Source organism: Triplophysa dalaica, chromosome 3 (genome assembly GCF_015846415.1).
Source record: "Triplophysa dalaica isolate WHDGS20190420 chromosome 3, ASM1584641v1, whole genome shotgun sequence".
Lineage (NCBI taxonomy): Eukaryota > Metazoa > Chordata > Actinopteri > Cypriniformes > Nemacheilidae > Triplophysa > Triplophysa dalaica.
In genome coordinates this window covers 23,998,461-24,142,639 of record NC_079544.1, presented here as the reverse complement: position 1 = coordinate 24,142,639, position 144,179 = coordinate 23,998,461, and the positions used below count along the sequence as shown (strand labels likewise).

The 144,179-nt window shown below is 38.5% G+C and overlaps 8 protein-coding genes and 1 long non-coding RNA gene across 15 annotated transcripts; 7 read left to right on the top strand and 2 right to left on the bottom strand.

Moving 5' to 3' along the window:
- Positions 1-5,415: 5,415 nt before the first annotated feature.
- On the top strand, positions 5,416-7,954 carry them6 (thioesterase superfamily member 6). Its single transcript, XM_056744025.1, has 3 exons — positions 5,416-5,505; positions 6,343-6,850; positions 7,606-7,954. Coding segments are annotated over exons 1-3 (621 nt in total). The 5' UTR covers positions 5,416-5,503; the 3' UTR covers positions 7,717-7,954.
- An 18,085-nt stretch (positions 7,955-26,039) lies between these two features.
- si:ch73-52e5.2 (protein THEM6) lies at positions 26,040-27,705 on the top strand. The gene is made up of 3 exons (XM_056742915.1): positions 26,040-26,382; positions 26,976-27,479; positions 27,567-27,705. The coding sequence occupies exons 2-3, from the start codon at positions 26,979-26,981 to the stop codon at positions 27,672-27,674; spliced, it is 609 nt and encodes a 202-aa protein (XP_056598893.1). The 5' UTR covers positions 26,040-26,382; positions 26,976-26,978; the 3' UTR covers positions 27,675-27,705.
- ftr67 (finTRIM family, member 67) lies at positions 27,575-37,835 on the top strand. Its single transcript, XM_056742913.1, has 8 exons — positions 27,575-27,713; positions 30,711-31,327; positions 31,438-31,533; positions 33,104-33,337; positions 35,902-36,055; positions 36,745-36,804; positions 36,995-37,087; positions 37,320-37,835. The coding sequence occupies exons 2-8, from the start codon at positions 30,737-30,739 to the stop codon at positions 37,373-37,375; spliced, it is 1,284 nt and encodes a 427-aa protein (XP_056598891.1). The 5' UTR covers positions 27,575-27,713; positions 30,711-30,736; the 3' UTR covers positions 37,376-37,835.
- Positions 37,836-39,968: 2,133 nt separating this feature from the next.
- Positions 39,969-43,290, top strand: ftr87 (finTRIM family, member 87). The gene is given in 5 exon segments (XM_056742914.1): positions 39,969-40,936; positions 41,005-41,091; positions 41,241-41,474; positions 42,991-43,066; positions 43,180-43,290. Coding segments are annotated over 4 exon segments (948 nt in total). The 5' UTR covers positions 39,969-40,360; the 3' UTR covers positions 43,042-43,066; positions 43,180-43,290.
- Positions 43,291-44,265: 975 nt separating this feature from the next.
- Positions 44,266-59,068, bottom strand: eef1da (eukaryotic translation elongation factor 1 delta a (guanine nucleotide exchange protein)). Of its 3 annotated transcripts, XM_056743536.1 has the most exons (9): positions 58,913-59,068; positions 51,686-51,806; positions 51,081-51,152; positions 49,342-49,407; positions 48,712-48,799; positions 47,788-47,888; positions 47,426-47,623; positions 47,145-47,339; positions 44,266-44,400 (listed from the first exon to the last, which is right to left on the bottom strand). In XM_056743536.1, the coding sequence occupies exons 1-9, from the start codon at positions 59,005-59,007 to the stop codon at positions 44,362-44,364; spliced, it is 975 nt and encodes a 324-aa protein (XP_056599514.1). In that variant the 5' UTR covers positions 59,008-59,068; the 3' UTR covers positions 44,266-44,361. The 3 variants fall into 3 exon arrangements, with proteins under 3 accessions (XP_056599514.1, XP_056599515.1, XP_056599516.1); XM_056743537.1 differs by lacking the exon at positions 49,342-49,407; XM_056743538.1 differs by lacking the exons at positions 49,342-49,407; positions 51,081-51,152.
- A 1,644-nt stretch (positions 59,069-60,712) lies between these two features.
- On the top strand, positions 60,713-70,848 carry ghrhra (growth hormone releasing hormone receptor a). Its single transcript, XM_056743534.1, has 13 exons — positions 60,713-60,841; positions 61,242-61,347; positions 64,430-64,537; positions 66,648-66,748; positions 67,200-67,294; positions 67,437-67,569; positions 67,864-68,017; positions 68,157-68,217; positions 68,368-68,437; positions 68,529-68,620; positions 69,429-69,558; positions 69,637-69,678; positions 70,547-70,848. Exons 1-13 carry the CDS (start codon positions 60,755-60,757, stop codon positions 70,691-70,693), a joined length of 1,326 nt encoding a protein of 441 aa, XP_056599512.1. The 5' UTR covers positions 60,713-60,754; the 3' UTR covers positions 70,694-70,848.
- A 191-nt stretch (positions 70,849-71,039) lies between these two features.
- adcyap1r1a (adenylate cyclase activating polypeptide 1a (pituitary) receptor type I) lies at positions 71,040-117,374 on the bottom strand. Of its 4 annotated transcripts, none has more exons than XM_056742878.1 (15): positions 117,202-117,374; positions 115,204-115,305; positions 112,971-113,076; positions 104,231-104,338; positions 103,243-103,343; positions 102,959-103,056; positions 99,428-99,560; positions 97,835-97,988; positions 97,605-97,665; positions 97,100-97,169; positions 82,552-82,643; positions 78,505-78,588; positions 78,125-78,254; positions 76,852-76,893; positions 71,040-76,348 (listed from the first exon to the last, which is right to left on the bottom strand). In XM_056742878.1, the coding sequence occupies exons 2-15, from the start codon at positions 115,258-115,260 to the stop codon at positions 76,124-76,126; spliced, it is 1,461 nt and encodes a 486-aa protein (XP_056598856.1). In that variant the 5' UTR covers positions 115,261-115,305; positions 117,202-117,374; the 3' UTR covers positions 71,040-76,123. The 4 variants fall into 4 exon arrangements, with proteins under 4 accessions (XP_056598856.1, XP_056598857.1, XP_056598858.1 ...); XM_056742879.1 differs by having other exon boundaries at positions 71,040-76,335; XM_056742880.1 differs by lacking the exon at positions 78,505-78,588.
- On the top strand, positions 109,143-110,626 carry LOC130417355 (uncharacterized). Its single transcript, XR_008906169.1, has 3 exons — positions 109,143-109,201; positions 110,099-110,262; positions 110,493-110,626. It is a non-coding gene; the product is annotated as an uncharacterized LOC130417355 (long non-coding RNA).
- An 18,181-nt stretch (positions 117,375-135,555) lies between the features above and the next one.
- LOC130415219 (uncharacterized) lies at positions 135,556-138,635 on the top strand. Of its 2 annotated transcripts, none has more exons than XM_056740775.1 (2): positions 135,556-135,674; positions 135,843-138,635. In XM_056740775.1, exon 2 carries the CDS (start codon positions 137,361-137,363, stop codon positions 138,621-138,623), a length of 1,263 nt encoding a protein of 420 aa, XP_056596753.1. In that variant the 5' UTR covers positions 135,556-135,674; positions 135,843-137,360; the 3' UTR covers positions 138,624-138,635. The 2 variants fall into 2 exon arrangements, with proteins under 2 accessions (XP_056596753.1, XP_056596745.1); XM_056740767.1 differs by having other exon boundaries at positions 135,578-135,721.
- Positions 138,636-144,179: the final 5,544 nt, after the last annotated feature.

Below are 144,179 nucleotides of genomic sequence, written 5' to 3'. Positions count from 1 at the left end.
CACCGCTGGACGAACGCCAATGCAGAAGGGACTGCAGCGTCGGGTTCCTGTGAGGGAAACAGGGGAGGTTGATAACCCATAGAACATTCAAATGGGGACATACCTGAGGCAGAGACAGGGAGGGAATTGTGGGCGTACTCGACCCATGAGAGATGCTGGCTCCAGGAGATGGGATTCTGAGAAGTCAGACAGCGGAGTCTCCGTTCGAGATCCTGGTTGGCTCGCTCGCATTGTCCATTGGTCTGGGGGTGAAAACCTGAAGACAGACTCACAGAGGCCCCGATCTGTCTACAAAACTCTTTCCAGAACCGGGAGGTGAACTGAGGACCCCTATCGGACACGACGTCAACCGGAAGACCGTGGAGACGGAAGACGTGGTCCACCATCAGCTGAGACATCACCCGGGCGGAGGGAAGCTTGGGTAAGGGAACAAAATGAACCGCCTTAGAGAAGCGGTCCACCACCGTGAGGATGACGGTGTTTCCGCCAGAGGAAGGAAGGCCAGTGACGAAGTCTAAGGCGATGTGTGACCATGGGCGGGTGGGAATGGGAAGAGGGCGAAGTAGACCAGCAGGTGGACGATGGCAAGGTTTACTTTGAGCGCAGATAGGGCAAGCCAACACAAACTGTCTGACATCGGTGGAAAAGGAGGGCCACCAAAACCGTTGACGTACGGACGCCAGGGTTCCCCGAACTCCTGGATGGCCGACTAACCTGGATGCATGACACCACTGAAGGACGTCAGGACGGAGCACAGCCGGCACGAACAGCCTGCCCGCCGGACATGCTTCTGGCACTTGCACATCTCGTCCGGCCCTTACTACCCGCTGCTCGATGTCCCAGGAAAGAGCCCCGACCACCATCTCCTTAGGGAGAATGGCCTCGGCCGCGAGCTCCTCCCCGGGAACCTCGAACAGACGGGAGAGTGCGTCGGGCTTGACATTCTTGGAGCCGGGACGGTACGAGATAGTGAAGCAAAACCGGCCAAAGAAGAGTGCCCAACGGGCCTGCCGCGAGCTCAACCTCTTGGCTGAACGGACGTACTCAAAGTTTTTATGATCCGTCCAGACCAAGAAGGGCTGCGCTGACCCCTCCAACCAGTGGCGCCACTCACCCAAAGCCAGTCGAACCGCCAGCAACTCTCTGTTACCGATATCATAGTTGCGTTCAGCAGGGCTAAGGCGGTGCGAAAAGAATGCACAGGGGTGCACCTTCTCATCACGGCTGGAGCGTTGAGACAAAACCGCGCCTACCCCGACATCAGAAGCATCGACCTAAACAATAAATTGTCTTTCAGGGTCTGGAAAACAAAGAACAGGTGCAGAGACAAAGCGGGACTTAAGAATGTCAAAGGCTACCTGAGCTTGGGAATTCCATAGGAACAAAGACTTGGTGGAGGTCAATGCTGTAAGCGGTGAGGCCACCTGGCCAAAACCCCGGATAAATCGCCGAAAAAAGTTGGCGAAACCCAGGAACCGCTGTAAAGCCTTACGAGAGTCAGGGGTGGGCCACTCGGCGACGGCTTTGATCTTGGCAGGATCAGGTTCAATGCCCCTAGGAGAAATTATATGGCCAAGGAACGAAACCGTATCGGCATGGAAGTCGCACTTCTCCGCCTTGACAAAGAGCTGATTCTGCAGTAGACGTTGGAGAACCTCACGTACGTTTTGGGTGTGTTCCTGGAGAGAGGGGGAAAAAATGAGAATGTCATCCAGGTAAACAAATACAAATCGGTTAATCATGTCTCCCAAAACATCGTTAACGAGGCTCTGGAAGACGGCAGGAGCATTGGTCAAACCAAACGGCAGAACCAAATACTCAGTGTCCCGAGGGTGTGTTAAATGCCGTCTTCCACTCGTCCCCCTCACGGATACGGACCAGGTGATAGGCGTTGCGTAGGTCTAGTTTAGTAAAGACCCGGGCTCCCTGTAAAAGTTCAAAGGCAGAAGACATTAGCGGCAAGGGTATTTATTCTTAACCGTTATCTCATTCAAACCTCGATAATCAATACAGGGGCGCAGGGAGCCATCCTTCTTCTGGACAAAGAAGAAGCCCGCACCGGCCGGAGAGGAAGAGGGGCGGATGAGTCCAGCCTGCAAAGAACCATGAATATATTTATCCATGGCTTCTCTTTCAGGGGCAGACAAAGAATAGAGGCGACCCCTAGGCGGAGAAGTGCCTGGAAGAAGGTCTATGGCACAGTCGTAGGGGCGATGCGGGGGAAGCGAGGTGGCTCGTGACTTGCTGAAGACAGACCGAAGATCATGATACTCCTCCGGGACCCCGGTTAAATCAGCGGCTTCGACCTGAAACACAGGAGACAAGAGAACAGGAGAAGGAGCAGGACCAAGACAAGACACATGACAAAAATTACTCCAGGCTAAAATAGAATTATTGGACCAATCCATGTGAGGGTTATGCTGTGACAACCAAGGATGCCCTAATATGATGGGAGTATTGGGGGAATCGAGGATGTACAACTTTAACCGCTCACAGTGGTTGCCCGAAAGGAAGAGGCTTACATGAGGGGTAATGTGGGTGATCGAGGTGAAGGGCTCTCCCGCTAGCGTCCAGACAGAAATGGGACGAGGGAGGAGTATAGTTGGAATCCTCCACTTGCGGGCCACGGAGGCATCAATGAAGTTCCCCTCAGCGCCAGAGTCCACCAAGGCAAGACCGGTGTGAGTGGCACCCTCTAGCACGAGTCGAAATGGCAGCTGAGTACGGGAAGCCGGAGAGGAAAAGGGAATGGCGCCCACGCAAACTCTCCGATCTACGGGTGGGCGGAGGCTTTTAGTGGACACTGCAGCACTAGATGATCGGGTTTTCCACGGTAAAAGCATAACCCCTGAAGAAGACGTTGCTGCTTCTGGCTGGGAGAAAGACGAGACCCGCCTAGTTGCATAGGTTCCTCCACCGGAGGAGAGCTGATGGGAGGAGTAGAAGTGTCCGCCTCCCGAGCACGCCAAGATGTGGGGGAGGGTCGTCGGTGGCGGATTAATGCAGCTCTCGATGCGTAAACAAAGATTGATGAGCTCCTCAAGATCTCGTGGAGGGTCAAGAGCAGCAATTCCGTCCGCAATAGAGTGGTTGAGGCCGTCGAGAAAGCGTGACCGCAGCGCCCCCTCATTCCAATCACAGACGGCCGCCAGCGTCTGGAAGCGGACAGAATAATCCGTTATAGAATTTCTGCCTTGGGAAATCCGAGAGAGCTAGGCGGCCGCTTCATCCCCTTGAGCCGACCTGTCAAACAGATTGCACATCTCCGCACGAAAGGCATCGAAAGAGCGGCAGCACGGAGCCCGAGCTTCCCAGACTGCAACACCCCAGTCGCGTGCTCGTCCAGTAAGGAGGGTTAGCACGTACGCCACTCTAGCTTCGTCAGAGGCGTAACGACGCGGTTGCAATGCAAACACCAGGGCACATTGAGACAGGAATGCCCGACATGAGTTGGGGTCTCCACCGTAGAGGGGTGGACTGTTGGCGTGGGGTTCCTGTTCGGAGAGAGATCCGCGCTGTTGGTGGGTGGAAGTGGCACGGAGATTGGCGGCCTCAATTTGCAAGACGGTAAACTGCTGGAGTAGATCTGCCATTTGGGCGTTCAGAATTCCCACATCCCGGGTTGCAGAATTTAGACGAGTTTCCTGCTGGCCCAATAGCGTTCCCTGTTGGTGTAGTGCGGATCGTAGAGGCTCTACCTCTGCTGAGTCACGTGCGTGGTCAGACCTTTCTGTCATGACTCACGACTAGGGAGACTCAAATGCAGAGGTTTCTTTTGAATATGCATTTATTGAGGCTGCACAAGGTAAATAGTCACAAAAGTTCAGGAGTACACTGGAGTCGTTCAATCCACGGGGAAATACTCAACCCAGAAGCATCCAGTCTTATCCGTTAGTGCGGAGGAAGGCCTCAGAGAAATGGCTGTTGTGAAGTCTCGGTGCAGGAGGGAAGCTCGGAGCGCCAGCGGGAACTGCGGGGAGCAGAGTGCTGATAAACAGGGTAAGGCAAGAACAGCAAGGAGCTATGAAAATACAAAATACTAGAGCAAGGCTAGGACTAAGGAACAGACTAGACGCGCTAGTCTGTGGCAGTTAGTGTAGGCTATAAATTAAGCAACGGTCTCACACAAGACGAGGAAACAAGAGGGATTAAATAGGAAAACCTAATGGGGAGCAGATGAGGCAACAGGGGAGAGCGATTAACTAAATCGCCGGTGATGATCTACAGGTGGAAAGTGTGACGAGAAACTGGTGAGGGGAAAGCCTGAAGGGGAAACACAAGGGCGGGGTATGACGTAGACACCGAACGCTATGAATACAACCAGTAGCACGTGCTCGACACAAAACAAACACACCTCCGTGTCAGACAAAGGACCGCCGTTCCCGGGATCACGACACATTCTATTTATATAAGAAATACAGTATATGGAATTTCTATCATAAATTTTATGGTATGGTCATAATTTTGAGTCACTTTCGACAAAATTATTAATACACTGTACATATTTTTGATGTAGTTATGCAGATAGTGGCCAGTAACTTACTTTAGATTTATATTTATCTAATTTATTGGCAACAGTTTGTTCAAAGATAAATGAACATTAAACAAGAACAAGGTTTTTATCTTTACAGAAAAAAACGATAAAATAACAGCCTCATGCAAAGCATTCTGGGAACCAGAAATCCACATAAATCTTTTTCTTTTTTTTTGGTTGCCAGAATGCTTTGCATGAGGCTGTTATTATTATTTTTTTCTGTACTGATAAAACCTTGTTCTTGTTTAATGTTCATTTATCTTTGAAAAAACTGTTGCCAGTAAATTAAATAAATGTAAATCTACAGTAAGATACTGGGAAACTGCTGCCAGTAATACTGTAATTTCTCCAGAAATTCTATTATAAAGTTATTTAGCTAATATTTGATACAATACAATACATTTGTATAGATACAATTACATTATATGTTTGTGTTTTATAAGTAAAATATAATTAGAATTTTAAATATGTTTATTTAGATTGATTAAAATTCTACAATTTTAAAATATTTTACAATAAACAATATTGTGAATTGTAGAAATTATTATGAAGAGTTAATTTTCAAAAAAATGTTTTACTTATCCAAACTGTTTTTATTAAGTAATAATAATTAAAAAATACAGCTACCTAACAAAAAACACACAAAAAAAAAAACATGATTTTTTTATCTGTTTTTGCAAATAAACTTAATATATAAATATTATCGAGTAATTATAATTGTCTGCTTAGAATGTTATAATATATATTATATTACATTACATTTTGTTTTGTTTTATTATATAACGTATGAAACTTCGCTATAACTTTTCACATGTAATATTAGTTTTATTTCATCCTACTCTGGACAGGCTTGTTTCAGTGACGTCATATGAAGGGGGCGTGCCCTCACGTGTCCGGTCGAGTCGAGGGTTGAAAAAGTAAAGGGCCTAAACGCAAAACGGGCTTCGGTCGGGTTCTGTGAACGCGAACATGTAAGTTTCACATTGTGAGTTTCACTGTTTTAAACCTTAAGTGTCATATGTTGGCTAAAGTGGAGTGTCAGCGTTTCTGAAGTTGTTCTTAAGACTTTTAAAGTGCGTAACATTATAGAGAAATCAAATGATTTACACAGTCAAGATTCTGTAATATTCTTCTTTTGATATGTTGTCAAACAGATGTACTGTTATTATGTTGTTTGTTAGATTTCTAGATTAAATCCGTTGTGTTCACAAACTGCCTTACCCGTATAACTAGATCTTCTTGAATAAGTTTTAAATAACATGCGAATCTCAGACACTTAAACATTACGTGTAATTCATTCAGCTATTCTTACAAATCACTTGTTTAACTATATTTCCAAATAAAGTCGTGCCTTAAGGTAAAATGACTAAATCCTATGAGCCCACCAGTAAAATGTTTGAATAGGTTTTGCTTTGTAGGCTTTCGATATGAATTTCATTTATAATATATTGTTTATTCATATAAATGTATATATTTTTTTAATATTTATGTTATGCGTTATTTGCTTTGTTAACTTTTGTTTGCTCATTAATAAAGTAATCCAGAAGTATTGCAGAAACTTAATCACTACTTTAACATTACCATTTCTTTGTTCTAAAGAAGATTTTGTTTATTGACATTTTCAAGTTTGAACTCAAATGTATCTAGGTTTTTATGTTTCCCATCCTTAAAATGATTCCATAAACTCTCTGAATTCATCTGTTTTAAAACTACTGTATTGTGGTATGAAATTTTTTTACTCCAAGTAATCTTTAATTTAGTGTCTCTTGTGTATTCAGGCTTCAGTTGTTTATTCTGTGTGTTTTTAGGGAAGAAGACACCTTGCTGTTGATTCTGGCCGTGTTGTTGCTTTTGTTCTGCAGTGTGGATGTGTGGTACTTCATTCGAGCAGTTGCTGTGGTGACCAGTGCTTGGTTTCTGTCTCCTGTATTTGATATCACAGGAGAGCAAACCGTCTGCGGGCGGGTACTTCTCCATGACGTTGACTTATGCCATATGAACAACGCCCGCTATCTTCGTGAGTGTGACTTTGCCCGTTTCTCTTTGTATACTCGCAATGGGGTGTTCAAGGCTATAAGGGCCCTTGTGGCCAACATGGTTGTTGGGGCAACAACCATCCGCTACCGGCGACCATTGTGTGTGGGTGAGGCATTCGAGCTGCGGAGTAGAATTATCACTTGGGATGACAAATCATTTTACGTGGAGCAGCGGTTTGTGTCCTGCAAGGATGGGATGGTCTCTGCCGTCATGTACTGCAAACAGAATGTACTGCGTAGCAGCCCCGATAAGATCCTGCAGCACTTGTGCAAAAGAAAGGTGAGCGGGTTACTTTCTCATTTATACTTTAAACTTGAATTAATTTATAGGTGTTTTAAAGGGGTCATATGGCGTGTTTTTCTATGTCTGTGGTGTGTTCTAAGTAGCCCATGAATGTATTAGACACGTAAAGTTGCAAAATTAAAGTGTCGGAACAAAAGATGCCTGAATCACCTTGTGTAACCACACCCCCACAAATCTACATCAGTTTGTGATATGCGTTGACTAAGACCACCCAAATGTATACTTAAGTAAGGTGGTGTACCTGTCAGTACAATTGCTTTGGAACCTGATGTTCTAAATATGGTAAGAGGCGTTACATTTCCATCACATGCTTGCAGCATTCGGCCAATCACTACGCACTGGTAAACTGGCCAATCATAGCACACCTCGCTTATCAGAGCAATGAGCTTTGTTAAAATATATGCCCGTTTCAGAGTGGCGGGCAAAGAGGAGATACAAACAAGTACGATATGTGGAAAATACAGCGTTTTTGAACCTCAAATCGTGTATACACATTGCATTACATCTAAAGCAAACAGTAATATTTGTTTAAGTCGTGTCATGTCTCCTGTAACAAAGATAATAACGGGAAAAACAACTTGATGATGATTAACAGTAAAGGATAACAAATGTACAGTATCATTAGGTGAACTACTCTTTTTAATTGGGGCAATGAAAATCAAACTTGACGATGTGTTCCAATATGGCCATATCAGAACCTGCAGTCTGAGACTTGTTATCTGGTTTTCTAGGTTGAAGTGCCAGAATTTCCTGAAGACCTGCAGCACTGGATCAATTTCATCTCTTCCAGCAGTAAAGCTCTCAGAGAGGAAAGTGGACTGGATAATGCAAAGAATAAATGAGGACTTACATAGAACTACTGCTTTCAACGGACTGTCACACACTGGTTTACAAAAACATTCTGATTGACACAGGTTAAGCGTCTCGGATGTTTCAATAATAAAAATGTGAATTATACTTTGTTGTACTGTACATTGTTCGGCCACATTGTTTACTTGAAACCATCAGAATTGTGGACGTTTAAGTGGTTTATTAAACCTAATCAAATGAAGAAAGAATAAAATAAAGAAAATTGTGTTATATTGTGTTTTTGTAACGTGTCATACATACATCGTGACACAAATCTATGGAACGCGAACGGGGACAATACTCTTACCATGAAACGCGTGAAATTTGGACGCGTCAACACGATCAATTTGTACGCGTAAATACGAATGTTGAGTTCGTATGTTTGCGTCAGACCGTACACCAGCCAATAGCGTTCCTCTGTTTAAGATTAAATTTGCATTTGTGATGCGATGGCACGTTGCTATATACGTATATAAACATCAGACGACTTTTTTTGCGTGAGAGATGATGAGCTGTTAGGTAATCAAATACCTATGCAAACGTCACACGTAACATTTGTTCGCGTATGAGATCGTAATTGTACGTTGGCATGTTCGTAAGCAAACGTAGAAGTTCTGCGTGATACGTTGGTTGTGATGTCAGTCCTATGTCATGGGTTGTGATTTCATCTTTCGTTCCAGAATCCCCGTTTAAACTTTTAAACTGTCAAAGAACCTTTACGGACTGCATTGGATTGGCTTCCTCCTATCACATAGGGTGATTTTAATATTACAAAGCATTATACAGCGTCATATTGCCTTACGTTTACTTTGAAACTTGCCCTGCACATTACATACAGACAGGCCTATGAAGAGATATACAGTATGGTGGTCAAAAGTCATACAACCCTAATAATACAGTACAGTGAGACCTGGAAAAATGATGACAGTATGTGTGGTTTTGTGATAGTTGTTTAAGGGTTTAAAGTTGTCCTGTTCCATTAAACTGTTCCCTGGTCTTAGATTTTTCAGCACATTCTGCATGTTTTTCCAGCTGTGACTATACAATGTTAGATTAATCTTTACAGACTGACAACAGGCACTCATACACAATTATTATATGTCAGTGTGTAAAGATCAACTCAACATCAGAGTTACTGCTGGACAGAGGTCAGACATGCAGAAGATACTGAACATCAAAGAACATGTGCAGAACCTGGAGGATTTCTATGAAGATCAGTGTACAAGTTAAATGGCTCATAAACAAAAAACTTAGACAACATTCAGACAACACACAAACTATAATTGATTGTCCAGGTACATCAAACAGTATTATAAGAATAAGGAATATGTTAACTTTTTAACGGGTTGAGTTTTATATACATTCAGTTTTTATTCTGTTTTGTGGAATATATGTGAAATAATTTGTTCAGGGAAGTACTAAAATAAAAACAGATCTTTAAAATTACACTTATTTGAATAAATTAAATTTAAAAAGTTTTTAGGATTTTGCAAGGTGTATGCAAACTTTCAACCACTGTGTATATTCCATATGATATCATAAAAGAAATGATGACAATGAAAACCACACACTAATTTCTTATTTTTTAATATCAGAATCAGAAAGAGTTTTATTGCCGAGTATGTATGTTTGCACATACAAGGAATTTGTTTTGGTGACAGGAGCATCCAGTACACAGAAACAGCAACAACAGTACACAGAGACCATAACACAATAGAATACAGTACACAGATGATTTATATAAGGTCCTATGGGTATAAAAATAAGAAATACAATATAATAAACATAAGATTTAGACGTAGAGAGTAAAGCTATGTGTGTATGTAAATATACAAGTAAAACTAAGAATCGACTATTGTAATACAAGGTATGTGCTATGTACAGCAGAATTAAATAATAATTACAGAAAAAGTTTTATAAAAATAGATGGTGTATAATCTGGAGGATATAATTAATATTGCACTTAAGTATTATTGCACAGAGTTGCACGGTGGGTATAAAACATTGAACTGTTCAAGAGGTAGATGGCCTGAGGGAAGTAGCAGTTTTTGTGTCTTGTTTTTTTGGTGCTCAGTGCTCTGTAGCGCCGACCAGATGGCAGCATTGTGATGAGATGATGGATTGGATGTGAGAGTTCCATGGTGATTTTCTGAGCCCTTTTCCTCACTCTGGATGTATACAGTTCTTGGAGGGTGGGCAGGGGAGCACCAGTGATCTTCTCAGCAGTCAGAACCGTCCTCGGTTGTCTTCTGATGTCTTTGTGGCTGAGCCAAATCAGACAGTGATGAATGTGCAGAGGACAGACTCTATGACTGCTGAGTAAAACTGTTTTAACAGAGTTTGTGGTAGGTTGAACTTCTTCAGCTGATGTAAGAAGTATATCCCCTGCTGCGCTTTTTTAGCAATGGAGCCAATCTGATTGTCCTACTTCAGATCCTGAGAGATGGTGGTGCCCAGGAACCTAAATGACACCACTGCTGCCACAGTGCTGTTCATGATTGAAGAAGCTGGAAGTTAAGTTAATGCCTGGAAAGGTTGTCCTTTTAGGGCTGTTCATCTCTGCTTGAATCAGTACAAAGGTCTCTTTAATGTCCTTTGGTATTCTAACCATGCCTTTAATTGCTCCCTTATCCACATATGTGCATTTTGGACATAATGGTTACATTGAAGCATGAAAAACATAGTTTAAACCCTTTTCAATAAATACATTTTATTTGATAAATATCTTCTTTAAAATTCTGTATTAAAACGTATACAAGACATAAGTGATGTTATAGGCTGTAATATGTGTGTGCAGTGACCATTAAGTTGTATATAAAAACGTAAACATACACTCTAAAAAATGCTGGGTTATTTGTTTAACCCAACAGCTGGGTTGAGCCTGTTGGGTTATTTTGTTGGGTTATTTTCTTAGTGTTGGGTCATTTTTTGAGTAACCCAAACGCTGGGTCAGCAGTCGGGTCCAATTGAGTGACATTGAGAGAGTTAACCCCTCCCACTCCTCGACGCATCCAAACTCTACCTTTGCGGGCATTTTGATCCACTTCATCTCGAAAAGTTGTTATTCGGAGAAGAAAAGGTATGTTTACGAGTTTTTAATGTATAAAACTATTACTGTACAAAAAAAATGCAAAAGTATGCAAAATTCGGCTGTTCGCATTAGGTTTGAAAGTAACGTTACAATCTAGCTTCGTTAGCTTTGTATAGCTAGTCTGTAACGTTATGCCCACGTTGTTCTAATTTACAGCTTTTTAATCATTTAAACTTCATTTTTGGTCAACATTTCCCTTTGAAATTTCTGACTCGTGTGAGTCATTTAGTTCAGTAACTTACGCAACTTGATATTAGTTTAAGGTTGACACGAGAGAGCGTCGTGTAAAAAGCAAACATCCAGCAATTTCTTTATTTTAAATACCGCTAATGTTCGGTGAGGAAACTTAGTTTTAATAGTCTTTTAGACGAGAATGTAGTTGTTAAGAACACAAATACGTGATTTATATATAAACATAACGCCTCTTTGAGACTTTGTTAAGACACTGTCGGAGGTGTGAGCTTCAGGCTGTCAGCGGTCGTGGAGAGCAGCTCTATATCGGCCATTGCCTCGGGAGTAGCCGCTCTTATAACGTTAGTGGTTAACAATGCGATATAATTAATTTTGGGTATATGAGACGAACAATTGTTGCTCTTTTTAGACTTCTACTTATTCCCGAGTGTGTCGAATTAGTTAAGAGTTGTGTTAACGTTTATAATATTATTTTTTAAGACTGTATTTCACTTTCTGTACTATATCCCACTCTTCTTTTTTCCCCCCACTGACAGCGTACAGAATAACAGCTAATATTAATGGATCATTCTATTCAAGAGAAAGTCAACTGGAACGTGGATGTTTTCATAACAGGCTTAAAGGTAAACATTATTTAGGTAAAATGTTAATGTACTTCTTTAAATGTTTATTATAATCCATTGTGCTCTGGGTAGGCCAGTTTCCTTACATTCTTCTCTTGTCTCTTTTTCTCTTTATAGATGAACAAATTGATAAAGAAACCCTCCTGCTGAACATCCACTTCCAAAAGTGCACGCCACACTGTTGTCTACAACTCCCAGGAAAAGAATCCTCTTTAGTAAGACTGCTCCGTGGATATGTCAGGTTAAGCAGTACTGGAACTGAAAGAACTAACACTATTTAAAATGTTTTGTGAGTTTATATGAAGAGGAAAGTTACGGTGTCCCTTTTTCACATCCATAACGCTTGTTTATTTCTTTTTTTATAGAAAACTTGTGCATAGACTGATATTTTATCATATAAATGCGGTTCTATCAACAAGGGTTTAGTAAAATACTTTTTATAGTGTTTTTATGTCGCATCCATAACGCTGGAATTGCCCTAAAGCATTTTACTCGTGCCACTTTGTTAACTGTATATGAATTTTTGAAGTGTTAAGTTGTCTAACTATTTATATTTACTTGTGCCACTTTAATAACCTTGTTAAATGTATATGTTAAAATCTAAATTAATGTAATTTATTGAAGTTAATTTTCCTTAAATATGTATAAACATACACTCTAAAAAATGCTGGGTTATTTGTTTAACCCAACAGCTGGGTTGAGCCTGTTGGGTCATTTTGTTGGGTTATTTTCTTAGTGTTGGGTCATTTTTTGAGTAACCCAAACGCTGGGTTACCAGTCTGGTCCAATTGAGTGACAGTTGAGAGAGTAAACCCCTCCCACTCCTCTACGCATCAGACAAACTTTACCTTCGCGGGCATTTTGATCCACTTCATCTCGGAAAGCTGTTATTCGGAGAATAAAAGGTATGTTTTACGAGTTTTTAATGTATAAAACTATTACTGTAAAAAAGTATGCAAAATTCGGCTGTTCGCATTAGGTTTGAAAGTAACGTCTAGCTTCGTTAGCTTTGGATAGCTAGTCTGTAACGTTATGCCCACGTTGTTCTAATTTACAGCTTTTTAATCATTTAAACTTCCTTTTTGGTGAACATTTCCTCTGAAATGTGTGACTTGTGTGAGGAATTTAGTTCAGTAACTTACGCAACTTGATATTAGTTTAAGGTCGACACGAGAGCGTCGTGTCAAAAGCAAACATCCAGCTCATTTTTTTTATAAATACCGCTAATGTTCGGTGACGGAACTTAGATTTAAGAGTCTTTTAGACGATAATGTTGTTGTTAAGAACTCAAATACGTGATTTATATATAAACATAACGCCTCTTTGAGATTTTGTTAAGACGCTGTCGGAGGTGTGAGCTTCAGGCTGTCAGCGGTCGTGTCTCCGTGGAGAGCAGCTCTATCTCGGCCATTGCTTCGGGAATAGCCGCTGGCTCTTATAACGTTAGTGGTTAACAATGCGATATAGTTAATTTTGGGTATATGAGACGAACAATTGTTGCTCTTTTTAGACTTAAACTTATTCCCGAGTGTGTCGAATTAGTGAAGGGTTGTTTTAACGTTTATAATATTATTTTTTAAGACTGTATTTCGCTTTCTGTACTAGATCCCACTCTTCTTTTTCCCCCCACTGACAGGTTGCAGAATAACAGCTAATATTAATGGATCATTCTATTCAAGAGAATGTCAACTGGAACGTGGATGTTTTCATAACAGGCTTAAAGGTAAACAATATTTAGGTAAAATGTTAATGTACTTCTTTATATGTTTATTATAATCCATTGTGCTCTGGGTTGGCCAGTTTCCTTACATTCTTCTCTTGTCTCTTTTCTTGTCTCTTTATAGATGAACAAATTGATAAAGAAACCCTCCTGCTGGACATCCACTTCCAAAAGTGCACACCACACTGTTGTCTACAACTCCTAGGAAAAGAATCCTCTTAAGTAAGACTGCTCCGTGGATATGTCAGGTTAAGCAGTGCTGAAACCGAAAGAACTAACACTATTTAAAATGTTTTGTGAGTTTATATGAAGAGGAAAGTTACTGTGTCCCTTTTTCACATCCATAACGCTTGTTTATTTCTTTTTTTATAGAAAACTTGTGCATAGACTTATATTTTAACATATAAATGCGGTTCTATTAACAAGGGTTTAGTAAAATACTTTTTATAGCGTTTTGAAGTGTTAAGTTGTCTAACTATTTATATTTACTTGTGCCACTTTAATAACCTTGTTAAATGTTTATGTTAAAATCTAAACTAATGTAATTTATTGAAATTAATGTTCTTTAAATATGTATAAACATACATTTCATCAAAGTGTTTTATATGCCATTTTATTGTTCATTGAGCATAACATATTGCATGTTTTTATGAATTCCTTTTGTCTTGCATTTTGATCCTTAATAAAACTATTGATTCTTACTGATGCCTCGAGTATTTCTCTGTGATTTTGTTATCATTATTTTTAAACATTTCGGGTTTGTTTTAAACCATCAATGTAATTTTTAAGCAAAAGTTGATTTAAATAAAACAACCCAGCATGTTGGGTCAAAGATTTAACCCAACTGGCTGGGTTAAAATAACCCAACGCTGGGTTTGTCCATATTTGACCCAATGTTGGGTTACCAAAATAACCCAAATTGGGTTATTTTAACCCAGCCTTTTTTTAGAGTGTACATTTCATCAAAGTGTTTTATATGCCATTTTATTGTTCATTGAGCATAACATATTGCATGTTTTTATGAATTCCTTTTGTCTTGCATTTTGATCCTTAATAAAACTTTTGATTCTTTCTGATGCCTCGAGTATTTCTCTGTGATTTTGTTATTATTTTTAAACATTTCGGGTTTGTTTTAAACCAGCAATGTAATTTTTAAGCAAAGTTGATTTAAATAAAACAACCCAGCATGTTGGGTCAAAGATGTAACCCAACTGGCTGGGTTAAAATAACCCAACGCTGGGTTTGTCCATATTTGACCCAACGTTGGGTTACCAAAATAACCCAAATTGGGTTGTTTTAACCCAGCCTTTTTTTAGAGTGTATACACCATACAACACAGGATAAAATATAAATATATGTATGGCACAAAAGAAGCAATTTAATAACAGCGATATATAATTAGTGATTTGAATTTATTTATTGACCTCAAATTGTCAGCAGTTCAACAAAAACAGAAAGATTAGTATGTCACGTTTATGAGAGTCAAAATAAGAGTCAAATTATTACACGCTCAAAAATGACCTGTTGACACGACAAAAACGTTCGTTTAAACAAAACACGGCCAAAAAGATCGCGTTATGGCGATACAAACGTATGGAACGCGAACGGGGACTATGGAACGCCAGGAGGGACAAAAACGTGCGTATTTTAACGCGTTGTTTGCGCGTAGAGTACGCGTTGTTTGCGCGTAGAGTACGCGTAGTCTACGCGTGAAAAATCGACGCGTACTCTACGCGCAAACAACGTGTTCTCTACGCGCAAATATGGAACGCGAACGGGGACAATATGTATACCGCGTAACACATGAAATTTGGACGCTTCAACGTGACAATTTTAAACGTGGCCTTTTGTTCCGTGTAAACGCGAACGTTTCTTTCGTCTTAACACGAAGTTTTTGGGCGTGGTATATGAAGACACGATCGTTTGTATCGCCATAACGCGAACTTTTTGGCCGTGTTTTGTTTAAACGAACGTTTTTGTCGTGTCAACAGGTCCTTTTTGAGCGTCTAATACTTTGACTCTTATTTTGAAACGTGACATACTAATCTTTCTGTTAAAGTTGAACTGCTGACAATTTGAGGTCAATAAATAAATTCAAATCACTAATTATATATCGTTGTTGTTTAATTGCTTCTTTTGAGCCATACATATATTCATATTCTATCCTGTGGTGTATGGTGTATAACGTTTTTATATTCAACTTAAAGGTCACTGCACACACATATTACAGCCTATAACATCACTTATGTCTTATATTCGTCTCAATACAGAATTTTAAAGAATATATTTATCAAATAAAATGTATTCATTGAAAAGGGTTTAAACTATTTTTTTCATGCTTAAATGTAACCATTATGTCCAAAATGCACATATGTGGATAAGGGAGCATTTAAAGGCATGGTTAGAATACCAAAGGACATTAAAGAGACCGTTGTACTGACTCAAGCAGAGATGAACAGCCCTAAAAGGACAACCTTTCCGGGCATTAACTTAAAAACTTCCAGCTTCTTCAATCATGAAAAGCACTGTGGCAGCAGTGGTGTCATTCAGGTTCCTGGGCACCACCATCTCTCAGGACCTGAAATGGGAATATCACATTGGCTCCAATGCTAAAAAAGCCCAGCAGGGGATGTTCTTCTTACATCTGCTGAAGAAGTTCAACCTACCACAAACTCTGTTAAAACAGTTTTACTCAGCAGTAATAGTCTGTCCCCTGCACATCCACCACTGTCTGATTTGGCTCAGCCACAAATACAGACATCAGAGGACTACAGAGGACGGTTCTGACTGCTGAGAAAATCACTGGTGCTCCCCTGCCCATCCTGCCCACCCTCCAAGATGAGCAAGATACATCCAGAGTGAGTAAAAGGGCTCAGAAAATCACCCTGGACCTCTCTCATCCAAGCCATCATCTTTTCACAATGCTTCCGTCTGGTCGGCGCTATAGAGCACTGAGCACCAAAACAACCAGACACGAAAACTGCTTCTTCCCGCACGCCATCTACCTCTTGAACAGTTCAATGTTTTATACCCAATTAACAACTCTGTGAAATAATACTTAAGTGCAATATTAATTTTATCATGCAGATAATACACTATCTATTTTTATTCAACTTTTTATGTAAATTATATTTAATTCTGCTGTACATAGCACATACCTTGTCGATTCTTAGTTTTACTTGTACATATTTACATACACACATAGCTTTACTCTCTTCATCTATATCTTATGTTTATTATATTGTATTTCTTATTTTTATACCCATAGGCCCTTATTTAAATCCTCTGTGTACTGTATTCTATTGTGTTATGGTCTCTGTGTACTGTTGTTGCTGCTTCTGTGTACTGGATGCTCCTGTCACCAAAACAAATTCCTTTGTATGTGCGAACATGCATACTCGGCATAAAGCTCTTTCTGATTCTGATATTAAAAAATAGGAATAACTAAAAGAGTGTGTGGTTTTCATTGTCATCATTTCTTTAATGATATCATGTGGAACATACACAGTGGTCGAAAGTTTACATACACCTTGCAAATTCCTAAAAACTTTTGAAATTTAATTTATTCAGATAAGTGTAATTTCAACGATTTGTTTTTATTTTAGTAATGCCCTGAACAAATTATTTGACAAATATTCCACAAAACAGAATAATAACTGAATATATAAAAAATCATCCCGTTGAAAAGTTTACATATTGCTTATTCTTATAATACTGTTTGATGTACCTGGACAATCAGTTATAGTTTGTGTTGTCTGATTGTTGTCTAAGAGTTTTTTGTTTATGAGCCATTTAACTTGTACAATGCTCTTCAGAGAAATCCTCTGAAGATACATGTATGAGTGCTTGTTGTCAGTCTGTAAAGATGAATCTAACATTGTATAGTCAAAGCTGGACATTGGTCAAACATGCAGAAAGTGCTGAAAAATCAAAGACCAGGGAACAGTTTAATGGAACAAGGACAACTTTAAACCCTTAAACAACTATCCACACACACTGTCATTGTTTTTCCAGGTCTCACTGTACTGTATTAAGAATCAGGTGTGTGACTTTTGACCACCATACTGTATATCTCTTCATAGGCCTGTCTATATGTAATGTGCAGGGCAAATTTCAAAGTAAACGTAAGGCAATATGATGCTGTATAATGCTTGGTAATATTAAAATCACCCCGTGTGATAAGAGGACGTCAATCCAATGCAGGCCGTTAAGCTTCTTTGACAGTTTAAAAGTTAAAACGGGGATTCTGGGACGAAAGATGAGATGACAACCCATGACATCGGACTGACATCACAACCAACGTATCACTCAGAACTTCTACGTTTGCCTACGTACATGCCCACGTACAATTGCGTTCTCATTCGCGAACAAATGTTACGTGTGACGTTTGCATAGGTATTTGATTACCTAACAGCGCATCATCTCTCACGCAAAAAATGGTCGTATGATGTTAATATACGTATATGGCAACGTGCCATCGCATCACAAATGCAAATATAATCTTAAACAGAGCAACGCTATTGGCTGGTGTACGGTCTGACGCAAACATACGAACTCAACATTCGTATTTACGCGTACAAATTGATCGCGTTGACGCGTCCAAATTTCACGCGTTTCATGTTAAACGTATTGTCCCCTATGTATGGAACGCCAGGAGGGTCAAAAACGTGCGTATTTTAACGCCTTAACAACGCGTAGAGTACGCGTTGTTTGCGCGTAAAGTACGCGTTGTTTACGCGTAGAGTACGCGTAGTCTACGCGTGAAAAATCGACGCGTACTCTACGCGCAAACAACGCGTACTCTACGCGCAAACAACGCGTTCTCTACGCGCAAACAACGCGTTCTCTACGCGCAAAGAACGCGTACTCTACGCGTGACGTCAGACGTCAATTTCGCGTGTTTTTGAACCATCCGGCCACTTGCCCAGTTTGGACGTGTAAGCCTGATGAGTTCCCATTGGCTGCCGAGCGGAAGGGTTAAACCATTACTGTAGGCCTAGGGGCATTGCCTTCAATTTCTGACTCCCTGCCATCACATTGCATGTAACATGCGAAAGATCCTCTTATCTATTTATGTATCCAGTTATCTAATATGCTATTAAATATAGATGTTTTATAATCTTTTTAATCGTTTACTGCCGTGTCATGTCAGTAACCGTTTAAGCAGAGACAATTAGTTGATAAAAGACACGAGCAATGTGTCAGTTCAAGTGGTGTAGGGCTTAGAGTTGTTGCTTTGTTGCAATATATTTTGGTGTCTGGGTTAACGTAGGATCGAAACCTACTCGTCGCTAAAACTGATCCTCCTTTAACAAAATTTGTTTTAGAAATCCTCTAGCCACAGTTTTAAGCGCTGTCCATAGATATATACGTTTTAATTTTTTAACTTCACGAATCAGTAAATTTATTCATGTTCAATAATTTATAGAATTGTAGGTTTTATAGTCTTACTAATTTTCAAACCTTGGCTACAGACCTTTTTTATTTCTTTGCAGTTAGGAAGAATAGGTTTAAAGTTTCATCATACTTGATGAAAATAAAGTAATGTTTTACAATACAATTTAATTGAAATATAAGATAAATAATAGTGAATTCATAGAAATCCGTTTTTTCTTTAAAAATACATTAAACAAATTTAAAAAAAGAATTGTCGCCTGAACACATAATTTGTAAGCGTAGAAAAATTACTGCTTTCATAAGATAAGCACATGTAGGCCAATCAATAATAGTCACAACAGCTTGCATTAGTGTGGTTTTTAAATGTTTAGAAAGAAAAAGGTTTTCATTACTTTTCTTGAATATTAATTTGAATGAATATAACCGGTATGAATTGTCTCTATACTCCTGTTTGTTGGTAATATCTAGAATTTCAAAATCAAGTGCAGGTAGTAGATCCTTTTCTTATCTAGCACCTAAACCTTGGAAGATTCTTCCCTGCACTGTCTGGGAGGCAGACACACTCTGTCAGTTTAAATCTAGACTAAAGACTCATCTTTTCAATCTTGCATACACTACTCTTCCATAATATTAATCCTCATAGGATCTAGGCTGCAGTATTTAGATAAACCGGAACCAGGAACACATCCAAAAACACATGATGTACTTATTGAATCAAAGAGTGCAGAACAGTACTCTACTCTCAGCCAGTCTTGTCTCTTTGTTCTCCTGAGATTTTTTTTCTCAATTGGAGTTTTGGGTTCCTCGCCACCGTTTGCATACTGTTTTGCACTATTTGCTTGGCCCTGCTTTAGAATTCGGAAGATTAACATAATTAATAATGCATATAGAATTTATAGTCAGTTTAATATTTGAGATGTGCTTCTCTCTGCTTCATCTCAAATGTGTGCTTTCACTGTGCGTGTGTGCGAGTGTGTTTGCGTTTGTGCGTCGATGTGTTTAAGTATGTATGCACATTGTCTGTGTGGAGCATTTGTATGTTTGTCTTTTGTGTGTTCACCTTTTTCTTGTTTTTTCAGGTATATGACTTTAGTTGTTTTTCTTGTAGTCAATGTGTCTCATGTACAGCTGCTTTGTAACAATGAAAATTGTAAAAAGTTGAGTTGAGAAGGGAAAATAACTGCATATAGGATCAAATTAGAAACTACCTGAGTAGCTGCACCCGATGAGATCATAGCAAGATTGACTAACGTGGTAAGAACTTACACTATGAGTACGCTTGATACGTGCTGATGTTACAATGTAATGTAGAGCTTGGGAAAATGTGGAGCTCGAGGGGAATATGTAAACTGGACAGAGGGCCTCATTTTGACATTTCTATATGTCACAGGATCAAGCAAATGTTTCAATTCAATTCAAGTTTATTTATATAGCGCTTTTCACAATGTGGATTGTTCCAAAGCAGATTTACAGGAGCAAATAAGAAAAACTGAAAAACACAGAAATGTAAAAAATAGCACCATGCATGGTGTTTATAGAACAAGCAAGATCATTCTATTAAATAATATCTAAAAAAAATAAATGCAGTCTCCCGGTGAGCGAGCCAATACTGCCCTGCTTTAGCGAGGAACCCAAACTCCAATGATTGATTAATGGAGAAAAAAACCTTGAGAGAAAGCAGGCTCAGCCGGGAGGGCCAGATCCCCTCTGACGTGTGATAGCTGCACTCAGTGACCCCGACCAAAAGCCACCGAGCAAACATCCACGAAGAAGAGGGAGAGCCCACCACCCGCAACCCATTAAGTCCCAATCGCCGAAACCGTGCAGGTCAAGCCTGGTCCAACTCCTCAATCGTCATCAGAAAACAGAGGAACAACCCCCCAAAAAATGTAATGCCATAGTGTAATTTTATTCCTCTGTTGTACAACATTGACCAGAAAACAAGACCAAACCAGATCCACAAAGCCCCAACAGATAAAATCCCCCAAACCACAACCAACAAGACCCCCCCCCACTCCCCACAAACACCCACCCAGCTACCTCCAATCAGGGCCACTGAATGCAGCTATAACTTCAAACTGCTAACATTTGATGTAAGTTTATCATTAGATACCAAGTATTGTAACTTTAGCATTAATTTGACAAGTAGTCCGCTCATGATTGGAGATGGAATTGTCTGTGCTGGGAAGGTGAGTTGGTGGCCTTTCTATTGGAAGGAGATGGAATTTCCTGAGATGGAGCTGGGATGGTCAGTCAGTCCACAGGCTCTCGCAGGAGGATGGCACGGGATTTTCAACTGTAGCTGGCATAATCTCCAGTTGGGTATGGGGATATGACTTTCATCTTTGCCTGGCGGAATCTCTTCCTACCTCGGGATGGGCGGAGGCAGAAAGAGAATAATTAGGGTAGCTGCGGTTCATTAACTATGCGTTAAGTGAAAGCTTGGCTGAAAAGATGTGTCTTTAATCTAGATTTAAATCGGGAGAGTGTGTCTGACCCTCGAATAGCATCAGGAAGGCTATTCCAGAGTTTAGGTGCTACGTATGAGAAAGCTCGTCCCCCTTTAGTGGATTTAGTTATTCTGTTATCAAAAGAGTTTTGAGATCGTAGAGAGCGTGATGGGTGGTAATGCACTGTTAACGATTTTCTTGTATTTTTACAGTAAGTTACTGGCAGCACAGACGCCAGTAAGTTACTGTAATTTGACATTACAGTACTGTACTGTAATATGTTATTACGGTACAAAAAATATTACTGTATAGCTACAAAACAGTATTTTACTGTAGTTTTACTGTATTTGTATTATACTGTAATTTGCTGTAATACCTATATTGCCCCAATATTATTATTTAATTACAAAAAATATTATATATCATAGCTAGTTTAGATATAAATCTATAGTTATTCATATTACAAAACTGCTATACTTGACAATATAATTCAAAAGACAATACAAGCAATGTTTGCATCAAACATATTTTTTATTGATACATATGACACTTAAAAGATTGAAACTTCTCAAAAGTGCAAGGGCACTCAGGTATGACACATATAAAGCGATGATTAGCCACATTTCCGTGTACTTCTACATGTAAAAAGCATTTGATATTGTAGTCGAGAAACTACATGACTTGCAGTTGTAACTGGACATCCTGGGATGACTTTCCTGTTTCAAAAATGACCAAATCCAGCCAGAATATCAATGGTGAGACTGTAACACAAAAAGAAACAAATAACAAAATCTGTAAGCCATAGAAATAAGTACAAATTGTGAACTAAATGGTGAAAGAGAATTCAGGAACACTTTACTATAAGGTTTTGATCCATAACATGTATTAATGGTTCAGCTAATATGAACTATCAATGATAGTTAATTCATAATGCATTATCAAATATTATTAATGTGAACAGAGATAAATTGATTGATTTAAAAGTGTATTGCCAAATTTTAAAATGTATTAACATTCTATGTTAACAAATGTAACCTTATTGTAAGTGTTACTAAAAAGTCATTAGTAAAACAAAAAACAAATTTGAATTAAAAGTTTTATTATTATGGTCAATACTTACAGAAAACCCATAAACCCAGGATGCAAAAGTGGACCAAACTGTCACGTTAGAGCTGTACGACAAGTAAAAAAATATGTTACTTGCTGAAATTTTGAAACCATTCTGTTTATTAAATACATTTAAAATAGCCGAGCAAAAATGAAGCAAAATGATCATTTTAAATGTTTCCCCTTTAGGCCTATGCATTTATATTAAGAGTTTAGATATTTGGGGTTGGATTTTTGGTTACATACCGAAATAGTTTGGGTGTAGCGAAATTCAATGTGGTTTCGAAGATGCATTTTCAAGCTGATTGCGCTCCTCTCTCTGACGTAAAGTGTCATTACGTAAAGGAGGAGCCAGCATCACTTATTGGCCAACTGAATGTAAATCACTCGAAAGAACATAATCTCTACTTTTTACTGATATACCGTAAACCGTAATAACACCGCAAACCCATTTATTCACATAGTACCTTAATGAAAACAGCAGTAATCTGTATAGAACGCACTCATCTCTGTTAAATATTACGTTTCACTTCGTGTGGAGCAGTTTGGTGCTGTGTTGTCTACTTACAGTGCCTTTGTTATTTCACATGCGATTTGGGCCGTTGAGAGCGTGAGATAGAACCTGTCGAGTCTGGTCTATTAATAGACAAACAATCTTGATATTCATTTATCCAAACAGTATTCTTACATTTAAGAGAAGACGCAAATAGCGATGAGTTGATATGAAAATGTTGTTTTAGCACATGCACAGCTAATTCACGAGTCAGTCTGTCATACGGTCGAACTGAATACTGCTGCTACTTCTCCCTGCCCGTAACTGAACAGAGGAAAGCCAAAATAAGCGTCCCTAAGCTGGGACACCAAGACCGAGCTCGCGAGGAGTCGTTCAATGGGTTAACGGGAGTAAATTGGTTAACGGGAGTTTATCTATTGCCACATACAAGTCATTTCCTACCTTGCCATTGTAAACGTACTTAAACAATTCGATTGACAAAACCCTTATGATTAATTAAGTGGGTTGTGTAAATCGTGTTGAAGCAGTGGGTGGACATCTAATTTAATTTCTGAGAGAGACTGCAACGTTTGTTGGCGACGTTTTCTCTCTCAGTCCACGTTTAAAATAACATTTTGACTAACTGTTGTGCAAAATGCTAAAACTAAATAATAGCTTTGCATGAAACACATAAAATAAACCAGACTGCAAACTTACCGAACTGCCCGAAATCGAATTGAATATTCTCCTTTTGCTGCAGCCAGGAGTTGTGCTCTGTGTGATTTGACTTGATTTGACGTTGTGGCGCACTTTTTGCCTTGCACATTACAGCAAGGCTACAGCAAGGTTACAGCCAGACCAAAATATACTGTAAAAGTTTCCCGCTCAATCAAAATTACCCAGAATGCATTATGAACTGCAGTATTTTACTGTAATATACAAATACAGTATTTTACTGTTGATTTTTACAGTAATGTGCTGCTAAATCTACAGCGACATCTAACAGTGTGTGATAAAAGCTCTGTTAAGTAGATAGGGGCTAAACCATTTAGGGCTTTATAAGTGTGAGAATCTGGATTTCGTCCGTGTCCTCTACAAATATTGCATCTGTGTCTAATACAATATTCACCTATCATATGTATTCATTAATATTAGTATTAGCTTCTATTCACATAATATGTGCCTTACTGTCCTGTTGTTTAACATCGTTGAGAGTTGTATCGTATCTTATGCTTTCTTATGCTGATATAAATATCTGTTGTTCTCCATCTCAAGGTTCCTAATGATGTCAAGGGACAATTGTTTTGATAATGTAATATTGAGTACGTATATTGAATACGTACTTTGTGATCATATCTGATTGTTCAGGAGGAATAAGACTAAACAGAAAGTCTGGTGATTTTCCACTCTGGTGGTTTTATATGACACCTCCTGTTTCAAACATATAAATATTAGTCCTTAACACAATAAACATTGGACTCTGATTGAACAAGCACTTGTGTCTGTGTCAAACTTTGTCTCCAGGCCTGAAAGTCTGTGTGTTCCGTCGACTAGACTCTTCAACCGTAAAATATTGTTTAGACAAGGGGACGTAAGAAGTTTACATTCTTTCAGTAAGTATTTTTTTTTTTTAAAGCAATACGATACTTAATGGGTAGCCAGTGAAGCGATGATAAAACTGGGGTTATGTGATCGTATTTTCTTGACCTGGTAAGAACTCTGGCAGCTGCATTTTGACCAACTGTAGTTTGTTTATTGATAATACAGGACAACAACTAATTAGAGCATTACAATAGTCAAATCTTGTGGTCAAAAATGCATGAATAAGCTTTTCAGCGTCAACATCACATAAAGTATTTCGTAATTTGGCAACATTTCTTATGTGGAAGAAGGCTGTTTTTGTGATATTTGACATGTGTTTTTTAAAAGACAGGTGCCGTCTAATATAACGCCTAGGTCTTTTTCTTTCTAAACATTTAAAAACCACACAAATGCTTGCTGTTGTGAATATTATTGATTGGCCTACATGTGCTTATCTTATGAAAGCAGTAATTTTTCTACGCTTACAAATTATTGCTTCAGGCGACAATTCTTTTTTAAATTTGTTTAATGTATTTTTAAAGAAAAAACGGATTTCTATAAATTCGTATTTATTTATCTTATATTTCAATAAAATTGTATTATAAAACATTACTTTATTTTCATCAAGTCTGATGAAACTTTAAACTTATTCTTTCTAACTGAAAATAACTAAAAAAGGGCCGTAGCCAAGGTTTGAAAATTAGTAAGAATATAAAACCTAATATTACCAATAAATTTGATAAATTATTCAACATGAATAAATTTACTGATTTAAGAAGTTAACAAATTATAAACGTATGTATTAATGGATAGGGCTTTAAACGGTGGCTAGAGGTTTTCAAAAAAAAAATTGTTACAGGAGAATTAGTCAACGCGGGAAGCGAGCTTCGATCCTACGTTGATCCAGACACCATAATACAATTTAAACTGACAGCGTCGATTACCCCTACACCACTGGAACTGATTTATAAATGGTTTCTTTTATCAATCAATTTTCTCTGCTAAAACGGCTACTAACATGACCCGGCAATAGACGTTAAAAAGGATGATACAACATCTATATCTAATAGCTTATTAGATAAATGGACACGTAAATAGATAAGTGGATCGTTCGCATGTTACATGCATTGTGATGGCAGGGAGTCAGAAATGGGAGGCAACCCCCTAGGCCTACAGTAATGGTTTAACCCTTCCGCTCGTCAGCCAATGGGAACTCGTCACGCTTACACGTCCAAACTGGGCAAGTGGCCGAATGGGCCAAAAACACGCGAAATTGACGTCTGACGTCACGCGTAGAGTACGCGTTGTTTGCGCCTAGAGAACGCGTTGTTTGCGCGTAGAGTACGCGTAGATTTTTCACGCGTAGACTACGCGTACTCTACGCGCAAACAACGCGTACTCTACGCGCAAACAACGCGTTAAAATACGCACGTTTTTGGCCCTCCTGGCGTTCCATAGTCCCCGTTCGCGTCCCATACAAATCTGACGTTTTGCCGTTTGTAGGGCAGGCTGCTGACGTAGAAGCCGCAGTGGCTGGTGGGTAGTGTAAATGACGCCGCCATGTTGGGCAGGGCAGAGCTGTTCTATAACCACCTATAAGTAAATAGGGGGAGATTCTTGTCTTGTGAATAAAAAGGTAAAATTACTTAACGTTCTTAAACCGAGACTGCAATGGTTTATGATTTACGTGTGGTAAAGCAAAGTTCCGTTTCATTTGCTTATTAATTGTCAAAACACTTTTTCTGTCACGACAACTCACGTTTGACAGAAATTGAAATCAATTTAAAATGTTTAAACGTTATTGCGGATTTTCTCGCGAAAACCGGATTTGTCTCTCCTTCACTTTAATGTTTGTTGAAGACACTCGTGCCCTGCACATTATGGGGGCACCGTTGGCGCATCGCTGCAAAAGACGTATCACGTGGTTCAGCTTTCAACCAATTGGAGACCAGCATCGGTCTTTGCGGAAGTGTGAGAAGCCGGTGTCTTTCCAAGCATCCATCCCGTGAGTAACAGAAGAATTTCACATAAAACAAGATTATGATTAATACAATTCGTAAATTCATTCGGTTTGAATGAATATAAGCTATTTTAAACAAACGTATAAACTTAGACAGGATTTTTTGTTCGACCTTGCCGATGTTTTGTAGCTAAAGTCTGATATTTCATCTAAAGGATTAAATGACGTGTGACTCTTAACGGATGTTTCCATAGCGGACGTTCATTAGACATTATTTGTTGTTAAGATACAACATCTTGTGTATTTTATTGTCGGGCCATACTTGTCAATTTTCTGTACTGTAAAAATGCAGTTTAAAATATGCTAAAGAAATTTAAATTGTTTGTTAAGAAAATGAACCATGGTTGAAACCTATTTTTGCCTATTGATTCCCATTTGTACTACCATATTGGTCGTACTACAAATATGGTTAAACTATGGTAAATTTGTGGTAACAAGGTTACTTAAATACATATGGCTACTTTAGTAAAACCATGGTTAATTTTTGTAAGTGTCTTACCTCTGTGATGTTCGGCATGAAAATATGAACCATACATAATCATGATATGAATATTTAATGATTTTCTCTGTGAAACAAGATCATGCTGCTGTGGGTTCTGTCTGGGTCTCTGGTTCTGTTCAGCAGCATTGATGTCTGGTACTTCCTCCGAGGGTCTTGGATAGTCATCAAGTCCTGGTTTCAGGGCCCAGTTCAGGACATTCTGGCCGAGCAGGTGGTTCACGGACGGGTTCTCCTCCACGATCTGGACTACATGTGCCACATGAATAACGCCCGTTATCTGCGCGAATGCGACTTCGCCCGTTTTGCGCACTGCACCCGAAACGGGCTCTTCAGGGCCGCACGGGCCTTCAATGCCACGATGGTGGTCGGGGCTTCGACCATCCGCTACAGGCGCTCTCTGGTCCTAGGCGAGGCATTTGAGTTGCGCACACGCATTGTGTCCTGGGACGAGAAATCCTTCTACCTGGAGCAGAGGTTTGTTTCTAAGTCAGACGGGTTCATCTCGGCTGTCATGCTGTGCAGGCAGAATGTGATTCGCAGCTCTCCGGAGAAGATCCTGGATTTGCTTTGCAAGAGAAAGGTGAGGTTCATGTATTTGTAGTTTGAGTTTTGCAAGGGTGCAGGGGATATTCTTGTCTCTCTAACACATCTTCCATCTCTCTGTCAGGTGGAGTGCCCTGACATACCAGAGGATCTTCAGCACTGGATTAGGTTCATCTCTGCCAGTAGTCAGGCCTTGAGAGCGGAGATTGGATTAGATGAGAAGACCAAATGATCATTTGAAAATCTTTGACCTTAAGCCTTTCTTGTGCATGTAAGTTTCCCCATGATGCCATCCTTGAATTATGTAACATTCCTCGAACGGCAAGTTTTGAAAATGTCAAAGGCATTACTGATCCAGAACCTGTGGCTTTTATCTGTTCATCCGTTTCCTCAGCCGTACGGTTTGCTTTAGTTTAGAAAATGTATTGTTGTATTTCAACATTTAGTCTGATACAGAGGCTGCAAGTAAGAAATTTAGCTGCAAGTAATGATGACTGCATGCGTGAATGTTTGAGGCTGAAAATTTTGATTCCATCGACTTGAATGTCAGGGGCTTTCCGAAAGTAAATGACCAAAGGAACATCATTCTTGAAGCTGAAGTGTGTAATTTCTTTAAAGAGGAGGTAACACACGCAGTTTCTGCCAATCTCATAACAATTTTGAGTACTTATACAGCAGTATTGCATACTTCGTATCTTAGAGGAGTATTTAGTTTGAATTTATTTAAGAGATAAGATACAGCTGTACGATTATTTCCGGAAAAAGTTGTGCTTGTGGAGGTGTGCAGGGGGCGGCGAGCACACAAAGCATCATCGCATTGATTCACTATAAGTTTGTGTTGTTTACATTATGCACTGACTTGACAATTGGCAACAAAACACAGACATATGACTTAGTTTGACTTACCGCGTGTGGTTCATGTCCGGCATTTTTAGAGCTGGGACTGCGCCATCTATTAGTTTTAAACGATCTTCAAATCCAGCTTTATATCCACCGTTCATATAACATTCACCACAGAAATGCCTTGAGCAAAAAAACACAACTAAACTTCAGTAAGCCGAGTGAAGCATCATCGATAGGCGTGCTCTTCCTCACGCTGGCTGGTTGACGCGTGGGCATGCTATTCTGGGAGAATTGACCAATAAGGGAGCCCTTGTTACAAAACGGGAATCCACTTTCGAAAAAACACTCAGAAACCTTTACGAACCCTAGCGGAGTGTATCGAGCACAGAAATACTACGTCATATGTTCAACTCATTTTTTGACAAGTTGACCATGTAAAGCGTGACAAGCCAGCACGTTTACCATTGTAAAGAAGTCAGAATGCATGAAATAGCATGTTACCTCCGCTTTAAAATAATACATGTTTTTAAATGGTTTTCAAGCACTCCGGCTTGTTGCCATTACTTGGCCAAACACATAGTCTCACCCCAAACTCACACGGTTGGTTGAGCCAATGTTGCTGTGTGAAGTTGGTCGTTTGAGTGTTTACAAACCACCTGCAAATGGCTTACCCATTGCTGACTTTGCAAAGAAATGAGTTTATTTCTATAGCACTTTTTACAATTTGCATTGTTGCAGGCAGCTGCACAGAAAACACGCTGTGAAATAAGCAGACAACAAATAAAGATTTAGTAGTATAAATCATAACAGATTTATAATAGAATATACATTTATAAATATATTTCAACATACATTTTTAACATGGAATACATACACACTTCAGCTTTAACTTGAAAATCGTATTTGTTATGTTTGCACTGAGTATTTTATTTAATACATATGGTAAATGATATTTGAGCAGTGATTTCGAAAATATAACAGTGTTGTTTTACACAGATTATCATATATTTATTGTCATCAGGAATGTTTTTGCTGGTCTAATATATTAGCGTTATTGTTTATTCTAATTTGAAATATTTAATTATTTATTGTTATTTAAAAAGGAAATGTGTATTTATTAAATGAAAATATTTTTCACCTCATATTAGTTTATTTAAGAATTGAAGCACCCGTTATGAAACTTGACCAACTTGCATTCTGAAATAAAACATACTAAATAAAAACATAAAAAGTTTGTATCTGTGAGTTATTAAAAGTTTTTAACTATATATATTTTAAAAGTAAATTGTCCTGTGTTTCAAACATGTATACAGTAGATGTACACGTGAGAGCAATACTACTGCCCCCTAGTGTGAATACAATGTCATCATATGTTTGAACTGATGTCTGAAAAGATTGTAACGTTAAATCACAAAAATTTCACTCATAATTTACTCATACCATGCAAAGATGGTCCCAAAAGTCCAAGAAGCTCATCCATCCATTATAAAAGCTATCTAAATCTCGTAAGAATAAGTCTTCCGAACTATAATTAGGTGAGAAAATAATTAATATCTTTTCAAATAGGGCAACCTATATTTTCAAATCTTATTGGTTCCTGTGTCTCGTGACCAGTTGTCATGTATTTTTGTGAAACTAAGATCCAAAAAGATTTGAGTTATTGACACACATTTTAATGTTTAATTTCAAATGAGAGAATTTTCACTTTCCAGTAATTTCCTTTAGGATTGGCTGCATGCCTTTTCAATATTAGATATAAAACTCTCAAAAAGTTGACTCCGCTTTATGAGTCAGGCATTCAGGTTGGATGCTTAAATATTGAGTAGCGATGATTTTGGTATGTTTTGATTTCTTTGGGTATTTTGGTGTTGCAATGATACGAAAGCAAAATAAAAATAACGTTAAAATATATAAGGAGAACTAAAGTGTATTGTTTTCCCCATACGTCACTAATACAAATATGTTGGTGGGTCTTGACATGGATCACTGTCTAGGTGGGTTCTTGAATTCAGCAGTTTCTGGCCTAAATCATGTAATTGTATGAAGAGGGAGGGACATTTCTAAAACATGGAACTTTTGACCATGTGTATGGAATGCCATTATTGACAAAATACTGACACAGTGGTTGTCATTCAGTGTTATTTAGGGCAATGTTTTGTCTGTGTATATGTTGCTTATTGTTTTATCTTTATTTCTCTTTGATTTTGGGTTAAATATAATTTTTTCGTGTGCGTGCCACTCACCTAATGTTTCGCTTTCTGTATGTCATGCTGTAAACTTGCTTACACCACACACTGCAGATCTTTCTCTATCTGCTCAGCTGTTGTTTAAGGCAGCGGTCCGCCCCTCCCCCTCCTATAACAGCTCATTGTCACATGACCCTAACTTCCTGCATAAACAAAGCCTGTTTGCCTGCTTCACACAGGCTCGGGCGGACTGCAAGCTTTTAAAATGGCGCAGGCTGGGGTTTTCCTGGAGCACGACCAGTTCAACTGTTCCATCTGTCTGGACGTTCTTAAGGATCCCGTGACAATTCCGTGTGGACACAGTTATTGTAAAGGCTGCATCAAAGGCTACTGGGACCAAGATGACTATCTGGGTATTTACGGCTGTCCTCAGTGCAGGCAGACTTTCACGCCCAGACCCTTTCTGGGTAAGAACACCATGTTGGCTGACGTTGTGGAGAAGCTGAATAAGACAGGACTCCACGCTGCACCCTCCGATCCAACCCATGCTGAGCCCGGGGATGTGGAGTGTGACGTCTGCTCGGGGAAGAAAAACAAAGCCTTCAAATCGTGTCTGGTCTGTCTGGCATCTTATTGTGAGAGCCACATACAAGCTCACTTCGAGTCGCCCGCCTTCCAGAAACACAAACTGGTTTCGCCTTCCAGGAACGTACGAGAGCAGCTATGTCGTCAGCACGAAAAACTGCTGGAGGTTTTCTGTCGCACAGATCAGCAATGTATTTGTCACCTTTGTTTGACGGATGAACACAAAGGGCATGACACGGTTCTGGCATCAAAAGAAATTAATGAGAAAAAGGTAAATTGTGTATGTTTTGTAAGAAATTAAACGGATATCAAAGTTGTTTGAATTATGATACACAGGAAAATATGAAATGGTCTTTTTTGAAGATTTTTTTTTTTTGGCAGAACGCTCTGGCAGAGATGCAGAGGATTTCACAGCAAAGGATTCAGGAGAGAGAAAAGGAGTTGGCAGATCTGAGACAAGCTACACACATGCTCACTGTAAGTCTGATGTGTTTTGTCATCTGTTTTTCCAGCATAAACTCTGTTCTTTGTTGATAAACTCATTTCAATCTAAAATAGCTCTTGTAATCAAACCTTTCTTTTGTTTCTTCAGGTGTCGGAAAAAATACAGTCTATAAAATGCTGGGGTTTTTCAAGTCATGGTTGGGTGAAACATGGACAAATTGGTGTAAATTAACCAAGAAAATGTTCATATTTAACCCAACCATGACTTATGAAACAAATCAACTCCAAATCCTATTTATGTCACATTGAACTTAATAGTTCTTAAAACTTGTCATTTCTTCGTATCATTTTCATATGAGATCAGATTTTTATTTTTCCACCGCCACACAGTCATTATTTAGCTTTTACATTATTTTCTCTCATACTCATAATGTATAGTATAAAACTCAATGTTCAATGTCTGCTGCTTAGTCCGACATTTTTCTCTGGGTAGAAAAAAACAGAAAACCTTTACAGATAAATAACTTGTGAATACTGTATTTTTATTTTACTTATATTTTAAATAGAATGATCTTTGTGCTTGTATCATGTTAGTCTGTTGCGCAGAATCTAATCCATGTTTAATGATTGATGATGCAGCAATAAACCAGCTAGTAATTTGAACTTTGATCATTTAAAAAGAAAATTAAAACAGTGATGTATTTTAAGGACAGAAGGTCAAATAAAGTACAGTACTAATATCAGAATTGGTTGAAAGTATAGTATGATCGGTGCATCTGCAGTATAGACCAAAGCCACATTTGAATGAGCTCGTGTTCAAAACCACAAGATTCTACTTGTACGCCACCATATGTGAATAAACTAAATAAATTTATATTTATAAGTATTTTTTTATTTGTCCAATCTTTGCTTCAATAAATATTTTTTGTGGATTTTGAATTCTGATAATAATATTACATTTACAGCCGGAGATAAAAAGTAAGAGACCATTTCAAAGACCATTTTCATCTTTTCTGCATATACATACGTATATATACATGTGTGTATGTGTTTGGTATAATATTGTTTTATTTGTTCTGTGAACTACTAACAATATTTCTCTCAAATTCCAAAATAAAAATATTGTTACTATTTGCATTTATTTTCAGAAAATATTAACTGGAGAAACGGGTGAAAATAACAGAAAAAAATTCCTGTATTTTTTCAAACCTCAAATACTGCAACAAAAAAGTTCATATCCACTTTAAAGTGAACAGTGCATGACAGTCATATTTGTACATGGATTTAGGAAAAGTAAAAAAAAAAAAAATGTGATAACCTGAATTTTTGCCCCCAGTTTTCATGTGTCTTGTCATTTTGTCAGTCTTTCACATTAGTGTTAGATGACTTTATGTCATTCCTGAGGTTTGATTTTGTTGAAATTCAACAGACACTGGACTGGAATGAACACAATACATCTAGAAATGCTGATTGAACATTATTTGGAACGAACTTTTTTTTCCACACCTGTATATCAAACTACCTCAAACTCTTATTACAAGTGGATATTTCTTATTTATGATGTATGTCACTTACTCATGTGTCATGTTTTGTATCTTCTCAGCATTCAGCACAAGCGGCTCTTGATCAGAGCGAGTGTATTTTCACAGAGCTGGTCTGCTCCATCGAGCGACGGCGCACCGAGGTGAAAGATCTGATCCGAGGTCACGAGAGGGCGGCTGTGAGTCAGGCCGAAACGGTTCTTCAACAGCTGGAACAAGAGATTACAGAGTTAAAGAAAAAACATGCGGAAATAGAAGAGCTCTCTCAAACAGAGGATCATATCACTTTCTTCCAGGTAACATTTGTTAGATTATTAAACACAACCTCCTGAGTCCTGATCACACTGTGATGCTTATGAAACATTTTTTGGGGGGATTTCAATCTACAATATTTGTGGCACCAGCCCAGATCACACAAAAATATAAATATTAAATGTTCACCCATAGGAATCATTTCAACTTCAAGTTTTAATATTTAATCATAAATATATGAATAATTAACTTGAAACTAAATAGTTTCAAACCCCTATGACTCTTACTATCTTATAGGGAGTCTGAACATAGGTGTAATTTCCTCATCTTGCTCTTTTGCGACAAAATACAATATGTGACGTCTGACTAAAATCGAATATTATGCGTTTCTTTGAATGAATGTGAGGTCTAAGTAGCATACAAACCGCGGAGGTCTTAGAAGACCTTTTGTGTTCCAAACAGGTCGGGTTTGAAATGACACGAAGGTGAAAATGGCTGAATGACTTCTTTTAATCTGAGCATTTGTACCCTTAAGCAAGAATGGTCTTGATTCAATTTCTGAAACATTTGGCCACTCTGCTCTGCATTGTCTCTATAGTGTGAACTTTTAATAAAAACTTGAAAGGACTTGCAGAAAGCAACAGACGTTTTAGTTTGCATCATCAGAAACAGAACGAGCTTTATTGCCAAGTGTGCTTGTACACACAAGGAATTTGTCTTTGTGACAGAAGCTTCCAGTCCACATACAGGTTAAAAAAGTGACAGGCACAGAAAAATATATATTTATATATTTAAAAAATAAATATTTGAGAGATTATACACATTTGACAAAAAGGATAATATTAGACAAAATGACAATAGGCGGTGTATTGTATGTACAGATATGCTATATACAAACTATACTGATTATATAAAGGTTATGCAGGGTAATGCGGATAGCTGGATATAGTATCACGTATATGTATAATAAATATGAGTAAATAGTTGTGTATTGCATACGTTTTATTGCACAGTAGAAAATTGAACAGTTCATGAGGTATATGGACAGAGGGAAGAAACTTTTCCTATGTTTGGCTGTTTTGGTGCTCTGTGCTCTGTAGCGCCTACCAGACAGCAACATTCAAAGAGAAAGTGCGCTGGTGATTTTGCGAGTTCTTTTACTCACTCTGGATGAGTACAGTTCTTGATTGGGGAGGGTTGTGCTAGTGAATCGCTCAGCATTAACCACTATCCGTTAGTTTTTGCAGCTTAGCCGAACCCGACAGTTACAGAAGTACAGTGGATGGATTCAATGGCAGCTGAGTAGAACTTAGAGCAACTCCTGTGGCGTGTTGAACTTTCTCAGCTGGCGAAGGAAGTACAGCCTCTGCTGGGCCTTTTTGACAATAGAGTCAATGTGAATGTCCCACTTCAGGGGGTAAACTCCATTTACCAATTCTAACTAACTGTTGCTTGTCTGTCATAAATCTAATGATCCATTGACAGACAGGGCTAGGAACGAGGAGCTGGGTTATTTTGGTCTGGAGTAGGGTTGGGACGCTGGTGTTAAAGGCTGATCTGAAGTCCACAAACAGGATCCTTGCATAATTCCCTGGTCTGTCCAGATGTTGTAGGGTATGATGCAGTCCCATGTTGACTGTATAATCCACAGACCCGTTTGCTCGGTAAGCAAACTGCAGGGGGTCTAGTAAAGTTCCTGTGATGTATTTCAGGTAAGACAACACCAGTCTTTCCAATGACTTCATGCCCACAGGTGTCAAGGCAATGGGTCTGCAGTCATTAAGTTCTGTGATTTTGGATTTCTTTGGGATGGGAATAATGGTGGCGCGTTTGAAGCAGTAAGGGACTTTGCACAGCTCCAGTGATTGTTGAAGATCTGTGAAAAAACTGAGGCCACCTGGTGATTTCCATCTCTTTTGTTTCCTGAAGACCTTACGACGCATATTATCTTCAATGATCTGAAATGCAAAATGGGAGGAGAGGGGGGTAGCTGGAGGTGTTGATGGCTGTGTAGAAAGGTGTTCAGTGTGGGGTGTGAGACCAAGGGTTTCAAATCTACAGTAAAACTCATTGAGGTCGTCAGCAAGCTGATGATTTGCCTCAGTGCTGGGGGATTGTGTCTTGTAGTTTTTAATGTCTACAGGCCTTCCACGCTGAGACAGGGTTGATTGCTGAAAACTGGTTTTCCAGCTTTTTAGTGTAGCTCTTCTCAGCCACTCTAATTTCCTTTTCCAGTGTGTTCTTGGCCTGATTGTACAAGATTATGTTCCCACTACTGTATGCATCCTCTTTGGCCTGGCTAAGCTGTCTGAGTTTTGGTGTAAACCATGGTTTGTCGTTGTTATATGTTTAATATGTCCTGGTAGGAATGCACATTGCCTCACAGAAATGTAAGAAGTTACAGTCTCAGTAATATCATCCAGATCTGTGGCAGCAGCTTCAAAAATACTCCAATCAGTGCATTCTACACTTAAATATGTCATGACATCCAGATGCAGAGTTTAGTCCTGCTTTGGTTCCCTCAAACCGATATCAGCGGTGTCCTTTTATTTCTTATTTCATGGTATCTTTCAGTTTGGAAATGATTCTGTCTTGTGTTATTTTTCAGAGTTGCAGGTCTCTGTGTGATCAGCCGGTGCCTGTTGAAGTGCCAAACATCGAATCGGACCCAAACTTCAGACATGTAGTGGCGGCGCTGTCGGAGTTCCAGGCTCTCCTAGAAGACGTGTACCAGGGCGGATTTGTGAACATCTCTGAGAAAGGTACACCTGAGTCATGTGCTGTCTTCTGTACATCTGCCTGAAAATAACGTGCATTGGGAAGTTAATAATAAAGTTTAATTGAAATAACGTGTATTGGGAAAGTATATTAATATTCTATTTTAATGATATTTTAAAGAATACATAACTAGGGATTTTTAAGGTCCTAGTTTGGTTTATGTAGTGTCCAACAACAAGTTTATGTACATAGAAGGGATAAAAACACTATTTTGTTATAATAGGTAGTTATTCTTACCTTACTTCTTCAGTGACTCTCAAATGATTAATTCCGCAATTGATCCGTCTAATCTCCTCCTTTCCACTAGCCTAGTCTAACGTGATTGGTCAGATGGTCTTGTCTGCAGTGATTTCTCTACCGCGAATGAGGCTCACCAGCTACAGTGTTTGGGGGGGAAGAGTAAAGTTTTCGCGGGCAGTCCTAACAAAACATAGGGGGTGACTATATGTAGTGACTATGGACAACTTGTTTGCGTAATTCCTTTTTCAATAACTTTGTTATTCATTCACCTTCGGATTAACAATTTGGCAGACTGCTTACTTTTTAAACACGGCAACATTACACACTGCATGAATTGATATTTTCATGAACTCATGTTATGTTATGTTATCTTTAAACGAGACATTTGAAGCCATTGTGTTGCTAAAAAAACATTTTCTATTATGACTTGCAGTAAATGATGTCACTATTATTCGACCCATGAAACCGAAGACAGACTCTGAGTCAAACGCCGGTAAGACTTTATTTTTAAATGTAATTAAAAAATATATTTTCCTCAACACCATACACTGTATATATATCCAAATGTAATGATTTGAAATGTAAATTATTCTTACATGAAAAAAAAACATTTTTGAATAAAATGTATTTATATAATCACATGTAAAGATGCTTAAGGTGCTAACATGCTGTTTATTTCATAGCCATAGAAACACCTCTGAACTTTGGCCAGGCGGCACCGAACCCTTTTAACTTCGCTGTCCCCACGTTTGGTGGGTTTTCATTGTCATCTTATGGTGAGTATGAGCTTTGATTTCAGATGAAAGAACGGTTGTGTTTGAAGAAGGGTTTGTGTAAATTCTGCAAACTAAAGAGTTTTTACATTTGCCTTTTGAGATTAATTGTGTTTTTTAATATCCCACATGAAATGTAGTTTGATCATTTCAATCAAATAATTACATGCAATGAATTTTATATACAACTGTATACAGTAAACAATTGTCTTGTAATACTTTCCTTCCTTTTCAGGAGCGCGAACATCAGGTTCTCGACAGAAGCTCCTGCCACGCAGAAGAAGAAGGTAGCTTCAAGACCGGCCATAAAGATGCCTGATCAGAATGTGACGGAGGAACACAACTGATGCCCACGATGTTTTTATTCTTCACAGATTGTTTCTGGGGAAATGTACATTTTAATATTGTATAAACTGAAAGATGTATTATTCACAAACGTATTCATTTTCTGGTCTCCTACAAGTATGTGCTTTGAGTGCAGGTCTGTGTGATATTTCAAAGTTTAAAAATGATTATGTAAGCGAGATATAAGTATTTTCTTAAGTTATAATCATACATATTGTATAGTAGGGCGTTTGAAGTCCCTCAATTGCTTTATTGCTATTAACTCCATGTATTAACAGAGGTTTTAATGTTGATTTTAGCTTCATAACATGTATGAGTCATGGACAGTATATCATTGCTAGTATTTAAAAAATTAGGATGCTAAATATTTTTCATTTCATACGCAAAATAAAGTTTCATTCATGCAGTTTAATGGCTCTGGAATTTTAACGGAGTTGACTATATAGCAGCTTGGCATGGAATTCACCCATAGATATCCAATTTATATACATATTTACTTATTATACACCGTTTCTTCAGTATGCTTTATGGGTGTTTTTGTATGAATTCAAACATCTCTGGTTTCACGTTTTATTACTGCTGAAGGCTGCATGACGACACATAGAGAAACAATGTCACCTTCATTTGTGCAGTGAGGGAACTTACAACAAATCGGTCTTGATGAGAACAAGGATGAATTTGATAATGTCCTGCTCACAAACGTCTCTGACCTTAGTTAAATTTTCTTTTCAACAATACTTTTATGATCTACAACATGCACCAATGCACACAATCCTGTATCCCATAATGCAATGTACTCATCTTGACCTTCTCATTGTTCATAAAGATTATTTCAGTAGAACTTGGACACACCTGAAATGCAATTTCAGCATAAAATGTTATCATCTAATTCTAATACATTTAAAATAGTAGTATTTGGTAGAAAGCCTGATATCTGACTCTGTTACATGCCAAGAACAACTTATTCAAGAAATGAGTGTTAATACAAACACTTTCAAGAACATTGATAGTTGAAGGGCTTTAGACCTCAATAAAACAATGAAACTGTATTATATAGACCACCAAGAAAAAAAAATCTCATTCATTATATGATTCAAGTTTTTAAATCATCAAACTCCAAAGTCACAACAATTTTTTTTATCAGAGAACAAATGAAGAGTTCTTTTTTTAAAAGAACAGCCCAGATCTATAAATCCATTTTAATAGTTGTCATGAAAATGACCTAGACCCATACATTTTGTTAATATTCAATTTATCCTGTTAAAATGGTTTGTTGGCTCAGTCTGAACATGTTAAACAATGATTGTTAAATGAAACAACAATATTGTCGATAATAAATTCAAAGTTTATTTTTCATTTTTTTCAAAACGCTACAAATCCATCCTTTTTTTCAGAAAAATGTTGGGTTTTTAAGAGAACATGCAACATATGACATCAGTGACTCATAGTATAAATTAATATAAATCAAATAAATGCAAATAGTTGAAATAAATAACAGTCAAATAAAATAAATAGTAACAAACTAAATAGTAAAATAAAATAAATATTTTCAATTTCATGTTTCAAATAACTTAAAAATAACACACTAAAGAGCAAATTCTGATTGGTCGAGAGGACATATCGCAATTAGGCTAAGAACAGGTTCGGCACTTATAGCGTTTTGGAAAGAAACTGCATCTTGTTGAACATTTTAAACAAGGAAATATAACGATTTGGCATGAAACATTGATGGAGCAGTGAATAGGTTTAGTACACAGCGTAAGTAAATTTGGCCTTTAATGCGTTTTGGAAAAGAGCTCTTCAAATAAACCACTAAATTCTCAACCTGTCGAGCAGACAGTACACTTAAATGCATTTATTTATTTAAAATAGATGAATGGGAGTTGAAAGGAAAAGCAGCCAACATTGGAATTGTCATTTAAAGTTTTTTTTAAAAGAATTATAGAATTGATCAATATTTAATTCTCATAGCTGAATTTGTGTCATATCATACATTTAAAAGCTTTGCTCATCATAATGAAGTAGACTTTCAAAAGTTTTTTCAAACCAACTCAAAATTTTAAGTTAACCCTTTAATGAATGCATTTTTAAGAATGTTATAAGTCATTCTTTTCATTTGTTTTTAATTGTGTGCGTTTCTATATGGACTTTAAAAAAACGTTTACAATTTTTTTTTTACACATTTTCCAAAGACATTTTCAGTGCATACTTGTGGGCGACATGTGTTTTGTTTTTGTTTGAAGTAATCACAGTGAACTCTGTGTGAAAGGGTTGAAATTAATTCACACACACAATACATTCACCTAAATAATATACTATTCTGTTAAATACACTTTGACACTCGCGAGTCGCACATGCACTTGGACATATTATCACAAAGTTCAATCATGACAAATCAACAAACATTATTAAATAAATACGTGAACTTCAAACCATACAACCGAAAAGACAATGACTGCAGATCCAAAACCAGACAGTAATCCATTTAAATCATGGTGCGAATTTAACGTTTATGTTGCAAGGCCTGCTGGGAACTTTCAAACTCTTGTTAAATGTAAAATATGTTTGTTAAGTTGAAGAACTTGAGAATTGAAGTACATTCAACAAAATGATCTTAGTGAGCAACATGAATCTTATTCAGAAAAAATATGACTAAATCTTTGTTTTAAAGTGTAGTTTTGATGACTTTATATACACATACCACTATATGCCATTTATATAATATCTATTGCGTGTTAAACGAGCTTAAACCTACATTGTACCCCGGATTTCTTTTGTGCGATCGGTTGCTTCGGGCTGTTTTGCATTGAAACCTGATAAGTGTCTACCTGCACAATGCCCACGCCCGCTTCACACACAAACAATTGTGTCCGTCCTGTCTCTGTGGCCACCCGTCGTTTCACTCTCTTTTAACCACAGTTGTGGTAAAACATGGCAGGCACAAACATATCTGTGGACAAAGAGCAGTTCTGCTGTTCGGTGTGTCTGGACGTGTTGTGGGAGCCGGTCACTATACCGTGCGGTCACAGCTACTTTATGGAGTGCATTAAAGGTTACTGGAGAAAATGTGATTTGAAAGAAGAGTACAGTTGCCCTCAATGCAGACGGACCTTCAGCCCCAGACCTGCTCTCTCCAGAAACACCATGCTGGCTGATATCGTAGAGAAACTGAGAAGACCGGGAGTTCAGTAGAGTCGCAGTGAGGTGGTGGTTGACGAGTGCGACGTTTGAGTGGGAAAGAAACACAGAGCTGTTATGTCCTGTGTGAAATGTCAGACATCGTACTGTGAAATCCACCTGAAAGCTCAAAACGAAAGGAACCGGGGGAGAACCCATCAGTTCAATGAAATCACGAGACAGCCGCAGAAAATAATCTGTTCACGTCATAATAAACCGAAGGACGTTTACTGTCGCACCGACCAACAGTGCGTTTGTAGCTCGTGCTTGAAGGATGGGCATAAGGGGCACGACGTCGTTTCAGTGATGGAGGAAAGAATGGAGAAACAGGTACCTGCACAGATTGTGATTCATATTTAAACATATTCAGATCGACATCTGACTTGATTTTCAAACAGAAACGGCTGGAGGAAGCTTGGAAGATGTCAAAGCAAAGGTGTAAAGACAGAGAAAAGGAGCTCAGAGATATTGTGAAATACGTCAAGGTATGCGAATCAGAATATCTACGCAGGCAACAGGCAGCTAGATGAAAATGATGTTTGAAATCTCTGTCAAACAGAGATAAAGAGATGCTCGGTCCATATTTTACCCAACATTAAGTTTACTGACCTGTATCCCTTCCACATCGACACAGCATTCTTCACAAGCAGTGGAAGAAGACAGCGAGAAGATCTTCGTCAGACTGCTGCGCTCCATTGAAAAGAAACACTTGGAGGTGAAAGAGATGATCAGAGGTGTGGAGAGGAAGGTTTTAGGCCAGACCGAGAAGCTTCTAGAGCGATTGAATCAACAGATAACTGAATACCAGAGAGAGGAGGCCGTTCTAGAGAAGCTCTCAAACACAAATGATCACGTCTATTTCCTACAGGTAAATGATTCAGAGTCTCACATTCAACGTAAAAAATATAAGACCACACAACAATAAAAAACATGGAACCTTTTTTCCCTAGATTTTTCTTGTTTACTCAACTTTTGATCAAGTACTTTAACTCAACTAAATTTTCTCTAAATCTGTTGAACCAACTTGAAATAACTGAACAATAAGCAAAATTGTGAGTTCACTCAACTATGAATTGATGTCCATCCAACCCAAATTATTACGTTTTCTTCTATTATTTTTCATTACATTATAAACATGATCTAACATAAATCTAAAGAAGACAGACCAAAACACTGGCTCAGTAACTGCTCAAGTAGTTTGTGTTGAATCCACTTTCAGGAGCATGAGGACCGGATCATGCCCTAAGACCTCAACACAAGAAAGACAAACATAAATCATGGTGACATTTATGAAACATCATTCTTTAAAAAACAACTCTAAATTAATACAACAGGAAACTTAGCATTTGCGTAAATGAAGTTAGCAAACACTAAAACAGAAATCCTTTTTTAAAATTGGATTCAAAACCTAAATATGACACGATGCATGCTGGGAACTTTTGTGTTTGTTGAGCTGACATGATCTTAGTCCAGTTGACAAAATAAGCTTTGTTAGCAAAATGCTCTGGACGGATTTTGTTCAGTCCACACAAAATAGTATATTGGCTCCTTCTACATACAGTAAATGTCTTTTATCAAGTAACGTAATTTTCAAGTATGCCTATACTTACACTAATGTACAAGTATACTTCTATTATAGAACTATTTTAATATTTGTGACATAATTGGGCCACTTTTTTGTTTTCAAAAGTATAAAGAGCTAACAGAAAACAAGGTATAAAGTGTACCAGTATTAAACTTATTAACTTATTAACTAAAGTTTTTTGTGTACTGCAACTAACCTACAAGTGTTCTTAAATATTATCGATATGTGAGTGCACTTATTATACTGCAAATGTTTTGTTTATGAAAGTACACTTTGAAGTATACTCTATGTAGTTGTAAAAATGAACTTAACATTTTATTTATTGCATTGTGTGGAAAAGTATTTAATATGCTCTAATCAACAGAGTAAGCACAACTTTAAGCCAAGTATACTTTTACTTTTAAGCATCAATGAAAAGATTGAGAAGTAAAGGCCAAATATAGACTTTTCCAGTTAAAGTATACTCAAATGTAATTGTTTTATATCTAAGAAGCACTGTACATAAACTGTTTTTGGTCAGGGTTGGACTGTGAAGAAAAGAAAATATCATTCTTGATAAGAGATCATTGTGTGGATTTGTCACCTCCTGTTCACAGCTGTTTTGTGTTCATGTGTGTAGCACTGTCAGAGCCACTGTGCTCCTCCTGATATCGGGCGTCGACCCAGCATTGATGTCCAATATTTTATGCAGTCATAACGACATCTTCACATAGAAAACCGGTTTTGGATAACAAACATTAACTGTGTTGATACACAAACACCTGTGATAAACTCACACGTGACTCTTTTATATTTACAGTTGATGAAGACCGTGAACGGTCATCTGAAAACTCACAGAGTTCAGTGGTGAACATTGAATAAGGTATTATCTTAAGGTATTGTTTTATCTCTACCAGCGAGTGAGTGAAACTACATCAACTGACCTGTCTTTGCATGTTCATGATCAAAGACACATTTGATCTAATGTGAACTCGCTCACCTTTTCCAGCACATAAACATTTACTACAAACTAAACCCAAGACCAGAGGAGACTTCTTACAATGTAAGCCTGATTTTATATCATTCACCACTGATGCAAGACGACTAGAAAATCATAAAACCACATTCTTATGGTAAGCTAAGATAAACCCAAACCGAAATTTAAAGGTCAACCCCCCAAAAATGAACAATGCTTGTAAACAAACAGTTCTTAGCCACCATTGACTACAATAGTAAGAAACATAAAAAAACTGAAATTTATAAAGTAATTTTATAAAGCACCAATACTTAATGTTTAGACCATAAACAAACTAATTCTCAATCAATAGATAGCTCCGATTTAATGTTAGACCCCAACACTGCAAACTCCTTCCTGCCTCTTTCTTCTGAAAACAAAGAAGTCACGACAGAATACGAGCCGCAGTCGTACCCGGATCACCCCGAGAGGTTCGACAGCTGGGCTCAGGTCCTGTGCGCCAGGGGTCTGGCCAGACGCTCTTACTGGGAGGTGGTGTGGGGAGGCAATGGAGGATATTCCATCGGAATCTCCTACAAAGAGATTATTAGAACCAGAGGGAAAACTGGGACACAACACCAAATCCTAGAGTTTGGAGTTTTCTGATTCTGTGTGTTCGTTCCAGCACAATAAGTCAAGGATAGAAATACATACCCCAGTGCCAGAGAGAGAGTTGGGGTGTTTCTGGATCACACGGCTGTGCATTTGGCTTTCTATAGTGTTTCTATGGAAGACGACTCCATGACGTTACTGCATCGAGAGCAGACTACCTTCACTCAGCCGCTTTACCCCGGATTCTGGGTTGAATTGGGTTCCACTTTCAAACTCTGTCAAATATTCAGCTTTGCAGCGTAGAAAGACATTACTATTGTAATTGTATTGTAATTGCTAATTTATTTATAATTTTAAAGAATAGCTTAGGAAAAAGTTTAGCTGCCCTAACATGTGTTTGGAGCGACATGAGAATGAGTACAATATGTTCAATGTTTGGGTGATAAAATTTTTAAATATCAAATATTTGATGGAGATCCATGCATGCCATGAGATAAAAAACCTTGAAATAAAGACAGACAACTATCATGATGTTTTGTTCATGTGGCTGAACAGTTTATTGGTAACCGTGCAATATAAAAGCAGATGTAACCCAGTGTGAGGTGGATTTTGGATGTAACGGGCTCAGATCTTGTTGAAAGCAGCGATGTCAACACTCTGGATCTAAAACATGATGAGAAATAAATTTATTTTAGAAAGAAGCAAAGAGAAAAATCTAATGTAAAGCACAGCAACATCCGTCAAGAAACCATGTAACAATAAACCCAAAAATTAAATTCATCAAATTAAGAAATAATAAATGAAATTCATTTTTTGGTACATTTAATTTTGCATTCATATTATCCATCCATCCATCCATCCATTTTCTTCCGCTTATCCGGGGCCGGGTCGCGGGGGCAGCAGTCTAAGCAGGGATGCCCAGACTTCCCTCTCCCTAGAGAGCTCTTCCGGGGGGACACCGAGGCGTTCCCAGGCCAGCCGGGAGACATAGTCCCTCCAGCGTGTTCTAGGTCTTCCCCGGGGTCTTCTCCCGGTGGGACATGCCCGGAACACCTTCCCGGAAGGCGTCCAGGGGGCATCCGGAAAAGATGCCCGAGCCACCTCAGCTGACCCCTCTCGATGTGGAGGAGCAGCGGATCTACTCTGAGCTCCTCCCGAGTGACCGAGCTTCTCACCCTATCTCTTAGGGATCGCCCGGCCACCCTGCGGAGAAAGCTCATTTCGGCCACCTGTATCCGGGATCTTGTCCTTTCGGTCATGACCCACAGCTCATGACCATAGGTGAGAGTGGGAACGTAGATTGACCGGTAAATCGAGAGGTACGCAATGCGGCTCAGCTCCTTCTTCACCACGACAGACCGGTACAGCGACCGCATTACTGCAGAAGCTGCACCGATCCGTCTGTCAATCTACCGTTCCATCCTTCCCTCACTCGTGAACAAGTCCCCCAGATACTTGAACTCCTCCACTTGAGGCAGGAACTCTCCACCTACCTGAAGTGAACAAGCCACCCTTTTCCGACTGAGAACCATGGCCTCAGATTTGGGGGTGCTGATTCTCATCCAAGCCGCTTCAAACTCGGCTGCAAACCGTCCCAGTGCATGCTGGAGGTCCTGGTCTGATGGGGCCAGCACGATGACATCATCCGCAAAGAGCAGAGATGAAATTGTGTGGTTCCCAAACCCGACGCCCTCCGGCCCCTGGCTGCGCCTAGAAATTCTGTCCATAAAAATTATTCCAGAGTCCAACATGCACCGGGAACAAGTTTGACTTGCTGCCGGCAATGCGAACCAAGCTCCTGCTCCGGTCGTACAGGGAGCCCTCAGCAAAGGGTCCCGAATCCCATACTCCCGGAGCACCCTCGACAAGATGCCGCGAGGGACACAGTCGAATGCCTTCTCCAAATCCACAAAACACATGTGGATTGGTTGGGCAAACTCCCATGAACCCTACAGCACCCTGGAGAGAGTATAGAGCTGGTCCAGTGTTCCACGACCGGGACGAAACCACACTGTTCCTCCTGAATCCGAGGTTCTACCATCGGCCGGATTCTCCTCTCCAGTACCCTGGCATAGACTTTCCCGGGGAGGCTGAGAAGTGTGATCCCCGATAGTTGGAGCACACCCTCCGGTCCCCCTTCTTAAAAAGAGGGACCACCACCCCGGTCTTCCAGTCCAAGGGCACTGTCCCCGACCGCCACGTGATGCTGCAGAGGCGTGTCAGCCAAGACAGCTCCACAACATCCAGAGACTTGAGGTACTCAGGGCGGATCTCATCCACCGAGGAGTTTCTTGACTACCTCGGTGACTTCAGCCCGGGTGATAGGCGAGTCCGCCTCCGAGCCCTCGGCCTCTGCTTCCTCAATGGAAGACGTGACGGAAGAATTGAGGAGATCCTCGAAGTATTCCTTCCACCGCCCGATGATATCCCCGGTCGAGGTCAACAGCTGCCCCCCTCCATTGTAAACAGCGTTGGCAGGGCACTGCTTCCCCCTCCTGAGGCGCCGGACGGTTTGCCAGAATATCTTCGAGGCCGACCGATAGACTTTCTCCATGGCCTCACCGAACTCCTCCGAGGTCCGAGTTTTTGTCTCCCCAACCACCTGGGCTGCAGTCCGCTTGGCCTGTCGGTACCTGTCAGCTGCCTCGGGAGTCCCACAAGCCAGCCAGGCCCGATAGGACTCCTTCTTCAGCTTGACGGCATCCCTTACTTCTGGTGTCCACCACCGGGTTCGGGGATAAGCAACAATAAGCAACCCCTGGCCTGGCTCCAGGGTGGGGCCCCGGCTGCGCCATCCCGGGCAACGTCACGGTCCTCGAATTTGTCGCCATCATAAGGGTTTTTTGAACCGCTCTTAGTCTGACCCATAGCCTAGGACCTGTTTGCCTTGGGAGACCCTACCAGGGACATATAGCCCCAGACAACATAGCTCCTAGGGTCTTTCGGGTACTCAAACCCCTCCACCACGGTAAGGTGGCAGTTCAAGGAGAGGCATTCATGAATTTGCATTATATACTAAAATACTGTGCATAAAGCATGTTTTAAAATGATAATTTTTGGTACATTTGATTTTGCATTATTTAATAAAAAATAATTTTTTGGGGGGTTTAATTTTTATTTATATTTCTTATTAATTTATAAATAAAAAAATTATATATAAAAGTAAATATATTATATTATTAAATATTGAACAGAAAATATGTTTTAAAATTTTGTATTCATTCAATATAAATGAAAAATATATCAATACAAAAAAATATATTATGAATTATTTTGCATAAAGGCTGTTTTAAAGTTAAAAGTTTCGGTACATTTCATTTTGCATTAATTTAAGAAAAAAAAAAATATATATATAATAAAATTATTATATTTTTTGTAAAAATATTCCAAATACATTCTCTACTTACATAATCCTCAAACTTTGTAATCTCCTCTTCCAGAATGTCCGTTCCAACTTTATCATCTTCAACCACACAGCCAATCTGGAGCTTTTTGATGCCGTAGCCGACGGGAACCAGTTTAGAAGCTCCCCACAGGAGGCCGTCCATCTGTATGGAGCGTACACACTCCTCCAGCTTGCTCATTTCGGTCTCATCATCCCACTAATTCATAAAAGATGATGTATTAACAGATCAGAAAAGAATTAAACATTACACACTCAAGATTCAGTTTGTTTAAGGATTCATACAGGTTTGACGTCCAATAGAATGGAGGATTTGGCGATGAGGGCGGGTTTCTTGGACTTCCTCGCTGCATACTCCGTAACTCTCTCGGCTTTGATGCGCTCTGCCTCCTCATCTTCCTCATCGCTGCCAAAAAGGTCAATGTCATCATCGTCATCAGCACCGTTTTGTTCTGCAACCTTGGGCTTCTGGATGGGAGCAGCCTTTAAATAAAACAGTCAAAAGCTTAATATAATTATATAAAAGTAAAAAATAAAATAAAAAAATTATACATATACATATATATATTTATATGTATAATTTATAAAAGAAAACACAATAACAGCCTCGATGTCTTCCAGCAGGTTAAAGATGAGATGTACTGTACCTTGGCGATGGGAGCTGTTTTTTTAGCAGGCCCTTGGCTTTTCTCCAGCACGGCCATTCTGGATTCTAGCTTGGACAGCATGGCTCTGAGATCATCCACCACTAAAAAATACAAACACTGCATTACTTTTTACAATGATACGCACAACTGGACATTTAGGCATCCATCTTCACGTAGAATTTTCTAAGGAACATGTAAATATTTTGGCTAATTTTCAAGTTATTTTACCTACTGTATATAGCATCTGATTTACACGGATAGAAATGAAAAGTGATCTGTAATACCTAACACAAACCTTCAATCTCAGTTCATGCCCTCTTTCTCAATTTCATTTCACTTTACAAGTAGTTTAATGGCACGATTGGGCACTTCCAATATTGCCAAAGCATTATACATAAAACAAGAGCCATACAAGAACACAATAACATCAAACAATAAGCTTGAATAAAAATAAGGTACTACGTCAGTGTTTTCAAACTTTATGATGACAAGGACCACCACCTTTTTTGTGAGGACCGCCCGTTGTAAAATACACATCCATCTATTTGTTTATATGTATTAGGTGGGCTGCGTCCACAGCTGGTGTTCTTTTATTTTTTTTCACGCTCAACATATAATAGTAACCAATGATCACAAGTTATGCTTGAAAAACGACAATCAAGTGCCTGCAGCCAGCGTTTTGGACTAGCGCCTGTCGTTTTCAGTCGCATAAAAGCACCTTGGTGGATCTGGAGCCTTAAGTTTTTTTTTTATTGAATGTATTTGTATTGTAGCAACTTTCACAATAAATCTTGTTTCATCACCGCTTTAAAAAAATACTGCCTTACAAAGCCGAGTGAGTCAAATAGATCTTAATATAAAAATTACAATTGAAATACAAACAACTGAAATACATAAAAATATTTATTTCAAACAGAGACATACCTTTGTGCAAATTCTTGTTGTCCAGTTCCAGGCTCTTCATGCGAGAGATGACTTCACTCTGATCTTCAGATTTACTGGCATTTTGACTCTGCAATTCAGATTAAGAAAACTGGATTAGTTATGTATGAAAAGCAAAAACATCTCATAAAAGTCGACTGCCAACACACGCATGCGGCGCCAAACAAAAGGTTAAACAACCTAAAATAAACCCACGGGAAAGCATTTGAATATTTCAGAATATGTTATGATATGAATGAAACGGTCACGTTTTCTCAAAGCTGCCACACATTCAAAAACAGATTTGAGATTTCAGAAAGTTAACACAACACACTGATCAAACAACGAAAAAAACAGAAAACCGCTGAAATTGGGACTTGTTTAGTATGTCAACTAAGAAACACATATTCATACTTGTAAAAAGAATGACGATGATCAAAGTAAACATGTATGTGAAGTCATGGATTACAGTATATTATAATAATGTTCACATGTAAACGTAAAAATAAAAAAAATACCAAACACACACGCAGAGAAACCCGACTGAACTCAATGTCAAGCAGTGAAAAGTCTTTGCTCCTCAGTCACATGCTCTTCACACAGGTTTGGAGTTTCCCGCCCCGCATCACTTACAGTCTTCCTCTCTCTGGGTTTCTGAGAGCGAGCGTGTCCTTTACAAGCCTGCAGTGCAGTCTTGACCTGAGAGATTCACATTTCAGCAACACAATAAGAAAACGCAACTGTGATATAACAGAAACTCAAGCCCAAAGAAAGATTCTCTGATGCATTTATTCTTGTTCTTTGCATTCAACTTAAAGTAGGGATCTCCCTGAAAGATAAATCTTGTCATCGTTGTTATGGAGTGATCTCACATCCAAGGTAAAAACACACTGATACGAAGTATATCTGTGCAAATACAGTGCCCCAAAAAATAAGCAGGCCAAAAAAAAGGTTAACATCCCAGATAAATTGTTTTATACTTTTTGTACAATAACCTGTAATAAATTACTAGATACCACAGTGTTTACCATAGTAAATCTACAGCGTCTCTAAAACGAACAGGTACAACTACAGAATACTGTTTAGTAATTATTGTCATATACTTCAGCATACTACAATAGATTTACCAACAGTATTTTTCATGTGGGTTGTGTTTACATCAGCCATGTGGTTTTGTGCTAGAAACCTGCAAAAGCAACAAGAGCGTCAACCACAAACACGCAAATCGAATCCTTATGCAACTGCTTAACACACACACAGATGTTCGCAGACGCAAGCAGACACAGAAGTGAGTTCATTGTTAAAAATGAGAACAAGTTAAACCCGCCAGCATTACAGGACAATCAGGTAAGCGCTTTTGGGATCATGTATTACATAAAATATTCTTAAATTATTTCTGGTTCCAAGACAATAAATACGTACATTCATGCAAATGTTTATTGAAATAGGAAGAATTAAATAAACTGATTCCTGCTGCGTCTCTCTATCATTTCTGAAGTTCCCTACTGTTTCATGATGGACAAATGTTTTGTGTGCTAGTGCTTTTAAAAACCCAATTTTGTTCAAAATATATATTATTGTAACCGTTTCGAAATCGTTTCCCCTTTCCAGATTTGATGATCAATGTTTGGGCCAAATGAGAAACAAATTTTATAGGATCATTAAAAAAAAAAAAATCTTGGACATAAAGGTCTGTTCAAAAACTCCCTCGGTCTAAAAATGGTTTGCATATTTTATGATCACAGATCATTTACATGTTTTGATGCAAAGTCAGACCCATTCCGACAGAGATTCACTTGCTCTATAATGCAAAATACAGACCATCGAGCATCATTCGTCACAGATCAGCACCATCTCAAAATTTTTGTTTTTTTATCATCTGATTTTATGTACATCATATTGATCCATATTGATCATCATATTGATCCATAGCTAAGAGTCACATTATGACACACATATCTTATTTATATGCTTTGATGTAGAAGATTTTACACAAAAAGGACAAAACCAGCATTATAAAGTTCAAGGGTACTTCGTCCCTCATTTATGATTCAGACTTGTATTGAAACTTTTTTTTGTCATTCAAATCAATGCAATATATTTTTGACCAATAATTATTCTACATTTCATATTATTTATGCATTTGGCATTCACCTATATCCAAAGCAACTTACAGTGTCCCTTCAGTAAATGCAGTTTGAAAGCAGTTACTGAACATCAATAAATAAGATTCATCTCCATGCATATACATAAAAAATGATTTACTGGAAGTTTACGGAACAGATTCACTATGCCGAGCATGATACAAAAATAATACCTAGAGCTCAGACTGAGATAGGATTTCATCTGGTGGTTATGGAGGTAGTACTCACTCCGGATAGGGATTTCTGGATATTCTCTCGGGCTTTAGCAATGTCCTGCAGGATGGCACTAGCTTCCTTCTCCTGAAAGAATACAGCGGGGTAAAGAAATCCCGTGTCAAACAAACCAGCAAGAGGCAGAGAGTGAGAATGCAAGCAAGCACACAAACATACACAGATACACACAAGCACTGTCAGTGCAGAATATTTGCCATATGGGTGAGTGAGGTAAGGGAAAGCAGGTGTGTGGCAGACACTTGGAAAAACACACCGCAGATAGACGTACAGCAGCTGTGTAAACAGGTATTCACGGTAAACAACTCTTTAAACACCATTTCATTTAAATTTATGGATTTGGCAGACGCTTTTATCTCAGGCAACTTACAGTGCATTCCAAGAATACATTTTTATAAGCATGTGTGACTGTTTTCATTTGTGTGACTGAATCAAACCCATGATCTTACACAATGCTTTACCAATGACGTTACAGAAACACACAAAGATTTTGTCATCGTCATTCATTGAAAATATGACAGATCTCGATTTGTGAGAGAATAGTAATGAGCACATTTTAGACATTAGTGTGGTTTGACATCCAGATCACTAGGGGGCAGTACCTGTGGAGTCTGTTCTATGCCGTTGTCCCCCTCATAGAAACTCCGCTCGGCCTCATCATATCTGGACTTGTCAAACCAGATCTTCTCCTGGGCAAGTCCCTGAAGTGCGCTCATTGCAATGCTAAGAACAAGACACAAACGGGGAAAAGATCATTTTTTTAATGAATTTTAATTTGCATCTCATGGTCATTTATTGGTTACACCATTATTGATTTACTAGTTGTGCTCCGGAATTCCCAAGGAGGCATTTTTCCGAAAGCCAACGTTTTCCAAACATCTGAAACGCATGGTCAAACATCATATCAAATCGCCACAACTTAGATACTGTTCTGTATGAATGTGCAATGCAACAATTCTTGCTTTGATGATTCACATGAACTGTATAATAAAAACGCTTCCAAAAAATTGTTAAACGTGATGCAATTCAGAGCGTGTTGACACTAATTGCGAATTTAAATAAAATGACCCAAGGCCCATACAAACAAAGGACGTTAACTATATTACAAAGATAACGTTGAACATTTCACTAGTACGATAACGATATAACTAATTAAAATCCATTTGAATTCAAAGGGCTCAAGTAAATCAAAATGCAGTGTGCGGACTTTGAATAAACAATGTTATCATCTGTTGATGTGTGGAAAGTAATTTAGTTGTAATAGATGCCATAATTATCTTTAGTTGATATGAAGTATATCATTAAAAGTATGAGCATATAACCCCGGTTCTGTCAACCTTGCACTGGTTACCTATAAAGCATCGCATTAACTTTAAGATCATGCTTATTACCTATAAAGCCCTACATGGTCTAGCCCCGCTGTATTTGAATGAACTTCTATTGTATTACAGACCTCCACGTACATTACGCTCTCAGGCGTCCTGTCAGTTGGTAATACCTAGAATTTCAAAATCGAGTGCAGGTGGTAGATCCTTTTCTTATCTAGCGCCTAAACTTTGGAATATTCTTCCCTGCACGGTCCGGGAGGCAGACACACTCTGTCAGTTTAAATCTAGACTAAAGACTCATCTTTTTAATCTTGCATACATTATACCTCCATAATATTAATCCTCAAAGGATTTAGGCTGCATTATTTAGATCAACCGGAACCAGGAACACATCCAACAACAAATGATGTACTTGTTGCATCAAAGAGTGCAGAACAGTACTCTACTCTCAGCCAGTCTTGTCTTTTTTTGTTCCAAGGTTACCGCAGGATGCAGTTCATGCCCAGACCTGATGGCAGAGCTGAGAATGGGAAGCGGTGACCTGAAAAGAGCTAAGAGGATAGAGCTGGATAAAGGACGCGACAACTTTATTTTTCCTACAACATTTAAAATGCTATTAGATTGATAATGATAATCTTAAATCCTTAATTTTTATATTTTATTAAGGCTTGTTGTGCAAGCACTGTTGAGCTTGTGCAGAGGCAGCAGCTTTTGCCAGAGGGGAACTGGAATCCCCTGGTTGGGCCCGGGTTCCCCCGAGTTTTTTTTCTCGATGGGAGTTTTGTGTTCCTCACCACCGTTTGCATACTGTTTCTTAGAACTCCCGATCTGATCCGAGAGAAATCTTAGCCGCCCCGATCAAATCAAACATGTTTGATATTTAGGATTGTAGATCGGGCTGATGACGTTGGTGCTTTCGCTACAGCCAATGAGAGACACATCAACAAGTGACGGAGGTAAAGCTTCTGCAAGGGTACGTTGTACAGCGGAGATGGAGGATCGTCTTTATAATGTATCCTCAAAAACATACCACAACCACACAGATAAGAACAAGAGCTGCAGGGAGAACTCACGTCGGTTTTAAATGTACCGCGTTAATTAACTGCTAACAAGCAGCTTGTAGTTTCGGTCAACCGATTGATATTTATCTATATGCGCACATATAACATGCGTTCATGTGTTTGTTTTTATCTTATAATCACATTGGCATTCATCTTAGTTTGGCTGCGACAATTGTTTTCTTCCGTTATTTATTAACATTAAACTTAAGCGGCTCGCCTAAAGCACAGTCATAACTTCAGCCCTAGCAAAAAAGCATTATAGCATCACCTGATTAAAATACGTCTCAGCGGCTTTGGACTGACAGACAGAGAATCATTCAGAGCGCGTCAAAGACACAGAATTCCAGTATTGAATGTTACACACCTTGCTACAGTTTTGCTACAATAACGTATAAATCCCTTACTTTTGAATTGCTACCGAAACATCTGCTTTTCACCGCGGATAAGCCGTAGTACAGTTAAACGGGTACAGTTACACACTCAAGACCTTTTGCATAGCCGCTGCATTTCCTTCATCTATCGTGGAAATACACTACAAAATGTATTTTGATGTGCAATTATGAAATAAAAAAATCCAATCAATTAATTTTTATTTTTGCACTCGCTACATTTAGTCTTATTCATAAACACAACTTTACCCCCAACGTTTCTTCTCTAAACATTTCACATTCATAAATGCAAGTTTACAAAGGGCAAACCTATTTTTGTAGTGCTTGAAAAAGAGATTCAAATGTAGATGTAATGCAAGGTTTAAGATTTTACATAAGAGAATCTGATAAGATTCTCCTTATGTGTGAGCTGCAACCAGATTTAAAATCTGTCAGGATTTTAAAACTCCTGTAGTCTGAGCCAGGCTTAAGTTTGCTGATTCTGTCCAACTCGAATCACACAAATACTCTCTTCAAACTTTTTAATACAAATAAAAATAAATATATTACATATTCCCCAAACTTTAATGGCTCACAGTACATTTTCTGTAAAAAATATATGGACAAACAATATGTCCAATGATGGATGTAATGAATGCATTTCACACAACTGCGTTTTCTGTTTCAATTTGATAAAGCTTTCACACACTTGTTCGCATTCGTTTGTACTCCAACATAATTTTCGCTGCGTGTCCTTCTACTGCGATAGCATTCGGGAAAGCTGCATTACACTCTAGCTCTACGGCTCCGTAGCGGTCAAATTGTGATATTGCAGGCCCTTATATTATGTCACGTAATCAAACGACTACTCGACAACAAGAATATTTGTGCACAATTTTTTATTATTGACGTTGTCGACAATGTCGACTAATTGTTTCAGCCCTATAAGCAAAACTGTACAAATAAGAAATGGAAGTGGCCGTAGTTGCCTAGACCCTTAATTATCAAGTACTTCAAAATAAAGCTCTTCCATGCATTTAAGTATTTATTCATTTCTTATTTTGTATGTATGGTTTACTGTTAGGGCTGAAACGATTAGTCGACATTGTCGACAAATATTCTTGTTGTCGAGTAGTCGTTTGATTATGTGAATTAATTTAAGGGCCTGCAATATCACAATTTGACTGCTACGGCACTGTAGCACTAGAGTGTAACGCAGCCTTCCCGAATGCACGAGGTGCATATATTTGCCTGATATAAAGTAATGAATTCTGATTTATTCATTTTTTTTTTACAAAGCACATGTTGTAGCTTCAAGTTTTTGACACGCAGCCTTTGCATGCGTGCGCATGACGAAATGAGCGAGGAACGGGAGAAAAGCACCGAAATGGACGACTTGGTCGCAAAAAGAAGCGCATCGTCAATTATTTGGAAATATTTTGGATACAGAAAGGATGATGTTGACCAATAACAGGTACTTTGTCGGGAGTGCCGTGCACAACACGCGGAAACACAACTAATTTGTTTGATCATTTAAGTCGGCACCACAGAGCTCTGTATGACGAGTGCAAAGCCAGATCTGATTGCCGTCCAAAGCAAAAAACTATTTCGGATGCGTTTGCCAGTGTTACACCATATGCGAAGGGTTCCAAGCAGTTCTGTATTTCTACACATCGCAATATATATCGCAGAAGAAAAAAATAATCGCAATGTACGTTTTTTTCAATATCGTGCAGCCCTAGTACAAACTAATGCGAACAAGTAAAGTGTGGGAAAGCTTTACCAAATTGAAAACGACAAAATACGGTTGTGTAGGCCTAATGCAAGCAAGGCGGAACTTGCCATTCACTGCACCACAACCTGCATGCTGGAGTATTTAAAAGGAAACATCCCGGAGAATGAGCAGAAGAGAGGCGAGTGTTCTCAATCTTACTAACTAACTTAGCGGTAAATCTTTTTATGAGAGAATGCAATAATAACAGTAATGATAATAACAACAATAATCATATGATTACAGTTATGTTATTTTTTGTTTTGCAAAGTAAAAAGCTTTGATCGAATTTAAAAGTCAAGCCTTTTTTGATTATTATAACACTATTAGGTATTACATGAGCGGAAAATCCTTATAAGAGAGGGAAGTTAAGTGATAGGAGTCTTATATCTTGACTTTATTTTAAAATATTTTCTTTTTCATTTACTCTTTCACCGACATGATTGATGATTTATCTCGTCGTTTAAAAATAAACGGTTCCCCGGTTTCCTTTGTTTGAAAGCAGAGACTGTGTTCTTTCATTGGACATATTGTTTGTCCATATATTCTTTACAGAAAAGGTAGTGTGAGCAATCAAAGTTTGGTTAAAATGTAGAAAATCGCTGGCGTAGGCTGGCAACTTTTGTTTTAAAAGGCTGACGGGGATAGAGTTAAACTGAACTGTTTTCATTTATATGCTGCTTAATGCTTCTGTCAAGAGATTTGTTTAAATTTAAAACAAATTTGCCTTTAATGTACCGGATTTATTTATTTTTATTTGTATTTAAAAGTTTCTAGAGAGAGAGTATTTGTGGGATTCGAGTTGGACAGAATCAGCAAACTTAAAGAGAGTAAACAGTTGGTTCAAGTTCATTAAAGCTAATTTCAAAAGCTGATTTGATTTTATTCATTACGTAAATTATCTATAACTCAATATTTTAACTAGTTGCAAAAGGTGAATAATCATTAAAAACGTACTGATTAGTAATTGAAATAATAGTCGATTAGTCAATTGATCTATCAAAATAATCGTTTGTTGCAGCCCTATTTACTGTATGCTTCATTTATTAATTTAGCGAAACATATTTTTTAAATTTGATAAATGAAGTGGAGCGTCACCTGTAATATCAGCCGTTAAGTGTCCATGGATTCACACTTCGAATTTTCACCGGAAACAGTCGACCCTTTGGGTTCTTTGAGATTACTAATTTCAGCATACTATGATGTATAGTATGTAGATAGTATGCAAGACGCAGCAAATGTTTTAATGCTTCGAAATTATTAATAGCATTAATGTTACAAAATACTTTTAATGTTAGTAAATCCAGATTTAACATCCACATATGCATTGAGATTATCCAATTTCCGAACTGTCTTGAACGCAGTATTAAATATGTATAAATGATGACATAACAAATATGCCAATTAGCGAGTGACGTCAAGTGCAACAGTTTCACAAAATCCTAGCAAAAAAATGATTTTACCCCTTTAAAACCCAAAACAATAAAGCCACCAATAACATCAGTTTGAGCAAAACACATACACACAAATATATATATATTTACAGGCATAGAGTACAAATTTTGTCATATACATAATTGTGCAAACTGTTACAAATTGTAAAATGAATATTATTGGTTATTTTCAAAATTACATCTGTGAATCATAAGGTTATGTGCTTTTGTAAAATCATAACTCAACTTTTCATGAATTGGCATGAGACTGAAGTGACAGAGATAGCACAAATCAACCACACAGACATGAGATTTAAAGGTCCAGTGTGTCACATTCGGGAAAAAAGTGAAACTAATATGAAATCTTAAAGGGATCCTATTGCGCGAATACATGTTTTTCTGTGTAGTTGGTGTATTATAAGTTGCCCATGCATGTATTAGACACATAAAATTGCAAAATTTAAGTGTGAGAACAAAAGATTCTATCTAAAAGCGAATGCTCACCCAGACCTGCCTGAAACACCTTGTGTTACCACATCCCCCACACATCTAGTCAGTGTGTGGTATGATTGGACGAAGACCTCCCAAAGGAACACACAAGTAAGGTGGGTGTACCTGTCAGTACAATTGCTTTGGAACCCGATGTTCCAAATATGGTAAGAGGAATTACATTTCCGTCACATGCTTGCAGCATTCGACCAATCAGTACGCACCGGTTAACTGGCCAATCATAGCACACCTCGCTTTTCAGAGCCATGAGTTTCAGAGAGGTGGAGCAAAGAGGAGATACAAACATGCAATGTGGAAAATACTTAGTTTTTGAATCTTAAATCATGTACACATTGCATTACATCTAAAACTAATGTTTAACATTTGTTTTAGCCTTGTCATTCGAGCCCTTCAATCCGCTCTCGGACTCCGCAGTAAGCGGTTGGTTGCAATTCTGGAGTGAGCGGTTGGTTGCAATTCGTAACTTCACCACTAGATGCCACTACAACCCCTTTAAAATAACCTAGAATATTCATTTATATTGTTGTAAACAGAAAGTAATCACAATGACCATACAAATCGCTTGCATGGGTTACACAAATACAGAGGCGTAATACAAAAACATACCATATGGGGCATTTTGACACTCACCAGTATTTTGAGAATATAAAGATGACAGCGGATTTTCACTTTTCCTTGAACAATGGGTGTTTAACAATTAAGATATGCTAGACCTACCCACATTTACAAAAATGATTAGGGTGTATCAGACGGTATTACCATGGTACGGTTTAATTTCCACATTACCATTTTTTCATGATAACAAGTTTAATGTAATGGTAAAAGAGATTATGTTAGTTACACTACATATTAACTGTTGTCACCAAATGACACAAAGCTAATTTTTGAATGTATATAGCCTCAAAAACAATACAGTTCCCATTATTGCCATTAAATCCATTATCATTTCTCTGGTGGATTTTTAACAAGAGCATCCAGAGACAAGCAGTTCAGGATGATGTGACACTTTCTCAGATCTGTTTATGAACTGTAAACCTAATACCGCACGTGCTGTCAGTCTCAACTATCGTTGTACGTTTTATAAAGTTCAACTGTAATGCGTTATCTTAGACCATCCAAAGTGAGCATGTCTCCATTTAAACTAAGAAGACTAAAAATATAAATCGTAATGCGGGTGCATTGAGAAAGTGTGATCAAGCTCACATCGAAACTTCTTGAAATGCTGCACCGGATTAAACTCTGGTGAGTTTTACACTCCGCCACGTGGCGCAACATGAACATCTGAACACCCGTGGTATCGCGATATAACCGCCGTGTATTTAACTCTGTCGTTGCGATAAATGCCAAGTTTTACTTACTTTTGAAAAGTTTGATAAGTGACAAGCGGTTTCGAATTCAACTTCTCCGCTGGATTCCTCGTTACAGAAAAGAGAACGTGAGAGCCGGGTAACATGAACTTATAGCCGACAGAGGGGTGTGTTACACGCAAACTTATCCACACGATGCTTTATAATACAGTTTGTATGGTCCCACAACTAAATTGTGTTTCTGTGTGGTTTGATAAAACGTTCGATCGTATATAACGTGTACGTGTATAAAACATTTCGTAAAGTACTGGGATTGTTTATATTGTTGTCCCTCGGAACATTTATGGTACATTCCAGTTGAGTTGCATTGAAACATTCCGTCCTGCTGGTGCACGGCGGCTTGAATTTACAGCTGTTGATCTAATGACAAATTTAAATATAGTAATGTTTAAATGTATATTAATATTTAAAATGTTAAGAAGTAACTCATTTGAATTTGTATATGAATGTCATGGTTAGAGAACGATGTATTGTTACTATTAAAGAACCTTCACAGTGAATCAGAGGATGTTACTATGAATGTGACTTTGCGCCAATTTTTTGACGTGTCGATATGTTTAATTCAGGGATCCTGAATTACGATTATACCAGGAGTGGGGTTCGAAACCACGCGAACACTCGAGATTTTATCAACGCCATAACCACTTGGCCATCCTGGTGACATTCATGTGCAGATTATACAAAATGTTTAGGGGTGAATTGTCAGTAGGCTATATTAAGACATAATTTTCAAAGGATTGGAGATTTCTGTTACTGGCGACTTAATCAACAACTTATTCACTTCAATTTATGGCAGTGAAACATTTTACAAACTGTAAAGCTTTCAGGTGGCGCAGTGGTCAGAGGAGCATGGCGCAAGCAACGGCCCTGTCGTGGGTTCGATCACAGGGGTTTGTACATAGTCAGAAACAAATGCCTAGTATAATGGAATGTAAGTCGCTTTGGATAAAACCGTCTGACAAATGCGTAAATGTAATTGTAGTTCTGTTGTCTGAAAGCTAGTTAACATTTAACATGAAATCATTATGCACGTTTTGTATGGAATAAAGTAAAATTATATTTTCTTCAAACTTCTTGGTTAATTTACTTTTTACGACCGCTTTTAATTTGCAGGTAAACATTTGAAATGAAAATACAGGCAAAAAAAACTAACGGTAGACGACGGTTTAGCGTGTTGATAAAATGTGTATATGCTCTCCTAGTTGTGAGTCGCTTTGCATAAAAGGGTCTGCCAAATGAATAAATGTTAAATGCTGTCTACAAAACAAATTCCCAAAATACCTTTTATATCATTTAGGACATCTATTCTTGCTTTGCACCAGGGGCGTCACTGGGCCCTTTTTAGGGGACTTTTAGCCCCCCTAAACTTCAGCCCAGCCCCCCTAAAAATTATTAGATTAATTAATTTGTGATCGCTTCAGTCCCCTTTTAAAACTAATTTGAAACGGCGGCGCGATGCGTCAAATTTCGGCTCCTCCCCTGATCTATGTCTGCATGGATTCAGCGCGTTTTTATCATCTGAACCACTTTTTATTTCCTTAACAAAATGTGAACAAGATCCGATCCCAAAAATTTCGAATAAAATCCACAAATCTCTAAAAATATCGGGTATATTTCAGAAAAAGGAATAGCTTATATTCAGCTCTGACTGAGTTGCATATTTTAAGGAGCATCTACAAAGTAAGTCCGACCGTGCGTACTGCGCGCTCCGCGTCCTTTGCGTGCCCTGAAGACGCGCAAATGCGCATCAACCTATAGAGTGAGTCTGAGCCTGACTTCAGTCTGTCGAGTCTCAATAAGGATCGTTTCACTCTGGAGTTACTGGGGAATTGTATGCTTCTTTTTGGACTGATAGTTGCTCCTTCTGGGTTTAATATGATTGATGTGGATCTTTGTTTATTTGCGACTTTTTGGAGTGCGGTGAGTCTTACATTCTCTACCATATTAATTGCGTATCGAATTTATTCGATATATACAATTTTGCACATTGATCGTTAGGCCTATATAAAATTCAACATTAGTATTTTATTATAATAAACTGAGTCGATATCGTCTTGATCAGTTTTATTATAAGGTTTATTCGAACACCGTTCCAGACGAAATTGAATGCGCATTTGTCCCAAACAGTTATGTAGGCTAATGCTAGAAATGACTCTAGTACTAAAACATCTCTAAATTCTTTAAATTAAACCTAAGTCACCCAAATGATAGTTTGGTTAATATATCAATTATAAAGCACAAAAGTAAATTAAGTAATATCTGATCACATTATATTATTGATGCTTAAGTTAATGTGCACTTTAATGTATTGATGTTTAAGGTGTGGGCTATCCATCCAGAGTGTGATATTATCACTCAGCTGATACAGGAGGAAGAAATCTGCACTAAGACCAAGAACAGAGAGACCAACCAGACCCAACAAACAGGTGATGACAGCATGTTTACAGTTTTTAAATAACTAAGCACTTCTATGTATGCCGGACTGTCAGAACTCGGACTGTTTGCTTGGTGTGCAGAACCGAGAAACAAAGATGCAAATGATGAGTTTATTGGATAAATATCAAGGTGGGTTATGAAAAGATGCAGGTTCAAATCTCCATATCTTGCATAGCACTAAACTATATGTTACTTTGAATCAAACACTTGTAAGTTACCTTGTGAAACAATATGTCAAATTAATAAAAGGCTAAGAATACTGCTACTGTAAGTTTTAGAAATCTGGCTACGGCTCCTATGGCTGTGGCTGATCTGAATCTGACACCAGCAGCTGATGCTCGGCCTGACCTGATTCACTTCAGCTGATTATGCTGTGAATGAGTATACAAGTGATGCGTGAATCATGTAAGAAAAACTTAACCGTGTTACTTACATTGAATAAAACAGGAGAAAGGACGGAAGCTGAAACTGTGTTGTGCACCTGCAGCATGAAATCAGCTGTTTTCTGAAGGATTTGGACAGCTGGTGACCCAACACATCATACTCGTTCATCATGCAAACATGTGCTCTGACGTTTGTTTGTTAGAAAAAACATGAACTTCTCAGGTTCAATGAAGAAACATTCACAAAACAAAACAGGAATATTTACAATTTTGTAAGTGTGATTTACACCTTAACACATGAGAAACACAGAGCCAAAAAATATATTAGCAATATACATTTTTAGTATTACTTTGCTATCCAAAAAGTGCTTAGAATTTAGAATTTGAGTTACAAAAAACTATTATTAAATAACGGTCAGTTCTGGTGCTTGATTCTCATTGGTTGAGCAGAGTTCTAAACCATTATAAAATCCCCCGATTTGTAATGGCTGACCGCATTACATAGCCTAAATATCACTTTATTTACCTTATTTTATTTACCTTGCCACGCATATGGAATAACCGTTTTATAAAAGCAATAAGCCCCGTTAAGAAGTGGGTTACAGTGCATTTTATAACAGCTAAGGGGGTTTAGGCACTCCACTTAGCTGTAATAATGTGCACTGTAACCCACTGCTTCTTGGGGTTTATTGCTTTATTAGAAATCTTTACTTGCTTTCGTGGTTTTGTAGAATACCATAGATCCATGTCCCTATCTCTCTGTATTTCTTTATAGGGCTGAAATTAGTTTTTTTTACTGGGCTTCTGATTATTTTCCCCCTTGAAGATTTGTCATCATCCGCTTTGTGTTGATGTTGGTGGGTGTGTTTGTGTGTGTGGTTTACAACAAATGAAAATGGTATACAATTAGATTCCTTTATCGAACCCAACAGTCTTTCTGTTCATGGTAACAAATGTTCTCTTACAGACACAAATAGATAAAAATCAATTCACCATAATGTGAGAATGTACTCATAATTCCACAAAAAGGTGATAAATCAGATAAACAAGAGTAAGATATATCTGTCTACCAGTTAAACGTTCATTCATATAGACACAAACAAAGTCACAGCAGCACATGTCTTTGAGGTTTAGCATGTTAGCTTGTTTGCATCTTAACAATAAACAAACTTGTAAAAAAACATAACGTAAAGGTCTTTATACACCTCTGAACACAATTATGTACAGTATATTATATAATTAATTAATTATAATAATTAAGTCATTTGGCAGACGCTTTTATCCAAAGCGACTTATGGTGCACTTATTACAGGGACAATCCCCCTGGAGCAACATGGAGTAAAGTGTCTTGCTCAAGGACACACTGGTGGTGGCTGCTGGGATCGAACCAGCAACCTTTGATTTACCAGTTTTTCAGTGGTTTAACCCACTAGACCACCATCTCACATCACCATCTGCACATTATTTTGCAATTTCTGTCAATAAATCATTCAAAAAGGATCAGAGTGGATGTATTTGAGAGAGTTGGAATAGTTTATGTTTGTATTTAGGCTGTTGACGCTCACACAAACTTTTCGGGTTCTTTAGAAACGTGAAGCTTCAAATAATCCCCGAAGTGTCATGCAGCATCCTACACCACAGACGTGCCTAAAAATACAGGCCTCATTAAACTGAGAAAGTTATATGTCATCTGACAAATGTTTGAAAGACTTGCGTTTGCACAAACCGTAGTGTCAGTCTGAAATGCCAACCTAGATTTGGTATTTTCTCAAAGTATGATGATGCTCTCAATCCAAGCAGGTCTATATAAAAGTTAATGTTGCTATAAATAGTTAATGGCATCTATCGTGGTAGGCTATAGAGAATTGAATGTTTTAGCCTACTGAAATCTTTCCTACGGTTTGTTGTGTTTGATCATGACACATTTCTTACATTTCTAACAGACGGAAATGACATTACACAAATACATGCAAATATTCTATTGAACAGAAGTTTTTGAAGATTTGATCTCTTAAGCAGCAGTTCAGTTTCAGATTTTAGGAGTAATAAAAAAATCTGACAAAGGAGACATGATTCTAGATTTCAGAGATAAAATAATCTGGATTTGGGTAAATTTGATAAGAAATGTTTGAGTTCATATTGATATCTTCAATAATATTAATTTGACGAATCTGAGTTCAGATTGAAACATTGTTGAGATCTCTTCTGAAAGACTTATGGCTCTTTTGCAAGAGAATAAATTGAGACGCAGGAGACTTAAAAGTTCCCATTTGCTCTGGAAATAAATATTAAAAGTTAAAGTAAACCACAACAGATTTTTGGAAATAAAACATAATGTGAAGATACAGATTGTGATCTAGCTGTTCAGTGAGACGCTCTGATGGGGTCTGTTCTGTCTCTGCCAGATCACAACATAACATCATTAAAGTGCATGATTAGTGTCTTTGGAATCTTTAGTTTTGAAATGAGATTTTGGTGTTGTACTCGCTCTGAATGTGAAACCAGTACTGTGCTGTAAATGTAAATGATGGATCAATAGCTCACCTGAATCGGTTTGTGTCAATCACACACTGAAAATAAACTTTCAAAGATCGATCTGGAAAAGAAAGATTAATGGAACGGAAAAAATATGCACATACATTTCTCAGGGCTTTCAGGTTGATTTAGACCCTGTTATGATGGTTTGCAGGATGTGGAACGGATTGGGATAGGATACTGTGCTGGAATACGGCCAACACTGGACAAATCATCAATGTTTCCTGCTCAGAAGTCTTCCAACATTTCTCCAACAATCAAGGTCGAAACTTTCTTTCCTTTCTGTCTCTCAGTGTTAACAAGAGAAAATGTGCAGAGGTTTATATTTTCTCCATCACTTGCATTTGCATCAGACACTAAAACCTTCCCCCGGCGTAGCTTTAGGAGAAGCGCCTGTTATAAATGTAAAAGTGGGAACACTTTTATTATATTGTGTAAAACACAATATAATAATTTTGAAAACTGGAATATGTTTTCAAGTCAAATAGACTCATTATGGCTGGTGTAAATCTTTTGTCGTTTGCATTGGTGTAACACAGCTTCGGGTTTATTGTCAAGAGAGGAGCAGATGAGATTTTTCTCAAGGCTTGGGGTGCAAATCGGATATTGCATTATTTCAGTAGCAGCAACTTTGATTGAGTTACACAAATAGAACAGTTTGATTGCCAGAGAAATTGCACTTCAATATACACGCTATAATGCTGTGTTTATATTGCACATTTATAATGGTAATTTTAAAATATAAAATAATGAAAAGTACTAAAACAAAGATAAAAAGTAAATCAACAAATAAAAATCAACATATAACAGACTTACTTTCAAAAACATCAACAAATAAGAAAAATGTTATTAGGAAAAATAATATTTTTTTAAATAAATCAAATACGATCAATACATTTACATATATATTTTTAGTCTTATTAATAACATTTCTTGGGAAATTGCATGTTGTTGTTTATTTGGATTACATGTAGTTCATATGAGAATCATTAATGGAGATGCTGCTGAAGTGAATGTGTTCATAACCATATCGCAATAATTCACTTTGAGGTTTTATTTTGGTTTAAATACTCCTTTTGATAAGAAATGCCTATAGGGACCACAACAGTGTTTTCCTTTTTAATAAACAAATATAATTTCTTAAAGATGTTTAGACAAATACTGCATGTTTTTAGATGAAGACATCTTGAGATGTCAATGGCATAACAGCAATATGGATCTCTGTCTGATGAACACAGAGAAAGATATTTGGAAAAATGCTTGTAACCAAACAGTTCTTGGACCCCACTGGCTACCAAAGAAAAAGTTGCTTTGTACATTTCTTTGCTCTGTTAAACACAAAAGAAGATATTTTGAAAAAAAGTAGTTAACTCTGCACTTTTGACTTACATTGTAAACTCTTAAAAATAAAGGTGCTTAAAAGGTTTTCACAGCGATGCCACAGAAGAAACACTTTTGGTTCCATAAAGATCTGTTCAGCAAATGGTTTTTTAAAGAACTGTTTCTTTCTCATCTTTTTATAATCTGAATATTTCTGAATTCTGAAGAACCTTTTTTGGCCACAAAACCGTTTGTGAAGCAGAAATGTTGTTCTGATGTTAAAGGTTCTTCATTGAAGGATTCAGACAAGGTTCTTCTAATGGCACGGTGGTGAACGCACCTTCACTTTTAAGAGTGTAATTTTTGCTATATGGTAGACAATGGTGGCCAAGACCTGTTTGGTTACAATCATTCTTCCAAATATCTTTCTCTGTGTTCACCAGAACAAAGACAGTTATATAGATGGGGAACACAGATTTTGTTTTTTAAACTGTCACTCAAATGACATTTGTAACTTTCAGTCTGTGTTCAATTCATATATATATTTTAATCAATGTGTTTTCTAGGGTTGAACAAATGACCTGAACTTTACTTTACTTTAAATGTGAATGCAATGCTCTACCAATTGAGTTACAGGAACACATCAGTAAAACAAACACCAAATCATTGTTTTGTACATATTTATGTTTCACAAAATTGTAAAGAGGTGATCCACAATAGCAACAATTCAGTATAGCTAAAGAAACTGAGATTCACTCAAGTGCTAAAGTGTAACACCTGCACAGAAAACACTACCAACAGCAGCTATTTGTCCCAGTTCTAGTAATCATGTTTCCCCCGAGCATCCTTCTGGAGGTATTTTTGGAAATGTTCTGAGGCTGAAATATTGCTTACCGCTCTCCAAATGTAGCACTGATCGACACACACTGGAGACTTACTGTTTCTGGCACTCAAACGTACATAAATGTGGAGGAACGATGTTAAACAGAATAGTTCTTCTGCTTAAGTGCCAGTAGATTTATTGAAATTGAAGTCTGCTGTTTATCGTACAGGTTTTATATACAGGAACTGCACGTCTGATGGCTGGAGTGACCCGTATCCTTCATATGACGAGGCTTGTGCGTTTGAAGATGATTCAGAGTCTGGAAGTGTGGTAGATATAAATTACAGTCATGCACATTAAAATATGAAAACCAACCACTTTCTCAGATTAATGAATGACTTCCTGTTTCTGTAATGTGTGCATGGACTTTCCATGATCACCACATGGGAGGGCTGTTTTATTTCCGTGTTTCTTGTTTGATGCTTTTGGCTTTTATATTCAATTTTCAGAAATTGAGTACATATTTAAAAAGTGTAAAGTGTAACCATATTAAAATTGTGGAACAAAGCCTTGAAGACCATGTAACGTATGAAAGATTTAAAATGGAAATTGGTCAATAGCTTAAAAGCCTAAAAGTCTAAAAGTTTAAACCCTGTTTGGCAATATTTAATTAGCAGGTATTTGAACTCTATATTCATGCTGATGTAATATTAAATGAAAATTAAAAATAGAATTGATATGAAATGAAATAACCATATCCAGCGTTTTGTTTTTGTTTCAGACAACCTTCTCAACTTTGAAGAGGCTGTACACAGCAGGATATGCAACCTCACTTATATCACTCATAACAGCTGTTATCATCTTTACCTACTTCAGGTAAAGCTCAAATAAAGTTATATGTTAAAGAAAAGCACCAAAAGAACAAAGCAAAAATATCTACAAATATTCAGCGAGTTTGTATAAATGAACTGTATTCATGCATCAGTTATATTTCAATGATCACATCTGTCATTTACAGAAAGTTTCACTGTACCAGAAACTACATACACATCAACCTGTTTGTTTCCTTCATATTACGGGCCAGTGCAGTGTTTATCAAAGACGCTGTGCTGTTCTCAGACGAAACCCAGGATCACTGCCTAATGTCCACGGTGAGAATGAGAGAGAGAGAGAGAGGATTAGAGTAAGAACACAAGGCAGAACACAAATAAAGCTATTTTTTGAACAATGTTGGTAACCAAAAACAATCTGACCCCATTGAGTTCCATTGTATGAACACAAAACCATTGAGACATTTTTCTAAATATCTTCTTTTGTGTTCCACACACGGGTTTTAATGACATGAAAATGATTAAATGATGACAACATTTTTATTTTAGGGTGAACTATCCTTTAAAAGGAATTTTCCAGATAAAAAAAATATTTGTGTGTGTTGTTGTTGACAGGTGGCATGTAAAACCGCTGTAGCGTTCTTTCAGTTCTGCATTCTCACCAACTACTTCTGGTTGCTGATGGAGGGGATGTACCTGCAAACGCTCCTCGCCCTCACATTTGCATCACAGAGGAAGTACTTCTGGTGGTATATCCTCATAGGATGGGGTGGGTACAAAAACTTTTTTCCTATGACTATATGCCTTGGTTACTCGATTACTGCTCAGGAGGCTTTTGAGATGTTTGGTCTAGTTGGCTTTCATTTTATTAAGAAAATGAGAAGGTTTTTTTTGTCTCTTTTATTTAGGCGTGCCATCAGTTTTATTGGTTGTGTGGGCATTGACCAGACAGTTTTATGATAACAGAGGGTATGTATGATTTTCTATAGAGGTATACACATAGTCTGATTCTGAATGAATTCTTCATCGGTTAGTGCATCACATTAGATTGGTAAAATAGGTTGAAACGCTGTTTCAGGTAGATTTGTAATGTTCAGATGTTATTCATCACTTTTGCAGGTGCTGGGATGACACAGATAACATGAATATCTGGTGGATCATTAAAGGACCGATCACAGTATCGCTGTTTGTAGGTCATGATCGTATCGCATGAGTGATGTTGACTGATGAAAGATATTTCCTGAAATATGACCTGCTCTGCTGTGATTCGTTTCTGACAGGCCAATTTTATCATCTTCCTAAATGTGATTCGTATATTAGTTCAGAAATTGAAGAGTCCTGGAGTTGGAGGCAGTGACACGGGCCACTTTATGTAAGTTATCATCGTTAATCATATTTACACATTTCAAAATGTCCATGACTTTCTTGAAAACTATATTTTCTGGCCAAAGTCCATTTTAAAACGAAATAATACTTTCAGATCTGGGATTTCTCATCTCAGTTAGGATATGTTTCAGCTGCCAGGTTCATCTTTAATGCATGAATAATATTATAATAACCCCACCATCGACTAGCCTGACAGTTCCCGCAACGGCGAGTTTCTATTCTCAGCGTCCATTATCTTATGGCTTAATATCTCTTTGTAATGTTCTATCTAGACGTATAGAAATTGCATTTAGTCCATTATATCCAGAGGCTTGTTACTGTAGCTTCTGAAAGCACATTGTAGACAGAAGAGCTAAAGATTGATTCTTAATTTCATTTGGTGCTGTTTAACCTTCCATTGACACAAGGCTGGACATTCACAAACAAAAACTCACACACACGCTCAGACATTTCAGATGAAACATTCTGAACATGTCATAAACGTCCAGAGGAAATAGTGCTCGGATGTTGCTCGTTCTCAGGATATTTGATGGAGTTCTCAGTTTTGTTTCATTTCAGTATCAATTTAGTTTCTCCTGAAATTGCTTATTAAAAAAATATAGAGACAATTGAAACACATGAGGTGTACGGAAAAGTAAAATGATTGTAGATAGTCCATATTGTGATGATGTCTAGGAGATATTTTTTTTTTTAATAAATAAGAAGTGGATGTGCTGTGGATTATTTATGTGGAGGGCATCATTGAAATCGCTTGTTAGTTTTAATGAGAGACGTGTCTTCTTTGATGATGGCAGGCGTCTGGCCAAGTCCACCCTCTTCCTCATTCCTCTGTTTGGGATGCACTACACTGTGTTTGCCTTTTTGCCAGAAAACACTGGGGAAATAGTGCGCTTCTGCATCGAGCTCGGTCTCGGCTCATTTCAGGTACAGATCCACACGTCTGAGCAAATAAGATCTGCTGAAGTCTGATGTTGTTCCTGAAGTTGTTGTTGTTTTTTCCAGGGTTTTGTGGTGGCATTGCTTTACTGTTTTCTAAATGGAGAGGTAAGTTTCTTTTTTAGGTATCGTTACATTTTTGTTTTTCCTAAAGTCGCTGAAATGTATTACTTCAAGAAGTTTAATACTCTAAGAGAAAAATAAAAATATATAACAATGTCAGTCAAAACCTGCATTCGATTCTTCTGTGGACCACAAAAGAAGATATTTTGTGTCTCAATGGTTTTGTGTCCACACAATAGAAGTCCTTATAAGAACATTCTTAAAGGGGTCAAATGGAGTGAATACGTTTTCTTCTGTAAGTTGCATTTAGACACACTTAATGTAATGTATTACATAAGTAAAGTTGCAAAAGTTAAAGTTTGGGAACAAAAGATGCATTATCTAAAAGTGAATGCTCACCCAGACCTGCCTAAAACGCCTCGTGTAACCACACCCACACAAATCTATGTCAGTTCGTGGTATGATTTGACTATGACCGGCGAACTGTATACGCAAGTAAGGTGGACGTACCTGTCAGTGTAATTGCCTTGGAACCTGATGTTCCAAATATGATAAGAGGCATACAATCACTATACGCACTGGTTAACTTGCCAATCATAGCACATCTTGTTTTTCAGAGCGATTAGCTTTGTTAAAAATCATCATGTTTCAGAGAGGCAGAGCAAAGAGGAGATACATACAAGCATGGTATGTGAAAGATAAAGCGTTTTTGAACACATTGCAGTACATCTAAAACAAATGATTAATATTTGTTTTAGCCATGTCAAATGACCACTTTAAAACATCTTCTTTTGTGTTCTGCAGAAGAAAGAAAGTCATACAGGTTGGGTGAATAATAAAATAACTTTAGCTTTATTCATTTTCATTTTCATTATGTAAAAAGTCTCACCATGAGTTCTCCCTCTCTCTCCAGGTACAGGCAGAGCTGAAGCGGATACTATTGAAATGGCAGACTCATCTGAGTACCACTAAAAAGAGCCGGATCACTATTACTCAAATCTCGATGCATGAGGTCGGAGGCACACAGGCTCACATCAATGGCGACATCACATCTGTATGAATTCCAGGTGTAATGCGGTTGTTCAACACTTCAAGAGCTCTGGTGTCGGAAGAGCTTCCAGTAGATGTGGAAGCAGGGCTCTAGGCATAGGCAGGGGTGAGCTGAGCCCACCTTAAAGCCTGTCTTGCCCAACAAATGAGAATAAAAAATTACACCAATAATTTCAGTATTTTCCATTGGCTGAACGCAATGTCACTCTTCACTCTTTAGCTTGTAACAGAGAAGCATGCTAAAGCTGGAAGCAAAATACGGTGCAAAGGAGTTTTATGCGCACTGTACGCTTGCTTTGAGTTTATATATGAACTGTGCAGTAATATCAGATTAATTTATTATAACGGAAGTTTTTGCGGTCTCATTTTGTGAAGGAGAAGCAGATTCCACAAAACGCGTCACGCAAGTGGTCACAGTCACAAACCGCTAATATTTGCTTGCATATAGATTTTCAGGAATGTTCAGGAATGACTGAAAGCTCCATTTTCCGAAGCTCCCGCTTCAGATATCTCTCTCCATCTCAAACACAACAAATAATGCTGCAGTTGGTAGCGATAGCGAAACATTGTGCAAAAGAGTTTAGTTTAGGTGCACTGAGCAATCACGGACCTCATAAACAACAGCAGATGAGATGTAAAGTTCAATCTGCAGTGTAATCAGATTAATTAATTAAAACGGGAGTTTTTGCTAAATTAAACAGAAGTCAGTGATCGTCCAGGGATGGGGAATGTTCTTAGCCTGCGTTCCTTAAAGGATTCTATTCATGTCCAGTTTACATAAGCGCTTTTTTAATGCGTAAAACATAAATGAAATGAAACGCACACAATTATGTAAAAGGCAATAATCAACGACAATTAGTTTATTTAGATTATTCCTTCTTCTGCAATGAATGCTCGTTTTTATATTTATAACATCATAAATCATTTAAATCCTGCATGAATTGGAGTCATATTGCAGTGTTTGTTGAATTCCTACAAAATCAAACCTCAAGAGCGACAACAGCAATATGAAGGACTGAGAGCATGATAATAAGCTCATTTTAGAAATCAGGGTTATACTTCATGAAACTCTATTTTTTGCTTTTCCTAATACATGTACACACATTTGTTTTGTGTTGTTTAAAACTAAATATTAACTTGTATTTTTCCTGCGATGTAAAATATATTTTCCGTTGTTTTAAACTGCTTACTCCAAATTGTCAGAAGTTCACAGAAATAAACAAAAACGATAATTTTACTATAACACATTATTATCAGAAAAAATACTTTTAAAATGGCCTCTTAATTGTTCTGCGGCTATATATGTGTGGTTGGGGTATATGCCCACCCAGGATATCTGCTAGTTAGAACAGTATTACAGATTAGTATAGAGATTTGATTGAGGAAGATGCCTGATTTACACTACACATCATGTGCCTGTGGGTGGGTGAGATAGTCGAGTTGTCAGTTTTTTTACATTTGGGTTCCTCGCCACTGCAAGGCAGTGTTGGCTTGCTCACCGGGAGACTGCGTCTATCTATTTATTCCATTCCATTCCATTTTCTACCGCTTATATCTATTTATTCATTAGATATAATTTAGTAGAATTACCATGCACTGTGCTGTGTTTTACTTTTCTTTGTTTTTCCACATTGTGAAAAGCGCTATAAAAGTAAACTTGAGTTGAATTGTAGAATAATCAAAATCTTCTGATGCCACTTCATTCAGAAGTCTGTAAGATTTAAAGGTTTAAATCACGTAAAAATGTCAATTTGCGGTTAATGTAATCACCCACAGGCCAATAATATAAATATTATATTTAGTATCTTGGATGTCAGCAAATGCTCATTTCCCGTAAACTGCATGTAACATTTTAAATTAATATTTTTTTAATTTAATTTAATTAATTTGATTCCACATTTAAAAGCTTCATGTATCACAGCGTGAATTATAGGTATCAGTGTTCATCATGAAATTAATTCAGGTTTCATGGCATCATACTCCAGTTTTCTAGTGTATTTGCTGAACATTTGCATTTGAAGCAATGAAAAGGAACTGGAGTTTCGGTTTTCAAATTTTAGAATAAATTTTTTTTTTTGCTGTTGAATTTAAAGTAATTTCAAAATAAATTTAAAATAAATAGTTTTATATTACAGACCTAAGTGAATTTTACTGTGCCTTTCCCAACAAGACTCTCTCTCGCTCTCTCTCGCTCGAGACGACCCCTAATTGGGCACCAGCCCCATGGTTGAAAAACAATATTCTAACACACATAAATACAAAAATAAAACTTAACAAATTCAAGATTGTTTGTCAAGAATGGAATTCAAACATGTACAAAAATGTTGACAGGTCAAACAAAGATATCATCTCTACATCAAAGCAGAAAGTATAGCAGACAAGTTTAAAGAGCAGCATAGCTGGATTTACAGTACAGCTGTTACAGGCCAAGTGTTACATTCACATTAAATGTAATGGTCGTACCCTCCTGAGTGCTCATACTCAGAATGACAGCTGGTGTCAAGAACACAGAAAGCAGCATATGCGTCTTTTTTGTCTTTTTCATGCAGATATATCTAGAAAAAGCCACAGAGAGAGGTCCACCCCCCTGTCACTATATCCAAACATAAGGCTCTAAGATCACGTAATGCAAGCAACATTTGACACTGGTAATGTACGGCGTTAGGACTTGTTTACAGACAGGTTCACTATTACTAAAAGCATATTCAATATAATTTTTATTTACAGTGTGAATGAAGAAAACAATGATGCTTTAATAATAATAATAATAAAAAAAGTAATCAAACATGATCAAACAAATTAAAACAATGGAATATTACAAGATAAAGAGGGTAATTTCTGTGTCATTAGCACCACCAGATGACAGTGAAGCATGCCTTTGGCTGTGACAGTGAAGCACGCCATTGGTTGAGTCAGTGAAGCACGCCATTGGCTGAAACATTGAAACACGCCTTTTTTAAGGAGATAGTGCTGCAGGCCATTGGGTGAGAGAGTGAAGCACACCATTCGCAAAGACAGTGTTGAACCCCATTGGCTAAGACAGTAGATCACTCCATTGGCCAAGACAGTGAAGCCCAGCATTGGCCGAGACAGTGTTGCACTCCATTGGCTAAGACAGTGTTGCACATCATTGGCCAAGACAATATTGCATGCCATTGGCCAAGACAGTGAATCACTCCATTTGACAAGAAAGTGAATCACTCCATTTGCCAAGACAGTGAATCACTCCATTTGCCAAGACAATAAAGCATGGCATTGGCCGAGCCAGTTTCGCAACCCATGTTGGCTGATCAAACAAACAGATCAATGTTTCGATAGCCCCGTGAGGTAACCGCGTTTGTTATCTTTGGGCTCATCAACCCAAAGAATCCTTAAAATTGTCTTTGCACAGAGCTTTAAGAAACTACTTTAACACAAAACAACAACACGCATCACAAAAGGGGCCCCAAACTGAGTTGCAACTGTTTGCTGGAGTGGCCACACAGCAAAACTGAGCTCAACCAATGTTGCGAGTTGATTTCCAGTTTGGTAATGCTGGTGACTCAGAAATGACTTCATCTTCACAATCTGAAAGTCTCCACATAAAACAGACATTTCAAAAAGACCACCACTGTTACATTTCACTACCTATTTCACCTCTCCATATAAAATACTCACAACGATGAGCCGCAACAAAAGCATATACATATTGCATTTCAAGATTGGCAACTTCATACACAGAATGACATGGTTTACAGTACAGACTTGATGTTGACTGAAAGTGCTGATGTAAAGAGAGAATGCTGGTACATCCAATGATCACTGGCATATAGAACATCACAGCAGAGAAATGTTTACTGGACTGCCATGTAAGTTCACTTCACATCGATGCAAACTCATGATCAGACAAGTAAATTTGATGTAACAACTAATCATGATTGTCGGTCAGTTGTAATGCGGCAAATTTGGTTGGATTAGTAGATTGACATCAAAGATTGTACGTGTAAAGGGTCGGGGGTTAACTGTCCCACTGCTAGTTCACACAAAAAAATAAATTATAATTTATTTAAACCGGAATGACTGTGTGGGACACAAAATATGTTTTTGAGGAGTGTCATGAGTAAAGATAAATGCTTCTTTTATTTAATTTAATTGTGTAGAGCAGCGAGCATCTTTTGCGTTCTACATGAGAGAGTCATACATATTTGGTAAATGATGACTGAAGTGTGTTATTTTTGGGTGAACTGTTGCTTTGACACGCGCGTATTTCATTCTAAATCCTCTTTTCTCTCACAGTTAAACATATCAGCCCTAAAATGCATTTATAATGTACCTGATAAATAATTTAATTGTGCATCTCAAAGCTTTACAAACACTCACAAATTACGTTCTAGACTATTCATCTGTATAAATTAAATCATAGATTGTTTTTACTATTAGATTAAAAGAAAACAACTTGAACTGAATGATTTCACAACTAAAAATACTGTGCGGAACTGGATGTTTAGAATAGATCCATCAAAGCTATTTTCGTGACCAACAGGCACTTTCGAATAGATCAGAGGGGATTCTGGAATAGCTTCTTGGCTCCGTAAAGCAAGATTCCATTAATAAAGAATTCTTTTTTAGTAAGGAAAATGCCAAAATTGACAAATTATTTGATTTGTTTCCATTGGCTTCACATATTTCCCATAAGTCTCTGTAATGTTGACATACTCTGTACTTTCGGCTGATTGTAAAAAAATAATGTTTTACAACCTCTCCTAGGTGTAAGCACTTAATCTTTTTTTTTTTTTTATACAATGTACGTTTGATGAACACAGATAAAACTATTGGTTTGGCACTTTATGTTTGACATAACACTGAAATGTAACCCGACTGATATAAACCGTACGATTACACGTCATAAAGCAATGTGCTATCACCTGACAGACAGAAATGGATTTAAAAAAAGGGGAATATATGGACGTAGATTTCACAACAACAGTTCACATTAACCATGGCTCATAATGCGATATGAAAAGTTCACTTAAATGTTGGCTGCGACCTCATGTTTGACATTTATGACAGCTGCGGGAGGCTTTTCTGAAAGAAAGAACCATTAAACGTCGAACTAACATTCATTTAAGCTTAAATAGTTTTTGTGGGAAACATTAATTAGAAAGCCTTTGAATCTTTACGTAAGATTACGAGAATCTCAAACCCGAATTCTAACTTTTGCTCGCATGAGTTTAAAATGGTTTTGGCACTATAAATATATTCCTGGATGAATCTCAAATAAAACAAAAGAGTGCCGGGTGATAGATAACATGTCCAACCTCTTCCTTTCAGTGATATAGGTCATTAAATGCTATCCAGAGGTTTCATTTATCATTTATTTCGTCTCTAATTATAATTGGCTGGACCTACTGCAGGTGAAAAGGCGGGGCTTTGTGCACGGACAGGCAAAGGGAGTGGCCAATCAGGCAATCAGGTGGGCAGGTTCAGGTTGACCGTCTCGGCCAGCGGGCTGGACATGCGGATCTGCGAGCTGCTTTTGCTTAGAATGGACAGCTGCGTCCCTCCGTTGACCCCACTGCTTGCTAGCGAAGGGTGACGCTGCTGTTTCAGGTCCACAGCAAAGTACCTGTTCACCGTCCAGCTCCTCCATTTCCTCTTTATCTCCGACTGCACCTTTAGGGAGAAACTTGAAAAGGTCATTTTTTAATGTACTCAGCTGTAAGGGTTGCACGGGCAGTCTTTAAACCAGGTCTGATGCGAATCGTGATGTTTTTGACGTTTCGTTCTGGACAAACGATTAACGATTTCAGATTAAAATGAATTCACATCACACCTGGTTGAAATGTGGTGTTTAAGTCTATTTTATTCTTTAACGGTAGATAAAATCAATCAAGAAATCAGAGACACTTGCTTTAGCATTTTCCAGGTTTCTCAGAAAAGTGTAAAATTAGTAGAAATGAAAGCAGAGTCAGGGCATTTGAAGTGCAATTTAAACAGGAAATTATATGATGACTCAAATGTGCCTCGTAAACTTAAAAATGACACAGGGAGTAGGTAAAAACTTTTTAAATACATTTTGTACTCAAATTAAATTCAACACATTAATTTATATATTATGTAGCATTTTGTACAACAATACAACATTATTGACAGATCACCACAGACACAGAATAAGACAAAGTCTCCTACCTCTCCATTGAGAAAGCAGTACAGCACGGCCACAACAAACCCCTGCAGAGAATTCAAGTGATATCCATTAGTAAACATCCAGTGTTCTCATGTCTTACATGCAATTTTTTAGAGATAGTTTTTACAATGTACACCAGAAAATAAATGCATATACACTTCTAAAGCACCGTTTCAAATCCTAGCAAAACTGTAGCACCACTTTTTTGAAGTATATTTGTATTCATATTATATTTTATATATACTTTTTTTATATGTATTATGTTAAAATGAATGTACAAGTTGTTTACTTATAAGTGTACTATTTCAACAAGAAGTAAAATTAAATCGCTAGTTAGATTAGATTAGATTCAACTTTATTGTCATTACACATATACAAGTACAGTGTAACGAAATGTAGTTTAGGTCTAACCAGAAGTGCAATTAGCAAGTGCAGGATAATACCACTAGGTAGCATAATGAGGGTCCCTAGATGCAAAAAAAACGAAGCATTGAGAACTTTGTAAGTGTACAAACAGTTTATTAAGAAGATACTTTATAAAGACAGTACATTATGCGTATACAGACATCCGCCATATTGAAAAACAGTCTTGACAAGTCGATCCACAGAGTAATTTTACTTACTCTGTGCCCCATATACTAGCGCTATAAACTAATCTGTTTTTAGAGATAAAACTATTTACCTTCGATTTTCATGAAAACGCAGCCCAGAGAACGATCTACTCTGTAATGATGTGTTAATTACCCCTAGGTTCATTTTTCACCGGAGTTGTCCTTTAACAACTTCAAATGCGATTTTCTAAATATTTTGTTTTTTTTGCACCCTCAGCTTCCTGAGTTTTAAACGATTGTATCTCTGCCAGATATTGTCATATCCTAACAAACCACACATCAATTAAAGCGTAACTATTCAGCTTTCAGATTTTGTAAAAATCATAATTTCGAAAATTTGACCGATTAGACTGGTTTTGTTGTCCAAGGTCACAAATCGTGTTAAACACATTGCGTTACATCTAATACAAAAGATAATATTGGTTTCAGCCGTGTCATAGGACCCCTTTAAGTATACTTTAACTACAAAACTACATTCTTCATTTGTCCTGCAACTACTGTATACTACATGTTAATTTATAAAGATAATACAGATAGTTTACTTGTTCAATACTTGAAGCACATTATTGAAGTACTGTGCAACTACTAGTTGACAAGTTATTATTGATTGTTGACAAGTTTATTCTGCAATAAGTAAAGAAGGATCCAAATTGATGCTCAGTACCTGAAAAGAGCCCAGGCCCAGCTCAAAGACCAGTCTCTCCCGCTTACTGAAGTCCTCAGGTGAGAAGGCAAACACTGTGTAGTGGATTCCAAACAGAGGGATGAGAAGCAGCGTGGAACGTGCCAGACGCCTGTCAACACACAATACACAACAGCGCTTTAAACACGTCAACAAACTTCGCCTTGAATCGTATACCGCGTTTAAATTTTTTTTTTACAGTAAGTACATTAAAGCAACTACACACAACACCACACAAGATGACAGAACTGTCAGGGAATGTTTACAGCCCCTTTTCTCAGCGGGCATTTAGGGAAATGCACATTTGTCGAGCCACAAATGCACATTGTCACAGCCGAACACACACAGACGCACACACTTACAGTGTGATGGAAGAAAGTTCTGACATCCTGCACGAATGCTGGGCAGCCTGTATCGGCTCACTGAAGCATTTCTGTGCACAGCTGCTAAACACCACAAAGACAACAAACACTCTTTAGGACACGACACACACACTCGCACACAAACAAACACATAAATACACAGACTCCAAAAACACGCAACATATTCTGATGCTGGGAGTTTGACATTTAAACATTTAGGGGTATCGACATGATTCGTAGAATCTTTGAAGGGATAGTTCACCCCAAAATAAACATTTGGTCATCATTATAGACTCCTTTAGCATTGAACGTCACGGCATTAGCTGGAGGCAAAACAAGAAAACTGGGGGGCAGCCATTACAAACCATCACTGATTCGGCTACATAAGAAGTTTCAAAATCATCGTGTTGTGTTATTTAGTGCCACAATCGACAGAATACAGTCTCCAATTTGATATTTTAACACGTACCTGCTGCCATTGTCAAACTAAAACACTGACTACAGCTGTAGTTAAACACAAAAACGAGCTGACTGAACAGAAACAATCTTCAAAAATTGTCTCGTTTCACTTCACTTAAGAATAAAAATTACTGTCTTTTGTAGGTGTGGACTACAATTTGGGTCTAAAAATATCTCAAGTACGCCCAAATCAGAAACTGGGGAACAAGGTGATTTTCACGTAGCGTTAACTTTTGAATGCATATGGTATGCTGGCTAACTTTGTAAGTTATACAACTAGAAGTTAACTATCGCCAGAAGCTAAACATAACAGAAACTGTTTGTCATCTCTTTATCTTTAGTTGTCAAAAGTGCATTAGTATTAAGGGAGAGGGAACAGTGAGAAGGCTCATGTTATGTGTCCGGTTTGTGTTTAAGTAAATGCATTTGCTAACGTCTGCCACTATAGATCTAAACACTCAGTTTATCTTTACTATACATGCTTGGTCTGGTAGGTGTAGATCTTAGGCCACTTAACTGAAGGTAATCCTGTCAGTTGGTCTCCGGATCCATTGGGAAAGCGCGTACAGGTCAGCCAGGTTCCTTGCGTTAAAGTTAACTTTTTCAAAAACATTCACGGTCCTAGACAGTAAGTGACCCTACATTTACTACAATTGAATCAGATTTTTCTAGCAATTGTCACAAAGCAAGCAACCAAAACGTGCTACCTAGCATTAGTAATGCGGCCAGGGGGATCTTTCTGCCTCCACCTAAGTTCCGACCACACAAAACGCATCGCAATATTTACTAACAGAAAAGAAATGTCACAGGTCGGGGCGGGCCAAGCCAGACTGCACCCACCCCTGAAAAACCCATAAACCACCTCGAGGAACGTGTCAAGGACCAGAGAGACAAGGGAATAAAATAATACAGTTTATTTATTAAATTAAAAGATTGGTGAATTGGATAAGTCCTAATTAAAATCTTCTTCTTGCCGCCAGGTAAGTATGCAGATGCGGAGGCGAAGCGAGTCACTGGTGTTACTCCGGAGGGAGGTACTCGGTTGTGGGGGCAAGCGAGCCACTAGAACGAGACAGCAAGGTTTAACTGTCCAACAGTATATGTAAAATTCAACCGATATACCTCTCTCTTCTTCTGAACAGGGTAAAGGCTTCCAACAGGGACGTGTGGAGACCACCAGTAGGGAAGGACGCTTTGGACGGGACGCTCCACTTCAGCTGAGCACTGGAACAGTACAGCAAGGTCTCAACAGTTCAACAGTATGTGAAGCTTTTCAACTGATATACCTTTTCTTCTGAACAGGGTAAAGGCTTCCAATAGGGACGTGTGGCGACCACCAGGCGGGAAGGACACTTTGGACGGAACGCTCCACTTCAGCTGAGCACTGGAACAGTACAGCAAGGTCTCAACGGTTCAATAATATATGAAGCACTCAGCATTAACGGGGCCAGGTCTTCTCAAAGCAGGAAGTTGGGCGTTTGCTTTATCAAAACCCTTCTTTAGAGACAGCGGGTAGAAGACTGTAGGAGGAGAGTGCACGGCAGACTTCTATTACTTCTCCACACACCAATTTCACTTCACAGCACAAACCGTGTGAATCGTCACTTCAGGCACTGCAATTCCACTCGCACACCGTGAATTCGGGCCAGCACTCACCCACCGGTCTTTTCTCCCACCAGATCGGATCTCGTCCTCGATCAGGGCTTGACTTCACTCCGGGAAAGTAGAAGAACGGTGCAGCGATCATCACATTCGGCAAGGAGAGGACAGAAGTTGGAGACAGATCATCAATTCACTCGGTGTAATAGTTCACTCGTGCCACACATTTTCCAAACTCTCCACACCACTTCAGTGTTAGTGTATATAAACAATGGATCCAATACTCATCACTTGCGTCTTTCTCACTGCTGACGATATTCCTCAAGTCTTCGCTGACAAATCCTTCACTCCTTCCTTTCTCTTCCACAGCTTCAATCTTCACCACTCCACAGCCCAGCCTCAATAAAAAGAACAGCCCGCTGACAAACACAGCATCACACGGGAGGAGATCCACCCCACAGTCTGTTTTCTCTCTGTTTTTAAAGCCCCATCTGAATGTGTGTCCCTCTCACAGCGATCTCTGTAATTGCCCCACACCTGCTGTCACTCAGGCAATCAGCCCCGCTGCCATGGCAACAGATTCACAGTGCATAGAATGGATGTTCACTGGAAAATCCTGAATAACTGCATTCACCAGGATCTTAGTCCCGTTCTGGTTTTTGTCACCCTGTGACAGAAGTCTATTTATCCTCATGTCGTTCAAACCATGTTTGTAAATTTGGAACACAAAAGTAGATATTTCATGAAATGTTCCAGTGGTTTTGTGCACATACAGGATCTTATGTTGTTATTATTGTCCTTTAAAATATCTTATATGTTCTACAGAGGAGAGAAAGTCATACAGGTTAATAATCGCATTAGGGTGAATAAATGTTTTTTTTTAGGTGAACTATCCCTTTAAATGCTCTCTCATTTCTAACTCGCTTTGAATGAAAGTGTCTGCTAAATAAATACATGTAAACAATAACCTTTAGATATACAGCACCAATGACTTTTGTTTGTAATCGCTTTGTTTTAAATCATTATTATTAGTCACAATCTATGTTTGTCACTGAGTTTAACAAATATCTCACCCATAAAATGTATTCAAAAGTGCTTGCCAACTTAGACATCACAGTATGTAATCATTTTAAAAAAATGTGTTTTCCCATTTCCTGACAATTTGGACATCCAAGGTTTCAGAATGAAAGCGATCTGTATAATTGGATGTGTTGTTTTTGTCTAAAAACAAGCAAAAACAAATATATGTCAGTCTTCATCTTCATGTAGCCAAATCCAAATCTCCCATCTGCTGTAACACAACTCTGATTTCAGAACAGACGTAGAGAGCGTTCAGACATTTCACACAGAACATTGTACCTTCTATAAAGATATCTTGCAACACTCACCAAATCCTATCAGATTATGTATGTAATGTAATGTACATTTTCACAAATTTTGACTCAAACTATTGCATAAAATATTGTTGTTTTGTGTTAATATTGTTAAACCATGGTAATCATAAATAAACCATGTTTTTGCTATAGTTACCACAGTTTAACCATATTATTTGTAGTTAATCTCAAGTTATTCAAATAGTCATCAATACACTATAAAAAATGACCTTTTTCATAATACAACTTTTTACCAAAGCGATTTACAGTACATTGCATTATGCTATACATTTGTTTCTAAGTATGTGCAATCCCTGGGATCGACCCCATGACTTTAGCAATGCTAGCGTCATTCTCTAACCACCGAGCTACAGGAAACCATGATCATAAGATTAGAGATGCATAATGAATGTTACTGAGGAATACTGTCGCCGTCACTTAGTTATGGATAACCCATTCTGTATGTAATGGGCAAAAAACAAACATAACATATAAAACAATACATTAACATTACATAAGCGAGCCATCCGTTGCTTTCATGGGACATAAATATCAGATGCAACACATTCTGCTCATGGTAAACTGTTGCCATGAAAACTGAGACATACAAACTCACAGGTAAATGCTGGACTCATTGCCGCCAATGTCTGGAGACTGCAGCTTCTGCACCAGAATGATGATTATTCCAATGAAGAGCACAAAGTTAATCTGAAACAGGAATAGAAAAGAAAATGTGGCAATGAACACCTCCATTCAGATACATTCATATCATGCACACATTTCATCCATATCCACATACCAAATACACACAGGTGCACAAACTGTGTCATAGAGAATTTGTGGCAATGTTTTTGGTAGAATACATTTAATAGGTAGCTACATGATTTTAAAATCATAAATTCATAAAAATATCTTTCATACTGTGGATTGAATAAGTATATGAGGTGCTTGAAAAACATTGTAGTATTGTAGTATATTGTAGTATTTACTACTGTGCAGTAGACTAGTTTATATGGATGTTACAATATCAAAATCTCAGTGTACGATAATACCTGGGTGGAAAGTCCATGGTACAACATTTATTGCAATAAATAAAACGGGCAACATGCATCCGTTTTTCATTATCCTCTAATCATAATTGTCGCATAGAGGTGTGAATTATAGTATGAGATGGGTCACATGACCTTAAAATAAAATAATTGCACCAGATTGACCTTAACAAAGTTAACATCTATTGTTTTTCGAACATTCTCTACGTTAGGCCTATCGTTCCACACAGATCTACCACCTCATCTGACCACAATTTTGCTATTGCGACATTACGATATTGATACTATTGTTACGTCCCTACTTGTTCGTAGTGAAGCTTAATTATACTTCATCAGTTTACTATAGAATATAGTATTTTCATAAATTTACTATAGTACTATACTATATACTATCCCTTTCCAAATAAACCATGAGTTTTTATGCAGTTAAAAAAAAGATTACTCTAGTAAAACCATGGTTACCAAAAAACAACCATGGCTTGAAAATCATTGTTTTCAAAATACATATAAACCTTTAGTAATCCATATACCAGAAAAACATGGTTACTTTCTGTAATAAGATTCATTAAAAGGTAGGAAGGAGTCGGGAACCGAAAGACATTTCAGACATTTAATAAAGTAATATGCGAGCAATGTTAGCGCACACAGCTCGGTTCCGGTTGAAAATCCCCTGCAGCTGGGAAACTTTGTGACGGTGAGACGGCATAGTCGCAGGACAAAACATCACTCAACCGTTCCGATTAAAGTCTCGAACAGGTTTGCCCCGCTCAGTGACGCACCGACTGAGAAACCTGCTGAAAGTGCCCTAGTGATCGGTGATTCTATTGTCCGGAACGTTAACATAGAGACACCAGCCACCATAGTCAAATGTTTACCGGGAGCCAGAGCGCCTGACATCAAGTCAAACTTAAATGTGCTGGCTAAGGCTAATCGTAAATACAGTAAGATTGTTATTCATGTCGGCACAAATGATGTTAGACTCCGTCAATCGGAGATCACTAAAGATAATATTAAAGAGGTGTGTGAGCTCGCAAAAACGATGTCAGACACTGTAATATTCTCTGGCCCCCTTACTGCTTACCGTGGTGATGAGATTTATAGCAGATTATCATCACTAAATGGCTGGTTGTCTGAGTGGTGCCTGCAGAATAATATAGATTTTATAAATAACTGGAAGAGTTTTGAGGGCAGACCTGACCTGTTGAAACGAGATGGTCTCCATCCCTCCTGGGATGGGGTTTCCCTCCTCTCTAGAAATTTGGCACACAGTCTTAATAATGCTAAAGTCTGACTACCTAGGGCCCAGGTCAGGAAGGAGACAGAATGGCTTAACCAACTGTCTGCTTGCCGTCTCGCGTTACAGAATACACAAAATATACAACATGTAATAATCCCTTCTTACAAACAACATAAAATAGAGACTGTGTCTGTCCCCCGGATTAGCAAACATAAGATATTGCGTAAACCTCTTGAAAGTAATTTAATAAACGTTAAACAAATCAAACATGAACAAAATACAGATAATCAGCTGTTACGACTCGGATTGCTTAATATTAGATCTCTCTCAAATAAAGCACTTTTTGTTAACGATTTGATAACCGATCATAAAATAGACATGCTTTGTTTGACAGAAACATGGCTAAAGCCAGATGATTTTATTACTCTAAATGAATCCGTTCCCCATGATTATTACTATAAACACGAGCCTCGTCTAAAAGGTAGAGGGGGAGGTGTCGCTGCACTTTACAAGAATTCTTTTATTACCTCTCAGAAGTCTAATTTTAAGTACAGTTCTTTCGAAGTCATGGTACTTCACGTATCGACACCTAATACTAAGGACAAAACATTTTTAAAATTTATTCTAGCTATTGTATATAGGCCTCCAGGGCACCACACAGATTTTATTAAAGATTTTGGTGGGTTCTTATCAGAACTAGTACTGGCCGCAGATAGAGTCCTTGTCGTCGGTGACTTTAATATCCATGTAGACAATGATACAGATGCCTTGGGACTGGCTTTCAAAGACACTCTTAACTCCATGGGCGTTAGTCAACATGTGTCAGGACCCACTCACCTTCGTAATCATACTTTAGATTTAATACTTTCTTATGGTATAAATGTGGACGATGTTAAAATCGTTCAGCAGAGTGAAGATATTTCGGATCATTATCTGATATTATGTTTGCTTCAATGGCCTACGGCTGCAAATCAAACTCCTTGTTACAAATATGGTAGAACGATTACTTCAACTACCAAAGATGCGTTTCTCGATAATCTGCCTGAATTGTCTAAAATATCCAGCATGAGTAATAACGTTGACGATTTTGACACTACTATTGAAAATTTTAACTCTACTTTCTCGGAAATATTAGACACAGTTGCTCCTCTGCGTTTAAAGAAAATTAAAAATAGCAGCCCAACACCGTGGTATAATGAACACACTCAGACTCTAAAAAAAGCATCCCGTAAAATGGAGCGCAACTTTAAGAAAACGAATTTAGAGGTATTTCGTATAGCATGGAAGGATAGTACTCGAAATTACAGGAATGCAATAAAAACGTCTAGATCCGCCTACTTTTCAACACTAATAGAGGAAAACCATCACAACCCTAGGTTCTTATTTAACACCGTGGCTAAATTAACAAAAAATAAGTCGTCATCGACGTCAGATTCTGATTATCAGCATAACAGTGATGAATTTATGAACTACTTCACAAGTAAAATCCAAGATATAAGAGAAAAAATTATAACAATGCAACCTGTAGTGAAATCCGCTGAACAAACTAACTACAGCAACCCTAAGGAGAAATTGCAATTATTTTCTACAGTAGATCACGATGAACTGTCTAAAATCATTAAATCATCTAAATCATCAACATGCATGCTAGACCCTATACCTACAAAACTACTGAAAGAAATGCTCCCCGAAATTATAGATCCTCTTCTTAGTATTATTAACTCATCTCTGACATTAGGACATGTGCCTAAACCATTTAAGGTGGCTGTTATAAGGCCTCTTTTAAAAAAAACCAAACTCGACCCTAAAGAACTAGGGAATTACAGGCCTATATCGAATTTACCTTTTATATCTAAAGTTCTGGAAAAAGTAGTTTCAACTCAATTATGCTCCTTCCTCCAAAGGAATGACATTAATGATGAATTCCAGTCTGGATTTCGAGCATGTCACAGTACAGAGACTGCTTTGATCAGAGTTACAAATGATCTGCTTTTAGCGTCTGACCGTGGCTGTATTTCGTTATTGGTGCTGCTAGACCTCAGTGCTGCATTTGACACCATTGACCACAGCATACTTCTACATAGACTCGAAAATTACGTCGGCATTAACGGAATAGCATTGAAATGGTTTAAGTCTTATTTATCCGACCGTTTTCAATTTGTAGCAATAAACAATGAGGTGTCCCGCAAATCACAAGTCCAGTACGGTGTACCACAGGGCTCAGTCTTGGGACCCCTGCTCTTCGCATTATACATGCTACCTCTAGGAGATATAATAAAGCGACACGGAATTAGCTTTCACTGTTATGCTGATGATACTCAACTTTATATTTCCTCGATGCCTCATGAAACCCAGCAGTTTCATCGAATAAAGGATTGCATAGTTGACTTAAAAATGTGGATGAGTAACAATTTTTTACTACTAAACTCGGACAAAACAGAAGTGTTACTTACTGGACCGAAAACTGCTATGCGTAACAACCAAGAATATTGCTTAGCGATTGACGGATGCTCCATAAAATCCTCGTCATCAGCTAAGAATCTTGGCGTTGTATTTGACAGTACTCTCTCATTTGAAAGCCATGTCGCAAACACCTGTAAAATTGCATTTTTCCATCTTAAGAATATATCTAAATTACGTCATATGCTGTCACTGTCAGATGCAGAGAAATTAATTCATGCATTCATGACATCAAGACTAGATTACTGTAATGCACTTCTAGGTGGTTGCCCTGCGGGCCTATTACAAAAACTGCAACTGGTTCAAAACGCGGCAGCTCGAGTTCTTACACGTACAAAAAAGTATGAGCATATAACCCCGGTTCTGTCAACCTTGCACTGGTTACCTATAAAGCATCGCATTAACTTTAAGATCTTGCTTATTACCTATAAAGCCCTACATGGTCTAGCGCCGCAGTATTTGAATGAACTTCTATTGTATTACAGACCACCACGTACATTACGCTCTAAGGGGTCCTGTCAGTTGGTAATACCTAGAATTTCAAAATCAAGTGCAGGTGGTAGATCCTTTTCTTATCTAGCGCCTAAACTTTGGAATATTCTTCCCTGCACGGTCCGGGAGGCAGACACACTCTGTCAGTTTAAATCTAGACTAAAGACTCATCTTTTTAATCTTGCATACACTACACCTCCATAATATTAATCCTCAGAGGATTTAGGCTGCATTATTTAGATCAACCGGAACCAGGAACACATCCAACAACAAATGATGTACTTGTTGCATCAAAGAGTGCAGAACAGTACTCTACTCTCAGCCAGTCTTGTCTCTTTGTTCCAAGGTTACCGCAGGATGCAGTTCATGCCCAGACCTGATGGCAGAGCTGAGAATGGGAAGCGGTGACCTGACAAGTGCTAAGAGGATAGAGCTGGATAAAGGACGCGACAACTTTGTTTTTTTCTACAACATTTCAAATGCTATTAGATTGTTAATGATAATCTTTAATTTTTATATTTTTATTAAGCCTTGTTGTGCAAGCACTGATGAGCTTGTGCAGAGGCAGCAGCTTTTGCCAGAGGGGAACTGGAATCCCCTGGTTGGGCCTGGGTTCCCCTGAGGTTTTTTTTCTCGATGGGAGTTTTGGGTTCCTCACCACCGTTTGCATATTGTTTTGCACTATCTGCCTGGCCGGGGGGGCTGCTTTAGAATTCATACTTGTATTAAATGTGTCTCATGTACAGCTGCTTTGTAACAATGAAAATTGTAAAAAGCGCTATATAAATAAAGTTGAGTTGAGTTGAGTTGAATATAACAGCCGGCGGCCCCTCACGGACGACCGCCGGCGAACAAAACATAAACATAAATATAAATACAAATACAAACGTAACACAAGTTCGGGTCCGGTCCTCTCTCTTTGACGGTCCGGTTGCGCGTTCCTTTTATATGCTCCCAATCTTCTACGTGATTCAAGCCCGGTGGTCAGCACTTCCGCCCCCTGCTCCTCCCCCTCGGGGGACAGATGCAGGCTCCGGCCTCTGGCGGACGGCGGCAACTCCCCCGCTCCCGCTTGGACGAAAGCCACCCCACCTCGACCCAGGGGCACGGCAGCAAAGGTCGCCGTTCCACCAAAGCTTTGACGGTGGCCGCACTGTGCACTTCCGTTTCCCCAGAGCCACCGCTTCGGGCAGCCACTGGCGGACGCCCTTCGTCCGCGCTGCCCGAACTCTCCGGCACCGCGAGGCCACTCGGCGGCGAGGACTCTCCGACAGCATGTCTCTCCTTCCTCCCGAGTTTCGGCAACAATGTAACAAATCTCCATAAAATGGAAGGAAGGAGTCGGGAACCGGCAGACATTAAACACAAAGTTTTAATATAAATAATAACAGCCGGCGGCCCCTCACGGACGACCGCCGGCGAAATAACTTAAACAACAAATATAAATACAAACGTAAAACAAGTTCGGGCCCGGGCCTCTCTCTTCGACGGTCCGGTTGCTCGTTCGTTTTAAATGCTCCCATCTCCTACGTGATTCAAGGCCGGTGTGCGCACAGCTGGCGCTAATTCACAATTACTCACCGGACTCGAACCACGGTCTCGCCCCGCCTACTCTACTACACCGGTTCCCTGACATGCCGCCGCTCGTTCCTCAACCAGCCGGAGTACTCTCTTTCCCGGTGCCTTGCGGTGGCCCTGGGAGTTCGGTGGATGGCTCGACCATCTGCCCCCTGGCGGCCGGCGGTGGCTCCTCCTTTATCTGGGAGTCAGGGCGGGTTCCCCGTCCCCTGCTCCTCCCCCTCGGGGGACAGATGCAGGCTCCGGCCTCTGGCGGACGGCGGCAACTCCCCCGCTCCCGCTTGGACGAAAGCCACCCCACCTCGACCCAGGGGCACGGCAGCAAAGGTCGCCGTTCCACCAAAGCTTTGACGGTGGCCACACTGTGCACTTCCGTTTCCCCAGAGCCACCGCTTCGGGCAGCCACTGGCGGACGCCCTTCGTCCGCGCTGCCCGAACTCTCCGGCACCGCAAGGCCACTCGGCGGCGAGGACTCTCCGACAGCATGTCTCTCCTTCCTCCCAGGTTTCGGCACCAATGTAATAAGATTCATTAAAAGGAAGGAAGGAGTCGGGAACCGGAAGACATTTCAGACATTTTATAAAGTAATATAACAGCCGGCGGCCCCTCACGGACAACCGCCGGAGAACTAAACATAAATACAAATACAAACGTAACACAAGTTCGGGCCCGGTCCTCTCTCTTCGACGGTCCGGTCGCTCGTTCCTTTTATATGCTCCCAATCTCCTACGTGATTCGAGCCCAGTGTGCGCACAGCTGGCGCTCATTCACAATTACTCACCGGACTCGAACCACGGTCTCGCCCCACCTACTCTACTACACTTTCGGAAAGGGAAAACCATTTTTGTATGTAGTATGGTATATATTATACATTGATAGGTTGTACCAAATATTACAACACATTACATTATCCTAACACATATGAAGGTATTTTTTATGCGCGAATACAGGACCTTGCTCAGTAAATTCAGCATTCACTGTAAAAAATACAACTTAAAATTGTTCTCCCAACAAAGGTAATAAAGTACCTTGAACAAAGTGTTTTTGTAGAAGAAGTAGAATGTATTAATTTGAGTATGCTGAGCAAAATTAGTCTAAATGTGGCACCAACAAAGATTCTTTTGTTGACTGTACTAAGATATCCAAGTGATTGTCTAAAGCGCGTCAAGAAGTGTGACCAATTTGCCAAACTGCGTTAACTTCATAAAACAATTCTAGTGTTTATAAGTTCCCAGCATGTATTGCAGAATTTTCACAGTGAGGCCAGTTCTAAAACGTTTAAAACACAAACAGCTTGAGCAGATACTTACGTAGAGTGTGTATATAATAATAGAACAATTATATTTTAACATTATATATAACACATTCTTTTGGGTTGGGTCAACTAAATCCATAGTTGAGTGAACTCAGATATTTGATTTATTTTAAGATTGTTCAACATTTTGTTTTCAATGGGGAGTCATGTGAGATTACACAGTTAATCAAGTTAGGTGAAATACTTGGCCAAAAGTTGAGTAAACTCAAAAAAGCTTTTAATTTTTTACAGTCTTGCATAAGCAATTGTAGATTTACATGCATATACAGTTGAAAGAAAAAGTATGTGAACCCTTTGGGCTTACTTGGATTTTTTCATAAATTGGTCATAAAATGTGTTCTGATCTTCATCTAATTCACAACAATTCAACACAACATGTAAACATTCATAGTGCAGGGTGGAAAAAGTATGTGAAACCCTAGGCCAGGGCTCCTCAAATCTTACCCTGGAGGGCCGGAGCACTGCAGAGTTTTGCTCCAGCCCTGATCAAACACACCTGAGCTGTTCAGCTGTTCAGTATCGCTAGAAAATCACAGGTGTGCAAGTTTGATCAGGGTTGGATCTAAACTCTGCAGTGCTCCGGCCCTCCAGGGTAAGATTTGAATAGCCCTGCCCTAGGCTAATGACTTCTCCAAGAGCTAATTGGAGCCAGGAGTCAGCCAACCTGGGGTCCAATCAATGTGATGAGATTGGATGTGTTGATTAAAGCTGGCCTGTCCAATAAAAAGCACACACCAGTTTTGAGTTTGCTGTTCTGAAGAAGCGTTGTCTGATGTGAACCATGCCTCGCACAAAAGAGCTCTCAGAAGACCTACGATCAAGAATTGGTGACTTACATAAAGCTGGAAAGGGCTACAAAAGTATATCTAAAAGCTTTGATGTCCATGTGTCCACGGTAAGACAGATTGTCTACAAATGGAGAAAGTTCAGCACTGTTGCTACACTCCATAGGCGTGGTCGTCCTGTAAAGATGACTGCAAGAGCACAGCGCAGAATGCTCAATGAGGTGAAGAAGAATCCTAGAGTGTCAGCTAAACACTTACAGAAATCTTTGGCACATGCTAACATTTTTGTTGACGAATCTACAATAAGGAAAACATTAAACAAGAATGGACTTCATGGGAGGACACCACGGAGGAAGCCACTGCTGTCCAAAAAAAACATTGCGGCACGTTTGAAGTTTGCAAAAGAGCACCTGGATGTTCCACAGCACTACTGGCAAAACATTCTGTGGACAGATGAAACCAAAATTGAGTTGTTTGGAAAGAACACACAACGCAATGAGTGCAGAACAAAAGGCACAGCACACCAACATCAAAACCTCATCCCAACTGTGAAATATGGTGGAGGGGGCATCATGGTTTGGGGCTGCTTTGCTGCCTCAGGCCCTGGACGGATTACTGTCATCGATGGGAAAAATGAATTCCAAAGTTTATCAAGACATTTTGCAGGAAAACTTAAGACCATCTGTCCGCCAACTGAAGCTTAACAGAGGATGGACGATGCAACAGGACAACGACCCAGTAAATCAACAACAGAATGGCTTCAACAGAAGAAAATACGCCTTCTGGAGTGGCCCAGTCAGAGTCCTGATCTCAACCCGATTGAGATGCTGTGGTATGACCTCAAGAGAGCGATTCACACCAGACATCCCAAGAATATTGCTGAACTGAAACACTTTTGAAAAGAGGAATGGTCCAAAATTTCTCCTGACCGTTGTGCAGGACTGATCTGCAACTATAGGAAACGTTTGGTTGAGGTTATTGCTGCCAAAGGAGGGTCAACCAGTTATTAAACCCAAAGGTTCACATACTTTTTCCACAATGCACTATGAATGTTTACATGTTGTGTTAAATAAAAACATGAAAACGTATAATGTTTGTGTGGTATTAGTTTAAGCAGTCTGTGTTTCTCTATTGTTGTGACTTAGATGAAGATCAGAACACATTTTATGACCAATTGGACACACCTGGACCTCATCACTTCCTGTTTGCTGAGAGAGCGTGGTTTGAGACAGAGCTCCGTCAAACTTTTTCTAAATATATCGTTTATTCCTGTTATTTCTTAATATTTATATTGTAAATTGATAACTCACAGAGGGTTAAACCTATCCTTAAGTGTATCCCATACCAAATATCGTCATATAACGCACAGATAGATTTGTTTTATACGATCATTCGCTATTAGCACTCAGGCTGTTAGCATTCCCAGCCTTTAGTTTCTGAAAATTGCCTTTACTGCTTAACTCACTGTTCTCATTATGACACCACTAATGGCTAATGATTCAGATATGTGTTTAACGTTACCTTTGAGTGCAGATGATGAATCTTTCTTCGCACTGCAGTCAGAACTGGAAGTATTGGAGAAGCAGATCCACGATCTACTCGAGAGGCAAACACGTCTGCGAGAACGTAAAACGGCGATGGAAACATCCCGGGCTGACGCTCGCAAAGCTGCGGTAAGTGTTCGACGTGATTGTAATACTCCTATCACTTCTACTCCGTGTGTTTCTATGCACAAAGCCCAGGCTTCAAGAACACGACGAGCCGAAATGAACTTCACTCCTGCACCTGCACACACACGGCGGAAGGCGAAATCCAGGACCGGAGCGATGACCTCTCCCCCACCGCCGCGACCGGTCTTCGAGATTTCTAAGAGAAATCGCATTGCCGCCCTCTGCGAGACGAAATCCAACGCTGTGGTCATCGGAGACTCAATCGTCCGGAACGTACGCGCCTCCTTCAATGAAGGTAAGGTGCGCACTCACTGTTTTCCTGGCGCCCGTGTTCTCGATGTGTCTGCGCAGGTAACTGCGATTCTGAAGGAGGATGCAAGAGTGGGAGCCGTAGTTCTGCACGCGGGGGTGAATGATGCGAGAATGCGGCAGTCGGAGATCCTGAAGAGGGATTTCAGGAGTCTGGTCGATACTGTTCGCAACGCATCGCCCACGGCGAGGATCATCGTATCAGGGCCGCTTCCTACTTACCGACGAGGGAACGAAAAGTTCAGTAGACTATTTACGCTTAATAATTGGTTAATGTCATGGTGTATTGAACAGAAGCTGCTCTTTGTAAATAATTTTGATCTGTTCTGGGAGCGACCTATGCTTTTCCGCCCCGACGGGCTGCACCCCAGCAGCATTGGAGCGGAAATTCTGTCTGACAACATCTCAAAGACGCTACGCACCATTTGACTAGTAAGTACAAATTTTAACTACAGTCTGTGTTCTTCTCACCCAACTGTTAAGAATGTAACTGCTTTCAAATGCATAGAGACTGTGTCTGTCCCCCGAATAATACAACCAAATAATAATTTATTTAAAAGTCAGAGAAAAAATCTTATAATGATTAAACCAAAAGACAATATATTTAATGAGCAAAACCAACGCCTAAAGTTTGGGCTACTTAATATTAGATCACTAAATCCAAAAGCAGTTATTGTAAATGAAATGATCACAGACAACAGTTTTGATATACTTTGCCTCACTGAAACCTTGCTTAAGCCAAATGATTATTTTGGTCTAAATGAGTCTACTCCTCCAAGCTACGGTTATATTCATGAGCCACGTCCGGTCGGTCAGGGTGGTGTTGTCGCAACAATCTTTAGAGACTTTCTTACCGTTTTCTCGGAGAACAATGCATACATTTAAATCATTTGAAATGCTTGCGTTGAACATAACAGTTCCAAACAAAAGTAAAAAATCATTGGTCTCTCTTACATTGGTTACTGTGTATAGACCCCCTGGGCCTTACACTAATTTTCTGATAGAGTTTGCAGACTTCTTATCGGATCTATTGGTTAACATCAATAAAGTACTGATTGTTGGAGATTTTAATATCCACGTAGACAGTGCTAACGATCCATTAGCTGTGGCGTTTAAAGAACTACTAGACTCTTGTGGTGTAACACAATACATCAATAGACCTACTCATCGCCTTAGTCATACCCTAGACTTGATTATATCTCACGGAGCCGATCTAACCAATATCGATAATATACCTCAAAGCGACGATGTTTCCGATCACCATCTTATAACATGTACACTGCGCACTGCAGAAATCAGTTGTATATCTCGTTATCGACAGGGTAGAACAATCACCTCAACTACTAAAGATAGTTTCGTAAAGAACTTGCCAGATCTGACTTCTCTAATAACCTTTCCAACGAATATAAAATTGCTCGATGACATGACCAGCAACATGGGCACTATTTTCTCTAATACATTAGAAGCGGTCGCACCTATGAAGTCAAAAAGGATAAATGAAAAGAACATAGCACCATGGTATAATAACACCACTCGCGCCCTAAAAAGAGAAACACGTAAACTGGAGCGAAAATGGAAACAAACCCAATTAGAGGTCTTTAGATTGCATGGAAAGAGAGTGCAAGCTGTTACAAAAAGGCACTATAAGCAGCAAAAGCCGAGCACTTCCGTAACCTCATAGAAAATAACAAAAACAATCCAAGGTTTTTATTTAGTACAATTGCTAAATTAACAAACAAACAGACTCCACCTGACCTGGGTATTCCGCCGCACCTTGGTAGCAATGAATTCATGAATTTTTTTACCGAGAAAATCGAAATAATACGAGACAACATAGCTAAAACCAAACCTCCAAGTTTGTCGGAAGAATTAGTTTTAACCGTCACCCAAAAAGAAAAGCTAGAGTGTTTTTCTCCTATAAATCAGGAAGATTTAATTAAAATTATTGCAACATCCAAACCGACGACATGCTTATTAGACCCCATTCCGACTACTTTATTAAAAGAGTTACTACCTGCTGTAATTGAGCCCATTTGTAACATAATCAACTCGTCTATTATGTCCCAGGACCCTTTAAGCTGGCTGTAATTAAGCCTCTTATCAAAAAAACAAATTTAGACCCAAATGAACTTGGAAGCTATAGACCGATTTCAAATCTCCCGTACTTGTCTAAAATACTAGAAAAAGTAGTGTCAACTCAACTGTGTACCTTCCTACAAAATAATGACATGCACGAAAAGTTTCAGTCTGGCTTTAGACCGCATCACAGCACTGAAACTGCGCTCGTTAGAATTACAAATGACCTTCTTATTGCTTCAGATAAAGGTAACATCTCACTATTAGTCCTGCTTGACCTTAGTGCTGCTTTCGATACTGTAGACCATAAAATACTACTAGATCGTTTACACCATTATATCGGTATTCAGGGACAGGCACTGCAATGGTTCAGATCCTACTTAACAGACCGATATCAATACGTCCATTTAAATGGGAAATCGTCAAATCTTACGCAAGTCAATTATGGATTACCTCAGGGATCGGTTTTAGGACCCTTGCTTTTCTCCATATACATGCTGCCCCTCGGCAACATTATTAGAAAACATGGAATTAGCTTCCACTGTTATGCAGATGATACTCAGCTATATATCTCATCAAGACCAGATGATTCCTTTAAGCTATCCGAACTGGCAGAGTGCATCGAGGACATAAAACATTGGATGACTAGTAATTTCCTCCTTTTAAACTCTAGCAAAACAGAAATATTACTTATAGCACCAAAATTAAGTAAACAGAATATCTCCGATTACAGCCTGCAAATTGAAAGCTGCACTGTTACTCCAACAAATACAGTTAAAGACCTAGGCGTTATATTAGACGGCAACCTGCCATTTAAAAATCACATCTCAAATATCACAAAAACAGCCTTCTTCCACCTTAGAAATGTTGCCAAATTACGAAATAGTTTATGTGTTGCAGACGCAGAAAAGCTTATTCATGCATTTGTGACCTCACGGCTTGACTATTGTAATGCTCTACTTAGTGGTTGTCCTGTATCATCGATAAACAAACTACAGTTAGTTCAGAATGCAGCTGCCAGAGTTCTTACTAGGTCAAGAAAATTCGATCACATAACCCCAGTTTTATCATCGCTTCACTGGCTACCCATTAAGTATCGCATTGATTTTAAAATTATTTTAATTACTTACAAAGCCCTGAACGGTTTAGCACCTACTTACTTAACCGAGCTTTTATCAGGTTACAACCCATCACGCTCGCTGAGATCTCAAAACTTAGGACTTTTGACAACACCTAGAATAACAAAATCCACCAAAGGTGGACGAGCTTTCTCATACGTAGCACCTAAACTCTGGAATAGCCTTTCTGATACTATTCGAGGGTCAGACACACTCTCCCAATTTAAATCTAGATTAAAGACACATCTTTTCAGCCAAGCTTTCACTTAATGCATAGTTAATGAACAGCAGCTACGCTAATTATTCTCTTTATTCTCTTTCCGCCTCTGCCTCGGGATGCCCATCCCGAGGTAGGAAGAAGTTCCACCATGTCCAGGCGACCGACAGATGCCCATCCCCAATTTGAGATTACACCAGATACAGCTGCAGACTGACTGACCATCCCAGCTCCATCTAAGGCAATTCCACCAGCTGCCAAGAGAAATATGACCATCGGACCATCCCAGCTCAGACCACTACATCCCCAACCAAGAGCAAAGACGGACTATTTGTCTTATTAATGCTGAAGTTACAATATTTGGTATTAAATGCTAAACCTAAACCACACGTCAGCAGTCTGAGTCCAGCTATGACACGTCAGAGGGGATCTGGCCCTCCCGGTTGAGCCTGGTTTCTCCCAAGGTTTTTTTCTGCATTAATCAATCATTGGAGTTTGGGTTCCTCGCCACAGCAGGGCAGTGTTGGCCTGCTCACCGGGAGACTGCATTCATTCATTTATTTATTTAGAAATTAGATGTTATTTATTAGAATGAACTTACTCGTTGTATAAATACCATGCACTGTGCTGTGTTTTAACTTTTCTGTTTTTCCTGTTTGCCCCTGTAAAGCTGCTTTGAAACAATACACATTGTGAAAAGCGCTATATAAATAAACTTGAATTGAATTGAATCAATTTATGAAGAAATCCAAGTAAGCCCAAAGGGTTCACATAGTTTTTCTTTCAACTGTATATATATGTATATGTTTCATTTATCTATCTTTCCAAAATACAAACAAAGCATGTGTTCGGATTTACCATGATAGATGCCACTACTGGTCCCTTGATCACCCACCATAGAGCAGTGTTATCATTCATGTCCCAGCAGCTACAAAAACACAGGAGTTCAGTGGTGAATGATGCTTGATCAAATGCACTTTTACATTATGTGTATTTTTAGAGAGGGATGATACCACGTAGAAAAGCTTTACACTGTATACACTGGGTACAGCATGCACATTCTCAGTATGAGTGGAATACTGTCTCCCAAAATCGCAACTTTAACTGAAATGTTTTATCAAAATGTTATTTCTGCAGCTTTCCTATTCAAGTGACATCAACAAGGCCTCTTTTTAACCCATCCCACCGTCAGTCATTTTAAGAGGCAGGACAGAAGGGAGTTTACTACAATAACCTGTTCGCTAGGAACCCGTTCCACATACTGTATAACCTCACTCTATAGTGATAGTGAAAGTTAAGAATTTATTTCATGGCATATGTGTAGTCATCTGCATCTTTCATTTTTTGTAAAGCATCAACGTACCCGGAGTCGTCAAAATGTAGTCGCAAAACTGCCCATATGGTCACACAAATAGTGGGTGTTCCTGAATGGGGCACAAAGATGAAATTTGTCAGATATCAAAGCTGTTCTGTTTCAAACATTCATAGCGTGTCTTAAAATGACAGAATGACAAATCACATCATAAACAATCCAGCACAGACACTCTAATCATCTTTGCATTCGCGTCTATGTAAGAAAGCACTGTGACGTACCCCAGCCGATGATTGTGTACCAGTAGAAGTAACGTCTCTCGGGAAAGAAGGTTTCCACCAACAGTGTGAAGAGGTACAGACCCTCGATGAACAGCCAGAAGTAGTTTGACATGACACAGTAATGAAAGAAGACCATCACTGCCTTACAGCCCACCTACAAATAACACACGTTCAAATTCTACACATGACAACGTGCTGCAAAATTATTTCAAGCTCTAAAACTGATAGACTTTTAGTTATTATCATTGTTAATGAAAGTTTACTCGCAAAAACAAATAACTTTGTTTTTAAAACGAACACCCAAAAAAAAATTATAAAAAAATTATGTAATATATGTACTATGTACTAGTACTATTTTATCTGTTGTTAAGAAAAACAACAAAGATACCTTCATGGTTGCTGAATAAAATGCTACTGTTTTACCATTTTTGTGGCATTGTTTATAGCCTTTCAAATGGATAATAACTGTTTTACAGTAATAATGCACATTTTCTATTTTAATTATAGTTAAGAAGATATTGAGTAAATATTGTGTGAAGTAAGTGTTTAATTTCAGAAATGTCCTATATTTAAAGAAAAAAATGTAATATACAATCTGGCTTTCAGAAAGATAGTTCATCCGAAAATAAAATTCTTTCATCTCGTGTCATGTATGATTTTCTTTCATAACAGAATACAAAATAATATATTTTTGAGAACATTGGTAACCTAAAAACACAGCACCCCATTGACTTCCATTGTATGGACAACACAAAACCACCTTCAAAGCATCTTCTTTTGTGCTGGTCAGGTATCTTATCATAAAAATCTCATGAAATGTGTCATAACTGTTCTTTGTCTTCCAATTCAACAATCATTAGGATTTTTTTCATTATTTACAGTATACACACTTATTTTCAGCAACAAACAGTGACGCAAATCTTTCTGCTGTTCATCCGACTGAATATAAATGTCCACCCATTTCCATTCTCAATTTTGAGTCCCTGTGTGTCAGAATACCCTGAAGTCTTTATCCATGTTTATCAATTACCCTCCTGATCAAATTAAAATCCCAATGATATCATTACTGTGGCCTGTGATTGGCTGGGGAAAGAGTTCAGGGCCTCATTCAGGTGCAGGGTTTCTAAGCTATTCATATGCTGATACAGAAGTAATGGAATATTTCAAGAGCGTGCTGAACTGGGCTTCATAGTAATTACGGCTGTTTGTCAGACAGGCAGGTGGAAACAGAATGTGTTGTTACTGAATGAGAGGTAAACGGCTGGACGTAAACAAATTGACTTATTATTAGCTGCTTTCTGATGCAAATGGACCTGAAATTCTGGACCTGCACATGGTTCTGATTCACTTCCATATGCCGTGGTTTGCGATTTGGGGAAAAAAACAAGACACAAACGATAGACTTTCAGACTGTAAAAGAAGAGTAAAAAAGAAAAAGAAAATACATCTGCTCTCTATTTAACCAAAAGTCTCCATTGCGCTCTATTTGTTCTGTCTAGGAAAAGCAATCGCGATATTTAAAGGCCTCATTTGTCATGTTTATAGGTCTCATCGGGGGCTTTGTTGGGTCCTGAAGATGAATGCATTACTCACAGTATGGACAAAGCAGTGGTCACTGTCCTCTTCTGCATACAGAACTCCGTCTTTAATGAACACAGAGATCGCTCTCAGAATGAAGGACACAAACAAGTTCATGTGGATGAAGTTTCTGGTGCAGTGCAGCTTCCTGTTAGACAGATGATCGAAGAAGGGAATAAACTGTAATGAGAACATTGGTAGATGGCTGATAATCACTTTTGTAATGTAACAAAGAAAAATACTTAAGTACAGTTCTTAAGTATTTTTTGGGAGTATTTGTAATTTACTTGAGTCTTTATATTTCTGCAGACTTTTACTTTTAAGCCACACATTTCCTAAACAAAATGTATACTTTTACTCTGATACATTTCCCCTAGGCATGTTCGTTACTACAAAATAAAAGCATAGACATAGAACTAAAAAACTGGGCGATGCTGAACCAATCATTGGTTAAAGCTCAATGTGCAAGTGCAAAAAGGTGCACTCGGCGATTCATTTCAAAGGTTTTAATGTGCTGCTTCTTTTAAAGATAAAAGCACATTTTTCTGTTTCAATGAATTATCAAATGACAGGGTTGTTAAAGGAAATGCAAGGAAAGAAAGAAGTAAGGGCCAGACAGATTTGTTCTGATTTTGTTCCAAGTTGTTCTCTTAGAGGGATAATATTGGGGGGGAGGAACGTCTCGGTTACATCTGTAACCTTCGTTCCCTGATGGAGGGAACGAGACGTTTTGTTGAGAGACAGACTGGGGTTTGAATTTGAGAACCTATCATCTCCGGCTATGATCTATGTTACAACCTCAAGCTGAGCGACACTGACTAGCCTAGCGAGTCACGAGTGAGCGTTGCAGCGAGACATAACCTTCCAGTGGAATAGTAGTGGACATACTGAGAAGCCTGTACTGACAGTCATAACGGACAGGGCATTCCCCTTGTAAGTGAGGCACCGTCCGGAGCCGTCGCACTGGGAAAAAACACAGCTCTCCTCTTGGAGAGTGTGTTACAGAGACCACATCCTGCCGTACGGGAGGTAACATGTGGAAATATTGACATGGTCCCCCGAAGGAGATCACATAGGAAAAATTCCCGGCCGTTGGGGGCCAGCCCAGGTGGGTGTCACCGGAGGGGAGGTCACAGATTCGCAGACAGGGGAATCAGGAGCGAGGAAATCATCATACAGGACTACCCAACAGGGAGTCACTACGTATGGGGCAATAGTCCTAGTATAGGGGACCTGAGTAGGGGCGACTCTACCAGTACTGGACATGGTTCCAACAGACGGGTCCGTTACCAATTGCTTACTGATGGATGGAATGCCTATACTTCACCCAAGTGGGGGCGAACTAGGGAGGCTAGGAATAGCTCACTGTACTTACCTGGGGAGGTAAGATGGCGCTTTTGCAGGCGTACGCCCAGACCAGATGCCTGTCCCACACGGTAGGGTGTAAAACATGGGCTGATACTGGTTCCACTCGGAGGTTGTAGACCCATGCGAAGGTGCTAGGCGTAGCCCAGCCCACAGCTTTGCAAATGTCTGCCAGAGAGGCACCCTGGGCCAGTGGCAACGAGGAGGCCACACTTCGCGTGGAGTGGGCTCTCACTGCAAGCGGGCACGGGCGATCTTGGGATTGGTACGTCAAAGAAATGGCGTCCACGATCCAGTGTGTCAGTCTCTGTTGGAGACAGCCCTCCCCTGTTGCTGTCTCCCAAAACAGACAAATAGCTACTCGGACCTTCTAAGTTCCTGCGTGCGGTCCAGGTAGAGGCGCAATGCGCATACCGGACACAGCACGTCGGAGGTTGGGTCTTCCTCCCCAGAGGCGAGCGCCTGCAGGTTCACCACCTGGTCCCTGAAGGGAGTGGTGGGAACCTTGGGCACGTAGCCGGGCCTGAGTCTCAGGATCACGTGAGAGTCGCCAGGCCCAAATTCTAGGCAACCCGGGGACACGAAAAATGCCTGGAGGTCCCCCACCCTCTTGATGGAGGCGAGCGCCATCAAGAGCGCGGTCTTCATCGAAAGACGAGGAAGAGAAGCGTCTCTGAGGGGCTCGAAAGGGGCAGTACCAAGGCCCCGAAGGACCACATTGAGGTCCCAAGAGGGTTAGGAGCGCGGTCGAGGTGGATTCACCCTTCTTGCGCCCCTGAGGAACCCTAAGGAACCAGGTCATACCGACCCAAAGACTTACCCTCCACGAGGTTGTGATGTGCGGCAATAGTGGCAACATACACTTTCAACGTGGATGGGGAGAGCTTACTCTCTAGTCTCTGCTGTAAAAAGGCCAGCACGGACCCGATCGGGCAATTCCATGGGTTCTCACCGCGGGAACAACACCAGGACGAAAAGAGACGCAACTTATAGGCATACAGGCGCCTAGTGGTGGGGGCTCTAGCCTGCAGGACAGTCTCTCTGACCGCCTGGGGCAAGCCGCCAAAGGTCTCCTTGTCCCGTCCAGGGGCCAGGCATGGAGGTTCGAGAGGCCTGGCTGTGGGTGCCACACCGTGCCATTCCCCTGCGAGAGAAGGTCCTTCATCAGGGGAATTGGCCAAGGGGGGGCAGTCGTCAGAGCCATGAGGTCTGAGAGCCAGGTCCGGGTGGGCCAATAGGGCGCAACCAACAGTACCTGATGCCCCTCTTCCCTGAGGAGGCTCACTGAGGGGAAGGTGTACTTCCGGTTGTCCCGCGGCCAGCTGTATGCTAAGGCATCAAAAACCAAAGCGGGCAATGGGTGGAGTCCCAGGAGGCGAACAGGTCCACCTGTGCCTGCCCGAACCGCTCCCATAAGAGCTGGACTGCGCGGGGATGGAGTCGCCACTCTCCGCGGGGCGTCCTCTGACGAGAAAGCATGTCGGCTGTCTGGTTCAGGTCGCCTGGGATAAACGTGGCCCGCGGGAACTTGCTCACCTGCTGACTCCATAGGTGGAGGCGTCGGGTTAGTTGTGTTAATTGCCGTGAGCGTATGTCGCCCTGTCGATTGATGTAAGCCATGGCAGTCATGCTGTCCGACCGGACTAGCACGTGATGGCCCCGCACTAGAGGATGAAGCCTCTCCAGTGCCAGGTGGACCGCTAACAACTCCTGGCAGATGATGTGCCAACGCAGCTGGGAACCCGTCTAACGTCCCGCTACTGCGTACATATAGCAATATAATGTAGTATAATATTATAGCATATTACTAGAAATGAGGGTTTAACTTAAAAATAAAATCTATTTCGTGCATGTTTTTTATAATTTGTTCTGTATTTAATTTAAAAAAAATTCTACAGTATGCTGCTGTATTTTTGTACAATTTCTCTTTTGTATTTTGTGTTTTCACTCAGACATGAATGTGTTAAATTTTCCTGAATCTAAACCTTCTCAGACAGAGCCTGAGATTCCTGTTCAAGGTGATTGGATAATTTTCAATTTCACCTTCCTCAAGTGGCCATGAAAAAATACATTCATTCTGAAGAAACACAATGGAGGATAACCACCAATTATCTCAGTGTGTAATTTAATAACTGAACAACAGAAGTTGACATGAAGTCAATGTTATGAGATGAAACTAACCTGAACCTGCAGAGAATGACCATAGCTGTGGTCAGAGACACCAGAGAAGTGCTGTAGCCCACAGTATAGAGAGCCTTCACTGACGCGTAATACATATCCTTGACACGAGACATAAAAACACATACAAACACTCAATGTTCATCCATATTTGAAGAGCATATAGAAGACGTTTGAACTTTAATTTCATATTCCAGAGAATAAGATGAAACATATATATTTCAACTTAAATAATGTGATTGTGTCTTTTTTAGTTTTGTTTTTTGACAGAGTATGCACAGACTCACAGGTTTGGTTATGTTTTCCTCGATCATACAGGCATCAAAAAAGTAAGGATAAGGGTAAGACCAGCCGAACTCAGTACAATTTCTGCTGAGCTTTCCGACACCTGAAATACACCATAAGATCACAAGTATTTCTTTTATTAAAGATACTTTCTGAAACATCCTGCCATCAGCTTGTAACAGAGCTTGATCAGGTAAATTCATATTGACACTGTTTATTTTATCACATGTACACATGTTTATGGATGATTGTCTGCATGGTAGCAAAAACAAAACATTAAGAAGTTTGACTATAAATCATATCATATTTATCAAGATGTAAATGTTTTTTGTACCATGGTAAACCTTGGTTTTCTTAGAAGTACAATGAGAGTAAAAAAACATTTGCTGCCTTAAATTTTTTTACCCATTCAACTTGCCCGTTTCCGCCAGGTTTGGAATTTTTTTTATTTAAATCATTTTAAAATTATTTTCGTTGTTTCAGAATTTCCTAATTATTGATATGTGTTTAGGTATAATGATCATTTTGGTTTCGATTTTCTGTACTAGTAACACAATTTCTCACAAATTTCAAATAAAATATTGTTTCTATTTGCTTTTATTTGAATAAAATTACAGAAAACATGCTCTGTAATTTTTCAGACCTCAAATACTGCAAAAAAGCTAGTTCACATTCACTTTTAAGCAACACTAACAGTAATATTTGTACGTGGATTTAGGAAAAGTTCTACAATTATTTTTATGTGATAACCTTGATTCTTATCAGTTTTCATCTGTCTTGTCATGAAGTCATTCTTTCACATCGCTGTTGGATGACTTTATGTCACTCCTGAGGTTTGATTTTGTTGAAATTCATAGACACTGGAATGAAATGACCACAATACATCTAAAAAGTGCAGATTTGAAATGGAAATTTGGAATAGTCTCTTAAAGTTTTTATAGCATAATCAATAAAGTCTGCTCAAATCAAATGTGTTGAAATATCTCTCACCCTCGCCTGGACTCATGAAGTCAAATAGTTCGGGACAGTTGACCTCCACCACATCACCAACAGAAGCAGCCTGCCAGCAGGTCAGGTTATCCCATTCCCAAGGACAGCCTGAAACAAAAAACAAAGTTATTATGTTTGACAGGTTATGACCACTCTTACCATAGATTTTCTTTCTTTCAGACATAAATACACTAATCATTGTATTTGCATAAAAGTACCGTGGTATTTCTTATTGTTATCACCGACTGCACAACAGCACTTTTTTGCACAAAAACCAGCCCTGAACACTGCAGCTTTTACACCAAAATAAAACCTTCCCCATAAACAAAGGCAGGTACACCTGTTCTCCTGACACAGTAACGGATGTCTCTGATTAACTCTCAATTAAAGCGTAAAATTTGTGCGATTAGCCTTGAGGGAAAGCCAAAGTGAACGTGAATCACTGAAGAACATGAATCTATCCGACAGGGGCAGCGACACTCATTCCTGTGACTCATCGCCACCCAGAAAAAGATTTTTTGCACTGTCGGTCTGCACTGCAGCTCGTTACTCTTGCGATAGTGAGAGAAGTTGTGGTGTTTTGTTTGTTTGACTGCATTTCAGTAATGGATGTTATATAATCTGTGGATATAACGCTGGATTACGAGATCGTTTGAAATTGATAGAACAGTGCTTAAAGATGCCGGACTGGAACTGCATACGTGGAGTCAAACTGGGTCATATCTCTGTGTTTTGTTTGCAATCGGCGTGTACATGTGTAATGTGAACAACACGGAGGGATTAATGCGATGATGTATTGCGTACTTGTGCTGTAGGTCCCCCTGCCGGCCTCAAGCAGCTCTTGTTTTTCCGGAAATAATCGTACAGCTGTATCTCTCTTATAAATTTGATCAAACTTAATACTCTTCGATGATACGACATATGCAATACTTCGGTGTAGGTACTCAAGATGAATATGAGATTGGCAGGAACTGCCTGTTGTCCCATCTTTATTATCTCAATTATTTTTTGTCTCCTGTGTCTCAGATATTTCTCCTGAGAACAAAATCTCAAAAATATCTGCATTACAATTTCAGAATAGATCTCAAGAATGTCACATAATGGGCTCAGATTTATTGAATGTATTGAAGTAAATATGATTGAAGATCCATTTATAGACGATGTTTCATTTAATATTTCAACATTTTGTGTTTTTGTGGCTAGCATCTCTCTATCTCAATTGTTTCTTTCTCATTCTCATTCTCTTTCTCATTCTCTTTCTAAATCTCTTTCTTTCTTTCTTTCTCTCTCTCTCTCTCTCTCTCTCTCTCTCTCTCCCTCTTCACATTTTTTTATTCTGCAAGTGAATATGTGACAGTAGCGAGCACTAGATTGGTTTTGTCTTTCTGGTGGCACATATTCACTCTCAATGATCTCAGATCAGTCTGGACACGAAGCCAATTACTGAGAAAGCCCAACAAGAGCTTTAAAACAGCAGGACAGATATGAGGAAGAGAGATAGAGACATAAACTAACCAGACATCCACAGATAAAGGTGTTCATATCGAACAGTGACTCTCTGAATCATTTCTCCTGAAGACATCTGCATAGATGTGACTCACTGCTATCAAAGGTCAATATTAGAATGTCATCAGATTTTTCGTTCAGACTTTGGCTATTAAACTCAAAGACAATCAAACTATGAGTGAACAGGAAGTCAGTTCTTCCTGTTGTTCTTATCTTACATATCACATCTTGGCAAAACTATACATTTGTCAACTTGTTCTAGAAGTTGAAAACATTTAACATTTAAATGTTGATTTTTCTGCCATCTTCACGTACATTTGAGGTCTTGAAACCGTCACAGTAGCCTACTTCGAAAACAGCATATCATGTGTAATGGCACAAACATCCAAAGGAAAAAGCTCTTGTTATTTTAAAATAATTATTTAAGTTATTTATTTTAAAGTGCAACAAAATTGTTACAGTAAATGTCTCTTATGCAATTGTAATGCATAAATGAAGCACAAGTCTCTCTCTCTCTCTCTCTCACTCTTATTTCCCCCTCTTTTCTCTTTCTCTCTCTCTCTCTCTCTCTATCTATCTATCTGCTTCTGTCAATCTTTCTTTCTCCCCCCCTGCAGACATGGCTGCTTTATTTCCAGCTGAATGATTTTCTGTCTACGCTGAGATGAGTCTGCTGTCCTTTAAGGAACACAAAGGCACAGGGATCAATGAAGCAGATGTAAACAGGCAACAAACAGAGGTCATCGCTTCCTAAATACTCAAAACCATTTCAAATATGAAAGAAGTGACAATTTATGCCATTTTGAGATGCAATTATGCAAATCATATCAGACATTTATAACATATTTTCTAAATTCTACAATACACCACCATGTACCTGTAGCGCAAATAGAGCATGTCAATGTATAATGTCAAGATTAGAATATAAAGAGAAAACAAATGAAAAGCACACACAGCTTCACAGGGATGCCCTAGAAGAACCATTTTTTCTTCCACAAAGAACCATTCAGTCCAAGGATCTTTAAAGAGCCGTCTCTGTCTCACATTTTTAAAATCTGAAGAACCTTTTGTGAAACAGAAAGGTTTTTTGGATGTAAAAGATCTTTATGGAACCCTGTAGCCAAAATCTTCTATGGAGTCGAACATCTCACCACATGTTGCACATGGGATCTCATGGGTTTCACATGTGACATGGGAATCACACAAAAATGTTCCAAAAACTGTACGGGTAGAGAAATAATTTATACAGTTCAGCTCTGTTGATTTGGATTGATCAGTAAAACCATGTCAAATAAAAATAATTATGACTGTTGACTGTGAAATCATTTAAAACCAGTAAGAGTTTTCAATTTCATTACTGTATGAGGTCTTCAATTATTGTGGTGGTAAATGCTTTTCAGATACTCTATGTTGAAACTGATGCCTAATTCTCAGATGGTCAAACCTGCGTTGCAGACTGCAGTAAATACTATGATTTGAAACATACGCCACATAGAACTACATTGAATGGACAGGAAATCAGGTGTCTGTCATAGCCCATAATATGTTCTTTTCTGCTCCAACTATCTAAAGCATCCTTCAGGCTCCAAACATGTGAGTCACAATGCAGTTTCTCTCTCTCTCTCTCTCTCTCTCTCTCTCTCTCTCTCTCTCTCTCTCTCTCTCTCTCTGCTCATTTATCCGCATCTCGCTGTACAAGTCTTCCAGCGCTCTGAGAAATAACTGCTCTCCTCTGTAATTGCTGACAGGTGTCACATCCCCGGCTTCCTGTTTACTGCAGCACCTGAATACCTCTACAGGGGCATATTTGACACATGCATAAGGGATGAGCAAAATGAAGCTTACAAACGCATTTCAGGGTGAGATGAATAATGGTCAATGATTATTTTTGAAAACAACTTAAAAACTGAGAAATTCAAGCAAAATGCGATGCATGTGTTTAGTTCCCTGTTTTCTACACTGTTTAGTTCACACTACAGGGTTTCAAACAGCAGTGACGCTGTAAGGATGTCGCATTTATTGTTGCCGGAACTGACTTTGCCTAATGCAATTTCAGAGTACAAAAGTGTATGGAATGTATAATAAAATTAACCAAGGTCTTACAGTAAAGGTGTGGACCCATTGTAGTTTGGTTGGATTGATTATCTTTATATAACCACAGTTTTACTACAGACCGTTTCATAAGATGCAGGTGCGCCTCACCCCCAGTTAACTTCTGGTTTGTGTTTGGCTAGTGTCTAATAATATAACTATATTTAATTAATTTTATGTTAATATTAATTTCATTTATTATTTTATTATATATTAATTGTGTTAAATAAACGATTTGTTGAATTTTGTTGTATGTTCATTTTATTAAAGGTACAGTGTGTAGCATTTTGAAGGATTTATTTACCAAAATGTAATATATAATACAAAACTATGTTGTGAGTGGTGAAGAAATACCTTACAAAATGAACGAAATGTTTATATTACCTTACAATGAGCGATTTTATGTATATACTCCGCAGGCACACCCTTACATGTAATTTATCAAATTCCACAGCCATGTTTCTATAGTAGCACTACACGTACAAACTGAGCGTGTTTCGTAAAAGGAAGGATGCACGGGACTATGTTCTTCTTCTTCAGCTGTGTTTTGGAGGCAGCTTGTAAAGCCACTATATAGAAGGATTAGCAGAAGTAGAGGAAGAACAATAACAACATTTTCTTGTCGTGTTTTTTATTAGAAATAGGAAAGGTTCTTTGTTGCAGTAAGAAGTTAAATTTGCGCTAATGGCGGACCACACATGTTCTGCACACGAGCCGACAGAGCGTCAATCTGTGTGGTCAAAAAAGAGAAAAACGATGCAGCAAGGCGAAGTCGAGATAAAAAACGGCAGAAAACCTGAATAAACATCGCGTGGTTCTTTTAAAAAAGGAGGGCATGAAGCAGGAAACGGGTTTGCTAAGCGACGACGAAGTTGCCAGCTTTCTGCTGGACTGGTAAATTTGTCTAATTTCCGCAATATAAGAGAACTGTTTGTTTGATAGCTTTAGCTAAGAGATGAGAGAGAAGTAGCGTTTTTCCTTGTAAATTTTTAGCACTTTGTAATTGTATCATAAGTCCTTGTTGCATGGCCGTGTGCAAATCAAATTAGAAATCTTGTTTACAATCATAATTTGCATAATTCGGGTGTAAATTATATTATAATACTGCTTAGCTTCCACATCCTCTCTTGTGCGGTCCTCCCGGTTAACATTACACTAAGGAATTGCTGTAAAAACTACAGCGTTATTTTACAGAAGCTGACTGTTTTTTAAATAATACAGAATATTGCTGTAAAGTGCAATGCATTCTGGGGTCACGTGACGGATGAACTCAAATGTACAGAATATTGCTGTAAATTTCAAATCTACAATGGCGGGATGATCTTCAACAGTCGAGATTGGCGTAGTGCGCAAAATGAGTGATTCACACCTGTGGTAAGTGACTTATTACGTTTTTTTTCCATATTTGGTAAGTATCATAGTGGTAACGTTATATAGAGGTATCTACATTCGCGTTTCATATTGGTAACCCCGCATACAACCTCCATCCGCGGGGACCGAAGGAGTCTTGCGCGGGGTTTCAGCAGCGCCGTCGCGGTAAGATTTCAAACATTCTCCGTCGCTATAGCACCTGAGGACAGAAGTTGTATATGTTATTTAGAGTTTTTGTACACACCAGGAGCGAAGGCGGTATGTGACGAGCTACAGTTCATTGTAATAGTAAGTTAACGGCTGTTTTTTTATGTTGAACATAGCGCCCGCCGTAGACACGGTAAAAGTTACATGCTTCGACAGTTGGGATTCACGGGAACTTAGTGTTGAAAACCACACTCGTCGTGATTATTTTGTGGTGTAATTCAAATGTGCAAATGCAGTTATCCGATAAATCGAGAGCCCAAATTAAAACGAGTCACCAAAGCTTGAGGTAAGTCGATGTTTACGGAGGATAGCCCGGTAAAGTGATTCATGTACGTTACCAGATAGATATACAGTTTATGTAACGGAGGCCAGCTGAGAGCTGTAGCAAAAGACGTTACCGACACCCTCGTCGTTACAGCAGGAGTGTCCACCAAATAGGACCGTTTGAGGGTGGGAGTGAGACGGCCTGTTATAAATACCAGTCTGACAATTTCTTGACCCTGACATCCCTAATGTTAGTTAGCTTACATTTCTGTATAAGTACGGTTTTAAGTGTAAGTTACTCTGTGTAATTTGGTTAGAGTTTGTTTGTAGAGTCACTTATACTTAAATGTAGTTTAAATGTAAAAAGCTTAAAGATAAAAGTCTATAGTAACTATTAACTATTGTCACATGTGGTATTGTTTGTTTTAGGACACACTTGCAGGCCACTGGATGCTGAATACTGAAGGTTAGGTTGTGTGTGACGGTGCTCAGCACAGCTTCATGTCTGGCCTTCCCACTCTGTTCATAGCATGTTACATATTCAATCTTGAGTACCAGGATGGGGCAGCGTGTATCTTGGAGTCCACTGAAAGGTATTAGTTGAACAACTTCCTTACCTGCATTTCATAGATATGCTAATGTTATATAACTGTTAAGACCTTTAAAACAATATTTCTCAACGAGAGATGCATTTTTTAGTGCAAATTATTTAGAAGTCTCCCCTATTTAACACTAGCAAGCTGATCATTTAATTCATGTGTTTTAATATAATATATTTTGTATATTTAATATATAACATTTTGTTTTTCCTGACTCTTTGTAGATATTAATCCAGAGAGTGGAACAAGAAGAAGCGTCATCTAAAATACCAGGATCCAGAGGGAACAGGTTGCAGTGAACCCACATGTTGCCGCTCTTCTAAACACAATGATGAATTTTCAGTGAAATCGATGAAAAGTAAGAAGCACACACACAGATCTCATCATTGAATTACATTATTTTAATATTCACTGTCTCTGACTGTATATGTTGTCCTCTGTTTTTCCTCTGACTATAAATATCTAACATTATTCTCTTTTTTCTTTTCCATAGTTCTAGCTACTTGTTGTGCTCTGATGGATCAAGATGTGGACCGTTTTACAGACTCACTTGGGCTTTGTTTTGCGATGTTGTTACATGATGGTTATGTTGGTTAACGTGTTGTTTAAACATGAATGTTTAAACATTCCTTGTTTAAAGAGCCATGTTGGCTACTATGAAGTTGTAACTGAATAAAAATATTTCATGTACAACAAGGTACAAAATTTGTCTGTAATGTATTTTTGTATCAATTAGAAAATAAATAAACACTGTATATCCAGTATGCAAAACATACTGGATATACAGTGATTATGTATTTCTTCTAAATACAGTAAATTAAAATCAAGCAATTGGCTGTAAAAAATACTGCATTATACTGTTGCTATTCAAAATTACAGTTTTTTCCTGTATTATGCAATTACAGAAAATGCCTGTAAATTAAAATACAGTACTGTCTCTGTAAAATTTACAGTAACTGGCTGGCAACCCTGCTGCCAGTAATTTACTGTAAATTTTACAGGATTTTTTTTACAGTGTAGCTCTGCTGCCTCTCCTCGCCCTGCCTGCATCACCAAAACCCCTACCTCTCCGCCCTCTTCCTCTCCCTCTTACTACCTGTGTTTAGTCCTCTGATTGACTCTGTGATGATGAGAAAAATGTATGCTAAGACTTTCGCAGTTAGATTACACGGCTTTAGCATTTGCAAGCCGTTTCAATAGGCTGTAAATTACGAACCAAGGTACCGTGCCAAAAAATGCTATGCAAAATAAGCGAATAAATCACTGACACAATGTTAACAAGTAACAATAATATTCACTATAACGATCAGAGTAAATGATGAATTAAGTACATTTATTTTATTTATTTTTCTTTGTAAATAAACCTTGTCACTTGACTTGCAAAGGTTACTCTCTGCTGTCTCAATACGACGACATCTCTGTCCTGTGTACGTAACTTCAGTCTGTTGTTCGCCTGCGAGACGTAGATTGCAATTATCAACACCACCGATAATGGCCGGCCGCTATCATTTACGAAACCCTTTTGTCCTGTGACGACAGCCGTAGCTTCTCTAATGGGAGGGAGAGGGGGGTAGCGGAGCTGTAGGTTGCAATTTCCTACATCGCCAATAATGGCCTCTGAAACTTACACACAGAACCTTTAAATGGAAACTTTGGCTCCTGTAGTTCGGTCGCATTTAAACAAACCGTAAGGTACATTGACATCTAGAGGTTTAGCTTGGTATCGCAGTCTAAATTCAAAATATTGGAAAGACAAGCGTAGCCAAGTAAGTGTTCTTCTGGGTTTCTTTTGATTGTTATCAGAAATAATCTACAGGCACATTGTGAATTTGTACCGGTAGTTCAGTTGGGTTCACAAAAGTGCGCATGCGCAGTAACGTTTAAACCGTCTATACATACTATGGGTACTGTAGCAAAATCATGAATTATTTGTGGTTACCATGGTTTAACTAACCATATTATTTTTTTCATGAATAAAATATATTTTTTATAACTTTCTCAAAAATGATCATCTCAGAAATAAATTAATTTGCATTTTTATTTAATTGATAGAAGAATATCATTTAAAACCTACGTATCTGTGATAAAATTAGTGTAAATAACAACCAAAAGTTTCCCTTTTGAGGTATAATAAGCACCAACATTCAGGTATTAAGAGATTAATGACAAAAAATATGATACTACGTACAGTATATGAGATATGATAATAGAATAAACATTTTTTCCACCATGCAAGTACAGTAATCCATTTGCCCAAATGTAAGCTGCCTAGCAACCACAAAAATGTGTGAATTTATACAGAACTTAACTGATGATCACAGGTGGGCATAGAGGTGTGACGTCAGTTTTGAATTTGAATCATTCTATGTCACATTTCTGTCATACTTTACAATGTCCAATGAAAACCTGTAGCCTATATTGTCACTGTCATACATCTCGGATGTCCAAATTCAGGAAATGAAAAAAAAACTTGTAATATTTTTAAATGAATAAATACTGTGTTGTCAAAGTTAGCAAGCACTTCTTATTCTTCTTTTTTTTAAACCCACAGTGACAAACACAAAAGGTAACTTATAATAATAAATTTATAATTTATGTAGATTTCCATGGAGGTTTCAGAAGGATAGCAGCGATATGCGCAACATACTAACTACTTTGTGAGTACTTCTGAATGTTTAAATTCTTATCACTTTTACTCTTACCAAACGCGGCATCCTCTCCAGGGTCATGCAGCGCGATACGCTCCATACATCTCTCCTCCTCGTGTTTGATGACGCAGTTTGAGATCTTTGAATGTATGGGCCACATCTGGAACAACAAACACAATAATCAAAAAAAAAAACAGAACCATACAAGGGTAATAAGAGCAAACCGCACCAGTTGCACCACCGCAAACCATAAAAAAGGCCCTCTAAAAATGTGCCAGCTCAAACAAAGTCGAAAAATTGTGTGGAGTGATTTCATCTATTTACCCCTTTGGGGATAAATGAAGTTTTTTACAGATCTTCACACAGATTTAAGTTCTTTGTGCCTTTGCCATCTGAATCAGGGAGCTTTGAATTGATTGGCCCTCTCTGAACCGCCCCTGCTAGGAAATCCAGCAGAAATTGATGGAACAGTGACTGGTTTAACAAGGTTTCTAACGGGTCCAAACTGGTCATTTGTTGTCATCGTCTCATTCAGCTGATTTAGATGACTGGGTATCTCTTTTATAATGCCACATAAACCACGGTTTCGTGAGGCTTATTGCTTTATTAAAACACAATCATTTTGTTAAAGGTTTTGTTTTGAATTAAGTTTGTAGGGTCAGACCCCTTGGAAGATGACATAATACTCTTGAAACGCTGTCCGCAGCTTCCAAAGAAAATCGCATCTTCCAAAATTCAGAAGTAATTTGATGAGCGATGCTGCTTACCATTACTGCTGACCAAATGGAGCATGGTTGGAGTCTGGCGGCTTATAGACTTAAACAATAGATGTTATTGTCATAGACAAATATTTTAGTAACAGACCTTTTCCAAATTCTATTTCAAGAAAATGAATAAAATGAGGCAAATCCGGTGTGAGACTGGGTGTTATCTCGAAATGTGTGTAGCTGTAATATATATGAAAACATACAGTAAATGACATTTCTTTAAGCCATTTAGTATAGGAAAAAACACACGCACAGTTATAGACACACCCACAGGATAAGATAAAAAAATGATCAAAATCTCAATAACAATGACAGTAAATGGAGCAAAAACTGTCAATATACATTGATCAAAACCATCTAAAATGATCTATGATTCAGTTATTGATAGAGGTTGCTCTCTAATACAATGTATAAAATTCTACATAAATTCTGTCATCTTTAAATCACCCTCTTATCATTTCAAACCTGTATGACTTTCTTTCTTCCGCAGAACAAGATATAAGATATTTTAAAGAACCAGCACCTATTCGCTAGTTTTAGTTTTGTGTTAGTCACACATTAGAAGTTTATGGGTGCCGGCGCTGTTCAGTTACCATTCTTCAAAATATCTCATTTGTGTTCTCCCTTTAAAAATGTAGTTCAAAAGTTGCCAACAAAGTTTAAGTTAAATCTAATTGGCTTCATAAGTGACATGAACTTAAATTACATTAAACTCACCATTTTCTAAGTTTAATGAGTGATTTGTAAAGTCAATATATTTTAACTTAAACATTTCAGCTTTTAAATTCAAGTTGAAACTGATCACTTTTTCTACAGTGCAGAAGATTTTAAGGAGTACTCAGTAATTATTCATTCAAGTATATGAACTCAAATGTTGCTACCAAAATGATGTAGAAAAATAAAGAAATTATTTTCATTGTCTCATTTTACTGTTTTTAGGAAAATGACTGACACTTAACCTCTCTATTTAATCTAATTGATGTTATTGAGTCTAAAAATGACATAAAATGAAGACAATGCTTTCATTGTTCTGATAAATGTCTTGTTGTGATTCTTTTGAGCTATAACCCGACTGACAATCTAAAGGCCAAGAACAAAAGAAAAAGAATATTAAAAGATAACATGCAGAAATGACAGAGTTGACAAGAAAAACAATCACATGAAAGTTTTAATGAATTTGTAAGGCTCTATGGAAGATATCAAATCTTATATCTTAATAAAAAAGCATAAAAATCATATAAGTGTATGTTTTGTAAAAAAAACCATATTGATTTCAACACTCAGTTTACCACAATTTGAAAACATTCTTCTCTATCTCTTCTCAGATTAAAAATTAGATGCTACTTTTGTATCAAATCACTGCATGGGATTAACCAAGTCGCTTTGAAACCGTACGTGACGTAAAAACTGAATCATCAGATAGCAAAAACATTTGAAAAAACGTGTATGTGATCATGCATGTATTGTATGATGTAATCCACAGGTAAATCTGCACGTGTGAAGAATCGAGATGCTCTTACCAGACTGATGATGATGAAGAGCAGGAGGAAGGCCTCCTTTACTGTGTGTCTATGCATCTTGCTCACGGTTGATTCCAGAGATCTCTCGCAGTTTTAAAAACCCTTAAAAGAGACGAGACATCGTTTTAAAAATACAGAAGTTTCATTCAACTGTTCTGCTATGGAGCAATTCATTACAACACAGTATCCATGGTCCTATATGGACATCATTGGTATTATGTTCTTAACATACTCTCCTCCATCTAAAATAATCATCTTTGATCACTGAAGTGCACAGTGGGCTGATGTGGAGGGAGGGGCTGAGCGGGCAAGGGTTTATGGGAAATGTGTGTCAGACTGATTTACTGATCCAGAGCCAATCAAAGGGGGTTTAAAAACGCCTCGTGGTCTTTCACGGCAAGATCTCCACATCAAGCCCCCTTAGCCCATCTTGTCTTAATTAGTTCCCCACCCAAAAGGAAAAACAGATGAAACCGAATAACACAGAGGTGAATTATTGATGATATTCACAATGTTATCTCACAAAAAAAACGATCTACACATGAAAACGTGACAGATTTTGTAAGCGATTCTCTGTTCGCCTCTGTTCCGTTGTCATAACCCTTAAGGAAAAGCAGGGGAGGCAGTTCAAGGAGAAACACGCAGTTCACCGTCAGTCAAACAACAGGTTTTTATGGATGCAGAACACACTCGAGCTCTGATAAGCATCATAATGAGAAGCACATAGGTTCTGAACGCTGGTTCTGAATGGGGTCTGGTGCTCTCACAGCCACGACAAAAACAGCATCTGCCTATAATAATGACCATCATGTGCTTTTTTTAACATTGTAATGACGTTAGGCATTAGTCATCAATCCATGTTGTTCTACACTGACTCTTGTCCAGACACATACAAGTGGAGGGAAAACATGATTTTCATCGTCGGCCAAACTTCAACATCTTAATATGGTAGATAATATCAAGACATTGCAAGGTCAAAAAGTAAGTCTGCATAATAAAACGCAGGTCGTTACACACAATCCAAACATGAATAAAGCTGCAGAATCATAAAGCTTTAAGTCTAAAGAAATGAAGAAACAACACACATATGAAATGGTAGAGATGCAGCTGAATTTCATTTGCATGAATGTGAGGGCAGAATGAATCTGTGCTGTGACTCACTGCATGCCTTCATAGTCACTGCACACTCTGCATTGATTTACTGATGCTGGTGTAAAGCGTTAAAGAGAGAGACAGCAGATCTAACCCAGGAGAAAAATCTTTAGAAATTATTTAATGCTGTAGCGTGCATCAGTAACATTTGTCTGGCAAATACAAATACAAAATACAAGTGATATTTCAAATAAAGTTTGTTTGTATGAACGCCACATTGTTGCATTGTGACATCATTCCAATAACCACATTTCCCCTGAGTTCTCATAATGTGTCAAGATGTTTTACTTTTAGGTTTGTTTGTAGGCTACTCATTATTCTCAATTAGGATTCTTAGTATAGTCCTGTACATGGGTACATTCTGTCTGGAGACACTAAGGATAGTAATAATTAATATCAGTAAATAAATGCAGTGAAACAAATACCATGTTTTTGGCTTTTTAAAGAATATGTCATTGTTGCATTACAGTATGAGAACTGCCAGGAAAGCATATCATTTTCTTTAATATTTGCATTTGTTATTTCCTATTATTTAGGTGACAGCGGTATTTTCTAGACATGCTTCTATAGTTTTTCTCCAAACAGAACAAAAGCACGATTTGCGACAAACGCGTTTTGGATAAAATTCATGATTTCAACGCGTAGCTATGCATACATTATCTTTACATGCCAACACGACTGAACACAGCAAATGAAGACTCGTTATAATTCCTCCATCTATAGAAAACATGATGCAAACCATATTTTGCAGTGTGAACAGAGGTCGCCCACGTTTTTAATGCATAGCAGGACAGCACGCCATATAATGTTATGTGCAATGAACGAAGAAATCTGAAGGAAACTCACCATCCTCACAGAAAGAGACGCGATGTAATCCTTTCTATTGTCAATGCGTAAATGCGCGATGCGCTTCATGCACCTGCGACCGCAACTTTCTCATCCGCGTCTCGCAACCACAGACAAAAGCAATGAATGTGTGTGCTGCAGTGGACCAATGAGAGATCGCGTGAGCTGGGTGATTCCCGCACACTGAAACACCAGCACTGAAGATCACATCACACACAATAAACCATCATTCATCAGCACCAAACAATATTAACTGGCGTTTTTGTCGCTCGATTGGTTGAGTTAGCCACCCAAATGGCGGGGTTCTATCCCCAGGGAACACACATAGCCTACGAACAAAATGTATAGCCTGAATGCCCTGTAATTAGCTTTGCCAAATGTAATTGACATTTGTATGCTTTAAGACAGTTTTTATGTAAACGTCTTTTTAGTCCTTTCTTTTAAAGGTGGTTCAACTGGATATCCTCAGGAAGGCTGTGGAAGAAAACTATTTGGCTACCAAATAATAATTTATTTTATACTTTTCATAATCTAAAGAACCCTTTTCTTCTACAAAGAACGTTTTGTTAACACAAACATTATTCAGAAATTAAAAGTTCTTCATAAAACCATTCTGCATCACTTAAGCAGCACTGAATAATCTCTCACCATTTCTAAAGCAGCACTGAATCATCTCTCACATCACTAAACCAGCACTGAATTATCTCTCACATCACTAAACCAGCACTGAATCATCTCTCACATCACTAAAGCAGCACTGAATCATCTCTCACCATTTCTAAAGCAGCACTGAATCATCTCTCACCATTTCTAAACCAGCACTGAATCATCTCTCACTATTTCTAAACCAGTACTGAATCACCTCTCACCATTTCTAAAGCAGCACTGAATCATCTCTCACCATTTCTAAAGCAGCACTGAATCATCTCTCACCATTTCTAAACCAGCATTGAATCATCTCTCACATCACTAAACCAGCACTGAATCATCTCTCACCATTTCTAAAGTTGCACTGAATTATCTCTCACATCAGTAAACCAGCACTGAATCATCTCTCACATCCCTAAACCAGCTCTGAATCAGCTCTCACATCAGTAAACCAGCTCTGAATCATCTCTCACATCCCTAAACCAGCACTGAATCATCTCTCACATCACTAAACCAGCTCTGAATCATCTCTCACCATCACTAAATTAGCACTAAATCATCTCTCACATCACTAAACCAACACTGAATCATCTCTCACATGACTAAACCAGCGCTAAATCATCTCTCACATCACTAAACCAGCACTGAATCATCTCTCACATGACTAAACAAGCACTGAATCATCTCTCACCATTTCTAAACCAGCACTGAATCATCTCTCACCATTTCTAACCAACTCAACTCAACTCAACTTTATTTATATAGCGCTTTTTACAATTTTCATTGTTACAAAGCAGCTGTACATGAGACACATTTAATACAAGTATGAATTCTAAAGCAGCCCCCCCGGCCAGGCAGATAGTGCAAAACAATATGCAAACGGTGGTGAGGAACCCAAAACTCCCATCGAGAAAAAAAACCTCAGGGGAACCCAGGCCCAACCAGGGGATTCCAGTTCCCCTCTGGCAAAAGCTGCTGCCTCTGCACAAGCTCATCAGTGCTTGCACAACAAGGCTTAATAAAAATATAAAAATTAAAGATTATCATTAACAATCTAATAGCATTTGAAATGTTGTAGAAAAAAAACAAAGTTGTCGCGTCCTTTATCCAGCTCTATCCTCTTAGCACTTGTCAGGTCACCGCTTCCCATTCTCAGCTCTGCCATCAGGTCTGGGCATGAACTGCATCCTGCGGTAACCTTGGAACAAAGAGACAAGACTGGCTGAGAGTAGAGTACTGTTCTGCACTCTTTGATGCAACAAGTACATCATTTGTTGTTGGATGTGTTCCTGGTTCCGGTTGATCTAAATAATGCAGCCTAAATCCTCTGAGGATTAATATTATGGAGGTGTAGTGTATGCAAGATTAAAAAGATGAGTCTTTAGTCTAGATTTAAACTGACAGAGTGTGTCTGCCTCCCGGACCGTGCAGGGAAGAATATTCCAAAGTTTAGGCGCTAGATAAGAAAAGGATCTACCACCTGCACTTGATTTTGAAATTCTAGGTATTACCAACTGACAGGACCCCTTAGAGCGTAACCAGCACTGAATCATCTCTCACTATTTCTAAAGCAGCACTGAATCATCTCTCACCATTTCTAAAGCAGCACTGAATCATCTCTCACCATTTCTAAAGCTGTACTGAATAATCTCTCACTGAAGCACTGAATCAACATCACTTATATCTCTATCACTCACCATAACTAAACAATTTCTTACCATTACATCACTTAATAATCTTTTACTATGCCCGAAACATCACTGCACAATCACTCACAATACTAATCACTCGATAACAGAAGATCAATAAGCCAATGAATTGATCAATCTGGTACATTTTCCAGCACTGCCAATAACACAAATAAGTGCATTTTCCTTTGAAACGTTTAATTTCCAGTCCATCATGGGTTGTCTCCATGATCTTTCAGTAAATCCTTTGTTACCCATTTCTGGTACAAAGTTTCTACTAATCATGCTTTCAAAATGTGTGTTGTGGCCATATTTAGATTTACCAGGTCAAAAATCACATTCATCACGTCCATTATTACCTTTACAAACATTTCTTATTCATTTCAGTAGAGACCAAATGATATGAGATATACTATCCACATTCATGTTACAGCTCCCTAAACTTGTAATTTTATTTCTTTTCACAAACTAAAAAAAATATGGTTGCTTAAATAAAACACTGTATAAGTGAGAGCTCTATCAATTCTGACTATCGAGGAACCTTTGAGTTATAAAATGTTACTCTTTGAAAACCTTTGCTTGCTCTGTGTTAGTTACAGTGCATCCAGAAAGTATTCACAGCGCTTCACTTTTTCCACATTTTGTTATGTTACAGCCTTATTCAAAATGGATTAAATTGATTATTTTTCTTTTCAACAAAAAGATAACCCCTGATGATAACGTGAAAGACTTTTTTGAAATCTTTGCATATTTATTAAAAATAGAAAACGAAATAAAGCACACGTATACAAGTATTCACACCCTATGCTCAATTTGTTGAAGCTCCTTTGGCAGCAATTACAGGCTCAAGTCTTTTTGAGTATGATGCTACAAGCGGTCACACTTATTTTTGGGCAATTTCTCCCATTCTTCTTTGCAGGACCTCTCAAGCTCTATCAGGTTTAATGGGGAGCGTCGGTGCACAGCCATTTTCAGATCTCTCCAGAGATGTTTAATCGAGTTCAAGTCTAGGCTCTGGCTGGGCCACTCAAGAACATTCACAGAGTTGTCCTGTAGCCACTCCTTTATTATCATAGTGTGTGCTTCGGGTCATTGTCCTGTTGGAAGATGAACCGTCGCCCCTAGTCTGAGGTCCAGAGCACTCTTGAGCAGGTTTTTATCGAGGATAATCGCTGTACAATGCTGCAATCATCTTTCCCTCGATACTGACAAGTCTACCAGTTCCTGCCGCTGAAAAACATCACAGCATGATGCTGCCACCAGCATGCTTCACTGTAGGGAGGGTATTGACCAGGTGATGTGCAGGACACTGTGCCTGGTATCCTCCAGACATGACACTTTCTATTCTTTTATCAGAACGGAGAATTTTGTTTCTCATGGTCGGAGTCCTTCAGGTGCCTTTTGGCAAACTCCAGGCGGGTTGTCATGTTACTGAGGAGTGGCATCCGTCTTTGCACTCTGCCATACAGGCCTGATAGGTGGAGTGCTGCAGAGATGGTTGTTCTTCTGGAAGGTTATGCTCTCTCCACAGAGACATGCTGGAGCTCTGTCAGAGTGACCATCAGGTTCTTGGTCACCTCCTGACTAAGGCCTTTCTCCCCAGATCGCTCAGTTTGGCCGGGCGGCAAGCTTCCATTTATGGATGATGGAGGCTACTGTGCTCATTGGGACCTTCAATGCCACATCATTTATTTCCAGTACCCTTGTCAAGATCTGTGCCTGGATTCAAGATCTGTGCCTGGCTTCAAGATCTGTTCCTGGATTCAAGATCTGTGCCTGGATTCAAGACAAAAGTGCTGCGCTGAACAAAGTGTGACGGAGACATTTTCAGTGAAATAAACATCACGGCTTTAAACTGATTTTACGGCTTGAAGCCACTAGGGGGCCCCCAAGCTTACAGGGCACTACGCATTTGCGTGATATACTTGGTGGTTTACAACACTACTGCTGGTGTGAAACTCGAGACAAAGTAATCAAATGATCTGTCGGTGCAAAGTGCAAAACATTTAGGGTGTTTTCATATATGCCACGTTTGGTTCGATTAAAACGAACTCTTGTGCGATTGCTATGTTAGTGCGGTGTATTTGTGTTATTGTGAAGGCTGAGCATCAAACAAGCAGACCAACAGGATTACCTTCAGTTAAGTGGCCTGACATCTACACCTACCAGACAGAGAAACCAAGCTTAGTAAAGATAAACTGAGATGTTTATAGATGAAATCTATAGATGCCTGCTTGTACCAATAGTGGCAAACGTTAGCAAATGCATTTACTTGAACACAAACCTAAAACATAACATGAGCCTTCTCCCTGTTCCCTCTCCCTTTCTACTGATGCACTTGTGACAACCAAAGAAAAAGAGATGACAAGACAAAACAGTTTCCTTTATGTTTTCGATAGTTAACTGCTAGTTGTATAAATAACAAAAGTTAGCTAGCATACCTTATGCGTTACGCTAGTACAACGCTTTGTGAAAATAACCTTGTTCCCCAGTTTCTGGTTTGGCCGAGATATTTTAACTATTATTGTGGTGAGATATTTTAAGACCCAAATCATAGTTCATACCAAGAAAAGACAGACATTTTTATTCTTAAATGTTATGAACTGAAACGAGAGCATTTCTAAACTACAGCTGTCGTCAGTGTTTTTGTTTGGCAATGGCAGCAGGTACATGTTAAAATATCAAATTGGAGACTGTGCTCTGTCGATGTGGCACTAAACACAACACAGTGATATTTTTTTAGGATCGCACCAAAAAAAACGAACAAGAAAAATGAACTCACCACTAATTTAGTCTGGGACTAGGCTTAAACCCAGACCGGGAAACCACCCCATAATGTTTTAAAAACCTCATGAAAGTGATGTTGATAATTTTGAGATTAGAGAATTTTCTTCCATGACCATAAACATATCTAAAGCTCTTTACCATGGCAATGAGAAAAGATGACTCAGCGGAGAGACACTTCATCACTGAAGATCTCACATTATGCTCACTAACATCAGAGCACTGTAAGGTTTGATAAAGCATGTGTTCATTAGCATGAAAAGAGCTCTCTAATTATGGTAAAACAATGAACCTGAATTTTAAATTGTAGAGTTTTCTAATCTCTAATTTCTCTGTATTGTCCCAAATCCTCCACACTGCGCAAATCATCTACCTCCTCACTGATCTACAGGGGTCTCAGACGGATACGATGGGTCATGCAGTGCCCTAGCGCACGCTATCGCCAAGGTCATTTGGTTGTGATGCAGATGGGACAGATACTTGAAGGGTTGAGCGTCGAATTCTCGAGCCCCCCTGTGAATAGCACGCCACGGGGGGCAAGCGGAAGGACTCGATAACGACCATCAACCCCCAATTTCATTAATTGCGAGCCACCACTGACTCTCACAGACGTGAGATGATGCCAAAAGTACGAAAGTGCACGGCATCAAAGTCTATTATTGGTCGAAAAACATATTACAGCTTCCACTTTAAGAGCTTAGTTGCATGTGGTGTAAAGTTTGTATTTGGAATAAAATTGACTTCCCTGTTGAAAATACAAAGCAGTCACTCAAGTTAGGGTACTCAAAAGTAGACAGCAGACAATGGGGATACTCACTAGGGCTTTAAACAGAGCCAATCTTTCAAATTAGGCTCACAGCCACGTGTCTGTTTCACTTTGTACCGTTGGTCCCTGACAGGCTTGTCTGGGAGTCTGACAGATGGAATAATGACTTTATGAAAAGCCGTTCTCATGTAATTATGGGCTGCCTGAAATGACTGACAAGCGTCATGGGGTTTTCAGTCCGTCTATATGCCTAGAAGAGGAAATCATTGCACATCACAATAGTGTCAGAACTCAGAAGGCTGTGTGTGTGGATCATTAAGAGACTGAAAACGTAAAATAAAAGAGAGTTTAAAGGAACAGTTCGCTCAAAAAGTCATTGGATATATACCCTCCCTGTTGTAGGTTTATAATGCCGTATGGCTGTTTTATTTCCAGGAATGCAGAAGTGTCTTTGGATATACAGTCAAAGTGAAAAGGAACAGGCTGTCAAGTTTCAGAAAAGATAAAGAAGAGCAAAAGTTTCATAAAGTGAGCTGACACAGCTTGATATTTGAAGTATTGCACTGTAGGGGTGGGGCTTACTACAGGACTAGGCCTTAGTTAAATTAGGATATTTAGGTCATTTATAAAAACAGACTTTACAAAAAAACTCCCTGGTGTGCATCTCAAGACAAAACAAACGCAATGATATATTTTAGGATATGTCGGTGTATGTTGTTGTTCATCAACACACCTCATTTAAGTTAGTCTGGGACTAGGCTTAAGCCCTGTATGGGAAACCACGCCTAAGAGAATTCACTCACTTAAAATAAAAAGATGCTAGGCCGTGTTTAGACTTGAATTATTTTTCGAAGCTGCTAGCGTCTGTTTTACATTATAATCCTATGGAGTAAGGCCCGATTCACATTTTGCATCTTTTCTGTGCGCATATTTGTTATTTTAAATAGGGGTCGCGACATGCATACGGTGTGACGCACATTTTTTTCAGGCGCGTCGACGTTGCATCAAGATGAAAAAATCAGAACTTTCTAGAAAGGTGCAAACGCACTGCAGATTATGTGACAAGAACCAACCAGCCAATATAGACAAGATCAATGAAAATGGAGACACAAATGATCACAGCATAACTAAATCTAGTAGCAGAGTTATTGCAAGTTATTTTCAGTGCATATAATCCATATATCCTTTGTTTATACCACCTTGTCTCAATGGCTATCGTGGTAGCTACATGGTTGCTTAGCGACGCCAGGAGAGCGCAAGGTGCTTTGGAAAATCAGGAGAACGCAGTGCAGCTTGCGTTTTCAGCGCGGTTTTAGACGCGAAATGTGAATAAGGCTTTTTCAAAAAGCATCCCGAGGGCTTTTTTAAATGTCAGTGCCAGCGTCTTTTTCTGCAGCTCGGGTTGTCTTTTTAAGTTGAAAGCGCCTTTTTGCAGCTAACCAATGAAAAGTGAGTAGTGTGTTGTTTCAAAAACAATATGCGAGGGAGCTGATTGGTCGAGCAGGATCAAGCTTGAAAAATAAAATGCCGGCTGAAACCCTGGTTGGAGCATAGTTTTGTATAAATGTAAGTTGAACTTTCACTTCCAATAACTTGATTACATTTCTAGTGAGAAATTAGTATTATAGATTTTAAATATGTGATTAGTTTTTGCAAAGACGCTGTCTGTTTGTAATTCAAAAAGACCTATCTGTCTCTCTGGGCTCAGACGACGAAGTCTGAGTTCGGCTGCTGTTTATTACCAAACGCTGCCAGCAATTTTTTTACTAAAAAACAACTTTGTTAACTTTTTCTTGTCAAAAAAGAAGTCTTAGTGTGTTCATGGCCTTAGAATGTTTTAATTAATTTATTCACTATTTATAACTTTATCCACATTGGTTGCACTTTATACACCCAAGGAAAAAATGAAGAGACCATTCCACAATTATTTTTCAGTTTTTCTCATTAATAGGTTTAGGTAAAACGATACATTTTTCATTCGGTCTAACTACTTACAATATTTTTCTTAAATTTCAAAAAATAACGTTTATATTTATAATCATTTTTACTCATTTGCAGAAAATGAAAACAGGAGAAACAGGTTAAAAATACCCAGAAAATATGCTCTGCAAAGAAATCAGGTTTTGATTAATTTTAATAATAAAAAACATGTATTTAAATATTTTTTATGTGATAACCTTGCTTTGTCAGTTTTCTTGTTTTACATTGCTGTTGAATGACTTTGTCACTCCTGAAGTTTGATTTTATTAAAATTCAACATACGCTTCACTGGAATGACCACAACACATCTAGCCGTCTCTTTATTTTATTTTTCAGGGCTTTATGTAAACCCAATATTGAAACATTTTCAGGAAGATTAAAAAAGGCAGTGATCCCTAAAAATCACTGAAATACCTTTGAAAACATGTAAACGGTTGTTCTCATGTGAACACAAAACACAAAAATCCAAGTTGTTTTTGCTGATGTCCCACGACGGTGCGGTCTGGCAGCGTTCCTCCAAAACGTCTCTTTGAGGAGAGGTCAAGGTCAAATCTCCAAATATCCATCACCACGATTGGATTCATGTGGTTTAGTGTTCATGTTTATCTCGAGTGATTTAGTCCATCAGTGAGTTCTCACAATAAACACACATTCCACATTTTTAATCTCTCTCAGGATTTCAATGGAGGAGGTTAAAAGCCGATGAGACGTTTACCCGAGCTAAAACAAAAAATTGTGTTTTCATCGTGTGATGACATGCATATTTGGTGATAGGAGACAGAAAGAACAACAAATCAAAACAAACACTACTGTATAAAGACATTTCAGAAAGAAATAACATGGGGTTGCTGTTGGAAAAGTGTAGATGGTTTTGCTTTAATGTAGAAAATATTTAATGCATATTCAGGTGCGTATATCCACATTTTTTACCCTCATAGTATTGCGATAGAACTACAGAGCATTTTGCAAGACGTAAACAACACAGAAGCACTTCCTGCTTATAGGATTTGTATTTATTTCACATAGATAATTACGTTTTATAAAGGTTTGTTAAACATTTCCATTCAGTTCTAAACGTGCTGTTTTTTTTCATTTTGTTGTAACGTTTGTGTTGTGTTAAAAAAACAGGAAGTGCTTCTGGACCAGTTTATGTTTACATATTGCAAAATATACTTCCAACTTCCAACGATCCGATCAATTCCCAGAAGACAACCTCAAGCCCCGCCATACATTTTGTTCCCAATTTCAAAAGTCTTTCCCTCAGATTAATGCCCCAATATGACAGAAAAAATCATTGCACCTTGCGTTTCATGCATATTCTAAATGTACTGTCATTTGCTGTAAAACAATGTTAAGGGGACATTTTCAAAAAAGCTGCACGTTTACGTTTTCAACAGTATATATTTTTTTGAATGTTTATTTTTGACATTTTCGAATGATATTGCATTGAAATAGTTTATAAAGTGAAAATATTACAATTCAAAGCTCGAAACCAGCAATGATCCAGTTAATCAACACACATCATATTATTCAAACCTCAATTATTAAACATAGTTTGTAAAATCATAAAATCCCGTAAAGGTCGACAAACACACGTTACAGCAACTGAATTCAAAGTTGAAAGTGGTCTGTTAAGAAAGTACTACATTACTTATAATAATTATTGTAATATGTGTGAAAGATAGTTGTTTTATAGAGCGTGTGTAAAGTGTGAAGTGGTTTTATCAATGCACCCTTTGTGAAATAAGCACAAAATCAATATTTAAGGTCATAGCTCGTTGGTTTCTCCACTTTTTTATTAATCTGTATGCTCATCTAAAAGCAAAATTCTGAATTAATATAACCTCTCAGAGCAGCAGTCTTGGGGTTGTCATGGTTACGTAGCTGCACTCAAAAGCATGAGTCACATGATAAGCAGAACACACGTCTGTTTGATGGTTTCGAGTGCAAGAAATACACAGTCCACGGCTCACGAACAGAGCGAGACTCAGTGTTGCCGGGAAGATCTCAGAGTCAAGTGGGCGTTCTGCATGAACCTTATTATTTCCTGATGATGCTGTGAGAGAGAGAGAGTGAGGGAGAGGAATGGGGTAATGCATTCACAACGAAGAATACAAGCAGAAATAATTTTTCATCGAGTTTGGTGTATTGTACAGATAAGTGTGTCTGCCTGCAACTTTACAATCTCCATTCATTTTACACCTCAATACTGTTCGGATATTTAACTAATTGTTTCAATGATTTCAATTTTAATTCTCTTAAGTCATTTTAGGAGAAACATGTGAGACAGAGTTGATACTTATAGTCTTAGAACTCTATCTGAGTAACAACCTTTTTCTCTGTGATAATATGATAAAGATACACAAATAGAGCATTCAGCTATCGAGAGCCTTCCACTGTGGGTTTGTTACGATCAACATCACAGTGATTAGCAACAAAGACGGTCCAGTCTAATTCTGCCAATATGGTCATCAGACACACATATTTGTCAATTCTCAGAAAACATCTGTTTCAAGTGGCGTGACCAAACAAATTACAGTCATCCGGCTCTTCACAGCCAACTCACTGCCTTTTATTTCTCTAGACATCATTCCAGAGTTTTACCTGCTCTTTGTCTCAGCAACAAATCAAAAATGTCTCATAGTTACAATTTCCATGGTAACTATGGATGAGCAGGTCATCTTTCAGACACTATAAAGAGCATCACAAGCAACCAGAGAACCCACATCACAAACAGATCAGAAGATAAATATAAAACAAACCCCACGATGAGCATATCAATTCAATGACCAACAAAAAAAGGAAAATTCATGAGATCACAATATGTAAGTTGTGATCCATATTATGGAGAAATATTAACACACAAAAGTTTGAATATTGTCACAAAGGTTGTCATGAGTCATGAGCGCAAACTCTTAGGGTTATTTTTATTTGTTATTAGTTTTTTTTCATACTCTATCACATCCAAAATAATAGGAAATATAATCTGACACAAACACTGACACAAATATATTAAAGATCAAAAGGTCTGTTGTAAAGGTCCTTATAAACCATTAGGGGTGTAACGGGATAATGTTTCCTTGTTATATCACAATACAAACATGTATTGAAGGGGTGTGGTGATTTATTTCTACACATCAGTTTAATTTAGTTGACAACATATGATCGGTGACCATATACACCCGCATTCTAAATTTTCTTGTAAGTATTTCTTGATGTATTGTGATCATTTCAGTCCAGTGTCTGTTGAATTTCAACAAATCAAACCTCTGGAGCGACATATGGCATCCAGCAGCAATGTGAAAGACTGACAGCATGACAAGACACATGAAAATTGTGAATTTCCGACAAAATGACGACCGGCAGCGAGAAGCATTATCCTGTGGTGTGGTTGAGAACTCTGTAAGGACCCTTCAAAACAAGGCGTGTGAAGAGATTCGAACATCCCTCATCCAAAACAAACCAGTCTGTGTGAGGACAGATATTCTTCCCAGAATAAAAAAATATATTTAAAGGTCAATTTCAACAGTGCTTGGCTATTTGCAAGGCCAATTGCAGATCTTATTAAACCAAACTGGAAGTGTTATATTCCTGTAGCTCAGTCTCTCCCTCTCTCTATAATTTCATGAAGTTGTCTCACAACTGTCTGGTTCTTCTGAGTTCTTCATGTAACTTCTTTATTATTTTGTATTGAACAATTATTAAAAGTCCAGTGTGTAATTTCTGGAGGATCTATTAACAGAAATGCAATTTAACATCTTCGGTGGAGTATAAAGACCTTACATAATGAAGCGTTATGTTTAATTACATTAGAATGAGCCATTTCTATCTATACAACGCGGGTCCACTAGAATTTAACATGTTGTTTCTACAGTGGCCCTAAAAGGACAAACTGCTGAACAGAACGCGTTCCGTAAATACATGATCTCATTCATTTAAGAAGCGAAAATGTGACGACATCTTAGTTCAGTGTCAGCCAGGGATGAAGGGTGGAGGAGCCATTGGTTGAAATTTGCAACCTAACCATTATTTACTCACACTTATGTAATTGCATCCTTGTATAAATTACTTTGTTAAAAGAGAAAGGTATTTGGAAGAATGTTTCTCATTTTCAGTTCCGGGACATCATTGACTACCATTATAGGAAGAATTAAATGGTAGTTAAAGGTGCCCAAGAATTCTTTGTTTTCCTAAATTCTTCAAAATATCTCATCGTGTTCAACCAAAAAAAAAAAAAATTCCTACATGGTGGATAATGTCACAGAAGTGAAAATTGTTAACATTCTTCAAAATATCTTTTAAGAAGAATTAAGAAAAACATCTGAGCAAAAACTGATACTTAAATGAAACAACACCAAACTGAGACCGAACCGAAAGACCGAAACAGAATAAAATTTAAACGTTCATTTTACCTAAACACATAAAAAGTAAATTCAGAAAAACTGAGAATAATTTTTAAATAGTCTCGTATCTTTTTCAGGGCTGTATAAAGTTTTAACTTAATTTTTTTTCATTTGCACAATTCTGAACATTAAGACAAATGCCATTTTTATTCATTTTCACTCAGAAAGTTCAATTAAACATTAACCTTGAATAAACAAATTTTTGAATTTCAGTTTCATTTTTTACAATAACATAACACACACACTGAATAAATTTCCTACTGGATAATATCCCAGAACTGAAAATTGCTAAAATTCTTCCAAATATCTTTATCTGTGTTCATTTACTGAACCCTAGTTGATAGAGTCTAAACATAAAAAATGTCAGTCCATGATCTAAATCTATTTTTAGAAAGGGAAATAAACATGCTTTATTTTGGATTTGACAAAAAAAAGGACGCAGTTTTTGGGAGATGATAAACTTGTAAAACTGTAAAATAAAATGCACAATCCTGAAGCAATTATACCCAAATGAATGGAGAAGGGATGCCTCTTTACAGAACACAAAATAGTTACTTTATATTAATTTTCGTGTGTCCATTTATGAGGAATATTTAACATTATGGATGTGACAATCCTGAAAATGGCACTTACCTGCAATCAAAAGTGCATCAAAAATAAAACAAATGCTTTACAAATTTGAAGAGAGATCTCACATGGGTATTTAAACCACCAAATGTAAATATCTGTGCTGTTACCATAGTAAAAAGCCGCTGGTAAAAATGTACTTTTTTGTGGTATGGTTGAATTTTCAAGGAATTGCCCATGTGAGAACATATTTTCTTTACTCTGATATTCTTACATCCAAAATAAAGAGCCAAAAAGATGCATATGAAAAAAAAATTAGATCTACATTTGCAGCAATGACAGTAAATAGAGAAAAACGAGATCTATATCGTCGTATTTGTTCTGAGAAAAAGTCCCAAGTGATCTCACAACGTCTCAAACTGTGCTCAGATTTGCAAATATTTTGTCTCAAAACTTTTACTGTTTATTACCGATTGTCTTGTTGATATTTTAAGAAAAACATCTGAGCAAAAGCTGATACTGAAATGAAACAATACCAAGCTGAGAAGACTCATGATCTATGATTAATCTCAACCCTAAAATTAACCCTAAATTATTCCTCTGAGGACACGGAACATGTTTTTTGAGACTGGGGCAAGTTTCCAGGATATTTAAAAGGCTTTTCCTTTTTATTGAATATGAAATGATTATAATGTGTGTCACATTTGTATGGTTTAAAGCTCAGTAATTATCAGAGTTAATATGTGCGTTAATTTTTCTATTAGATATTTTAACTCTATTGAGAGCAGGTGGAGAACTGCAGCACCTGCTTAAGTAATTGAGTGTTGAGAGGAGAGGTGAGACGTCACCACTCAGCACATTAATAAAAATGTACAGAAAAATAGTGGGGAATTTTGTGGATATTTAGTTAATGTTTGATAGCTTTTATGCCATCTTTATTCCATTGTTTATTTAAATTTAGTCAGAAATTAAATTATGGCGAAAATTTGATGGTCGGGCTAGAAATGTTGTATATAATGTATAAATTGACTTTCCCACTGAAAAACTAAAGTAAGGAATTAATCTTCATTTAAAGTAATTGAATTAGTTATTTATGATATACTTGCATTACATACTGTTCTTTCAACTTATCTAAAGTCAAATGACATGAAATGGACATTTCAAACAAAACCTTAAGGTAATGGGAGACCATTCTGAACTCTAACTTTCACAGTTTGTAATGATGTATAATTTGAGCTGTCGGGTGAGAGACAGGCACCCTACAGATTGCAGAAAGAGTTTCATTTAAATTTTCCATGTGAGAAATAGTTCATCCAAAAAATCTGTCATCATTTAACTCAACTCAACTTTATTTATATAGCGCTTTATATATATATAACCAAATGTTTCAAACCTGTATTCATTTCTTTATTCTGATGAACACAGATTAAGATATCTAGAAGAAGGTTTTCAGTTCTGGGACATCATCCACTACCATTGTAGGGTAAATAATTTTTTTCGTTCTGTTGAACACATAATGAGATATTTTTTGGGGAAAAAAAGAGTTTTCAGGCACCTTTGACTACCATTTAATTCTTCATACTAAGATAGTCAACGATGTTCCTGCTTTGTTTATACATATATGTCATATATAATTTATACAGGTATGAAATGACATGAGCGTGAATAAATGATGACAGAATTTTCATTTTTGGATGAACCATCACTTTAAGGTAAAGATTTTAAGTAGTTAGATATGTAATGCAATGACTTATTAGAGAGTGCTACGAAATGAAATATAAAGATGAACGTAATGTAATGTCTACAGGAAACTTTAAATCAAAGGCAGAAATTAGCAACATGATTTTATAATTTATCATCAGGCAACAGTTAATCATGCTACATCTATATCTTTGTACATTTTCTTCACATTGGTCTCAAGTATGTAAGATTTAACTTCCCTTTTAAACACTACATTTGCTCTTAAGCTTTTCTTTAACAGTTATTGAAGACAATCTTTATGACTGCTAAAGGATAGTCATTTTTATTCACCCTAATATTAATCGAAACCGGTTTATGACTTTTTTTCTGTGAAACACAAAAGAAGGTATTTTGAGAAATTTTCATCAGTGGTTTTGTTTTCATACAATGTAGGTCAATGGGGTTCAATATTGTTTGCTTACCAACACTGAACCCAGAAGAAAAGCATACAGGTTTGGAATGCCATAAGGATTAGTAAATAATATGAATTGAACATTTTTGGGCAAACCATCGAAAGGGGGTTGTGTGTGTTTTGAAATCTAATTGAGTATGTAAGGTATGTTCCTAGCTGCAGCTCTGTTGAAACATGCTCTCTTCCACCGCCGCTCGGCTGTCTAATGGAAGTCAATGACTCGCATTAGAAAGGTTCCAGAACAGACGGAGTATCCATGGAAACCTGCGCTGGAAAGCGTGTCCGTTCCAATGCCTGCAGCGATATCTTGTAATCACAGAGCCATTTATTCTGTGCTCCAAGAAAAAAAAACATTGGGTGATGGCGGTAATCACGGCCGTCTGAAGGATCCGCATGCGAACACGCCAGCCTATGCATGACCTGATTCAAATTCCCACTAAATCAAGTCCTTCTGGCCTGTGAGACCATCTCGGCTCTGAAGTGACACACGATGTCATGTGTGCTGTCATGCACGTGTGTTTAAATAAACGGCAACATGGCAGGACAAGCGGAAGGCCGTGAACTCGCTGTGTAAGCAAATCAAATTTATCGGTTTGCAATGAAGATTCAATTTTTTCTAATCGGCTATTCTTTTGGAACAATATAAAATAAGTAGATGTTTACATTTCTTTTCAAAAAGAAAATGTGTGAATGTAAACATTGCCATCACATTGCCATGTTGTGGTAGGTTGCAATAATAGTGATAATAATAACTATTATTATATTTATCAAAAAAAAATTCAAAGTAAGATATACAAACAAATGTAAACATTGACGATCAACATAGTCATATCATTAGTTTTGTATTTGCCTAGTAAGTGTGTGTGTTAAATGGGTCATATGACAGGGCTAAAACAAATATTAGCGATTGTGTTTTGATGTAATGCAATGTGTATACACGATTTAAGGTTCAAAAACTGTATTTTCCATATACCGTGCAAGTTTCTATCTCTTCTTTGCCCCGCCTCTCTGAAACGAGCAGATTTTTAACAAAGCTCATCGCTCTGAAAAGATGGAAAGCTGTGATTGGCCAGTTAACCAGTGCGTAGTGATTGGTCGAATACTGCAAGCGTGTGACGAAAATGTGACACCTCTTACCATATTTGGAACATCAGTCAACTCATACCTCAAACTGACATAGATTTGTGGGGGTGTGGTTACACTAGGCGTTTCAGGCAGGTCTGGGTGAGCATTTGTTTTTATAGAATACATCTTTTGTTCTGACACACTTTAAATTTTGCAATTTTACGTGTCTTATACATGCATGGGCAATTTATAACACACCAAAGACATAGAAAAACACGTATTCGTGCCATATGACACATTTAAAGGAATAGTGGAGAACCAGCCCTGAACCAAAGCCAGGCCAGCACATGCGGCCAACCTACCCTATGGTATTGTTATTATTATGGGCAGAGGGAAAAGAGACAGAAGGGATAGAGGAGAAGTTCATTTTCTTGCACATTTTGCATGTATCTGAATTATTCGTACTAATAATAATACCCTTATTATTAATATTGAAAATAATATAAGTTGTGCTGTTACCTCGTCCTACTCCTCCCCTCATACTGTATAAGAGTGTGTGTGGTAATGCATCATTGTGGCTAGAATCAGGCAAAGAAGATATATGAGTATTAGAGGTTAAGGAGAGATGACCAGTGGGGATTTGTCTCTAGTTGTTTGTTATGATGGGAAGTGGACAGGCTGGACAGGCTTTCCAATGAGACATAGTCTATTAGTACATGTTTCCATGCTACAATGTATGTTATTCCTTGATTTCCAGTTCACAAGGATAGTTTTCTTTGGCGATAGTTAGCGCCACAAGAAGATGACTGTTTGTATTGTTGATTGTGGATAAGTCAGCAAGTAAACAGAGGGAGGGGAACATTGGAATGTGACATCCCATAATGACAGACAGTTATGTAGTGACATTTTCTCACAATGTCTTAATTGGAGTGCACTGCCATGGTGCGGTTATTTGTGTACAATATGGGTTTCTGAGGTAAACATTTTTTTTCATGTGAAGTGATATCTGTGAAGTACTTATAATACTGTATAAGTTGTAAAATGGCATTTTTTTGTCATTATATAAATATTTTTGCATATTTGTGTCCAGAAATTTGCATCAGGGGTAATAGATAAATCTGTTTCCCATCTAGCGAATGGTATGCTTAATGCGTTGTCTGAATGGGATAATAGTTTGGCAAGTAGTTTAAAAAAAAAGACATATTCATAATATCTGCAATGGGAGATGAAAGTTCTTAAATCAAACAATTTATTTTTGACTGTATAGATGATTTGGCATTCCAAGAAACAATTCCCCATGATGCCACATTTCTGGACCAAGTAATTATTATGACAGACGTGTTTAAGTTGTTTCATGCCCTGTTGTATCCATGTGCGTAAATTTAGAGGTTTCTTGTTTACTGTCAAATCCTGGATGTTCCAAATAGGGGAGTATTAAGAAGATGAGAGAGAGTGTTTGTTATTTGGTCAAATTTCCACCAGGCTGTCAGAGCTGCAGCTATCGTTGGTGTTTTGAAACATGGGTGTTTTTTAATTGACTGACTGAAAAGGGTAGATTTGAAATTTGAATATCCTTACAGATGGAAGATCTAGCCATTAATTATCTGACAGGTTAGGATGGAGCCATATCAGTGGCAGCTGCTGATCTTTTAAAGAGGGGAAGCTCATTTTCGGCCTAAATCATAAAAATTGTCCATTTATTTATATGTAAATTCTGCCCTACGTTCCTTTTCAAGAAAATGCTCTGTAACCCTGTCATACCAACTAGGCGTCTTTTCCAGTGACTTTAATTAATGAACAAACGATCTAATATATATATATATATATATATATTTAACTCAACGGGAGGAAATGTCGGAATTATGTTAAACTGAAACAATGAATTTGGTGTGAAATTGTGTGAAATATACGATGAAGGTTGCAGCAGTTTGTCTTTCGACTACACATGCAAAAGCCGCGATGGGACTGAGTTGGAAATGGAGACACAGAGTGATACGCGTCATAATCTGAAGACCACGCCAAAACCAACCGTCTCTTTGCATTGCGAGAAGCTACCGCCTTCTTGTCATTTATGATTTATAAAAAAAAAATGTCTAAAAGCTGATATGTGACAAAGTGTATAGCAAACAAGCTAAAAAAAACAAGAAATACGTTTTTATAAGCTGTCGACCCCAAAAAACGAGCGTTTTAGGACATAAAAGTGGATTAAAAAGAGATGACAGACCCTCCAATCATCACGCAGACGCTCGGAGTCCGGGTCAGCCCACTTCTCCATTCATCCCAGAGACGCTGAGCGTCCGTGGGCGGGACATAATCGCAGCATTATCCAATGACCGTCTTGTTTCTAAGCACTGAAAAAAACTGTTTAAAGCAGCCCCATTGAAGTCAATGGACGCTGGGCTTCAACAGAGTAATGCACTGTACGCTACGGGAATGAATGAGAAGGAAATCGAGTCAGCCGACCTAAGTAGCTGATTCTGAACGAAATTTTTTTCGTTCGAGATGAACGTGTTTAACGCATTTTTAGTCAATAAAATGTTAACATAATAGTACATATATTTGACCATTCTTTTTTTTGACAACTATAGGAGAAGCTGAGCTTCCGGCGGCTAGTTTGTATCCTCTGACACTTGCTTCACATCACATTTGTTCCTGGTCTAAATATTAGTGTATTTTACTATAGTTACCTATCATTGTCGTTGCCGAATTATTTATAACTTTATTTTCTAAATCTATATTAATTGAAGCGTAACGCCGCTAGCATATTAGCGTGTTAGCTTGCCTTCTGTTTACAGTGTGGAATATCATCTCCCCCTATTTGTCTTGTGTGCTAACTGTTTCTCTTTTTAAGCGTATATACTAAGACTCATCAAGCAACCTTGGTAAGTTAGGATTGCACTTCATACCCGGTGAGATATGGCTTCTATTCCTATATTGTTGTTACTTGCACCTCATGTCATATGTTTAGTTTAGCCTTCTCTGTCAGCGGCGAGGGTTTTACATGTGATAAATGCAGGGAAGTAGTTAGGCTGACGGAGAAGATCTTAGAATTAGAGTCTCGCTTCCAATCTATATTTGAGGATAGTAAGAGTGTTAGGACTGTAGAAAACACTTCGGATGCGAGCAATGTTAGCGCACACAGCTCGGTTCCGGTTGAAAATCCCCTGCAGCTGGGAAACTTTGTGACGGTGAGACGGCATAGTCGCAGGACAAAACATCACTCAACCGTTCCGATTAAAGTCTCGAACAGGTTTGCCCCGCTCAGTGACGCACCGACTGAGAAACCTGCTGAAAGTGCCCTAGTGATCGGTGATTCTATTGTCTGGAACGTTAACATAGAGACACCAGCCACCGTAGTCAAATGTTTACCGGGAGCCAGAGCGCCTGATATCAAGTCAAATTTAAATGTGCTGGCTAAGTATAATCGTAAATTCAGTAAGATTATTATTCACGTCGGCACAAATGATGTTAGACTCCGTCAATCGGAGAGCACTAAAGATAATATTAAAGAGGTGTGTGAGCTCGCAAAAACGATGTCAGACACTGTAATATTCTCTGCCCCCCTTACTGCTTAACGTGGTGATGAGATTTATAGCAGATTATCATCACTAAATGGCTGGTTGTCTGAGTGGTGCCTGCAGAATAATATAGGTTTTATAAATAACTGGAAGAGTTTTGAGGGCAGACCTGACCTGTTGAAACGAGATGGTCTCCATCCCTCCTGGGATGGGGTTTCCCTCCTCTCTAGAAATTTGGCACACAGTCTTAATAATGCTAAAGTCTGACTACCTAGGGCCCAGGTCAGGAAAGAAAAAGAATGGCTTAACCAACTGTCTGCTTGCCGTCTTGCGTTACAGAATACACAAAATATACAACATGTAATAATCCCTTTTTACAAACAACATAAAATAGAGACTGTGTCTGTCCCCCGGATTAGCAAACATAAGATATTGCGTAAACCTCTTTAAAGTAATTTAATAAACGTTAAACAAATCAAACATGAACAAAATACAGATAATCAGTTACGACTCGGATTGCTTAATATTAGATCTCTCTCAAATAAAGCACTTTTTGTTAACGATTTGATAACCGATCATAAAATAGACATGCTTTGTTTGACAGAAACATGGCTAAAGCCAGATGATTTTATTACTCTACATGAATCCGTTCCCCATGATTATTACTATAAACACGAGCCTCGTCTAAAAGGTAGAGGGGGAGGTGTCGCTGCACTTTACAAGAATTCTTTTATTACCTCTCAGAAGTGTAATTTTAAATACAATTCTTTTGAAGTCATGGTACTTCACGTATCAACACCTAATACTAAGGACAAAACATTTTTAAAATTTATTCTAGCTATTGTATATAGGCCTCCAGGGCACCACACAGATTTTATTAAAGATTTTGGTGGGTTCTTATCAGAACTAGTACTGGCCGCAGATAGAGTCCTTGTCGTCGGTGACTTTAATATCCATGTAGACAATGATACAGATGCCTTGGGACTGGCTTTCAAAGACACTCTTAACTCCATGGGCATTAGTCAACATGTGTCAGGACCCACTCACCTTCGTAATCATACTTTAGATTTAATACTTTCTTATGGTATAAATGTGGACGATGTTAAAATCGTTCAGCAGAGTGAAGATATTTCGGATCATTATCTGATATTATGTTTGCTTCAATGGCCTACGGCTGCAAATCAAACTCCTTGTTACAAATATGGTAGAACGATTACTTCAACTACCAAAGATGCGTTTCTCGATAATCTGCCTGAATTGTCTAAAATATCTAGCATGAGTAAAAGCGCTGACGATTTTGACACTACTATTGAAAATTGTAACTCTACTTTCTCGGAAATATTAGACACAGTTGCTCCTCTGCGTTTAAAGAAAATTAAAAATAGCAGCCCAACACCGTGGTATAATGAATATATTCATATATATTCTGATTATCAGCATAACAGTGATGAATTTATGAACTACTTCACGAGTAAAATCCAAGATATAAGAGAAAAAATTATAACAATGCAACCTGTCGTGAAATCCGCTGAACAAACTAACTACAGCACCCCTAAGGAGAAATTGCAATTATTTTCTACAGTAGATCACGATGAACTGTCTAAAATCATTAGATCATCTAAATCAACAACATGCATGCTAGACCCTATACCTACAAAACTACTGAAAGAAATGCTCCCAGAAATTATAGATCCTCTTCTTAGTATTATTAATTCATCTCTGACATTAGGACATGTGCCTAAAGCATTTAAGGTGGCTGTTATAAGGCCTCTTTTAAAAAAAACCAAACTCGACCCTAAAGAACTAGGGAATTACAGGCCTATATCGAATGTACAGTATTGTTCAAAATAATAGCAGTACAATGTGACTAACCAGAATAATCAAGGTTTTTAGTATATTTTTTATTGCTACGTGGCAAACAAGTTACCAGTAGGTTCAGTAGATTCTCAGAAAACAAACAAGACCCAGCATTCATGATATGCACGCTCTTAAGGCTGTGCAATTGGGCAATTAGTTGAAAGGGTTGTGTTCAAAAAAATAGCAGTGTCTACCTTTGACTGTACAAACTCAAAACTATTTTGTACAAACATTTTTTTTCTTCTGGGATTTAGCAATCCTGTGAATCACTTAACTAATATTTAGTTGTATGAACACAGTTTTTTAAAACTGCTTGACATCTGTGTGGCATAGAGTCAACCAACTTGTGGCACCTCTCAGCTGTTATTCCACTCCATGATTCTTTAACAACATTCCACAATTCATTCACATTTCTTGGTTTTGCTTCAGAAACAGCATTTTTGATATCACCCCACAAGTTCTCAATTGGATTAAGGTCTGGAGATTGGGCTGGCCACTCCATAACATTAATTTTGTTGGTTTGGAACCAAGACTTTGCCCGTTTACTAGTGTGTTTTGGGTCATTGTCTTGTTGAAACAACCATTTCAAGGGCATGTCCTCTTCAGCATAGGGCAACATGACCTCTTCAAGTATTTTAACATATGCAAACTGATCCATGATCCCTGGTATGTGATAAATAGGCCCAACACCATAGTAGGAGAAACATGCCCATATCATGATGCTTGCACCTCCATGCTTCACTGTCTTCACTGTGTACTGTGGCTTGAATTCAGAGTTTGGGGGTCGTCTCACAAACTGCCTGTGGCCCTTGGACCCAAAAAGAACAATTTTACTCTCATCAGTCCACAAAATGTTCCTCCATTTCTCTTTAGGCCAGTTGATGTGTTCTTTGGCAAATTGTAACCTCTTCTGCACATGCCTTTTTTTTAACAGAGGGACTTTGCGGGGGATTCTTGAAAATAGATTAGCTTCACACAGACGTCTTCTAACTGTCACAGTACTTACAGGTAACTCCAGACTGTCTTTGATCATCCTGGAGGTGATCATTGGCTGAGCCTTTGCCATTCTGGTTATTCTTCTATCCATGTTGATGGTTGTCTTCCGTTTTCTTCCACGTCTCTCTGGTTTTGCTCTCCATTTTAAGGCATTGGAGATCATTTTAGCTGAACAGCCTATCATTTTTTGCACCTCTTTATAGGTTTTCCCATCTCCAATCAACTTTTTAATCAAAGTACGCTGTTCTTCTGAACAATGTCTTGAACGACCCATTTTCCTCAGCTTTCAAATGCATGTTCAACAAGTGTTGGCTTCATCCTTAAATAGGGGCCACCTGATTCACACCTGTTTCTTCACAAAATTGATGACCTCAGTGATTGAATGCCACACTGCTATTTTTTTGAACACACCCCTTTCAACTAATTCAACTAATTGCCCAATTGCACAGCCTTAAGAGCGTGCATATCATGAATGCTGGGTCTCATTTGTTTTCTGAGAATCTACTGAACCTACTGGTAACTTGTTTGCCACGTAGCAATAAAAAATATACTAAAAACCTTGATTATTCTGGTTAGTCACATTGTACTGCTATTATTTTGAACAATACTGTACCTTTTATATCTAAAGTTCTGGAAAAAGTAGTTTCAACTCAATTATGCTCCTTCCTCCAAAGGAATGACATTAATGATGAATTCCAGTCTGGATTTCGAGCATGTCACAGTACAGAGACTGCTTTGATCAGAGTTACAAATGATCTGCTTTTAGCGTCTGACCGTGGCGGTTTTTGGTTATTGGTGCTGCTAGACCTCAGTGCTGCATTTGACACCATTGACCACAGCATACTTCTACATAGACTCGAAAATTACGTCGGCATTAATGGAATAGCATTGAAATGGTTTAAGTCTTATTTATCCGACCGTTTTCAATTTGTAGCAATAAACAATGAGGTGTCCCGCAAATCACAAGTCCAGTACGGTGTACCACAGGGCTCAGTCTTGGGACCCCTGCTCTTCGCATTATACATGCTACCTCTAGGAGATATAATAAAGCGACACGGAATTAGCTTTCACTGTTATGCTGATGATACTCAACTTTATATTTCCTCGATGCCTCGTGAAACCCAGCAGTTTCATCGAATAAAGGATTGCATAGTTGACTTAAAAATGTGGATGAGTAACAATTTTTTACTACTAAACTCGGACAAAACAGAAGTGTTACTTACTGGACCGAAAACTGCTATGCGTAACAACCAAGAATACTGCTTAACGATTGACGGATGCTCCATAAAATCCTCGTCATCAGCTAAAAATCTTGGCGTTGTATTCGACAGTACTCAGTCATTTGAAAGCCATGTCGCCAACACCTGTAAAATTGCATTTTTCCATTTTAAGAATATATCTAAATTACGTCATATGCTGTCACTGTCAGATGCAGAGAAATTAATTCATGCATTCATGACATCAAGACTAGATTACTGTAATGCACTTCTAGGTGGTTGCCCTGCGGGCCTGTTACAAAAACTGCAACTGGTTCAAAACGCGGCAGCTCGAGTTCTTACACGTACAAAAAAGTATGAGCATATAACCCCGGTTCTGTCAACCTTGCACTGGTTACCTATAAAGCATCGCATTAACTTTTATATCTTGCTTATTACCTATAAAGGCCTACATGGTCTAGCGCCGCAGTATTTGAATGAACTTCTATTGTATTACAGACCTCCACGTACATTACGCTCAAAGGGGTCCTGTCAGTTGGTAATACCTAGAATTTCAAAATCAAGTGCAGGTGGTAGATCCTTTTCTTATCTAGCGCCTAAACTTTGGAATATTCTTCCCTGCACGGTCCGGGAGGCAGACACACTCTGTCAGTTTAAATCTAGACTAAAGACTCATCTTTTTAATCTTGCATACACTACACCTCCATAATATTAATCCTCAGAGGATTTAGGCTGCATTATTTAGATCAACCGGAACCAGGAACACATCCAACAACAAATGATGTACTTGTTGCATCAAAGAGTGCAGAACAGTACTCTACTCTCAGCCAGTCTTGTCTCTTTGTTCCAAGGTTACCGCAGGATGCAGTTCATGCCCAGACCTGATGGCAGAGCTGAGAATGGGAAGCGGTGACCTGACAAGAGCTAAGAGGATAGAGCTGGATAAAGGACGCGACAACTTTGTTTTTCCTACAACATTTCAAATGCTATTAGATTGTTAATGATAATCTTAAATCCTTAATTTTTATATTTTTATTAAGCCTTGTTGTGCAAGCACTGTTGAGCTTGTGCAGAGGCAGCAGCTTTTGCCAGAGGGGAACTGGAATCCCCTGGTTGGGCCTGGGTTCCCCTGAGGTTTTTTTTCTCGATGGGAGTTTTGGGTTCCTCACCACCGTTTGCATATTGTTTTGCACTATCTGCCTGCCCGGGGGGGCTGCTTTAGAATTCATACTTGTATTAAATGTGTCTCATGTACAGCTGCTTTGTAACAATGAAAATTGTAAAAAGCGCTATATAAATAAAGTTGAGTTGAGTTGAGTTAAAGAAATCGCGTCTGAGCCATATGTATATGATATGGCAACCTGGTCTCATCAATTTGCGTATAAAAAACACACTGTTGCAATATCGTCTAATACCTATGCCAAAGTTCGATTTTGCGTGCATATGATACGCCAATTTTTGCTTGTACCTGGGTGTAGAGCTGCCATTTTTAAACGTACATGAAGAGGAAACACTGAAATAATTAAAAATATAGCAGCAAGCAGCAATCATCGGGTTCGAGCAGTCTAATGTGTCTAAGAGGTCGACTAGGCTCGGGAATCGCACCATTACAATCCACGACGGTGTCACTCTCACACACCAAGAAAAATGACGGACTCATTCAAACCATTCGTATTTCCATTGACTTGTATTGGTTTGGTGTTCATTTAATGCACATTCTTCAAAATACCCTCTTTTGTGTTCTTCAAGAAGTCATGTTTACCATGTCTAAATACTTTAATGCATTGATTTGCTGCCATGTGACTGGTTGAGTATCAATTCGGGTTTGCATGCAATTAAACTGGTGTATCTAATAAACGTTTGTTATGTACAGCATCTTACAACCAGCCAGACATGTGCTATATTTACAAATGTATAAATAAGGACCAACGTTTAATGTTTATTACATTTAATTTCTATCACTACCGTCCTGTGAGACATATTTCATTCCACACACATGCCCAGTCTCAATCACACACGACACACAGAACTATAAAGTACATTCACACTCTTATGAAACAGAGAGAAATAATATCCTTAAATACACACACACACACACACACACACACACAGAATATGTAATACATATGAACGTATGCTTATATAATACACACTGCAGTTCACAATAAGGCGCTACAGTGGACAGTGCATGGAACTACATACATTGTGATCTGTTGACTATAAAAAAGCCATTGAAATGAATGATATTTCACCCTTTTGACTGTTATGAAAGGCATGCCTCTTCCAAGGACCATCACATTTTGCATGCTTGTTTAGTGTCTTAAGATGTATAATAGTACTTAATGACAAGTCAGTTGGATTATGTGGAGATGGTGGTCTAGTGGGTTAAACCACTGAACTGGTAAATCAAAGGTTGCTTGTTCGATCCCAGCAGCCACCACCAGTGTGTCCTTGAGCAAGACACTTTACACCATGTTGCTCCAGGGGGATTGTCCCTGTAATAAGTGCAATGTAAGTCACTTGCATCTGCCAAATGACTAAATGTAAAATGATTATTTCTTAAGGAGCTGCGAGCTCCAGGTAGACTTTTGAGGTTAATATAATAAAGGACCCTGTTATGGTCAAGCAAATGAAAAAGTTCAACATGTCTTTGATAATTAGTTATCTAGAGAGTCCAGAGAATTGTACTGTGGTGGATATTTTGAAATTACTTGAAAGACCTAAAATTAGAATGCAAAAGTACATCTTTAACATCATCACCGATAACTCGCGAACCGTTTGATTGACATCAATGGATCAAGAGGCAAAGTTGTTCAGAATGAGGAGAACTATCATATGATGTCAATACTTTGTGTAAATGACAAATGTCACGTGATAGACAATTGTTTAAGCAATGAAATACTCATCAATCTTGCCATTTTTGCTGTTATAGCGCCACCTAGTGTCCAAACGCCAAGTTCTTTTGTAGCTGACCTCGGAGTGATGGTCTACACATATGTTCCAAGGCCCATGATGATATGTTAAGCCGTTCTGGATTTATGGGCATATTTATCTGATAGGCTCCGCCCATTTTTTATTTTGGAGCCCCTAAGTGACCATGAAAGGAAATTTCAACTTTTTTTGGATAATAATTTACATTCACACTCTACACAAGTCATCTGCATTGGTTTGGTTCCGATCGGTCAAAAATTCAGGGACAAGTTCGCGAAGAAAGTTTTTTATCAATATCTGCGATAACTCACAAACCATTTGATCGACAGAAGTGGTTCCAGAGGCAAAGTTGCTCAGAATAAGAAGAGCTATCATATGATGCCATTAGTTTGGGTATATGTCAAAT

Excerpts from the sequence above, each read along its gene's own strand:
- them6 (XM_056744025.1), top strand. Across the intron at positions 6,851-7,605 it reads AGCACTTGTGCAAAAGAAAG|GTTGAAGTGCCAGAATTTCC; the intron begins GTGAGCGGGTTA and ends CTGGTTTTCTAG.
- si:ch73-52e5.2 (XM_056742915.1), top strand. The coding sequence starts at position 26,979 with ATGCTGCTGTGGGTTCTGTCTGGGTCTCTGGTTCTGTTCAGCAGCATT. Across the intron at positions 27,480-27,566 it reads ATTTGCTTTGCAAGAGAAAG|GTGGAGTGCCCTGACATACC; the intron begins GTGAGGTTCATG and ends TCTCTCTGTCAG.
- ftr67 (XM_056742913.1), top strand. The coding sequence starts at position 30,737 with ATGGCGCAGGCTGGGGTTTTCCTGGAGCACGACCAGTTCAACTGTTCC. Across the intron at positions 33,338-35,901 it reads ATCATATCACTTTCTTCCAG|AGTTGCAGGTCTCTGTGTGA; the intron begins GTAACATTTGTT and ends GTTATTTTTCAG. Across the intron at positions 36,056-36,744 it reads TGTGAACATCTCTGAGAAAG|TAAATGATGTCACTATTATT; the intron begins GTACACCTGAGT and ends TATGACTTGCAG.
- eef1da (XM_056743536.1), bottom strand. The coding sequence starts at position 59,007 with ATGTTACCCGGCTCTCACGTTCTCTTTTCTGTAACGAGGAATCCAGCG. Across the intron at positions 51,153-51,685 it reads GCATAGAACAGACTCCACAG|GAGAAGGAAGCTAGTGCCAT; the intron begins GTACTGCCCCCT and ends GTATTCTTTCAG. Across the intron at positions 47,624-47,787 it reads AAACAGCTCCCATCGCCAAG|GCTGCTCCCATCCAGAAGCC; the intron begins GTACAGTACATC and ends TTTTATTTAAAG.
- ghrhra (XM_056743534.1), top strand. The coding sequence starts at position 60,755 with ATGCTTCTTTTTGGACTGATAGTTGCTCCTTCTGGGTTTAATATGATT. Across the intron at positions 64,538-66,647 it reads ACATTTCTCCAACAATCAAG|GTTTTATATACAGGAACTGC; the intron begins GTCGAAACTTTC and ends TTTATCGTACAG. Across the intron at positions 66,749-67,199 it reads ATTCAGAGTCTGGAAGTGTG|ACAACCTTCTCAACTTTGAA; the intron begins GTAGATATAAAT and ends TTTTTGTTTCAG.
- adcyap1r1a (XM_056742878.1), bottom strand. The coding sequence starts at position 115,260 with ATGCATAGACACACAGTAAAGGAGGCCTTCCTCCTGCTCTTCATCATC. Across the intron at positions 82,644-97,099 it reads CAGTAGTGGCATCTATCATG|ATTAACTTTGTGCTCTTCAT; the intron begins GTAAATCCGAAC and ends TTCCTGTTTCAG. Across the intron at positions 76,349-76,851 it reads ACTGCTTTCTCAATGGAGAG|TTTCTCCCTAAAGGTGCAGT; the intron begins GTAGGAGACTTT and ends GACCTTTTCAAG.
- LOC130415219 (XM_056740775.1), top strand. The coding sequence starts at position 137,361 with ATGCTTTGTTTGACAGAAACATGGCTAAAGCCAGATGATTTTATTACT.